The sequence below is a fragment of the Prunus avium genome, chromosome 1 (genome assembly GCF_965620075.1).
Source record: "Prunus avium chromosome 1, drPruAviu1.hap1.1, whole genome shotgun sequence".
Lineage (NCBI taxonomy): Eukaryota > Viridiplantae > Streptophyta > Magnoliopsida > Rosales > Rosaceae > Prunus > Prunus avium.
The window spans coordinates 14195440-14338121 of NC_142284.1; the positions used below are offsets into that span (position 1 = coordinate 14195440).

The following is a 142682-nucleotide window of genomic DNA, read 5'->3' on the forward strand; positions in this document are numbered from 1 at the left end:
TATTTAATGCCTTTGGATTGCTTGTTTTTATGCGGTAGGTATATTATGATGAGTGGGAGAGTGGATAGTATGGATAATTGTTACCTGTGCTTCTGTCGTTAGCTTTTGGAGTATTAAAACACGGGTTTATCTTATTGTCATGCTCACCTTTGTTGTGGACATTGCATAGGATGTTGTCTGCGAAACAAATAAGTTTTATTTTGTTGTATTGCCTTCACCTTGCTGATGATGGCTTTATGATGATCTTCTTATGTTATTGAGTTGTGTTTGAAATGTTCTAATATTCTTTGTTGTTTGTTTTTCCTGATTTGCTTGTCTTGAATCTTTGTTTTGGGTGGATTGCGTTTGTAGTTTTATATCCTATTTCTGCACCTTCTTATACGCGAAATTATATTTTCTTAAATGCACTCTTATTGAAGGTTGGTGGTGTGATCCTAAAGTACTTGCTTTGTACTTCTATACCTGTGAATTAATTCTATTACTTATAAAACAGGGTTGCTTTCTATTTGCCCCTTCCGTTATGTATAAAACAAGGTTTTTCAAATGAATGATGGTTTGATTAGAGATTTCACTTTGGGTGTACAATTCACAGAATGTTGTATTTCTTCAGAGACTATGCATTTGATGGCTTCAAGTGTGCAAAAACTATGTGAAATGTGCAACGTGTTGCTGTATTGTGTCCTTTTCTGGTTTTTGGGAATTTTTTAAAGAGCACTGCACGGATTTTCAAGGGTTTGGGGGTACTTTTGGAACATGGAAAGATTTTTAAATTGAATTCATTGGCCAAATACTTCAGAGACATCACTAGTAGTACAGGGTCTAATGACTGAAGGAATTCACTGAGATTTAGTTATGGTTATTTTTGTTTGCTACGTCTTGCAAGGCAGTTCTTATTGATATTAATCCGTATTGATCCCCTGAAACTTGTTTTTCAGTTTTAGTTCTTGTAAATAAACTTCCAACACAATTCTCCGAGCATATATTTTTTCTGTTTCTTGAGTATTTATGCATATGTTTTATTATTCTATACATTTTCATAAATTACAGGAGAAGCACAGAGAAAAGAGGCATAAAAAGGAAAAAAAGGACAAAGAGAAGAGAGAAAGTAAAGAAAAAAGTGAGAAAGACAGAAGTGATGGAAAGCATCGGGAAAAGAAAGACAAGAAGGAAAAAAACAGAGACAAGAAGGATAAGGAGAAAGACAGGGACCCAGTTAAAGATAAAATTAGTCCTTCTGATGAGAAGAGAAATCCAGGGAAAACTGAGAGTTTTGGTGCAGAGAAATTCATTCCTAAAGAGTACAAAGATAATTGTGTTGACAAGAGATATACTGGGCAAGTTGGAGGTTATCAGGCCGAGAAGCTCAGTCAAAATCGTCATCTGGCTGTGGAGAACCACAATTCTGTATTGTTGGAGTTGGGTAGGAGAACTAAAGATGAGGCCAGAGGAATTGGTAACCATGTGGTTGAGAAGATTACTGAATCAGACCGAAAGAAGGATGAGGGGATGGTCAGATTGGTGGCTAAGGATGCTGACATTTTGGCTGAAGTCAAGGAAAAGAACAAGGACAAGAGAGTTGATGACAGAAAGACGGATGGGCAAGGAGTCAGGGTTGCAGCACAGATTAGTGGGAACACAATGGTTCAGAACCCTGTTGGTATGGTTGAAACTAAAGTTGAAGGACTTTCCAGACCATTGGGGAGCAACGTGGATAGAAAGATTGATGGAAAAGAAAAGACCAAAGAGAAGGAAGGTGATGATAAACGAAGAGAGAAACGCAAGGAGAAAGATAAAGAGAAGAAAAAACAAGGGAAAGACAAGGACAAGGATAAAGAAAAGAAAAAGGAAGCGAAAGCAAAGGAGAAAAATGAATCTAAGAATGCAGAGCCAGGCAAAGAGAAGAAAAAGGAAGAGAAAGCAAAGGAGAAAAATGAATCTAATATTGCAGAGCTGGATAAAGAGAAGAAAAAGGAAGAGAAAGCGAAGGAGAAAAATGAATCTAAGAATGCAGAGCTGGATAAAGAGAAGAAAAAGGAAGAGAAAGCAAAGGAGAAAAATGAATCTAAGAGTGCAGAGCCAGATAAAATAAGAAAGAGCAATAAAGAGGATCATATAGACCCTCATTACGTTATAACCTCCCAACTTCCGAAAGACAGCAACAAAAGTGCTGGTGCTGATGGAAATCTTAAGAAACGAAAGGACTTGCAGACAAATGGAGTTTTGCATGGTGAGTTCTTTTTCATGATGTAAAGTATCATCATTGCAGCCCAATCATGCTTTATAGTTGTCTAACACAAGTTGGCCCTTTTTCCTACAACTGAGGGAGGAGGTTGTAGGTATAGTTTTTGGACCTAATGTCAGATCCTGATCTCCACTGTTTCCTTTTGATTCCAAATAATAATGTTTTTCACTTTGGTATCCGTCAATTGGCAGTGATGTTGAATCAATTTTGCCAAGCAGGTTCAAACTCTGGTCATTTATTCTTAGCTGACTAATGATGCTTCCTTTTCTGATGTTACAGCCAATGACATTAGGCCCAGTAAACTGCCGCGACCCTCTTCTTCCTCACATCCATTAACAATTAATGGAAGAACAGTGGAACCTTGCCAAACTTCCACCCCGTATGTTTCAGATAGGCTGGGATCAGCAAATAATGTTAAGGTGGACAATAAGGACCGCAAGATAAATGGCATCATTGAAGCTCCGTCATTGTCTGTCTCCCCTGCAAAGCTGACTTCTACAGCTGCACAGGCTGTTCCTGTTGCCGAAGCATCTGTGAGACCACCCCATCCAGATTCCAGATATCTAAGCCAGGTTTATTTGGTTCCAAAGGTGGACGAAGTGCCTGATTATGACGATGAAGATTGGTTGTTTGGGTGCAGTGGTAACCAATCAAAGAAGCCCAAGGTGGAATCTTCAGGGGTTGAGGAGACACCTGAGGTATGGTCAGAGGCTCTGCGGATAGAGTCTGCTGATGTTCATGCTCTACCGTATGTCATTCCATATTGATTGACTGAAATGGGCATGCTTCACCTCCTAACTCTGATGCGGGCAACCCTCGATAGGACCACACTAGACCGAAGCTAGAAAGGCATCTGGCCACCTTGGACATATATTCAGAGTTTTCTAGCTGCATTCATCTCTGATTGCACTCTGTTGCAGTGAGTACGACTAATGGTCTGCTTCTCAAAGAGTCTTAAATGCAAAGGTTGCAAAGGTCACTCACACGTTATGGCTTGCTGCAGGACCGGGCGGGCTATTTGGATTCAAGGGCTGGTTTTCCCCAACAGCTAATTCATTCAAAACGGAAATTTTCATAAGTGCGACCAAGTGAAGGGTTGCGTAGAAAGGGAGATAGATATATAAAAGCTTGTGCAATTTTTGTTTTCATTTGCTTAGGAGCTGAGAAGCTCATTCTAATTGAGCATTTAAGAGAAACTAGCCACAATTTTGATTTGTAACATAGAACTCTTATTTACAAGAAATGTAAGATAGAAGGAAAGGGAAAGTAGTTGCATTCGTTGGTTGGCCTCCTTCCATAATTGTTCATCGCACTGTGTTTCCAAAATTGCTGTCCTTTAATTTCCATTTTCCAAATCGGGTCTTGCGCGCTTTGGCTATGATACTCAATTTTTTTTTAAATTTCTTTTTACCCTTGAGACAAGTGCGTATTAGATTTTTTTTTTCTCAAGTTTTTATTTTTGGATTATTAGTAGTTACTGAGTTTTACTTGTAAGTCTCCTCCAAGATACAAGAATTGAAATTGTTTAGATGACGTATTTTGGCCAGGCAAAAATGACTCCCGTTGTGCTTGTGACAGATTTCTAAATCATATTAAAAAGGAACAAAACGTGTTTATTGTTATCTTTTGTAGGGCACTTTTAATAGGAATTTACAGAGAGGCCATTAAAGAGAAAGATGTCCCAGTTGTGAAAGATTACTTCCATTTCAGTTAGAACTTTTAAAAACAACCAACCCCAATTGCTGGTAGTTTTGCAGTGAAGCAAACGTAAGCTTTGCTATACCTTTTTCCTCTCTTACTTACTGCATCGTATATCTTGGTTTTTCCCGATGGGATCAATAATTATTTTGGCATAGTTTGTAGTTTCTCAGTAGGTGAATACAATACTTATATTATAGATTTAGGACAAAGCCCTCCAAGTTCTAAAAGATCAAGTTTCGAAAGGCGGGATAAAGATAATATTTCGGAAGAAGAAGTTGGGGGACTATTACCCCTTGTATGTTCCTAACGTACATCATATCATAAGGGTTGTAAAAGATCTTCGACCATTCCTCTTATTGTAATTTTTTTTTGAGAAAAACGATAATTGTATTAATAAATTAGACACCATGCCTATAAGCCACAAGCGCATATGGATACCACCATATGAAATCGATATGGATTGGATATACCCCCTACATGTCTAAGGGGGTGTATCCAATTCTAACTTTTAAAGACTTTTATAGAGTTAAAAAGTCTGGAGGTATTCAACTGTGACTTTTAAATAGTATTTAAAAGTTTAGGTGTTATTCAATGAGTTTTTATAAAAAATAGCCAAAATTTAACCCCCAAATTCATAAATGTCAGTTTTTAAAAAACTTTCAAATATAGCCAAAAACTTACTTAAATTGACCCAAATGCCCTCTAAATTAAACCCTAACCAAAAAGCATGCTCTTCCAAGCCGTAAGCTACTGAGCACGAGCCTCACTCTCCAGTCTCCACCTAGCCTACCCTTAGACACAAGGATACTACCCTCGCCAATCGCCCTTAATGGAAAGCAAAGTTAATATAGGCAAGTTTGTGTTGTGGGAAGATAGTCTGTGAACAGTGAGGGCCTTGCACATATGATGGTTTACAAGAAAGTTTAACCCTCGATATCATATGCAGACCAGCAGTATTTATGATACGAATTTTGCAAGAAAGTTCAACTTTTTTTTCTCAATTAAAAATTATTATATAAAGAAACTGACTTTAACTTTTTTTATTGTAAAAAACTCTCAAACCCACTGATTCAAGCCATAGCCGTAGAGATGATTTTTATTGCCTGGATTTATGAAAACATCGGCTTTTCCTTTTCTTCTTCTTTTTGATAATTACCTTGTCATTTTTATGATAGGATTCGTAGGCATGATTAAGTTGACCAAGCCAATTTTGTTTTTGTGCTCCTGTGCTATTTTGGGTTTTAGCTTTTAGGTGTAATTGAGTTATAATTTAGAGGGCATTTAGGTCAATTTAAGTGAGTTTTTGGCTATATTTGAAAGTTTTTTTAAAAACTAACATTTATGAATTTGGGGGTTAAATTTTGGCTATTTTTTATAAAAACTCTTATTCAATTATGACTTTTAAAAAGTAGTAAAGTTTGGTGATTTTTAAAAGTTTGATGGTATCCAAAAACTTAATGACTTCAAAAAAAGCTTATTAAATAAATGACTTTTACATACTTTTAAGGCTAATTGTTAATAGCAAAAGTCTTGCGAATTTACTAGTGACTTTATCAATTCTATGAAAGTATTTAAGAATTTGTCAACTCTATGAAATTCACTCACTTAAAAAAAATCTATATAAATATGGATTGGATACATTAAATGGGACATTTGGACAAATTAGGGTGACTTGGCTAAATGAGATTGTGGACACTAAACTTCCAAACTAGCTACAAATGAAATTCAAGAAGATACAAAGACATGTTGTTGTAAAATAAACAAATAATGCATAATATAAAGCTACACATGAAATACATGAGACACAATATTTAACGAGGTTTGGCAAGTTGTGCCTACATTCCCTAAAAGCAACAGCAGTAACCTTTTCCACCAAACTTTTAAATACTTTTAAAAAGTCAGAATTGAATACCACTAAACTTTTATAAACTCGTTAATAATTTTAGGGTTAAATACCTTTTTGGTCATTGAGAAAAAAATTTAGCCAAATTGGTCACTGTGTTTCCAAAAGATTACAATTTATAAACGTTTCGTTATCTTCCGTTAACTTCCATTAAGTGCAGTTTTTATTTTTATATTTTCACGAAACTTCTTCCTCTAACTCAAAGAGTTAGGTTATTGTGGTTTTAAAAATGGGGACAAATCTTGGGTTGAAATCGAAATGATGAGGTATAAGGTCACAAATTGGGTGTTATATTGAAGCCTGAATCGATTGAGTGAGAACCGTATTGTGACTTTGGATGAAAAGGAGACGTAATCAAGGTGATAAAGCACCAAAATATATTGATAAGTTGTTGATTTAATTTTAATTTGGTTTTGCTTTTCTATTTTCCTTATACCTCACAATTTTGAATTCAACCCAAGATTTCCCTCAATTTCCTGAACTCTAATAGCACAATATACCATAACTGGTTGAGTTAGAGGAAGAAGACTGAAGGTGATTCCTAAAAAAAATAAATAATAAAAACATCATTTAACGAAAGATAACAGAATGTCTATAAATTGTAAACTTTGGGAAACACAGTGACCAATTTAGCTAAAAATTTTTCTAAGTGACCAAATTGAATTTTCGTGTAAAACCTAATGACCAAAAAAGTATTTAACCCATAATTTTAAAAAATCACAATTGAATACTACTAAGATTTTATGAAATAGTTAAAAGTTCAAATTGGATACCTCGAAACTTTTAAATTCTAAAAAATCTTTAAAATTTTGAATTGGATACACCTGTGTTTAAACTATCACTAAAGTAGCTCACTATTTTGTCCATATTGAAGAATTTCTTTGGCTCTCTTTCTCTCTCTGGACTGGAAGTGTCGGTGGCTATTACAAGGGGAGGGGAAAGCCTTATTTATAGGATAAGCTTTGGATGCCATCCGTGAAGGACGTGCAATCATTTCTTCCAACATGTTTTGTTAAAATATATATATTAGTCCATTTTTATTTATGTCTCTCGAAATCATGCCAGATATATGCAAATTACACATGTTGTATAATATGTTGGTTTCTCATTCTAAAAAACAAAATTGATTGATGATGTTCAAACTTAGGTTAAAATGGCGAGAGAATGATGGTTAAATTGGGAAAATTAAAATTACGGTGATCAAAATTGTTTTCATGCCTAACTAACTCTAGTAATTAAAAATGCTTTTAACCGTTTTGTTTTCTCATGAACTTAATGTAACATTTGATTGCTTTTTCATGAAATTGTTTGTAGTCTCATTATTCGTTGGTAGTACAGTACCACGGTATAAAGTAGATAGTAGCAGCTGTTCAGGTGTCGGCTCATTATTCGTCCGTACCACCAGCACCGGACAAATGCCATGGTGGTAATGCAGAACCACTTTATAAAGTAGATTGGAGGTATCTCATGATCAGTTGGTGAGAAATGCATGTGTCCACAAATATCAAAATGGTAGAGCCCAGCAAGACTTTTAAGTCTCCTACTGTCCTGAGAGTTAAGGAAGCTATATAGCTCCTCTGTCAGTCTCTGCGTGCTATTGCTGTCTTGTTTTGCAAATCTGCATTCATCATCTCCTTCTCCTTCTACCTACGAGAGAAGCTCTGTGCCTGTGCGTCTTCATCCATCCGTCTTCAGTCTCTTCTTCTCGTTTCTTAATTAATTAACTAATAATAATTAACTAGCATTAATATGATCTGCTGTTTGTCTTGCGCAGGGTTACACAAGGAAACTAAGATGGCAGTAGATTCTGTGCTTACTTTTGCGACCGAGCGAATACTGACGAAGCTGACTGACCTTGCTGCTCAAGAAATCAGTCTTGCCTGGGGATTCAAAGCTGAACTAAACAGGCTTCGCAAAACACTGTCCACCATGGAAGGTTACTTAGCCGACGTTGCCCAGGGACCACAAGGTCGGAGCAAGTCCGTAGAAGATTGGGTGACGAATCTTAAACGCCTAGCTCAAGATGCAGATGATGTCTTGGATGAATTCAACTATGAACTTCTCCGGCGCAAAGTAGAAATCCGAAATCATATGAAGAAAAAGGTACTCAACTTCTTTTCAATCTCCAACCCGGTCGCATTCCGCCTTAAAATTGCACATAAAATTCAGAAGATCAATGCATCCTTGGTGGATCTCAAGAGTGAGGCTCCTGTCATTGGACTAGTTTCCAAGAAAATAGATGCTGCCCCTCAAGGAATTAGAGGACGCATACAAACCGACTCATTTCCTGAAAAAGATGGAATCATCGTTGGCAGGGAGGAGGTTGTCTCAAACATAGTTACAACCTTGACCAACTCCAACATCAATCAAGAAAATCTTGCTGTTATGGTCATTGTGGGAATGGCAGGCCTAGGAAAGACAACTTTGGCCAAGTCTGTATACAATGATAATTCTATAGAAGGGTATTTTGATAAAAAAGTATGGGTGTGCGTATCTGATCCTTTTGACGTCAAAATGATTTTAATTTCCATGTTAGAATCTCTTAGCAGATCAAATGTTCCAAGAGAAAGTCAGGATGCACTGCTTATACGCCTTCAAGAAGAGCTGAAGGGGAAAAAATATTTACTCGTTCTTGATGATGTTTGGGACTCTGAAAAATGGAATGAGTTGATGAATTGTTTGTTAAAGCTTGAATCAGCTCAGGGAAGCACAATTTTTGTCACTACCCGCAGTGCCCAAGTTGCATTAATCACAGAAACACTTCCGCGGCCTGAATTGGAGCGTCTATCAAGAGATGAATGCTGGTCCATATTGAAACATGCAGCTTGCACAAATGGTAGTTCTGATATTCTTCATTTAGAGAGTATTGGACGGGAGATTGCTAAAAAATGTGATGGTCTACCATTGATGGCAAAGGTACACGTACTATATATATATATATATATATATTTTTTTTATACAAGCATTGCTTACATCAGACATTTTTATTTATTTATAATTTTATAGATTATTGGATGATTTCTGCGAATTTAGGGATCATATCATGAATGGGTTATTTTGAATTTGCATTGATGAATTTTTATGTAGAAGGAAATAACAAGGTCTGAAGGAAGAGAAAGAAGATTGTCGATTTCTAAGGGGATTTAAAAGGGAGAATCCATGCGGTGCTAAACATAGGGCGTTATGGCATGGGATTGTTAATAAATCAATATTAATGGATAATTTTGGCGTTAATTCAAAATTTGGGTTTTAGTTAGAAATATGTCGGTTTTTGTCCAGACTATTTTAGTTGCAAGGGGCTATATCTAAATGACTCTTCTTTAAATTGCTAATTATTTTATCCTACTTATTATTTGATAGAAATCCTCTAATCCATTACCAGGTTTTGGGAGGCATTTTGCGCTCTAAAAAGACTACTGCTGAATGGTCTAAAGTCAAAGACAGTAGAATATGGGACTTACCAAAGGGAGAAGATAGAATCATGTCAGTCTTGAAGTTGAGTTTCAGCGATTTGGAATCACTAGAACTGAAGCAATGTTTTGCTTATTGCTCAGTGTTCATGAAAGATGCCATAATGAAAAGAGACGACTTGATTCAACTTTGGATGGCTCAAGGATTTCTCCCAGAAAAAACTAATCTAGAGATGGAGGATATAGGTAATGAATATTTTGATATTCTATTCCAAAGCTCCTTATTTCAAGAGGCTAAAGTGGATGATGATGGCATTGTTATTCAATGCAAGATGCACGATCTCTTGCACGATCTTGCAGAACGCGTATCCGAATCTGGAAGCATGATGCGAGGCTTCCCCAAGATTCAAGATGCTGCAACTCCCAGTATTATAGAAAGAATTTCAGAAGGAAGTAGTGGGAAATTGAGATCACTGTTTTCGAATGCTAGAGCACTACCTCGAAATATGTTGCCATGGTTTAAAGCTTTACGTGTCTTAAAATTATATGCGGCAAATATTGAGGAGCTCCCAAGTTCAATTAGAAAGCTGAAACACTTGAGGTATCTTGACATTTCCCGAACAGGAATCAAAAGTCTCCCAAATTCTATTGGCAAGCTATATAACCTACAGACATTAAGAGCAACATACTGCTTCAACCTTGAAGAATTTCCAAAAGACGTGCAAAACTTGATCAAGTTGAGATATGTTTATTTCGAAGAGGAAACGAAATTTCCAGCTGGGGTATTAGGGAGATTAACTAGCCTCCGAACATTACCTCCCTTTAATGTGGGTAAGGAGATGGGCAGGGAAATTGAAGAGCTGGCTGCCTTGAATCAATTGAAAGGTGATCTAATTATTTATAATTTGGAACAGGTAAGCAATGGAGATGAAGCAAGGAAAGCTAAATTAGAGGAGAAGAAAAATGTACGGCACTTGAAATTTATATGGTCTGCATATATGTCAATAACCAACAATAATAATGAAGATGTACTAGAAGGCCTCCAACCGCATTCTAAGTTGGAAAGGCTAGAGATTCAATATTTCATGGGTTTCAAATTTCCATCATGGTTGATTAAGCTTGACAATTTAAAGCAGATTAAGCTTACGGGGTGCAGAAGATGTGAAAAAGTCCCAACACTCGGCCATCTACCTTGTCTTACAGTTGTTTGGATTGATTCAATGAATAATCTAAAATGTGTTGGAGCAGAGATTTATGGAACCGATCTTGTTTATGACGAGGCAACGGCAGGTATAAGGGAAGTAGTTGTATTTCCAGCACTGGAAGAATTACACATTTGTAATTGCGAGGAGCTAATAGAATGGATGGAAACATCAGAACAAGTCACGGTGTTTCCTTGCCTAGAGGAGCTGGATATTTGGAATTGTCCCAAATTGAGAACGATTCCCAGTCATTTTCCATCTCTGAAGAAGTTGAAGATACAAGGTAATGAGGAGCTTACATGTCTGCCTAAAGGGATGTTGTTAAAGATAGAACGTATGAAGATAGGAGAGTGTAAGAAGTTAACTTGTATTGCCCCTGATGTCTTTGTTTGTTGTGCATCTCTTCGAAAGTTGGCTGTAGATAATTGCCCTAGTTTACAATCTATTCCAGCTTTAAACCTCTTCACATCCCTCCATGAATTGGACATTGAAAATTGTGAGAGATTAGAAAGTTTGGTGAGTAGTGGGCCCGTCTCTGTTGTGGAGTTGCGTATACGGAGTTGTGGTGGTCTACAATCTATTCCAACTTTAAACCTCTTCACATCCCTCCATAAATTGGACATTAACGGATGTGAGAGATTAGAAAGTTTGGTGAGTAGTGGGCTCGTCTCTGTTGTGAACTTTAATATAGATCATTGCAGTGGTCTACAATCTATTCCAGCTTTAAACCTCTTCACATCCCTCCGTGAATTGTACATTAAGAAATGTGGGAGATTAGAAAGTTTGGTGAGTAGTGGGCCTGTCTTTGTTGTGCAGTTTAGAATAACTGAATGTGGGGGTCTACAATCTATTCCAGCTTTAAACCTCTTCACATCCCTCCGTGAATTGTACATTGTCGAATGTGAGAGATTAGAAAGTTTGGTGAGTAGTGGGCCCGTCTCTGTTGTAGAGTTGCTGCGTATAAGAGTTTGTAGTGGTCTACAATCTATTCCAACTTTAAACCTCTTCACATCCCTCCGTGAATTGGACATTAACGGATGTGAGAGATTAGAAAGTTTGGTGAGTAGTGGCCTACAACTGCCCGCCTCTCTTGTGACGTTGGAAATAACAAATGCCCCTAATTTAGAGAGTCTTCCAAGTTTAGACAACCTCACATCTCTCTGTCAGTTGGTGATTTTTAATTGTGAGAATTTAAAATATCTGCCCACAAGGCTACACTGCTGCTCTAGTTTGAAGACATTGGAACTTGGTGGGTTCTGGGAGGAGCTCGATTCCTTCCCTGATTTCCATCTTGGAACTGGTTCATCACAACTTCAAAGCTTAGAGTTGATTGGGTGGCCCAAGCTCAAGTCTCTGCCTCAACAAATTCAACACTTCACTTCTTTAACATCTTTGGAGATACGCAAATTCGATGGAGTGGATGCTCTTGAGGATTGGGTGGGTAACCTTACATCCCTTACGACGCTGTCGATTTACTGGTGCAAGAATCTCATGTATCTACCTAGTGTCACAACTATGCAATGCCTCACCAAATTACAAACCCTAGACATTTGGTTTTGTCCCCTTTTGGAGGAAAGATGCACCAAGGACAGCGGCCCAGAATGGCCCAAGATTTCTCACATTCCAAATATCGAAAGTAATTTCTTCTTTCCTGAAGACAAATTTCCTTTTCATTCTTCACCTTTCGGTTTAACTCAAGTTTATTCATTCTGAATCATTTCTCAAAGGAATAAGACTTGTTTATCCTTCTCCTTTTTCTTGTCTGTTTTGGACTAGACAGCAGACAGATTGACTCCACGCATACAATGAATTCGTAATAGCTTCAACTTTGATAGTGAAGAAATGTAAGGTTTTCAAACTCCCCCTTCCACTTGTGTTGTAATGGGCTTGTCTCTTATTTCCAATATAATTTTCTCTTTTATGGGGAAAGACTTGAAAGGAAGGCTTAAGATGTTTTTTAATTTCTGATTTTATAAAGAATTGCAGAAAGTATCAAGTAAACAAGATTTTAGTAATTTGTCTTAACTGCATCCATACTTATTTTAAACTCATGCTTTCAATCTTAATTATATTAGCATAGTTTATCGCTGCGAGTACCTAGAGAGGTTTTTGGCTACTTAATTTTTGATAATATTGCTATTGTTTGTGAAATATTACCAATGAGTTGATCTTAAGTTGTTTAATTTCTGCTTTGACACAGATGTTGGTCTTCGTCTACAAGTTTGAGTAATTTATGTTGTTTAGGAGTTAATCTGCATTCACTTTTTATTTTTGTTTTAGGTTTTAATCAGTATTGGTTGTCTGCTTGAGTCTAACCACTTGTCACCACTTGTGGATTCTTTATCACCACTTGTTTAGAGGTAATGTGTCTAGTCTTAGTAAATATTCTTGTGCATTGTTAATTTCAGTATTTATGTTATATGAAGTTAATAAGGCTGAGCATTTTCGTTTTTTATTTTCAGGGCCTGAGGGGGTGGGTAGAGAGAGAGAGAGATTGATATATAGAGAGGATTTATTTGCATTGTAACAACTTAATTGAAACAGAACAAAGAAGAAGGAAATGGAGGAATGCTCTCTCTATTGCACCATGTAATTTATGCAAATCTGCAGGACTTTTCACATTTTCTTAGCATATTCATCCTCTCCAAGGACAAAAAATGAAGTGGAGTGGAGTTCGTTGTTTCTTTGAATGCTGTGATAACCATTGACAAATATTTACATCTTAAGCATAAGTTTCAGTACCATACCAATATTGTTCAAACATACTCTGTTCTCTAATGCCGTGATGTGTGTATAACTTTTGTTGGTTGGCATGTCAACCCATTTCTTGTTTGTAATTGATATAAACTTCAAGTAATTTGAAACTTACGGGATTTAATGTGGGATCATGGATATTTTCTTGATTAGTAGTGTGGGATTTAATTTGAATCTTGAAATTAATGTACTGTCCTAGAGTACGTACCAAGTCTTTCTTAATGTACTGTCCACAGGAATCAGGTAAAACAATCTTCTGTTGCAATTTATAGATGATAGTTGCAAGCTTTGTACAATGATTTGTTGAAAGTTGGAATTTATTTTGTATATTTTTTTCCTAAGTTGTTTTGGTGTTATATTTGACCTGTAGGCAGAGTTGGGATTCAGGTAGAAACTCATGCCTGCATTATGCCATACATTGTGTGGCCCCAATCTACTACTGTTCAACTGTTGCGATCTGGAATAAAGTACCTTTGCATGAAGAAAAAAATGTTATGTTCTTTTTTTCTTTTTCTAGAATTGAAAGTGGTATTTTTGCTTTTGCTTCTGTTTTTGCTTTTGGGGTTTTGAGGCAAGCTAATAGAGTGAGAAGGGCATGGATGAGAGAGACGAAGTTTTGATGTGGATTGAATATGCCTAGGTGTAGGGAAATGTGCTAACTTTTTATTTTTGTGGGCAAGGGGAAATGTACTAACTTTCAAAGGCAAATCGGAAAACATTTAACGGGAGGAACCTACCTTTTGTCATGGGCTAGAATCTTGCAACTCTGTTTTGCTGGCTCGAAATATGCTACAAATTGTCATGTTCATCTCTCTATGGATTGGAGGGTTTACCAGAGAAGTTGACGAACCTACCTTTCATGTGTTGAAAAATTGTGTATTTGTATTTGTAGTTATGGGAATCTGTAGTATCTAGCTGCACATTGGAAACTGTAGAACACATCAACAGGGAGAGACGCCCGAGTAGCCCAAGATTTCTCATATTCCAAGGGTCAATTGTAAGCTTCTCTATTGGAAAATCTGTAATTTGTGTTTGCTTTTATTTTAAGGTGCAATTTTCGGTGATAAAAAGGCTCAAGGAGTTTGTTTTTAGGCAAACATTGTCAATTTATCATGCATTGCAATAAAATACTTAACTGATCGGTTTGTTTGGTTTGTAAAAGGCCAAGACTTTCTTGGGGTTTATAGAAAAACAGGGGAGGACAATTCAGCTCTTGCATGATGTTTATACCTGTATGTTTTATTATATATAGTTGCAAAGCAAATATAGGTGTTTATGGTGTCCATAGATCAATGCTTCTAGGTGTCTGTTTGAGGTAATATGCGGTCGATGTGGAAGCAATTCTAATTTTTTCTATCAAATGTAGCGCTTTGAGGTAATAAAGGTGACAATGTGATCCCTAATACTTCATTTTCTTTCTTAACAGTTTCTTCTAATTAAGTTATGAAATTATCGGAAATACATATGAAATAAAGTCTTTCAAGTATGGAATCGGAGAATATTTCACTTTTGATGTACCGATCCACAGAATGTTTAATTTATACACAATCTTTTATGTATGTGACTACTTATGTGATAGTATTTGATAGTTCAAAAGTATGCAGAAACTAAAATGACCATGATGACATTTGCTCATTTGGTCTACACACTTTGTTGTGGAAGGCTATGGATTCAAATATTATGACATTTGCTTATTTGTCCATTCCCTGCATCACCCATTTATTTCTGGCAATTAAACAAATACCCTAGCATATATAAACGCAAACAAAACCAATTCATGTTCAGATAGTGCAGACAGGCATAGCCTAATCCTGAAAAAGTGAGACAAAGAATCAGCAAAAAACACCTTATCCCGTCTAGCAAATGGATTTGGTAACTCTAATTCAAAAATAGGGAACAAAAAGCAAAAATTCAAATAGGTAGGCTTCGTGTTCCAGTTTAATTTTAAATTTCATAAAATAAAGAAAGAAGAACAAACTAATTTATATATATTTTGTCAATTGAATTTATTTTTAACTCAATAGGTTCATACTTGAAATCTTTTCCAACATTGAAAAGAAAATATCACTACACTAATTAATATATCTATTTAATTATCTAAAAATCTGGTTAAAAAAATAGTGCGGTGTGGACTAATTTTGAACATTCGTCCAAGATTGCAATTTGGAACAGACAAGGACCCTATTTTCGATAACAAGTTGGAAGAAGGACTTGATAACGGTGAGAACTTTTTTTTAATAGAAGCGATAGTTTAAACCAGTGTTTTCAAAGGCATGCCTTCGCGCGCGTCGGAGCGAGGCGGCAGCAAATCGCCTCAAGGCGTCGTTTGTTTCGCGACTTGCACGTTTAGCGCGGGGAAGGCGTGAAGAGGCGTTTCAAGGCGCAGCGAGGCGGGGCAAGGCGCAGCAAGGCAAGGCACTCTGAACTGGAATTTTTTTTGCAAGTCTGCAAATTGGCTGCGGCTCTGCGACGAAGACGACTCGCGTGGTTTTTTTTTAGGTTAATTGTAATGAAACGACGTCGTTTCGATTGAAGTGTTTGAAAAAAAACTTAAAGTGAAACGACGTCATTTCACTTGGAGTGTTTTGAGAGAAAACACGCAAGTTTCTGTTTTTTTTTTCCATTCCTTTATTGTAATAAACTAAAAGCAAGAAGAATTAATAGGTTCTTATCTCCAGCCGACTGTAGCTTTTCTACTTACCTTTTTTTTTTTGCTAAATTAATATATTAACACATGGAATTATATATATATATATAAATTCTCTTATGCGGACATCCGGACGTTATTATCGTGCGGACGCCGTGTATTTTGTACTACCTCTCTCTGTTTTCCTGCCTGTTTACAATAGGATCCGCACGATACTAACGTGCGGACATCCGGATAAGAGAATAACTGATATATATATATATATATATATATATATATATATATATATATATATATTACAACCCTAATTTCTATCCTTACGAGATAATCTCCATCAATTTCAAGAATTCTCTTCATCTTTCGATTGCAAGTAAGTCATTTTGTTTTTCTCTTTAATTCTTCGCAACTGTAATTTGAAGTTCCGTTCACTTGGCTAACCATAGTGCGCATAAAAGAAGCTACGTTCACTTGGCTAAATGTACACTACCGGACATGCGGATGGTTTCGGAGATCCGAATCCGGCCGGCCCTATCTCAAGTGTAACGATTGTGGGGTGAGGTTCCTTGAAGCCCAGTGTGACAAGACCATTGAGGAATGGCTAGAGATGGACTTGTCTCACCAGAAGCTGCTTGTTTCAAACCAAGTCATTGGACCTGAACTATTCTTCTCTCCACTTGTTCTCTTCGAGGTAAAGTTTTACATACATAAAAGAACCCTAAAATTAAGCTCATAACCCAAAAAAAGATGCAGCAATCTGTTAGAAGTTGTAAAAAAGTCACTCCCTCTTTTTATATGTTTGTTTTGATTGAAGTACATGAAATGATATGATATAGAATTATTCTTGTTGCTATTTATACCAAGCAGGATATATATGATAATATTTCAAGCAAGGTCTTAAATATCGATATTATCCCCGATATTATCCTGATAATATCTGATTTTTGGGGGGCCGATATTTTAGCAACTAACCATGGTGTTATCGTCATAATATCGATATTATCCAGATATTATCGGGGAGATAACTTCAACATTTTTATGAATGATTTGGGCAATATATCGAGATATTATCGATAATATCCCGATACGAAACCCAAAAAATACATGAAATTTTTTGAAAAGCCTCCCCTGTTGCGCATAGAGGGATTCGAACCCCTCCCATTTTACTCATTCAACACCTTAACCACCATATCACTTACGTTTTTGTGAAGTCAAGAAGATGACTTGTAGAGAAAGAGGCAAGAGGACTTTGTCAAGTCAAGAAAATGACTCGTTATCTATAACTTCGAACTCTGTTGGAGTAGGAAGTAGTAATTATGGTTATACTCATAACCAACCATTTCCCTACCCTTCATATCCCATTCCTGTTGGGATGGAATCAAGCGACTCATAGAAAGAATCCGAGACTCAATCTTCAAATGATTTTGCTTATGGACAACGTCAACCAATCTCGGATCCATATGGGTGGCATGTTAACAATTACATGCAAAACTATTTTGGGGATTTATCATTTGATGACTACTCTTCAAAATATACTTACTCTACACATAGAGATGATGAAGATAGTGAAAATTTTGAACCTCATAGGAACTCTATGTGGTACTAAGTCACTTATGTATCTTACCATGCAATGTATAAAGTGTAAAATATTGTAGTAATTCATTATATATAAATGATTATGGTGTGTTTAATCTTCTTTCATTAATTACTACATATTTTCTACACTTACAGTATTTGTCAGCTCGCTATATAATCAATGGCGGAACCAGGAATTTTTGTAGAGGTGGGCTAATTTTTTTTTTCTTATGGGCTCAATGATATGCTATTACATTAATATTTTAATAATTGTTGTTGTTGCCCTAATTGGATAACCCACCGAACAGTATTGTGGTCCTTATTTTAATGACATGCTATTACATTCCTTTCCCTTTTTTTTTTATTTATATAAAAAAGATCTTGTCGTGTTATGCTAATGGGCTGACATTGAATTGTAATATGTTTATTTATATATTGAGGCTTACACAGAAAACTTTGCCCCAGGCTATAGCCCATGTGAGCCTCTTGCTAGTTCCGTCCTTGTATATAATCAACTTAAATCAGTTAAATCCATCATGCAATGCATTTCCTTCCAATTTTTTGTGATAAACTAATAGATAATTGACTAAATAAACATCCTGCAAAGTTTCAATAAAAATTTTCAAGTTTTTCTTACAATTTCCTTGGTTTTTATTCAATTTTTACCGATACCGATAATATCCCAATATTTCCTTCGATATTTCCGTGTTTTTAGACTTTCGATATTTCCGATACCACCGATATTTCAGACCTTGATTTCAATTACTTTAATATCTTGCTAAATTAGGTTAATAGGATGAGAGGGACCTCAAAAACCTTAGTGGTTTGTATCATTGAGTTGACAACAGAATATTGATGAGGTTAATTCCTTAGACTTTTTTGTTTTGGTGTATTATGCTTTCTCTGCAGGTTACTCATTTCAGATGTGGAGGAATATCATTGGGTCTTAGCTGGGCCCACGTGTTGGGAGATGCCTTTGCAGCTTCCGATTTCATCAACGGCTTAGGGCAAAATATGTCTGCCCTTGAGCCCAATAGGCTACCAAACTATACAACATCAAACACAAAGTTCCAGAAACTTGAAAACGTACCACCCCCACTCCCCATAAAACAGGTGAACCCAGTTGGTGACCACTGGATAACTCCCATTAACTGTAAAATGGAAACACTTTCATTCCCTATCACTGCCACCCAGCTAAACAACTTGCAATTCAAGATATTGGGTCAAAACCAAATTGATCAAATTCCAATTTTTGAACTCATTTCTGCCATAATTTGGCAATGTGCAGCCAAAGTTAGAGAAGGATCAGAGCCAAAATTGGTGACAATTTGCAAAAATGACCCAAAAGAGAGGACAAGAGGCGAATGCAGCAACAGTCAGATTATAAGCACAGTCAAGGCAGATTTCAGCATTACAGATGCGGATCCAAAAAAGTTGGCAACCTTGAGAGTCAAGCAAGCCGGGAACGAAAGATCCCAAATAGAAGAAGCTATGGAGAATGATAATGGAGTGGCTGATTTTGTTGTGTATCAATTTGACGTTTGTGAATTGGGAAGATGCTGATTTCTATGGATTGGAAGTGAAAGGGCATAAGCCGGTTTATGTGCATTATAACATACAAGGTGTTGGAGATGAAGGAGCTGTTTTATTGCTGCCAGGACCTAAAGACTTTGGAGAGGGTAGAGGTGAAGGAAGAGCGGTGAATATTATTTTGCCAGAGAAAGTAGTGTTTGGGCTGAAATCTGAGTTGAGAAAGAATGATCTGTTGCTTGAGAATGAGCTTTGAATGAGTGCATATGCGTGGTAATTAGAATTTGGTGTGTGTTAAATGTGATGTGAGGACAATATTTACAGGTAGCTAGATTTCTATGTAATTGAGAGGTGATCAAAGAGTTGAGAAAATATGTAATTAATTAGAATGGGCATGCTTCACCTCCTAACTTTGATGCAGGCAACCCTCGATAGGACCACACTAATGGTCTGGCCATATTGGACATAAGTATTCAGAGTTTTCAAGCTGCATTCATCTGTGATTGCACTCTGTTGCAGTGAGTACGACTAATGGTCTGCTTCTCAAACAGTCTTAAATGCAAAGGTTGCAAAGGTCACTCACACGTTATGGCTTGCTACAGGATTGTTAAGACCCGATTCGAAAATAAGAAATATTCCCGAATTATGGTGTGAGTCATATCACGGTCATAAGAATAAAATCTTACAACCATGATATGATGAGAAATAGAGCCACTAATAATACAAATTTACCTAACAACACAAAATCAGAGTCACAGTAGCTCGTAGTTAAATACACACTAAGATCTTTAACAAGCGGTTGACTACTTACAAATATTAATTATACAAATCAACAACAAAAGCCTAGTAGCTTGGTTGAAACCCACTTCCTCAAATTTCGTCTAGAATCCTACACAATTTATTAGGGTATGAGCATTCTAATGCTCAGTAGAGTACCATCAAACCCCTTAAGGTCACTATCACAGTTAATCAAAGTGTCATGCATCAAACAACACAAGATACATAAATGATGCAACCATACCAGATAAAAAAATTTGCATATGTGGTGATGCCATGAACTCGCTCCCTTCTAATCCCATTAATTCATACCTTAGGGCAACAAGCCTGGATGTCCCATACCATGAGTTTTACCACTGTGGCTTTGAATACTCTAAAATATGAACTAGTGCCCATCCGTCCCTTAACCCATTTTTCTTTTGTTTACGAATTTCTCAACTCTCACTTTACATTATAGGTCTTCTACCATCACCTTAATATATTCAAGCCCTGCTCCCGTCACTTGAATATATTCCACTTTTTTTTTTTACTTAAATATATCTAAGGTCTTCTCCCACCCCTTAGATATATCTCGAACGACACATACACCCCAAACACCATTGTATTTATGATGCATATGTAATGCAGTGCAAACATCATTTATCTTTGTAGAATAATAATACAAATAATAACAATAATATATCAGGCTTAATCACATGAATAATAATATTCACCCAACATCAAATTGTATCCACGGAGAAAGATCAATAATAATATTTACATAACATCAAGTAATACTCACCGAGCAAAGCAACAATTTTATCGTACTATGTATAAGCACCAAGATTTAAAGTGACATAGCCCAATCATCGGGAAATTAGGAAACCCTACGTCATGTCCAGCTAGCTAAAGCACCAAATTTGCCCTTCAGAAGTTCTTGGAGTTGTCGAATCTACACTTTTGATGCAATTCCTGAACAAATTCAAATTCAAATTATTATTGAGCAGTCTTTACTCTATTTCACCTAAGACCAACCGCATCAAAGATTTTGCATGTAAAAGGACGAAAATGCCCTTAGGATCAACCTTAGGTCCCAAAGTAGGGACGGACCCACAGTGGAGTCAATGGGGTCAAACGACCCTATGGACTCCATGAGAGCAAGGTAGAAGGTCCCCTTTAATGGCCGTGTGACCCATGAATGGCTACAGGAGAAGGTTGCTGGTATGAGGAAGAAGAAGCTGCCCAGCACGCTTCTGTTTTGTTTTGTTTTTTTTTTTAAAAAAAAACCTGCTGGCCAAAACAGCGCCGTTTTGGCCCAGCCAAACGATTTTTTTTATTTAAAAAAAGACCTGGCCAAAACGACGTCGTTTTGGTCTAGGTCTTTGAAAAAAATAAAAATAGAATAGATTTAAAACAACCCTCCCGACTTCAACATCTCCAAAACCCCCATTCCTAAACCCTCAAACCTAAATCCCCAATCTCCACCCCCTAAACCTTTAACCCTCTCCCACACCAAAAAAATTGAACTTTTACCCTATGACCCTACGAGATGAGATTCCTGGGTCCATCCTTGGTCCAAAGTGGCCAAATCTCATCCAAAATAATCTAAAACTTTGTCCTATGCCCTTTCAAAACTGAAACAAGGCCAACGACACCCGTTATCCAAAAGTTACCATTTGGGTCCCGTGGGCCCCACAACAACTCATACTTTGGACCACCTAGGATTGACTCAAAACATATACCATCAGACTCGGATCGAGAAATCAAGTCGAATGAACTAAAAATATGGCGTCGGAGGCTGCTGAAACAACCACCATGCGCCGGAGCCGCGAGTGGGCTTGTTTTCCCGTTACTGTTCATGATCTTCTTAAAAAAATATGCAAATTTCCCTTGTTTTTTCCAGACCAAAACCCAGACTTTGTAAGACGTTTTGACCAACCTAAAGTTAACGAAATTAGGCAAACTTGCAGTGGTTTTAAAGCTTAACACCTCTAGTTTCTAACCCAACAAACCATATTGAAAACGGAGCTAAAACGAAAGAAAAAATCAGCTTCAAAATTGGGCTCGTGGCTGGTTTTTTGTGTGTAGAAAACAGAGTTGTTTTTTTTTCCAAACTTTGCACATGTGTTTGACGTATCAAAACTCAACCAAATTTGACGAACCCAATTTGTTTTTGTTCTTTGCGAAGTCTATTTTAAAACACAACAAATGGATTCCTAAAAAACGTAAAGGATTGGGAGGAAAAGAGAGCGAAACTACAAATTTCCAGAAAATGCAAATTTCCAAATTTGGTTCTAAGTTGTTTTCAACAATTCTATCACCCCCCAGGTTGTTCCTAAGGCTTCTATAACACTTCTAAACTTCATACTATCATTAGAACTCATCAAAAACTCAAAACAGAACTTAAATCATAAACACTCACACTTGAAAAATTGCTCTATACACCCAACCCAAAAATGGAAGTTCAAACTGTTCCAATTCAATTTCCCCATCACTCAAGTGACTCAAAGTACTCTTTATGGGACTAGAATCACACAAACACAAAGTTAAAAATCACAAATTCGAAATTTGACTCACCCTTGGAGATTTCTTCTTTCTTCCTCCTATTCTTCCTTCTCTTCCTCACCCAACTTCCATCTCCTTCATCCTACAATCTTATCTTAGCTTAAGCAATAAATATCTTTACCCTAGACTAGGTGATTCATCTCGAATAGGTGAACAACTTACCCCTAATTGAGATCAAGATTAGATTTTGAATGGAATGTATAAGTAAAGAGGTTATGGGTTTGCCTTGTGGAGTAGTGGTAAGCTGTTGGGCTTTAAGTAAAGAGGTTATGGGTTCGAAACCCCTTTTTAGATTGTTATAAAAATATACAAAATATAGTTTTCCTTTTCCGTAAAGCCAAACACAAAAAATATTATATTATAAATAACATATAAATAAATAGGAAAGCTTTTAAGGTATAATGAAATTGAACAAAATAAAATAATAGGTAAGTAAAAGGAAAATAAATAATAAGTAAGAAGGTGAGTTTGGTACGGTGAAGCACGTCAAAGACGCTGTCCTAAAGCCTTTGTAGCCTCCCTACGTGCAGGTACTGACAGTCTACAAGACTCCAAGATACGACCCCTTGTACACAAACTCAAGATCCGCTATGAGCACGTTCATAGACAGATGTAGGTATCCAAGTCACAGAACCATTGCCAAAATAATGATATAAAGTAGAGAATATATATAAAAGTAGAAAATGAGAGAATTAGTTTGTGGTGGTGATTGTGGTATGTGATATTATGATGGTGTACTGTGTGTATTCCAAATGTGAAGGAGGAGTGGCCTTTTATAGGCATCCAAAAACATGTAACCTTCACCAACCAAAAAATTAAGGCATTCACCAACCAGAAATAAAACCTGAATATTAAATATTTATAACCCCCCACAATAAATAAAATAAAACAGCCAAAATAATTAAATAAATAAAACGGTTAAATTTTTTAAACCTTTTTAAAATTCCAACAATCCCCCACAAGGTTTTCAAAATTTTATCGTTACAAAAAAACAGTGAAAAATATATAATATATATGGCAATATAATTCTATGTAATAGGTGTAGGTGCCTTCCGAGCTTGAACCTTCACTTAGTGATGATAGTCTCCATTTGAGGAACCTGAGTGTACATAGTATTGAACTCGGCTCCTTTGACCAAACTTCAACATATCCCACACATAGTATTAGTTGAGACTTGGATGCGGGGTAGCGCTATTTATGGCCATGCGCTCATCTTGATTCTCATGAGAGTTACTAGAGAACAGCCCAATTCTCATAGTCGCGGCCTCACGACGTCTCTCACTTAGGTGAGTTCTCCAAGAGTACATGTGACCTGCACCCTGCGGGAGTTTGCCCGCCTCGAAACTCATTCAGGGATAAATCCCTTCCTGACGTCACATAAAATAGCACTTTTGCCTTAGGGATGTGCAGAAGAATATCTCAAGGATATCTCCATAGTTTTATGAGTGCTATATGAGTCAGGCAGTATGGATTGTTTCTACCACATTGAACTTCCTTCATGGGATCTCCAATCACAAAAGTTGGGTTACCTCCCTAGGTGATTCCCTTATGGGCTTAAGCACATCCCCCACAACATTTTGCATTAATAGCCTCCTCCACGAGGCATGCATATCAAGACTAGCCTTCACAAGGCATATATAATGTAGGTCATGTCTTTGTTCTCCATTTTAGGGCGCTTTAAACCTGCATGTTATTAAAATATTTCCTACACATTCTTACACACAAATAATTAGTGGATTTCACCTCAATATAATTGGAAATTATATACACATTGATATACATTAAGTATAACGGAAAAATATCATACATTAAATCTTATGATTAAGAGTACCTCTCAAGTCCATGAAACTTTGAGTACACCTGCTACCACTCATGAACGACAATATAAAATTAATAAATTTAACTATAAACACTGAGTATTTCAGGATACTCTTACTCCCTTTTGTGCACTACAAGTGGCTGAAATCATGATCACATCTCTAAGTTGAAATTGTATCTTGTCGATTCTCAATATGAACCTATAAGACAATAAGAAGTCTCTACCAAAATCATCATTAGTTGCACACACTTTCATATCAAAATTGAAGATAAATTAGTATCATAATAAACTTTCATAATGAAAACAAATTTCACATATGGACACAACATGTTTACCAAGGGAATATAAAAATTATTATGTCACTAAATGAATATAATGAATCTTTCCCATAGAGCATAGAGAAATTAAAACACACACAGAATTGCGGGGAAATAGAAGTGAGAAGAAAAGCCTATGATAGTACGAGCATTTCCAGCAACAAACCCTTGCCATGGCAAGGGGGGGGCTAGGGCTGACACTATTCACGTGAATAGTGGCTACCCTTGCCTTTTTTAGTTATGTGTGTTTCCAGCAATCAAACCCTTGCCATGGCAACTACTATTCATTTTTTTGTTTTTTTCACAATTTTTTTTACTTAAACAATTATTTTGGATAATATTTTCGGGTAAGATTTTTGGGTTCCTACGTGTCAATACTATTCATAACAAATAAGATTTTCGGTTTCACATTTCAGATAAATTTCAGATAAATTTGGGTTATTGTGCTTGCATAATCTATAAAAAAAAAATAATGGAAATGCAAGAAACTTTAAAAAATATTGTCAATGCAACATGTATAAAAAAGAAAATAATGGAAATGCAAGAAATTTTAACAAATTATTAGAAATGCAATAAATATTAACAAAATATAAATATTGCAAGAAACATTTAAATAAATATTGGAAATACAAGAAATATCAATAAAATATATAAATTGCAAGAAACATTTAAATAAAAATTAATGACATAGAAATTAATAAAACGAAAATTACAAATAATTTACCTCATTGCTAAGGTTTTCCCTACTTCTATGGTTGTTCATCGCTTTTGCCAAGGCATCTCTCCATTTCGCCAACTCTTTATTAAGAATTTTCCACCTACTAGATAATGCCATTTCCGTACGGGTCGAACCCATTGCCCTTTCACAAAATTCATGATGAATTTTTTTCCACATATGACAGAATTTCATTTCATTACCCGTTACGGGACAATGACTAATTTGGACCCAACACTCACACAACAAAACATCTTCCATCGTGCTCCATGCCCCTCCGATTTCATTAGAAGAACCCATACTATTTCCTAGAGAAAAATACAACTTGAAAGGGAAAAAACTTAATATTGAGTAGAAGGAGAAGAAAATGTATGAGGATTTGGTGTTAAAAGTGAAGAGTATTTGTTGGTATTTATAGAAAATAAATTCAGTATTTTTTTGGAATTTTTTTTAAAAAAATTCAATTTTTGTTTCAATTTTTTATTGCACAAAAAATCGGAGCCGTTGGATTGCTGGAAAAGATCGAATTGGAGAGCCCAGCTTGCGCCACGTGGAAGAGAGCCGTTGGGGGACTGTAGCGGGGCGCGTCAAATTTTTTTTAACGTTGGCACGTGTGCTACATGCGCCAACGTTAAAAAAATTTGAACGCCAGGGCTGACGTTAGCTCAAAACGAGTTTTGGCCCTCGGGCCAGCCCAGTTCGCTGGGTCCCACACCTTGCCCGGGCTGGGTTTTGTTGCTGGAAACGAGTTTTTGGGCTTGCCCCCCCCTAGCCCTCCCCTTGCCCTTGCTGCTGGAGTTGCTCTAAAGCAATGCAATTAGACTACATAAATAGGTCTACGTTTTTCAACATAAAACAAAACTACTCAACATTAGCCACACATAAAATTATAGCATTAAAGTTCCCTTTGAGGAAAAAATCAACTCCCACAAAAAAACTACACGGTTTTAAAATAAATAATTATTATTATTGTCAAAGGCAAATAACGTAAACATTTAAAGGCTAATTAAAACAAAACAAGATAAATCCCAATAAAGGAGATATTAAAACATTTATAATAAATATACAAAATAACTTCAGTTTTAAAGAGGTAATCAAAACTACTCAAAATCTGGAAAATTAAATTCAACATAAAACAAGTATTGAAATTAATTTTGTATTTTGAAATACCCACAAAATTTCAATAGTTACCAACATAGTTAAGGAAAAACTCAACCCCCACAAATGAAGGGAATTCTCAAAATAGGTGAAGACTGTACCAAAATTTTATTTGTTTTAAACTCATAAGATATGCCAATAATACTTTAGAGGATTTACGGGTTGAAAACCTTACACCAAAACTCAAAATTAAATGCCACTTACAATGATATAATTTATTATTTCATTTCAGTTTTCTCAAGAAGGTTTCACAATGTACACTTCTTGGAAATTAACTCAATATGGCAGCTATCAAGACTTCACAATCAGAAAGACATTAGTTCCTCAATATATTTGTATCAAAATTAACTCAAGTAAATAATATGAAGCACCTAAAAGCTCTTAACATGATTTTACATATGTGACATAAAGTAATTGTTAATAAGCTTTAAAATTAGAATAAAAATAACTTCTCCATAACTAAAATGTCCAAGAGATTTAGAAGCCAACATAAAAGAAAGTTTTCATTTTGTTGTTATCTCAAAGGCTCAAAAAACTGATGGCTGTTAGTATAAACCCCAAATTTCAAACGTAACAGATCCTAGCTTAAAATTGCATAATTCAAGGCAAATGAAATAATGCATTATTTAAAATTTAATTGGTCGTTCGAGTGATAATAACATTCTAAAGTGTAACCAGGTAGCAGTTCTTTTTCCTTCAAATCTAAAACATTAAAGCAAATATACCCATGTAAGACTCTTTAGAAAAAAAATCACAACATATATGGTAGTTGTCAATCGGAATAAAGCATTAAACCAAATCAATTAAATGACATAAACATGGTGCAAAAGAACCCAACGTTGAAAGCAATAAAATTCCAACATTAACAACATGATTTAATGGCAAGTATGAATACAATTTGCAGATTAAATCATATCAACGGAATTTAAACTAATATGCAGTTTTTTCCCAAAATTAATAATGCAAAACTGCAGCAAGACTATATAATCAAATCATAAAATTTCTTTTCCCTTTTTTTTCACCCTTTTGCAAGTTCCAAAAGTATTAACACACGAAAAATGTAATTAGATTTCATAAAATTGGTCATGTTAACGGTAATAATCACCCAACATTATTAACAACTTTATTGCCAAAAATAAAAGCTCTAAACGTCATGAAATTGACATTAAAGTTTTGAAACTGAAGCTGCATAAAAAATATATATAAAAAATCTCGTAATTGATTGCAATGCAAAAAGCTTCTAAATAAGTTAGTAGCAATTAACCACTTTTGGAACTAGAAAAACTAACGTCCAAAACCAATTATAGCATATTGGAATACTTTATATCCGGGAAATTAATCTCAACATAAAGTAAGTAATGAAATATATTTTTGTATTTTGAAAGTATACACACATACGCACAAAATAGAATAGTGTCAAATTTAATTTCTCCATAAATGTAAAAGATTTAGTTGTCAATAAATTGAGGTTGGTTCCAAAAACTGATGTATCTATATCGGCCAACTAGATGAGAAATTATAGAATGATACCGTACTACCACGTCAGCTCGTGATACTCCCACTCAAAATTTAACATGTGTACAACTTTTTAAAGAAAAATTTAAAATTTAAACAGCTGGATTTAAAATCCTTTTTTCAATTTAAATTTAATTTAACAAAAATGGAAATATCTAAAATAATAATAAATAAAAAAAATTCCTCAGCAACATCAACCCCTTCTTTCAACTTGCGACAAAGCCCCCACCCCACCCCTTGACCAAAAAAAAAAAAAAATCCCCCACCCCACCCCCACCTTTCTGCCATGGCTGCCGCTGGTCTTTCTTTTTTCATGTCTTTGTGTTTTTCTCTCTCCCCCTCCCTCTTCCTCCCTCCTCTCTATTACGGGTAGGGTTCAAGGAATTTAGATTGAAACTTTCTTGGGGGTGAGTTTATGGTCTTTGAGGAATCCAAGCTTTCAACATATATCAAGAGCAAACTCATTTGCCATGGGCTGTCATCATATTCACAGATAGAGAGACAGATAGTCATGACAGGGGGCTTCGTCGCCGTCGATGAGGCAAATGATTTTTGGGTTTTTATTTTTCTTTCTTTTTATTTGTAAGTGTTTAAAATTCTTTTATTTTTTTTAAAGGGTAAAATGAATACTCTAGTTGTCAAAAAGTTATACACATGTCAAATTTTGAATGGTAGTATCACCAGCTGACGTGGTGGTACGGTACTATTCTATAATTTCTCGTAAGGCTTTTATTATTGTTGGCTGCTTCAAAATTAAATTAAAAACCTTTCTGCCCGTTATCTATAATATTATCAAAATGCTATTAATTGACAAAAAACAATACACCCATTAAAGACAGAATTTGTTAAACCGAAACCAAAACTGAATCCATAGTAAATATTTCAAAATAACCCAATGAGTAGCAATAAACTGTTCCAATGACATTGAAGTAAATTTTGATAGTAATTAAAATATAAATATATTAAAGTTGTAGATATAACATGATGTTGTAAGGCTAACAGCTGAAAGAAATCAAAAGCAAAATAAATCAGTTTTTGATTTCATAACTGATAGGATATTTATACCAGGTAGCAGCAACGTTGAGCTATAATAATAATACCACATAAATTAGTATGTAGGTTTTTTATTTTCAAACACTAGCAGTAATTGCCCAAACGTTAGCAACAAATTATAAAAATATAAATGTACTAACAATATTTAAAGTAATTGAAATTGCATAGACAACATGAAAGCTTTAAACTGCATCTACCCAAAATAAATCGTAATTTTCAATTTGAAAAACCAACACAAATGCAAAAGCTTTAGTCAAAGAGTTAAAAGGTATTAAAGCAATAGCAATACGGGAAGAAAACAACTTTAACATACAAAGGCTTTAGATTGTTGGGTTTTAAGTAAAGAGGGAAGAATGAAGTGAAAGGATGGGTTTGCCTCAACGTTGTAGATGTTTTTTTTTTTTGGGTGTGTGTGCCTACAAGGGTATTTTGGTAATTTTCACACATAAGGGTATTTTAGTCATTTGGCCCAAAATTCAGAAACGATTTCCTACGTGTTCTTTTAGTCGACTAGTATCGTACTACCTTAGAATCATAATGGTCTCACTCAATTTCTTAAATGTCTTTTGAAAAATTCACAAAATGTTACATAAGGGCATTTTTGTCAAACTTGAAATTAAACACACTTGATCCAATAGTCTCAATCCAAAATCACTTGATAAAATACGCATAATAATTATTCACCCTAATATTATTATTATTATTATTTTCCACTAAAATACGAAAGTCTACTTTTAATTTTTTCCAGGGTAACATCGACCGTACGGGCTATTTGGATTCAAGGGCTGGTTTTCCCCAACAACTAATTCATTCAAAACGGAAATTTTCATAAGTGCAACCAAGTGAAGGGTTGCGTAGAAAGGGAGATAGATATATAAAAGCTTGAGCAATTTTTGTTTTCATTTTCTTAGGAGTTGAGAAGCTCATTCTAATTGAGCATTTAAGAGAAACTAGCCACAATTTTGATTTGTAACATAGAACTCTTATTTACAAGAAATGTAAGATAGAAGGAAAGGGAAAGTAGTTGCATTCGTTCGTTGGCCTCCTTCCATAATTGTTCATCGCACTGTGTTTCCAAAATTGCTGTCCTTTAATTTCCATTTTCCAAATCGGGTCTAGCGCACTTTGGCTATGATACTCAATTTTTTTAAAATTTCTTTTTACACTTGAGACAAGTGCGAATTAGATTTCTTTTTTCTTAAGTTTTTATTTTTGGATTATTAGTAGTTACGGAGTTTTACTTGTAAGTCTCCTCCAAGATACAAGAATTGAAATCGTTTAGATGACGTATTTTGGCCAGGCAAAAACGATTCCCGTTGTGCTTGTGACAGCTTTCTGAATCATATTAAAAAGGAACAAAACGTGTTTATTGTTATCTTTTGTGAAGCACTTTTAATAGGAATTTACAGAGAGGCCATTAAAGAGAAAGATGTCCCAGTTGTGAAAGATTACTTCCATTTCAGTTAGAACTTTTAAAAACAACCAATCCCTAATTGCTGGTAGTTTTGCAGTGAAGCAAACGTAAGCTCTGCTATACCTTTTTCCTTTCTTACTTACTCGTATATCTTGGTTTTTCCCAATGGGATCAATAATTATTTTGGCATAGTTTGTAGTTTCTCGGTAGGTGAATACAATACTTATATTATAGATTTAGGACAAAGCCCTCCAAGGTCTAAAAGATCAAGTTTCGGAAGGCGGGATAAAGATAATATTTCGGAAGAAGAAGTTGGGGGACTATTACCCCTTGTATGTTCCTAATGTACATCATATCATAAGGGTTGTAAAAGATCTTCGACCATTATTGTCAATAAATTTTGAGAAAAACGATAATTGTATTCATAAATTAGACACCATGCCTATAAGCCACAAGGGCATATGGATACCACCATATGAAATCGATATGGATTGGATATACCCCCTATGGGTATGTTTGGTACGCTCCACTGGACTGGACTGGACTGGACTGGACTGGACTAGGCTAAATAGCACTCGAAACCCATGTTTGGTAACAGACGGGACTAACTTAAATGAGACTATATAGTCCAATAGTGAAAAAAAGCCCTCACTCTGTCTGCCGCGCAAATCTCACGGCCTGGAGTTCCGGGCCGAGGGGATGTGCGTTAACACAGGGTTTCCTGCTTTTGGGTGCGGTGCGGTTGTGCGCGGGCGTGCCAGCACGGTTTACCGTGCATTGATGTTTTGGTGAGTGTTGGATGGGTGAATGGTGTGCCTATTTGATCTGTCTTCCTGGTCAAACGATTGTAGCCGAGAGAGGAACTGGTCTCGGCTGTTAGGTTCACGGCCTGAACTACAAGGCCGTCGAGTGATGGTGTTAGTGGTGGGTTTTGGGCGGTGCTCCGGCGCGCTGCTCAGGGAGCGACGGTCGTGTGATATATGGGGTGAGTGAACGAACAAACAGAGATGGTGCTCCGGCGCCTTGAAAATCAAGGGTCGTATGATATATTGATGAATGGATTCTGCTTACAACCTAACACTACTCCTAGGAAAGCAAGTAAAGATATTGAAAGTGCAATACAGAAGAAAATAAGTTGCTCCGTGGGAGGCTTGTTTTGGTGTTTGAACCCTTTGAATGTAGCTCGAGCCTTGTATTTATAGGAAGAGTCCCTGGATGAGTAATCGAGGCTGAATTTGCACATAGTGGAGTCTGATTAGCGCAAGTGGGTAGTCCATTCGACATTTGGGATCGTGAAGTATGGTGATGAGACCCCAGAAATCCCGGTGAATCTCGGCCGCCGCTCTTGATCGTGGGTTCTGAACCTCTGGCCGTGGAGACGCATTTATGGCCTGGATAGCTGGTGAACCAACATCTCAAGCTGTCAGAATTCTTGTGAGAATGTCCACGTCTAATCAATCTGATCTTCATCACCAAATCCTGACTTCAGTCACTTCCCACCTTCCCTCATGCATTAAATGCTACTTTGCGGCCAATGAGTTTTGCTGCATTAAACAGGCACTACTTCATTAAATGAAGTCTGGGACCCTGCTGTCACGTGATGATCTGACTTTAATCCCTTTGGCCGTGACCTTGCTCTACCTCGGCCTCGGCCCTCAATCGAGGCCGAGATGATCGTGCCTTAGCAATTTTTCTTGTTTCTCTGGAAGGTCAAAATACTCTGGCAAAATGCTGCGTTTCAGCCTCTGCGAACAAGTGTCAGGGCCGAAAGAAAGGACTCCTTCGGCCAGCTCGTGGCCGTGATTTATCAGGCACAAACACACTCGCCCGTCTAATATAGTGAGCCCGAAAAGTGGTTCACTAAATAGCACGTTCCTAAATAGAACACGCTAGTCCGACTCCTCTCTTTAAAAAATATTAGGATTTTATTTGTTTTCTTTTTATTATTGTTTTAAATTTTTAATTGGGATTTTTAACATTTATTTATTTATTAGGTCAAAATCCGTAATTAAATTTAAATATTACAAGAATTATTTTGATATTGCATTTGACCACATTTGTATTTGGAAAATCAAACTATAATAATTGACAAATGCTTGATATTCTTTTTATATTGAAACAAGTTTAATAATTCATGATGTGCTGGAAAATCAAACTATAATAATTGACAAATGCTTGATATTCTTTTTATATTGAAACAAGTTTAATAATTCATGATGTGCTGCTTTCTTTATCGCAAGCAATTATTACCTTGTTAAATTATATTTTTCAGTTTAAAGTCAAAAGTCAAATATACAAAAATTATACATATATATATATATATATATATATATATATTTTTTAAATTATTTTTTACTTGGTCTTCCATGAAAGACGTAGAATTATATAGAGTGAGTTTAGCTCCTTAGTAATGTTTCAACCAACAAAAAATAGAAGAATTGTAGTAGTCTTGGGGCAAGGCTAAGGAGCAACTAAGATAAATCTTGAGAAGCCAAAAAAAAAATATCAAAATTTTATTCTTCATAAACAATCATAATTTTATTTGTTTTATTGTTTTAAATCTTTGAATTGTGTTTCTTTGTAGCATTTATTTATTTTTAGGTCAAAATTTCAAATTAAATTTAAATATTATAAGAATTATTTTTTAGTCCGACACAGCACCAAACATAGGTCTTCACTATTTTTACAATCCAGCTTCTTAGTCCGACGCAGCACCAAACGTAGGTCAGTACTTAATCCAGCTTAGTCCAATCCGAGCTAATCCAAGACAGTCCCAGGATTTAGTCCAGTCCATGACAGTCCGCCGTACCAAACGACCCCTACAAGTCTAAGGGGGTGTATCCAATTCTAACTTTTAAAGACTTTTATAAAGTTAAAAAGTCTGGAGGTATTCAACTGTGACTTTTAAATAGTATTTAAAAGTTTAGGTGTTATTCAATTATGACTTTTAAAAAGTAGTTAAAAGTATTTAAAAGTATTTAAAAGTTTGATGGTATCCAAAAACTTAATGACTTTAAAAATCTTATTAAATAAATGACTTTTACATACTTTTAAGGCTAATTGTTAATAGTGAAAATACATGTAGGATGACTATATATGCCTAGAGGGGGTTAATAGGCCAATTTAATATTATAATCAAATAAATTAAAATAACTTTGGTAGCAGGATTGATATGCCTTATCAATCCTGAAACATGCTGGGAATAAAATAAAAGAACACAGAGAGAATTATTTTACGTGGTAAAACCCCACCTCTGGGAAAAATCCACGGGACTCCTCAGTCCAACACAAATCCACTATAGAATGATGATTACAAGAAGTACTCACACACTTATCCTAGACACATTCTAGATAATGTTTACCGACTTCTTCGTAACTCAACTTCTGTCACGGGATGATCTTCGACACTCCTTATGTTGAACGCAATACTGGTCACGATTGCTTCAAGCTCGCCGGAGGAAAACCGCCACCACGGTCTTGGTGCCCTCAACCGTATGAGTCATTGATATGCACATCAATGCAATATGAATTATGAAAGTGTTTGATAAATCACCAAGTAATCAAATATATGCACAGCAGCTTTTACTTAAGAATTCTATATGCTCAATACGAATATCAAAAGCCGTATTGCAATACTAAGAAGGTCCCGCAATATTTATGCCCATTATCAAGGGAATTGCTTTTAAGGCCTAAGAGATTAATTATTGCAAATCACCTCATTGATTCTATCAATTCGCCAGCTTTTATGCATGCCTCCAATTACCTTCCAATCCTATCTTTTAATATAAGAAAACCAATTATAGTATGAAGCAAACAATGAATGATAAAGGACGTGCACTCCAAGTTTGAGATAAAAAGGAATATTTTAATTTAAAACAAAATAGAGTTCAACTAGGAAAGTAATCTCAAGAGATAAAATCTAATCCTATTAAAAATAGGATTAACATAAAAATACTTTATTGAAAATAACTCAAACTAGGAATCCTAAAATGAATGCATGATTATGTCATGATTTACCTGAAAACAGTTTCCTCATATTGGTCAAGTCATGCCTCGGAAGTATGGGGTTGAACGAGTTGTGCCAAAATGTCCAGTAACAATTCTTCACACACTAGTTTTCAAACTATGCTAGAGTCTAGGAAATGGCAATACAAATTTCATACTAACAAAAGGAGTGAGAACCGTATTGTGACTTTGGATGAAAAGGAGACGTAATCAAGGTGATAGAGCACCAAAATATATTGGTAAGTTGTTGATTTCATTTTAATTTGGTTTTGCTTTTTTATTTTCCTTATACCTCACAATTTTGATTTCAACCCAAGATTTCCCCCAATTTGCTAAACTCTAATAGCACAATATACCATAAGTGGTTGAGTTAGAGGAAGAAGACTGAAGGCGATTCCTAAATGTTTTGAATAAAAATAGCATTTAACGAAAGATAACAGAATGTCTATAAATTGTGAACTTTGGGAAACACAGTGACTAATTTGGCTAATTTTTTTTCTAAGTGACCAAATTGAATTTTTGTGTAAAACCCAGTGACAAAAAAATTATTTAACCCATAATTTTAAAAAGTCACAATTAAATACTACTAAAATTTTATAAAATTGTTAAAAGTTTAAATTGGATACCTCTATACTTTTAAATTTTAAAAAACCTTTAAAAGTTTGAATTGGATACACCATGTGTTTTAACTATCACTAAAGTAGCTCACTATTTTGTCCATATCGAAGAATTTCTTTGGCTCTCTTTCTTTCTCTCTGGACAGGAAGCGTCGGTGGCTATTGCAAAGGGAGGGGAAAGCCTTATTTATGGGATAAGCTTTGGATGCCATCCGTGAAGGTGCAATCATCTCTTCCAACATGTGGGGGCAAGTGCTCCGTCCACACCACTCATTCACAACACGCTATGTTGCACGGACACTCCAAAATGTTGGAGTGTCGGAGTGTCGGACACGCCGACACGGCTCCGACACGCCCCCGACACGCCTTGGACACGGTCAACGGTTGGGACACGGTCAAGACACGGCTCCGACACGGTCAAGACACGGCAGGGATCAGTTTGAAATTTTGAAAATAAAATATGGGGTCTAAACGTGATTTTTGAAACTTTGGTGGACTAATTTGAAATATTTTTAAAAAGATGAGCTAAAAGTGGAAAAAGACTTTTTTAAACCTAAATCTCACCTTTTCTGCTGCCAAACTTCATTTCCTCCGTCACCGCTCTTCTCCTCCCCTTCTCCTGGTTTTGCACAAGGTAACCGTAAGTCTCTTTGCAATTTTTTTTTCTCTGTTTTCAAATGCATTTATTTATGTTTTCTATTTTCTTTTCTTATCTCCCTCCACAGTAGTAGCAGAGTTGGATTTAGTGGTGAGGTGACAATTGTTTTTTTTTTTTTTTTTAAAAGAGAAACACAACAAATAATAAAAAGAAATCGTGGCCAAACTCAGGTTAGGCTTTACAACTTTTTTATTTTGTTTCTCCATTTTGATGTGTTTTTTGTGTGGGTATCTTTGTATGACTGTATCTGTATTTGTTTTTTTATTTTTAATAAAAGTCTTGTTACTTAGTTGTTGAGTATATTTGAATTTGGTTTATTAATTGGGTATTAGACATAATGAATGTGAACCATGCTGAATTTTTTTTATAGGGAAAGATGAATGTGAATCACTTGATGAACCAGAATTAGAGGATGTGTTGTTTTCTAATAACAACAACAATGAAGATATAGATGCTTGAAGAAGATTGAGAGTTAGATCATTTATGCTTTATTTTTGTGGTGTATTGATTATTATGTATGGATGATGAACATGAGTTATTTGTTTTGTTTTATGGAATTATGTGACATTGAAGTATTGAGAATAAATTATTATTTTAATTGCCGTGTCCTAGCCGTACCCGTGTCCTAATTTTTTGAGATTTTCTGTGTCGCCGTGTCGCGTTTCCGTGTCCCCGTACCCGTGTCCGTGCAACATAGACAACACGTATAAGAGCAAATCTAATCAGAGGATCCAATTTTTCATCAAACTAGTTCGTGTCTGTTGTGTTAAAATATGTATATTAGTCCATTTTTATTTATGCAAATTACACATGTTGCATAAAATGTTGGTTTGCCGTTCTAAAAAACAAAATTGATTGATGATTTCAAACTTAGGTTAAAATGGTGAGTGATAAGAGAGAGTGATGATTAAATTGGAAAAATTAAAATTACGGTGATTAAAATTGTTTTCGTACCTAACTAAGAGCAGTTCCAGCAACAAGGGCTGGGGGGTTTTAGGCCCAAAAACCGTTTCTAGCAGCAAGGGCTGGTCAACGTAGCTGCTGGGGCCCACGAAACCAAGTCAGCCCTCAGGCAAGATGAGCTCGAGTTCAAGCCCAGGTTTGTTGACGTCAGCAACAAAAAAAAATTAAAAAAAATCTACAAAAAATTTCAGATTTTAAAAAAAATAAATACTTAGCCATAGTTTTCACTTCCCACACCAAAACTCTATACAAATTTCTCTCCTCATATCTCATGTGAATAGTTGTTTCCATGGCAATGGGTGGAAACACCACAACCTTTTGCAAGGGCAGCCACTATTCATGTGAATAGTAGCTGCCCTAGCCCCCCCTTGCCATGGCAAAGGGCAAACTGGTGGAAGTGCTCTAACTCTAGTAACTAAAAATGTTTTTTACCCTTTTGTTTTTACACTTTGTTTATTTTTCCTGTTTTGCATTTTTAAAATGGAGTTATTTTCTCATGAACTTAATGTAACATTTGACTGTTTGTTCATGAAATTGTTTGTAGTCTCATTATTCGTTGGTACCACCACCAAACAAATGCCAACAAATGCATTTGGTAATACACTACTGTTCACCCGTTTTGATTTGTCTCCTGTGATGGTAGGGTAAAGTTCCCCATTGTCTTGAAAACCATTGACTGGTCAACAAGTCAACTTTCTTTAGTGTGCGAGCGTGCCACTGCTAGCTATGAAAAATTCTAGCAGACTTCTTTGAAATAGGTAACTTGCGCCCCAAGTTACTAATTTCTGAACAAGCGATTGTGAATTTGGGTGAGGAATATCTCCAAAGTAAGTTCTTTTCTTGCCTCAAACTGGTGAGGACTTCACAATTTTTCACAGTACAAAATTGGTAGTTCTAGCCAGAATAAATGATAAGAGAGTGAACCGTTTTCAGGCAGAACTCCCTTTTACAAAATTTAAAATGGAAAAAGTAACTATAAAAAGACAAAAAGAGGGCTGCGCTTCCATTTCTGTCTGGGTAGATGCTTCTGATCTGGGCTGGATTGGGTATGCCTGTGCTGGACTGGGCTTTCAACAACTTCAACTGCTAAGCTTCAGCTGCAAATTGATAACAAAACTTAGGTTTGGCAGAGCTTTAATCTATTTCAAGCCCTGGAAGGCTTGTGAACGGGCAGAACTGCGACCTCTTTGGTCTGAAAGGGACAGAAGTGGCTGTACTGGAAGATTACTGAACTGGAACCGTACTGTGGCACCTGTTCTGCTTAGTCAGGGCTCTCCATAAATTTGTTGAGGTTTTCATATTTGTGAAAAATCCAAACTCTACTTGCTTTGGCTTAACTGTAACGAGAAAAATCTCGTTTTTGGATGACTTTTTCTAAGTCTAGAAACTGAAAATCTTGACTTGTAGCTGGCTTTTCTTGTGGCTTAACTAGCTTTTGGTTGTTTCAATTTGCTTGAAGGTTCTCTGAGATCAAGTGATCATTTTGAGTGTTTGTCTTTTGACTGATTTTTGGCTGTGTTTGATTGCGTGTGTTGATCTGTTCACCCTTTCTTATATTTATAGAAAAAAAACTTTTTGGGAGTAAAGACTTTAATTTTTAATAATGGGCGGCAAAAATTCCCAAAAAGATCTTCTATTTTAAATGTAAAAGAAAGGGGGTTTTATCACTTCATGGCAGTTAGGCCCTTAATGATCAGTTCCCGAGACAGTCACTTCTGTTTTTTATGGGGAACCTCACCTCCTTTTTTCCAGTCTACCTGCTCTTTCAAATTGTGATGGTAAGTTTGATTTTCCAGTTAAGCAACTCCCTTTTCCCTGTTTCCTGCTTATCTCCTATTTTTAGAAAACACAGTCTGCGTATCACTTGAAAATAGTGTCTGCCGAATTATATATATATAACGGGATTTTGATCTCTCTCTGTCTGTACCAAACTAGAGAAACCTTTCTGCAAGAGTGTATTCATAAATTCCTGTAACTTTTCTTTGTGACTTTAGTTGAAATTTTTGACTTTTCAAAGTTCAGGTAAGTCACGTGAGTCTCTCTCTCTGTTTGGGTTTTATTTTGAACAAGTCAAGCCCAATTTTGGGTTTCTTTGAGGCCCAGGTCATTCATGCGCTTTTAATATTTTCTGGGCTTCCTTCGTTGGGCTCGAATGCACGGTCTTGGCTTGACTTTGTTGGTGTTTGTCAAAAATGATCGTGTGCTTTTGACTTTGGACTGGGCGCACCAAATTTAGGCCCAAACAAGTACCACGGTATAAAGCAGATAGTAGCAGCTGTTCAGGTGTCGTCTCATTATTCGTCCGTCCCACCACCTGACAAATGCCACGGTGGTAATGCAGAACCACTTTATAAAGTAGATTGGAGGTATCTCATGATCAGTTGGTGAGAAATGCATGTGTCCACAAATATCAAAATGGTAGAGCCCAGCAAGACTTTTAAGTGTCCTCCTGAGAGTTAAAGAAGCTCCTCTGCCTGTCTCTGCGTGCTATTGCTGTCTTGTTTTGCAAATCTGCATTCATCATCTCCTTCTCCTTCTACCTACGAGAGAAGCTCTGTGCCTGTGCGTCTTCATCCATCTTCAGTCTCTTCTTCTCGTTTCTTATTTAATTAACTAGCATTAATATGATCTGCTGTTTGTCTTGCGCAGGGTTTAGACAAGGAAACTAAGATGGCAGTAGAACCTGTGCTTACTTTCGCGACCGAGGGAATACTGACGAAGCTGACTTCCCTTGTTTCTCACGAAATCAGTCTTGCCTGGGGATTCAAAGCTGAACTAGGGAAGCTCAATGAATCCTTATCCATCCTTCAAGATTTCTTAGGAGGTGCTGCTGAGAAGGCACAAGATGGTGGCAAGCCAGTGGAAGGCTGGGTGAAGAAACTTAAAGACATAGCTGATGAGGCTGATGATGTCTTGGAAGAAATCAACTATGAATTTCTCCGGAGACGAGTAGAACTGCATAACCATATGGGAAAAAAGGTGCTCAACTTCCTTTCTGCCTCCAATCCCATTTTGTTTCGACAAAAAATGGGACATAGAATTAGAAAAATCAGCGCTTCTCTGGCGGACCTCAAGAGCGAAGCATCTTACATCGGATTAATTGCAAAGAAAAAAGATGCAACCCCTCAAAGAATTAGAGAGGACCGAGAAACCAACGCATTCATTAGTAAAGATGAAATCATCATTGGAAGGAAGGACGTTGTGTCAGACATAGTTACAACATTGACCAACTCCAACATGAATCAAGAAAATCTGTCGGTTATGGCGATTGCGGGAATGCCAGGACTGGGAAAGACAACTTTGGCCAAGTCAGTGTACAATGAGGGTGCTATCGATGTGTATTTCAACAAAAAATTGTGGGTGTGTGTATCAAACACTTTCAACGTCAATTCAATTTTAACTGCGATGTTAGAATTACTCTCAGGAAAGGTAGCGACGACAAGTCAGCAAGCATTGCTTACAAACCTCCGAGAAGAGTTGTCGGGAAAAAGGTATTTTCTTGTACTTGATGATGTTTGGAATGAAGAGTCTGAGAAATGGGAAAGGTTGAAGAGCTGTTTGTCAAAGTTGAATTCTGCTCCAGGAAGCAAAATTATTGTCACTACCCGCAGTGGCATAGTTGCATCACTCACAGAAACACTTCCGCGACCTAAATTGGACCTTCTATCAACAGATGAATGCTGGTCCATATTGAAACATGCAGCTTGCTCAGATGGTAGTTCTGATATAGAGAGAATTGGACGGGAGATTGCTAAAAATTGTGAAGGTCTACCATTGATGGCACAGGTACAAATACTATATATTATACATACATATATATATTTTTTATACAAGCATTGCTTACATCAGGCATTTTTATTTATTTATAATTTAATAGATTATTGGATGATTTCTGGGAACTTAGGGATCATATCATGACTGGGTTATTTTGAATTGCATTGATGAATTTTCATGTAGAAAGAAATAACCGTGGCCCTCCCAGGGATGTCTCCAACCTTTAATTAACCTCAATATTGATATATGTAAATTGCCAAACCTCAAATTCACAAAAATATTGCTTATTAAACTATTAAAAAATCAATTAAACATGATATGTCGGTCGGCTTGTCTCGGGCAACATCTGTCGGTCAACATCAGAAAAACATTCAATCTCGTATCCAGAAGTTTTTTCATTTTTTTTTATGCATAGGCTACCTATATTATACAATAAAATTTTCATATGGGCTTGCGGCCCGGGGACTGTTAATAAAAGGGTTTTAAAAAGGATTTTTTTTTTTTTTGGTCTCAGAAAATAAGGGTCCGTTCGGTATCATTTTCAAGGGCAATTTTCTGTTTTTGTTTTCTGTTTTCACGTGAAAACGTGTTCGGTGGGTTATTTTGAGAAACAAGCCGAAATTGTTTTCTGAGAATGAAAATGAAAGTATGAATAAATGTTGAAAACGCCAGAAAGTCGTTTTCGTTTTCGGCGTTTTTGTTTTCAGTCTCTCCGAATCAAAGCCAACTCTCCTCCGTCACTTGAGCAAACAATCCAAATCAAATTATATGCAAAACAATCAAATCTCCTCATTCCAACCATAATCAGCCCCAAAATTTCAAGGAAAAAAAAACTCATAATCACACAAATCTGCAACTAAGAAAAAAAGACAGAGATGAAGAAGAAAAAAAAAAGACTGAGAGGAAGAAGAGAAAGAATCAGAAAGAGGGAGAAGAAATGAAAGGGAAGAGAGAGAGAGAGAGAGAGAGAGAGAGAGAGAGAGAGAGAGAGAGAGAGAGAGAGAGAGAGAGTTGCAGAGGGAGAGATGAGAAAAACCAGCCACCACATACCCAGCTCAACCACCATCACCACCCAATCTAACCACCACAACCATTAATTAGTGGAACCGGAGAGGTGGGTTGATGGGATTCATGAAGGAAGGAGGAGTTAGAGTGAAAAAGAGGGAAGGAAGAAGAGAAGAGAAAGTAGAGAAGAGGAAGAAGGAAAGAAAAGGGAACGGGTCTGGGAAGGAAAGAAGAAGAAAAGAGGAAGAAAGAAAGAAAAGGAGAAAAAGGAGAAAAGAAAAAAGAAAAGAGATAAAATATAGTTTTATCTTTTAAAAAACAATAGAATTTTTCATTTGTTAAATTATACATTTTTAAAAATATTTTTTCAAAACAGAAATAAGCAAAAATACCCTTGAAAAATAATTCACATAATATTATTCTCAATTTGTACTACCATATATATTTTTATTGTTTATAATAATTTTAGACTCTAAAAATATCAGAATTTTTTAAAAAAAAATAGAACTGAAATTATAAAAAATACACCTGAAAAACAATTGTACTACCAAACACGTTTTCATTGTTTTTGTTTTCTGAAGATGTTTTCTAATTATCTACCAGACGCATTTTCATTTCCTGAAAATGCAAATTTGTTTTCTTGTTTTCATTCTCTGAAAATATTCTCTGAAAACACTCTCTGAAAACGTTACCAGACGGGCCCTAAGGGATTTAAAAGGGAGAATCTGTTCGGTGCTAAACATAGGGGGGTTATGGCATGGGATTGTTAATAAATCATTATTAATTAATGGATAATTTTGCCGTTCAATTCAAATTTTGGGTTTTAGTTAGAAGTATGTGGGTTTTTGTCTAGACTATTTTAGTTGCAAGGGGCTATATCTGAATGACTCTTCTTTAAATAGCTAATTTTTTTTATCTACTAATTATTTGATAGAAATTCTCTAATCAATTACCAGGTTTTGGGAGGCATTTTGCGCTCTAAAAAGACTCCTGCTGAATGGTCTGAAGTCAAAGACAATAGAATATGGGACTTACCAAAGACAGAAGATAGAATCATGTCAGTCTTGAAGTTGAGTTTCGATAATTTGGAATCACCAGCACTGAAGCAATGTTTTTCATATTGCTCAGCGTTCATGAAAGATGATGAGATGGAACGAGATGACTTGATTCAACTTTGGATGGCTGAAGGATTCCTCCGTCCTCCTGAGATGGAGGATATAGGTAATGAATATTTTGATATTCTATTCCAAAGCTCCTTATTTCAGAATGCTACAGTGTATGATAATGTCATTGTTACTGAATGCAAGATGCACGATCTCGTGCACAATCTTGCAGAACGTGTATCCGAATCTGGAAGCATGATGCGAGACTTCCACAAGATTGAAGATGTTGCAACTCCAATTATAGAAAGAATTCCAGAAGGTAGTAGTGGGAAATTGAGAACATTGTTTTCGAATGTTGAAGCACTACCTGGAAACATGTTGCCATGGTTTAAAGCTTTACGTGTCTTAAAATTATATGGGGCACATATTAAGGAGCTTCCAATTTCAATCGGAAAGCTTAAACACTTGAGGTATCTTGACATTTCCCGAACAGGAATCAAGAGACTCCCAAATTCTATTGGCAAACTATACAACCTACAGACATTAAGAGCAGCAAACTCCCACCTTGAAGAATTTCCAAAAGACGTGAAAAACTTGATCAACTTGAGACATGTTTATTGGGATAAGGTTACGAAATTTCCAGTTGGGGTCCTAGGGAAATTGACTACCCTTCAAACATTATCTCCCTTTTATGTGGATAAGGAGATGGGACGCGGAATGGAGGAGCTGGCTGCCTTGAATCAATTGAAAGGTGAACTCAATATTTATAATCTGGAAAAGGTAAGCAATGGAGATGAAGCAAGGAAAGCTAAATTAGAGGAGAAGAAAAATGTACGCTTGTTGGCATTGATATGGTCAGAAGATAGGTCAATAATCAACAATAATAATGATGAGGATGTACTAGAAGGCCTCCAACCACATTTGAAGTTGGAAACACTAGGTATTGGGTTTTTCATGGGTGCTAAATTTCCATCATGGATGATTAAGCTTGACAATTTAAAGAAGATTTTCTTCCGTTGGTGCAAGAAATGTGAAAAATTCCCGACACTCAGCCATCTACCGCATCTTACAATTGTTGGGATTGCTGGAATGCATAATCTAAAACGTATTGGAGAAGAGATTTATGGAAATGACGTATTTCCAGCACTGAAAGAATTACGCATTTGTTATTGCGAGGAGCCAATTGAATGGATGGAAGCACTAGGAAAAGTCATGGTGTTTCCTTGCCTGGAGAAGCTGGAGATCGAGGGTTGTCCCAACCTAAGAAAGGTTCCTAGTCATTTTTCATCTCTGAAGAAGTTGAAGATACAAGATAATGAGGAGCTTACATGTCTGCCTAAAGGGATGTTGTTGAAGATAGAACGTATGAAGATAAGAGATTGTGAGAAGTTAACTTGTATTGCACCCGATGTCTTTGGTTGTTGTGCATCTCTTCAAAAGTTGTCTGTACACGAGTGCCCTAGTCTACAATCTATTCCAGATTTGCATAGCTTCCTATCCCTCCATAAATTGAGAATTCAATATTGTGATAGATTAGAAAGTTTGGTGAGTAGTGGGCTTGTCTCTGTTGTGAAGTTGAGAATAGATCATTGCAATGGTCTACAATCTATTCCAGCTTTAAACCTCTTCACATCCCTCCGTGAATTGAGCATTGAATATTGTGAGAGATTAGAAAGTTTGGTGAGCAGTGGGCCTGTCTATGTTGTGGAGTTGCTGCATATAAGAGATTGTAGTGGTCTACAATTTATTCCAGATTTAAACCTCTTCACATCCCTCCATGAATTGAGTATTGAAAAATGTGAGAGATTAGAAAGTTTGGTGAGTAGTGGCCTACAACTGCCCGCCTCTCTTGTGAAGTTGGAAATAAGAAATGCCTCTAATTTAGAGAGTCTTCCAAGTTTAGACAACCTCACATCTCTCTCTGAGTTGGTGATTGTTAATTGTGGAAAATTAAAATATCTGCCCACAGGGATACACTGCTGCGCTAGTTTGAAGATATTGGAACTTGGTGGGTTCTGGAAGGAGCTCGATTCCTTCCCTGATTTCCATCTTCTTGGAACATCACAACTTCAAAGATTAGTTTTGACCGGGTGGCCCAAGCTCAAGTCTCTGCCTCACCAAATTCAACACTTCACGTCTATAACATATTTGTGGATAGACCGTTTCGATGGAGTGGAGGCTCTTGAGGATTGGTTGGGTAACCTTACATCTCTTATGACGCTAAAGATTCGCTTTTGCAAGAAGCTCATGAATCTACCTAGTGTCACAGCTATGCAACGCCTCACCAAATTACAAACCCTACAAATTCAGGAATGTCCCTTTCTGAAGGAAAGATGCACAAAGGATAGCGGCCCAGAATGGCCCAAGATTTCTCACATTCCACAGCAGTGCCCAGGATTTCTCACACTCCACAGCAGTAATTTCTTCTTTCCTGAAATCAAATTTCCTTTTCAATCTTCACCTTTCGGTTTAACTAGAGTTTATTCATTCTGAATCATTTCTCAAAGGAATAAGACTTGTTTATCCTTCTCCTTTTTCTTGTCAGTTCATGGAAATTTGCTAGAAAAGAGAGATTGACTCTACGCGTACAATGAATTCGTAATGGCTCCAACTTTGACAGTGAAGAAATGTAAGGTTTTCAAACTCCCACTTCCACTTGTCTTCTAATGGGCCCGTCTCTTATTTCGAATATAATCTTCTCTTTTATGGGGAAAGACTTGAAAGGAAGGTGTAAGAAGTTTTTTAATTGCTGATTTTATAAAGAATTGCTGAAAGTATCAAGTAAACAAGATTTTAGCAATGTTTTTCATATTGCCCAGCGTTCATGAAAGATGATGAGATGGAACGAGATGACTTGATTCAACTTTGGATGGCTCAAGGATTCCTCCATCCTTCTTCAGAAACAAGTAATCTAGAGATGGAGGATATAGGTAATGAATATTTTGATATTCTATTCCAAAGCTCCTTATTTCAAGATGCTACAGTGGATGATGATGGCATTGTTACTGAATGCAACGTGCACGATCTTGCAGAAAGTGTATCCGAAATTGGAAGCATGATGCGAGACTTCCACAAGATTGAAGATATTGCAACTCCCATTATAGTTCCAGATGGAAGTAGTGGGAAATTGAGAACACTGTTTTCGAATGTTGAAGCACTACTTGGAAACATGTTGCTATGGTTTAAAGCTTTACGTGTCTTAAAATTATATGGGGCACATATTAAGGAGCTTCCAATTTCAATCGGAAAGCTTAAACACTTGAGGTATCTTGACATTTCCCGAACAGGAATCAAGAGACTCCCAAATTCTATTGGCAAGCTATATAACGTACAAACATTAAGAGCAACAACTGCCATCTTGAAGAATTTCCAAAAGACGTGCAAAACTTGATCAACTTGAGACATGTTTATTGGGATAAGGTTACGAAATTTCCAGTTGGGGTCCTAGGGAAATTGACTACCCTCCAAACATTATCTCCCTTTTATGTGGATAAGGAGATGGGATGCGGAATAGAGGAGCTGGCTGCCTTGAATCAATGGAAAGGTTAACTGAATATTAATAATCTGGAGCAGGTAAGCAATGGAGATTGAAGCAAGGAAAGCTAAATTAGAGGAGAAGAAAAACGTAAGCTTGTTGGCATTTGTATGGTAAAAAGATAGGTATATAATCAACAATAATAATGATGAGGATGTACTAGAAGGCCTCCAACCACATTTGAAGTTGGAAAGACTTGAAAGGAAGGCGTAAGATGTTTTTTAATTGCTGATTTTATAAAGAATTGCGGAAAGTATCAAGTAAACAAGATTTTAGTAATTTCTCATGCTTTCAATCTTAATTGTATTAGCATAGGTTTCAATCTTAATTGTATTAGCATAGGTTTTTGGCTACTTAATTTTTGATAATATTGCTGCTATTGTTTCAGTAATATATGTTGTTCAGGAGTTTATTCAGCATTGGTCGTCTCACCACTGGATTCTATTCCAATTATATTAAGGATATATTAAGGATATATGTTGTTCAGGAGTTTATCTAGCATGATTTCTGTACTTGTATATTTGATTAGAATTACAATTATAGGTATTTATCACTCCATGATTGGTATTTATTTATGCATATAAATATTTTCTTAGGCATGCCATTTGTCATTGAGCAGGTACTCTTTCGTTGCAAGGCAATGCTTCTCGGTATTTGTGGATTCTTTATCACCACTGTGTAGAGGTAATGTGTCTAGTCTGAGTAAATATTCTTGTGCATTGTTAATTTCAGTATTTCTGTTATATGAAGTTGATAAGGCTGAGCATTTTCGTTTTTTCTTTTCAGGGCCTGAGGGGTGGGTAGAGAGGATTTTATTTGCATCGTAACAACTTAATTGAAACAAAACAAAGAATGAAATGAAGGAATACCCTCTCTGTTGTACCATGTAGTTGATGCAAACATGCAGCACTTTTAAGATTTTGAACCTACATTTTTTAGCATATTCATCATCTCCAAGGAAAAAAAATGAAGTGGAGTGGAGTTCATTGTTTCTTTGAATGCTGTGGTAACCGTTGACAAATATTTACGTCTTAAGCATCAGTTTTAGTACCAATATTATTCTGATATACTCTGTTCTCTAATGCCGGAATGTGTGTAAAACTTTTGTTAGTTGGCATGTCAACCCATTTCTTGTCTGTAATTGATATAACCTTCAAGTAATTTGAAACATACTGGATTTTATATGGGATCATGGAGATTTTCTCGATTAGTAGTGTGGGATTTAATGTGAATCTTGAAAGTGTTGAACCGTTGTCATTTTTCTTGCTGGATGAGAGCAGAGAGGCCCCCTCCCCTGTTCCTAGAGTATTTACCAAGTCTTTCTTAATGGATTGTCGAGTACCTGCAGTATCACAGGAATCAGGTAAAACAATCTTCTGTTACAATTTATAGATGGTAGTTGCAAGCTTTGTACTATGATATGTTGAAAGTTGGAATTTATTTTGTATATTTTCTGCTAAGTTGTTTTGTTGTTATATTTGACCTATAGGCAGAGTTGGGATTAAGGTAGAAACTCATGCCTGCATCGTGCCATACACCTTTATGTTTCCGTCTCAACAAATCTTGCTTTGAATCCTGTGTGGCCCGAATCTAGTACTTTTCAACTGTTGCAGTATGGAATCAAGAGCAAATGTTATGTTCTGTTTTTTTCTTTTTCTAGAATTGAAAGTGGTATTTTTGTTCTTGCTTTTAGGCGAGCTGATAGAGTGAGAAGGGCATGGATGAGAGAGGAGAAGTTATGATATGGATTTGGATTGAATATGCCTAGGTGCTGGGGATTAACCAAATACCCCAGCATATATAAACGCAAACAAAACCAATTCGTGTTCAGATAGTGCAGACAGGCATAGCCTAATCCTGAAAAAGTGCGACAAAGAATCAGCAAAAACCACCCTATCCCGTCTAGCAAATGGATTTCGTAACTCTAATTCAAAAATAGGGAACAAAAATCAAAAATTCAAATAGGTAGGCTTCGTGTGCCAGTTTAATTTTAAATTTCATAATATAAAGAAAGAAGAACATACTACTTTTTATTTATTTTGTCAATTGAATTTATTTTTAACTCAATAGATTCATACTTGAAATCTTTTCCAACATTAAAAAGAAAATATCTTTCAGACCAAAAAAAAAAAAAATCACTACACTAATTAATATATATCTATTTAATTATCTAAAAAGCTGGTTAAAAAAACAGTGTGGTGTGGACCAATTTTGAACATTCATCCAAGATTGCAATTTGGAACAAGCAAGGACCCTATTTTCGATAGGGTAATACTAGGCTTACCACATTTTCATATCATATTGTGTACCACCTCTTTAATAGAGGTGGAGCCCACCAATACAATGAGGCCCACCTCTATTAGAGAGGTGGTACACAATATAGTATAAAAATGTGATAAGCCTAACAATTTTCTTTTCAATAACAAGTTGGAAGGACTTATTATAATAGTAAGAAATTTTTTTAATAAAAACGAAAGTCTAAATTACAAGAAAATGGGGATTTTTAACACAAACACTACCAAGGTTAAGTTCCATAGGGTTTGAATATGATACCTGATGAGCACATAAATTATCATGTTTATTACCCTTAATTATATATTTGTTAGTGCATTAATTTATGTTATTTTGAGCTTTTAGGCTAAAGTTTGATTTTTATAAGTTTAGACATTATGCTAATAAAAATATTGGAAATTAAATAACTACTTTCTCTTAGTAGGTTCTTGGTCAGATTGGCAACAAGCAAGAACAAGGAAAGAAGAATGGTGGAGACTAGATGCCGTTGAACATATGGAAGTTGGGATTAAACAAATAAATGAATGAAGAAGTGGTGATGGCATTGATACAAATAAAACAAAAACATGAAGTATGGCCAGCCACTAGCAAGCAATTACAAGCACATGCTCGTTGAAGTGTGGCAGCCAAACTAATAAGGATGAAGATTTGGAGGGTGCTGCCAGCACTAGAGTGAAATAAACAAAAGAAATTGGATGGGCTTGGCGGCAAGGTGGATGAACAAAATAAATGAAGAAATATTTGATTGGCTTTGTGGCAAGGTGGAGGAATTATGAAGTTGGAATTGTCCAGGAGGTGCTGCTCTCATTTTCCTATAAATATAGAAGTCTTCCGCAGTATTCAAATACACCCAAGCTTCACAACTCAAGCTTTCTCTCTTCCCTCCATCTTTCTAAGTTTTAATTTCTGTTTTTAGTTTTATTTTATTATGGGGAACTAACTCCCTAGCTAAGGCTAGGGAGAAAGCTTTTAATATAAGTGTGTAATTTTTATTAGTTTGATCCAAACTTAAGCTTTAATGTGAATTTGTAGTTTTTGTTCAAATGGAATTTGTAGTTTTCTTTTTAATTAATTGATGAATGTTTGATAATCTATTTCATGGGTTCAATCATGTTTTTCTCATTGTGTAGTAAAAACTTTCATGCTTTTAAAAGAGAAGAGAATTACTAAAGATTAATAGAATTTTGATGAAGATTATTTTTTGATAGTTTGTTGCCAATGGTACAAGTTATGCTTAGAATACTTCTAAAGGAAATTAAAAAGGGCTTTAATTATTTTGAACAACTACAAAGGAAAATATTTTGTGGATCAAATTATTAAGAGTTGCATGCTTATGTTAAAAGTGGAAACCCAATGCCTTAGTGTTTTAATCAATTAAATTTTCTCTAAATCAAATCTTGCATAAATCAACCTCTCAATCACACTTGTTCTTTTTCATCTCTGTTATTTTCTTTACACTGCTCTCTGTGGATACGACACTCGGACTTCCGAGCTACACTACTATATGATACCTTCCCTTGGGTTTTGCAAAGTGGTGCGAACAATACCACTCATTTTCAAATAAGTCCATTTAACAATACTAAATGTAGGTTGTTTTCCCAACCTTGGGCAGGTGAAATTTAATGCAAGCTTAGGTGTCAACTGTTCTTCTGAACCAACCAATTGACATTTCGTGAGCAATAAAGATCCATTAACTTTCTCACCTATACTCATAAAAGCCTCACTAGTTAGTCAGTCCTCACCTTCATATATAAACTCCATGCTGTGCCGCTCTTCCTCAAATTGCCACCTACAAACTTTAGGAAACCAACTCAAACTAATAATTTTAAGACACCCACTTCCTCTTTCTCATATCTCAGGCCATGGTATTGGCTAGCCAAGAAAACTTGGTCTATGGCATTAAGCTTTCATCAGTCGGGCCAGGCCGGATTACCGGGTCGGATGTGGTTCATGACCCGAGTGGCATGGACTTGGCTATGAAGCTCCACTACCTTAGAGGAGTGTACTTTTTCAGTAGACAAGCAGCCCAAGGTCTAACCATAGTGCGCATAAAAGAAGCTACGTTCACTTGGCTAAATGTACACTACCGGACATGCGGACGGTTTCGGAGATCCGAATCCGGCCGGCCCTATCTCAAGTGTAACGATTGTGGGGTGAGGTTCCTTGAAGCCCAGTGTGACAAGACCATTGAGGAATGGCTAGAGATGGACTTGTCTCACCAGAAGCTGCTTGCTTCAAACCAAGTCATTGGACCTGAACTATTCTTCTCTCCACTTGTTCTCTTCCAGGTAAAGTTGATAACCCAAAAAAAGAGGCAGCAATTTGTTAGAAGTTGTAAAAAAGTCCCTCTCTCTTTTTATATGCTTGTTTTGATTGAAGTACATGAAATGATATGATATATAGAATTATTCTTGTTGCTATTTATACCAAGCAGGATATATATGATAATTTTTGAAGTATTTTAATATCTTGCTAAATTAGGTTAATAGGATGAGAGGGACCTCACAAACCTTAGTGGCTTGTATCATTGAGTTGACAACAGAATATTGATTTAGGTTAATTCCTTAGACTTTTCTGTTTTGGTGTATTATGCTTTCCCTGCAGGTTACTCATTTCAGATGTGGAGGAATATCATTGGGTCTTAGCTGGGCCCACGTGTTGGGAGATGCCTTTGCAGCTTCCGATTTCATCAACGGCTTGGGGCAAATTATGTCTGCTCTTGAGCCCAATAGGCTACCAAACTATACAACATCAAACACAAAGTTCCAGAAACTTGAAAACCCACCACCCCCACTCTCCATAAAACAGGTGAACCCAGTTGGTGACCATTGGATAACTCCCAATAACTGTAAAATGGAAACACTTTCATTCCCTATCACTGCCACCCAGCTAAACAACTTGCAATTCAAGATATTGGGTCAAAACCAAATTGATCAAATGCCAATTTTTGAACTCATTTCTGCCATAATTTGGCAATGTGTAGCCAAAGTTAGAGAAGGGTCAGAGCCAAAATTGGTGACAATTTGCAAAAATGACCCAAAAGAGAGGACAAGAGGGGAATGCAGCAACAGTCAGATCATAAGCACAGTCAAGGCAGATTTCAGCATTACAGATGCGGATCCAAAAAAGTTGGCAACCTTGCTAGTCAAGCAAGCCGGGAACGAGAGATCCCAAATAGAAGAAGCTATGGAGAATGATAATGGAGTGGCTGATTTTGTTGTGTATGGAGCCAATTTGACGTTTGTGAATTGGGAAGATGCTGATCTCTATGAGTTGGAAGTGAAAGGGCATAAGCCGGTTTGCGTGCATTATAACATACAAGGTGTTGGAGATGAAGGAGCTGTTTTATTGCTGCCAGGGCCTAAAGACTTTGGAGAGGGTAGAGGTGAAGGAAGAGTGGTGAATATTATTTTGCCAGAGAAAGAAGTGTTTGGGCTGAAATCTGAGTTGAGAAAGAATGATCTGTTGCTTGAGAATGAGCTTGAATGAGTGCATATGTGCGGTAATTAGAATTTGGTGTGTGTTAAATGTGATGTATGGACAATATTTATGGGTAGCTAGATTTCTGTGTAATTGAGAGGTGATCAAAGAGTTGAGAAAATATGTATGAAAAATAACTGAGCGTTATGGCTTCTTTGTTTCAATGAATCAACAGAGGATTGTGATCAATTAGAATTTAATGTTGGAAGCAAACATGTTATTTTTAGAATTTAAATTTTAGCATATGTATCGATGACCTAGATACCTGCAGGTTCACTTCAAGACGGCCAACGACTACACGCATAATAAGTACTGATCTTCTTCAGTTCAGAGAACTCAATCATATCGATGACCTAGCTACTTGTTGGGCTAGTTGCATATGTGTGTATCTGCAGATATCTGACTTCAAAACTTTAACATTTTGCCATCTACACAACGTCGCTTATTGTCAAGCTAGATGTAAACTCTGTTGCTATTTACATTCTCAGTTTATCATATTACTATGCTCTAATATTTTGTCATCGCTAAAGGACTCGCGAGAAGTCTGCAAAAGGTGACAAAAGGATGAGGGTACGTAGCATTGCACTTTTATTTTCGTTATACAAGAATTTGAGTGGAAGAGAGCAAATCCTCTTAATTATTTGAGTTACAAGTTTCTTAATAGTATTGCATATTATTATTGATATGATATGCCAAATTTACTTTTTTTTTAAAATTTTTTTGGCTTTTTTACAATAAAATTTTCCTGCAAAATTAAGTGCTATTGGCTGTCATGGTATAAATGAGGAGTCAATTTGCTGGTGAATGTTTTGCACCACCGCGCATGACTTAATTAGGCCCTGCATACGCATGTGACCACCGCGCATGTCTAATTGTGGTCCAAGACAATTGGGACCAGTATGAATATTTTATTCGAGTCATGATTTGGGACAACTCATGATTTAGGCCATTTCCTCTTTTTAATTTTGAAGAGAATAATTGGGTAAGGGTTTTTTTTATTTTTTATATATACAGTTTTTTAAAAAAAAAACATAAATATATGTATATATAGGAGTTTCTTCAAATTGGGGCCCTCTCAATTCGGGATCCTTAGGCGGCCTTCTGACCTGCTTGTATCTAGGACCTCCTCAATGTAACAATCAATAATTCAAGATGATAGATACCTAAATTAGGAACCGTTTGGGACTACTTTTGTAAGAAGCATTTCTCTTCAAGTTGTTTTACTACAATAACGTACAAAAATTTGTTACAATGTTTCCTGTTAAAAGCACCTATGAACAATTTTAAATTATTCTACAAATGCAGTCAAAAACCATTTTTGATTAACTCCGAGCGGGGATTAATCCCACTCCTTGAATGTGGGGACACCTCTTGGTATTTATCCCAAAAAAATAGCATTTTTGATTATATTTTGGAAGCACTTTCGAACAAGCTTTTAATTATTCAATAACGTTGTCAGACTCATCATAAATAAATAAATTAAATTACAATAATCTCCTTTCAAATTCAATCCATTAAACCACTTTCCCAACTTCAAACAGTCAACCAAAAACAAATTAAGAAGTACGTACTGAGAATAATTGACACCTGGGAACAGACTTTAATTTCTCCTATTTTCTGATAGGTGAGAGAGCAACTTGTCGTTGGAACCAAAGCGTCCAGATTAATCAAGGTGATAGGGATCACAATGAAAGCAACGGCTTCCTCAATTATTTACCATTTGTAAATTGTATTTATTAAAATAAAATAAAATAAACACATTAATTAAGCCCTTATGTCATGCACGCAAAGGTCTTTTATGGCCCTGGCCCATGGAATTAACATGTAATTAATGTGAAATTAATGGACTAGCATTATGGTTTTGCAAGGAAGACTCGTGAGGTCCAAATGGAGGAGGCATGCAGCATTAGGTTTTGAGGTTTTCTTTGCATGGGTTGTTTTATGAAACAAATACATGCATTTGCTTCCTAATATACTTCCTGAATACAAGCGAGTTTAAAAGAAAAAGAAATGGAGGAAGAGGAGAGCTTGGAGGAGAGAAAAATGGTGTTTATTGTCGGTGTCTGATCTGATTATACTTACATGCATTAATGTTTAGTTACAAGTAATAGGAATGAGAAGAAAATGGTATAGGATAAACAAGGAATGGTAATCGGATCAACTAGGAGGGGGGTAGTTGATCCGATTCTCATTCTTTTGAGTATTTGAAGAAAAAAAAATTATTTGAGACTCGCTTGTTAAATAATTCCTTACGTGTAAATACGTGCAAGGGAAGTTATTAGGAATGAAAATATCAATCCTTCTTAATTTCCATTACTTAGAAGTAAACATTTTCTTATGAACCTGTTAAACACCTCTGCTTTTTCATATTTATGATATATAGACGGAGTTTCAAGTGATGATAACTTGGTAGATGAATGTGTTATTACATGATTATGAGAGCTTCCAGTACTGAAGTTGAAGTCCCGTGTGGTCATAATTCATTGTGGTTGATCATCATCAAAATTGAAATGTATATCTAGGTGGCATTTGTCTGAAAGAGACTTAAAAACCCCTCTTTCGAATCTATTATGATACGTGAGAGCTCAACTTATGGTTGGATTTATAAACGCCCAAAACCAAGGTGATAGTGATCATGAAAATAACCCTGCTTTATTATTATTATTATTCTTTTAGAGAAATTACATAATACTATAGTAGAATGGTCACGCGGTACATCTTGTATACGTGTTATAATATGGGTGAACGACATGATTTATTTTTCTCTTTATAAGAAATGTCTCACATAACCGTACTACCGTAGTATTCTATAATCTCTTTTTTTTTTTTTTAAGAATGCCAAATAGAAGATTGGAGTTACACATAAAACCCAAAATTTAAAATTAAAAGAAAATATATATTTTTATTATTGATAAGTCAGTGATGAGATGACTAGATAACAATTACAGATAACATGGTTGGAAAATCAACTTGGAAACAAAAGACCATCTCACAATCAATCGGGTTTTGGACATACCCTTTATATAATGAACCTGTCACTCTAGTCCTATCCAGTATCCACTTGTTTTTTTGAGGTGAGATTGAGAAGGCTTTCATTTTCACTTCGTTGATTGGATTTTGGGCTGGCTGTATAAGAATTCATTGCTGATCACAAGCACAGCGTCCAACAATCACATATACACAAACAAACAATGCAAAACCCAAACTTCAGACTTTATATGGCCATGGGACTTAAATTCATGGACTGGCACTATCTTGGCCTTTTTTTCTTTTTTCTTTTTTTTTTGGTCAGAACGATAATGCTACTTCATTCATCATTAATTTTGGTTATTGTGATTTTAGTTTTCTCAATTTCGTCACTGTTTTCTCAAATTTTCTCTAATTGGCTTCAAATCACAACCAAAAATTTGCTTAAACTCATGAATATTACTCAAGGATTGTTCAAAATCATGCATATAGCCTTGAATTTGATTTTCAAACAAGAATAATCTTTGAAACTCAATTTCTCTATCAAATAAACACGAAATTTAAAATTGGAATTAGTTTTAGAAAGCTCATAAGGCGACCTTTTAATCTCCCAACATCATTTCTCTCCAAAACAAATGGATAGTTTTCCCTAAATTGAAACTCTGAATTTTTCTAATTAATTACCACTATGACCAAAATTGCTTTACATAATCAAACACGGTCATCAATTTGAGACTACGAACTAATGTACCAAACCCGCAAAAAGTAGATATACCAGAGTTGTACCCTAAAACCCATGAACTTGTGCCGATTTGCATTTTGGTTCTTTAATTTGAAAAATGATTGTTGTAATCCCTAACTCCACTTTCATTAGAACTGTTGGTTTTGCCTTCATAATACGTTATATTTTCCGTCAAACTATGGGCAAAATAGTCATTTTAGGTAATTTTCACAATTTACATTTTAATCCTCCAACTCGAATATTGGCTCTAGTAGTACATCACTTTCTCTTGTACCATGGGACCAACCACCACTAGCGTAGAACAAAATGATGGTCCAAATCCCTAAAGCCCCAGCCAGCCACTCCCTCCTTCTCCCCTTCTCCCTCGTTCTCAAACTTCACCCACAAATCCCCAATTTCTTCTGGAAAACCGGCTTGGCTTGCTATAAAGAGAAGCGGGTGGCTTAGACCCACCTGAGCTTTAAGTTCACCAATAATGTCACTCGTCTTACTCTCAAGTTGCCAAGTTGAAGGTTATTATAAATAAAGTTACTCAAGTTGGCAAGTTGCCATCTTTGAAGTTAACTACATAAATATCCGGATTTTCCAATGAAAAGTAGTTGCCTACTTTCTCTCTCTACAGGTAGAAACACTTTTCCTCCCAATCAAAATGTGATTTCCTTATTTCAATGAGAAATACTAAATAAACATGAGACGAGAGCAAGTCTATATAGAAACTCTCTTTTGACCCAAAGACCAAAAAATTTAGACCAGCTAATGTAGCAGACAGTCAAATTGTTCATGAGTCAAACAGCCTATAGTTTAATTTTCAACAAAGACATTTTTATAGAAATTTTTTTATAAGTGACAGCAATATCATATCCTATTCAAACTCAAGACCAACATCTGGGACTTTCCTTGCATCAAAACGTTAGAACAAAAACAATCCCCTGCATTTCAGAAGCAATTATTTGACAGATGTTTTATTCTAAGAACAAAAACAAAACTTTATGTACAATATATCTTGCCTATAATTATGTGTTGTCATGGACAGGGATACAACTCTGCAATTTTCTAATTTAACCATCCGTCTGATTAGCATATCGAAATACTTTCCTTGCTTAGCAGGGTACATATGGAAGTAACGAAACGGTAGGCTTCAGTTTCCTCTGTCAATGCCAACCGTGACTAAGAAGGTAGAGAAGATATACTGGTGTATATATACACAAGAACATCAGAGAACCTATTTATTGTTTTTCGGATGATCCTTCTCTTTGCCGGCGCATTCGAGCTCCCCATGACATATGTTCTCTAGCATTCTTGTTCATGCTTCTTCTCTTCAACCCAGATAGCTGACTTTGCCATCGATTCTTCCAGTCGCCTTTCTCCTCCATTCCCTGAAATTGTAAATTCCAAGTTAAAATTTAATGCAAATGTCATAAATTGGAGAGACTATATTAGGAATATCATCCCCCCAGCTGCCTATAAAGGATAAAAACAGAGGAGAAGCTAAAAGAAACTAGTCTTGGCCATTTTATTTTAAGGGTAAAACTATAAAGGTCACAAATACATGCAAAAGTAAATGTGCCCCTAACTCAAAGAAGGATTGACACAACCAAGTACACTAATCCATAAGCTACAAATGAGAAAATCATACTAGCAGAACTCAGAAGTTTCACATATATGGAAGGTTTAGACAATTGAGAATGAAAGATAACTCTAAAAAGAAGTGATTATAAGATACCATGAATGATTAACAAAGTACAATGATGAAGGAAACAAGAGGCTGCTAAAGCACAAGCCGAACGGAAACTAGACACCGGAACTTCAACCCACCGTACCAAAGATTTGACAAAACATCCAGGAAGATACAACTATTTCTTTATTTTAAAAATTTTGAAGCACCTTCCTTCATCATGTATGTCACAAAAGCAAACCAATAATTCAGCAGAGAAAAAGTCGAAAGGAAAAAAAAAAATTACACAATACCAATTTCAATAAGAATAGAATAAGCAAAAAAAGGAGAATGAAAAAGAAATCATCACATACCCAAAACATACCAGTAAACACAAAGACATCACCGAAAGAAAAAGAAGAACAAAAATGAAAATCAACACAGAAAAATAAATAAAATACTGAAATTCCCAATACCAAAACTCAACACCCAGAAAATGAAGCCCATATCGATTCTCTAGAGAAGAGAAGTAACAATTCCAATAACAAAATTGAAATCCCAGAAAAGTCCTCCGAAAATTAACACAAAAGTCATCAGAAAATCTAAATACAACCCAAAATACCTCATCATATTGGCATCTCCTTGCGGAGAAAGCAAGGTGAAGACCTCTGGCCATGTCTCGATCATACATAGCTCTCCTTCTCGAATCAGACAAGGTCTCATAAGCCTCCTGAACCCGAATAAACTTCTCCGTATTCTCCTCGACCCGGTCCGGAGGCGACACGTCGGGGTGGTACTTCCGGGCCAGCAGCTTGTACGCCTGCTTGATTTGGGTCACGGATCCGGATTCGGGTATGCCCAGAAGCTCGTAGAAAGTGAGCTCCTTGTGGTCGGCCACCATGACCCCATCGTTGATTGCGGCCTTGGCGTCGAGTCTGAGCGACCCAAATCCGCTCCGGAACGAAAAATCGGGTTTTGGGAAGAGGAAGTTGGGTTTCGGGTCGGGTATGGGTCCTCTGGTGAAGATGGTTGTGTGGGTTGTGGGGATGTAGAAGCAGGAATCGCTTCCTGAGATTGCTAATCCATAGCTTCGCATCTTTCTCTGATTTCCTCTGTTTCTGCTCTAATGGGTTTGCTTGCTCTTCTGCAAATGCTAGCTTTTTATCTGTCTTTCTATCTGTCTTTGCTCTTCTGCAAATGTTCACAAAAAATAAAAATAATGAAAATGAAAGGGTGAAAGCATGAAGACATTTATATTTGTGGAGCTCATTGTATATTGGGGCTACAGCACAAGTTTTATATATATATATATAGCTGCTGGCTTTTAATCCAATGGGCAGTTTGGTAGTTTTGTTCTTTGATGTGGGACAATTTGGTTTTTTAACCTACCAAAAGAAATAGTAGAGAGATATCAATATTTTTTTACTAAAATAAGGAAGCTTCTACTAACCCTTGAGATTTATAATAGCATTACTTCATTTTTTTACTATGTAAGTAGAAGTTCATACATTCTTGCCAATAACAGTGTGACACGTGTGCATAAACTTTTTTTTTTGTATTTTTGATAAATTATTTGTGTATATGTGTCAAACTGTAATTCGAAAAAAAGAGCAGTATCTCCTTACAGGTAAGGTAAGGAGACAAGTAGTATCTTTACCAAAAATACTCTTGCTCACTGATTTACCACTTTTTAGCAAAAATACTCTTGCACACTGGTTTATCACTTTTTACCAAAAATACTATTGTACACTGATTTATCACTTTTTATCAAAAATACTCTTGCTCACTGGTTTACCACGTTTTACTAAAAATACTCGCTCACTGATTTCCCACTTTTTACCAAAAATACTCATGTTCACTAGATTGAGAAATTATAGAATGATACGGTAATACAACTTCCTACTCAAATACGGCCATGTGTAAATTTTATTAAAATATTAATTATTATTTTACAGCTGGACTTTTTAATTATCAAGACACTACTCCATTCCTTCATCTTCAATACCAGTTTAATCCTCCTCCCTCTAAACCCACTGTCTGCAATTAGTATAAGGGGTGAAGATGGTGGAAGGGAGAGGGGTGGCCATCATAGAAGGTAGTAGGGATTAGGGTTGTTGGGTTGGGAGAGAGGTGATTATTATGAAATTTTACTTTTTATTTTTCTAATTTTATTTCGAAAGTGAAGAATTAAACTAAAAAATCCAGCTCTGAAAAGATAATTAATTTCATTTCTAAAATGGACACATGGTTGTATTTGAACGGGAGTACTATACGCTGACATGGTATTACTGTATTATCCACTTACCAAATAATAATCTTGGTTTATTTTTGCTACAAACCAAAATTTTAGCTACTTCACACACAATAAAATTAAATGAAAAAAATGCATGTTTTTAACATTTTCAAGGTAGGTTTTGTTTTTTTAAAGTAAAATTAAATGTTTGAAGAGCTAAAGTCAATTTGCCAGTCCTGAAGAGAGAGATGAGGTTGCAACTTTGATGACTGAGGTTGAAGAGACTGTTGGAGAGAGTTTTTTTTTTTATGTGGCTCACCTTTTTTTGTTTTTTTATTTATTTCTTTTAGAAAAGGCAATAGTATTTATTGAATACAGAAAGTAACAAGTACAAAAATGTAATACCCCGAAAAATTCAAGGTGGATTTTCATTTTTTAGTGAAAAATAATATAATTGTGGAGAATGATTATGGGTATTTTATCAAAAGATCTTGGATTGAGATTATTAAATTAAGTATGTTTAATTTGAAGTTGGACAAAATGACCAAAAAAAATTACCCCTATGTGTGAAAGATTACCAAAATACCCTTGTAGATAATAACCACCCAAAAAAAAAAAAAAAAAAGCAACGTGGAAGCCAAACATTCATCCTTTCCTTCATTCTTCCCCTATTCCCTCTTTCTTTCTCTTCAAAAATTTGATTTTGGGATGAGTTGTAAACCTATGGTGGATGAGTCACCTAGTCTAAAAATGGTGACTCACCTAGCCTACGAGTCTTTCTTATTCTCTTCCTCCCCATTCATTGTATCAACACTCTCTTCTAACTTGATGACTCACATTATTCCCTTCCTCTTATCTTATCTTTTGGTGGTGTGTGTTGTGATTTCATTGGCCAAAGGGGATGAGTCACATTATTCCCTTAATTTTATATCTTATCTTTTGGTGGTTTAAAATATTGTATATATAAATATTATTTGGGTGCATGCATAGCCTCTCCTATAAATATCATGTTTCCTTACTTGAATCATTCATTCCAATCCTTTATTATAGATTTCTACCATGAAGTAGAGAGAGAGAGAGAGAGAGGGGGGGGGAAGAAAAAGAAACAAGATGAAGAGCATGTGTGTTTGTCTTGCAATATTTCATACTTATCTTGGTGAGTGAGTTATGTAATGTGTTCTAAAAGTTCTTATTTTGTGATAAATCATGGATTTATTCTATTTACAAATCTCTCTCTATTTTCAAGTCAAGCATGTCTAATTTGTGCAATATTATATATTATTTGGAGTTTTTGTGAAGTATGTGTTATTCATGGAACATGAGAACTTCAGTGACAGGATATCCGAAGGATAAATGTGTACCAGACGGGGACATAGGGCAATGAGGCCAATAGGGGTCACATGCTGGGTACAATTTGTGAAGGATAACCAAGATTTGAAGGAATGATGTGATATGATTTGGATTGTGTATATTTATATTATATTTACTAGAGTGTGTAAAATAACATTGCTTGACTGGCATATTACGTAATCTACTCACTGAGCGGTGGTTTGCTCATCTCTCACCTACTTTGTTCATCAGATCAATTAGTGGGTAAGGCAAAGTCGAAACCAGAGAAGTTGGACTAGTTTAGAGTGTTAAACTTTTATTTATATCTTGTAACCTTGTAAGATTATTATAATTTTTTTTTTAATATAATGGTAATGTATTTTAATCAATTTTTCAGTCCTTTTATTTATTCCTTTCAATTCACGCATCCTGATTCGAGAGTATTCTTTATTCTCAAATTGGGTCGTGACAAAAAACCAGGCTATGTCTTCAGGGATTAGACGAGTGTCTGTACATCAATGGGCTCGGATGTCGGGCTAACAAAGTAGTCGTACCCGCTCAACCGCAAGTGGGAGCAGGAGCCTTACCTTTGGTAGAATGCCCCCCATCCCCATCAGATCATGCCCGAAAAAACTCCTAGTTACAATCCTAACAACAAAATCTTGTGGTTCCTTAAACCAAGTGATGACTGTGCCAATATTTTGGCCAAAGCATGCAAACCGATCAGCCACCATGTTTGCAGTACGATAAATATAGGTAAAAACTTCTTCAGTGATATGTGGCAACATAATCTTGGTGTCTTCCACTATAGGATCGATAAAATATTGATCCGTAGTAGTAGTCCTAAAAGCAAAGACGATCCGGAGAGAATCGCTCTAAAAATACAAAATTAGTGAAACCCTTTTCCACCGCTAACACTGCACCATCTCTGGCGGCTATCGCTCAAACTTGTGTTGCGGAATAGATGTTGTTTACATGTAATTCCCTTCCTGTAACAAAGTCACCTTTAGAGTCATATACAACAATGCCCACTCCACCCTTGGTGCTGCCTGCTGCCCAAGAGAAACACTAATCTTTGAACACCCCGGCTTCGGTTTAGTCCACTTTTGGGCCTCCATGAGTGTGCGAGCAGCACCACCCTGTTTGGCGTGGACTCATGCAAAGTCAAACAGTCGAACAACAGCGCCATGGCTAATTTTGTCCGAGGACGAGTTCTTGTTGTTTCATAGTTTGTCATTTCTTACCTCCCGAATTGCCCAACTAGTAGATAGAGTTCGAAGACAACATAAGGAAGATTCTCCGCACATCATAAAACCAATCATGTACTCCCTGATCTCGAGATCACGCTCCAAAACCACCCAAAGAGGAGCTGGTCCAAACACCACGAGCAAAAAGGCATTCCCGCAGAATATGGATAGTAGATTCTATTTCATGTATGCAAAAACAAAAACACAAAAAGAAGCAAGGGGTCTCCAGTGCCACCCCTCGTTTTGAGAGAGCAGCTATTTTAGAATTCCAAAATTATTAAAAAGGCTGTTGGAGATGCTCTAAGAGTTTCCATAATCTTTCTTTTAGTCTTAGTTTCTTAAATTCCAAAAGTGCTCTCATGATTAATCAATTTAGCGTATGTGGCGAAAAGTTGTCTTGAATATGATATTAAGGTCTTGATTTACAGCTCGACTCATACCAAAAACAAAATAAAAAAGCATGAATCATGAATGTCCCTAAAAGATGGAAACAAAATTAAAGTAAATGGCGTAAGCATGAATAAAATAATATATAAGTGAAGTACATTGGTTTGGACATTATATACCAACGGAGCATCTTAATCCAAGGGTGATTTTTTGGTCAAATCTTAATCCAATGGTAATTTGGTGTTTTCATTTTGAGGATTTTGATCAACGGACAATTTGGTACTTTCGTTTCTTGATGTGACTTTTAAAATCTACCAAAATAAGAGAAGAGGGGTTTTACTTAATTCTTTAAGTTCTTACTAAGCTGCTAATATGGTTTAATTCAGTTGAAAAAGGGTCTTCATTTGCAAATCAGTGGTCTGAAGTTCAAATCTATATGGCACCTTGATAGAGAATATGTGTGAGGAAACACCCCCTCCCGGTTATAATTTAGACTATCACTTGTCAAAAAATTCCTACTAAACATAATCGTGCCTGCTTGCTGACTCACTTACCAAAAACTAAGAGAGCTTCTAGTTTCTTACTCACTTACCAAAGAAATAATAATAATAATCGCTTGCTAGCAAGAAGACAAAATCTTTACAACTTCACACACAACAACAAATTTTAAAATCTTATTTTTACTTATAACTCTAAATACCGAAAATATCCTCATGATTATCTAATGCCCAGAGTTGTTCTAGAATATGACACCAAAGGCTTTGATCGGTAGCTTATAAAGCATGTGTGATGTGGAAACTTGCTTTTGAGGATGATCATCATCCAAATGGATGTCGTCATATATTCTCTTTTGTGTCTCGTGCTTACCCATTTTTGGTTTGTTTGCCCCTTTTGCCTCTAGAATGTAATAACTCGTGAATAGTTTGTCAACCAAAATGCATAAAATATCAATTATGGCCCTTTTATGATCAATAATAAAAGCAAAAGTGTCGGCTAATAATAAGAAGAGAGATTAAAATACAGAATTTTAAGTATAGAAGTAACTGTTCTTAACTGCTTGAGAAAATAACTTAATCGTATACATGATATATGTGATGCTTCTAGTATATTTTAAAGCGATAGTGTTGAATCCATCCTTTTTTTGAATTTACAGATCCAAGGCAATATACTAGAGTGAGTCATCAATGTATATGTGTTACTAGGAGTGGGCACGGTCCGGATTGGTTCGGTTTTACTCTCAAACCACAGCTGAACCAATAAGAAAAGAACGGATCGGTTTGGTTCGGATTAGCCTAAAACCATAACGAAAACCAAACCAATCCAAACCACTTATAAACGGTTTGGTTCGGATTGGTTCGGCCGGTTTATGCCCAACACAAAACTATGCATTTTTCACCCCGCTCTTACATTATAATGCTAACACAACAACATTACAAACGACTTGCAAGGCTGCTGTTATAAAAGCATATAACACAAATGCTAACACAATAACATTCCATTCAATCAAAGGTTGCACGATTTCCAGCATGCATCTAAGTTCATAATTTCCATCAAAACAAACATTCTAAAGTGGTATGTCCCCATTCTAAAGGTCCTAATTTCCATCAAAACAAATTAAAAGCAAGAAACATATTAAAACAGATTTTGTGGCACATGACTGAAGTCTTTTTCTGATGTAGTATGCTGGTCTGTCCGATACTGCACATAAAAGCAGTTTCAATCAACACAAATTTTAGGATACAAGATTATCAAAATATGCCAGAATAAGAAAATAACCATAACTGCAAGGTTGTGCATCAATAGAGAATCAATCAGTGAAAATGTGCACAGGTGCAATAGCATTTGATCTCTGCATTTCTATATATAAAAAATGGATAAATTAGAAGAACTGTCTGCATTTGATCTCAAAAATTACAATCACAAAAAATTGGAGAACCAATATGTCATGGATATCTAATAAATCACAGACAAATTGCAGAACCTCATCATGAACATTAAATAAATTAGAAGAACTCACCATCGTTGGCACTGAGTTAGCTTCATCCATAATCACCAACAAATTGCAACCACACCACACTTATATCCAAGTATCATTAATCCAGGCATCTAGAGTTAATTTCATCAATTAGATCATCACAAATTTAATAGTTCAGCAATCAAAATCATAATAATTAAATAATAAAAAAGAAATTAAATAATTCATAATTTCCATCAAAACAAACATTCTAAAGTGGTATGTCCCCATTCTAAAGGTCCTAATTTCCATCAAAACAAATTAAAAGCAAGAAACATATTAAAACAGATTTTGTGGCACATGACTGAAGTCGTTATAGTAAATCTAGAATGTGAAAATACTTAATAAGAATAACAAGACCTATATCATAATAATTAAATAATCAAAAAGAAATTGGAGCAGTGGGTGGGGTTTCAGTTCCAGTATAAGATAATCATAATAATTATGGGATATTCCTAGTTGAGCTTAATTAAATGAAATTGGAGCTATACCTATACGTAAGATTGTAGTTGTTGGATCCAAATGAAATTGGAGCTATAGCCTATACAATTAAAAACAACATACCAGTTTTCTGAGATGTGCGACGCCGACGATGGATGAACATGTTTCTCAGATGTGCAAAATGTGTTTGATTGAAGCAGTGGAGGTTGTAGTTGTTCAAAGGAAAATGAGAGTCTGAGATGTGGGTTGTGTTGTGTGGCTGCGCGTTCAAGGAAAAGGAAGGTCTGTGAGATGTGATGAGTTTGGAGTCCGAAGAGTAGCAAAAATAATTGGTTTGGAGTCCAATTCAGTGTAGCTCAGTGTACATACTACCACTTCTAATTAGCCACTCAACTATTGACACATGTAAATTAATATATATATAATTAATTAATATTTGAACGGTTCGGTTCGGATTAGCACAGTTTTTCAAAGCTTAAAACTGCAGCTGAACCAAACCACTCCGGTTCGGTTCGGATTTTAAAACTGTTGACTTTTTTTTAGTCAAAACCAAACCAAACCGGCAAATACGGATTGGTTCGGCCGGTTTGGCCGGATCGGCCGGATTGATGCCCACCCCTATGTGTTACGGCTCTAGTTCTAAATTGAGAATCTTGTGACATCCAAATGGACGACCACGTGCAGCAACGAAACACATCGACATCAAGGGTCATGACATGAGTGCACGTAAGTGCAAGGCACTTTAAAATAGAGATAATAGAAAAATATAGAAGAAGTTATGATATATTTTGGTTGTGAAAAATATTTATAAAAAAAATGAAGCAAAAGGAAAAGCCAAGTCATCAGCTGACAGGATCAAAACATAAGACACAAACCTTAATTATAGAATGTTTTGGGCCTAATGAATAAAGCTATTACTTATAAGAATAATAGATGAGAATGAAATTTTCCTTTAAAATGTGATATAATTTACCACTACATATTGCAATTTTGACAATTATTGCCCTATATAATATAATAAATTGGATGGAATAACTTGCAAGGCATGGCTTGTGCATTAAACATGTTTTATGCAAGCAATTGTCTAAAAATACTCTGGACTGCACCGGAAAGGGAAATTAATTCATATCGAAGTGGACAGGCACACTGTCTTATCCAATTGGTCGAAAATACTAATGTTTTATAATGTCATTTTGAATTATTTTTAGTTACATCTCCAAATACTAGCTGGATCCTTTGATTTATTCACTGAAAACAAAGATAAGAAGATAAAGCATATAATAAAACCATCAATACTTAATCATTTTATTGATATTTTTTTACTTATAAATCTCAGACAATTTGTCAAAATACTCAATGCGTAGGTACTGCACTAGTTTGAAAATTTGAAGGACGCAAAAATCAGCAGCAGCTTGTAATTTTAAGAACACATGCATTGATCATATACATCAATACCAAGGACTGAAAAATTGATACTGTTACTGCGAGAATTACTTATTCCATATTCTCAAGATCATTTTCTTTTCTTCCTATTTAATCAGTTTTAATGTTATTTATTATTATTCATTATAGTTGATTACATCACTCAATTCTGTAATGTTTATAAATTAGTTATTATTTTATATCGCTGGTTTTTTGGGAATGGTGGGTTTAGGTAGAAAGTGGCGGTAAGAGCGGTGGAGTTGGTAGGAGAGATGATGAGGTGGGACATAAAATGACCATTTTACACCTAAATTTAACAGAAATCGTGACATAGGACCAATGATGCTAACGAAAATGAAGTTGAGGAACTACATCAACTATTTTTCAAATTCAAGGATGAAAATGCGACTCATGTACAAATTTAGGCACTATTACTCCTAAATAACCAAAAAATTATATTGTTAAACCTATCATTAGGAGTGCATCATAGTGTGTGGATCCATCGTCACTAGTTACCTATTCCTTTAAAAAAAAATGTGTACGTTTTTCAATAATTAAAAAATAATAATTAGTTATCCTTAAAAGTCCATTTTATTTGTTATTTATAGCCTTCATTTATTGAAAGTTGAGGCTGAGTGTACGTAGTCATCCTTTCAAGAGGTTAGGCACTCCAAATTTTTTAGAGTAAAAAAAAATATACAAGAAATTGAGAGACTTAGTTGGGGAAAAAATGGAATTTAAATGAAAAATGAGACATAAGAAAGTATTTAAACACGGTTCTAGTTGTATATAATTACGCATTTATCTCTTTTTATTCAATAACTAGCCTCTCCGCACGAACTTCCGCGCCTGCGAGAGACTTTTTTTAAAAAAATTAAAATTTATTTTGGAATTAAAAAAGATAATGGGTAGTTGTGTTCCATAAAAATAGGCCATTATCTTATTTTTCTTTTAATTTTAATTTTTTTAAATATGAAAAAGTGTGAATTTACCATATTATCCTCATTTAATTAATAATTTCAATTCTTAATGTTTGCATTAACCATTTTAGTATTTTGAATGTTTCACCATTCTCTGTCTTTTGCTTTATATATATAGATAAAATATTATTTAACTGAATAGTTTATTATGTCGCGTACATGCTATCAAAATAAGTTTTACATTCTTTAAAAAAAAGTCAATAAAACAGTATAAATTCAATTACAACTGTTTTTGGCTAGATCTTAAGAATTAGTTGAACATATTTGGGAAAAAGAAAATTACGAAGTGCAATTCTTAATCCAACATCTATTTAAAGCTTTGGATTACCTCAAAATTTTGGAGGAAACTATTAACTTGATACAGAAGCAAGACATTTCCTGTCAAAATGTCTATTAAAAAAAGAGTGAGCATGAATATTAAAATAAATATTTTAGAATGTCATACATCACCCACGAGTGTCATGACAGCTGCTTAAATTCATATAAAAAATTCCTAAATAAACTAAAATATCTTGTTTAGCATCCATGTTTATCAGAGCAAATGCTATTGAAAAGGATTGGGTTTTATTTTTCTTTTCCTGAGCTTGAAAATGATGTTCAAAGTGTACCAAGTGAAAGATCACCCTAAATGAAACTTGTTTATGTTAAACAATTCGTGTTAACCCTTAAGTTTGTCAAAGGGCAAGGACCTTATTAGTCTAAGTTTTTCTATTTCCTGTTTATGTTAACCCTAACCTCAAGAAATTTACCAAAAAATAATTTTAAAAAATAGCTCCAAGGAAAGCCGATTCTTCCATGCCTTCTTTTATTTATTTTTATTTTATTTTTGCATACCACAATAATATTCAGAAACTGGACCAAGAAGGCTTTTTGTGTAAGTCGAATTCAGATTCCAATAGATCCAGGAAATGAATTTCAAATTACTCAAAGATTGTGTCATTTACGATGTCTTATAAAATGTTCTCAAGAGTCGAGATTTCTTAGTTTTAAATGTTTTGGGACCTTCGGATCTCCACCAACATCAATATGATATGATTTGTGGGGTAATAATAGTACTTTGATATATCTACATTTCCTTCTCACCCTCTTGGCAACCCTATATTTAATTTGCATCAAAGATCCCAAACAAAGGCAATCAACATCTCAAGTTAGCCGCTATATAACAATGTCATTAGGTTTTCAGCACATGCGTGGACATGTGTAAATAGCTCTTCTACTATCTGATTGTATTTTATTATTATTATTATTATAATTTATACAAGCGAAGCGATATTGGGAAAAGGGGAATCGAACTTTGGATTTTAAGTACAAGGGTAAATGCTCTTAACCGCTTGAGCTACAAGCCCATTATGTATTTTATCTTTCTTAAGCATGAATATCTTGAGAAGAGTCTTTAAAAATACACATGGGTTAAAGAAATTAAAGTTTGGTTAGATTGGAATGAAAGGACTTCAACCATATCCAAGGGCATAATTCAAACCTTCCTCTTCCTCTTGGTTTCTTTTGTACCAAAAATTAAATGTTGGGTTTAAAAAATGATGGGGATGTGAAGCCCAATCTATTGGCTGAAAATTAAAAGCAAAAGACAAGGAACAGATATTTCTTAAAACCATAGTTATTTGCTTAGTTAGTAGATACAAAGTTCCTCAACTTCAAGACAAGGATGCTCTCCTAGGTGAAGAAACCTCAAAACATTATGGAACAAATATTAGCTGTCCTAGGCCATGAGAAACCATATATAGATGGAGACCATTTCAAAATTGACACAGCTGAATAACATATATTTAGGAATTGTAAGCGTAACTTAGTATGTTTCAAACACTGAATTACAGCTGGTAAAATTTATGATTTGTTACAGGCAACCTGCAGTTTGACACGTATATTTTAATTTTTGGAGTGTTTTCACTAAGTGAATTTTGCATATATGTTCGACTGTGATTTGAAGATGAGTAATACTAGTTGCTTATCTTATTTTGGAATGAGCTTTAGCATGTTTCAAACCAACGCCTCATGGGGTCGAGGCTCTGAAACTTACCAACTCTTATTTTACAAAGAATTAACATCTCAAACCATATCCCTATATATTTTCTTTTTATTTGGCGCTAAATTATTATTATTATCTAATAAGATCGGCTAATTTTCAAACAGCTCAACCAAAGGTAATCAATGAGGTTGTGTTCTCAAGCAACCTACGGAAGCTTTTGTCACAAGAACCCCAAAGGAATGAATAGTTCAGACTTCCCTGCTCGCCCTTTGGTTTTTATGTCCACTGATTCGTGATAAACTACAGCCAGAACAGTAAAAGAAACCTCCATAGATGGCAATGGCAACAATGTTTTATAGATAGAGGCCAAACTACTCTCCATTTGTGTTTTGATGCTAAACCCAGCATCAAGTGTGAAATGCAATTCCAGCTCAAGGACAAACACAACAGATCATCCCAGTACCTATTCTCTTCATTACAGCAAGCCCTCTCTTACATCAGGCGAGGGAGGTCTCACTACGAATTTTGTTCTTGTAGAAATCTAGAAAATTAAAAAATTAAAAAGGAAGACAAAGAAAAATTGGGGAAAATATGGGGGGAGAGAGCACAATGAATACAACTCAGTTACTCGTCAAGCATAACTGATTCCAAGTTGAGACCCAAAAGGCAGCAGCGTAACCATCCACAGCTCACCCTAAGGAAAATAAAAGAAATTGGGGGAAAGGGCCAGAGAAAATAAGGGCAACCAACAAAAAAAAAGTGGGGTTCAGACGTTAACAACATTAGGAACCACTTATAGACAACCTATACAGCAATTTAATATGTTTATGTTTTCTTGCTACAGCATATCTTGATTTAGCAATTAAACATGCAAAGAAAAAGGTAGTAGCCAGCCCTCCATTAACCAAGCAACTACCAAAAACAATAAGTGACAGATCAAAGAGAAAACTTCTACTGGTCAACCGAACTATCAAATGGAACAGTGGCAACATTTGCCTAATTATTTCAGTAGGAACAATCCCAATACCAATTATACAACGCTATCTAAACGTACACAACCAGTATCAACAAATGAAACTCAACCAAGAATTGTGCATTACCTGTTCAAAATAAGCATTTTGCAAGTCACCATGAATTAAAGATTGTATAAATCAGCTGGTCTGCTCATACCCAGATATGGTGGAATTTTGATGCAATTCATCCCAGCAACATTTGATTTCACACGACCTTAGAAGTAGCTTTCCCTAACCAAGACAAGTTCTAGGGAGGAGGAAAAAGAGGAAAAGAAAAATAAAGGGGGAAAAAAGAAAGAAAGATGGAGGGGGAGTAAGACACCAATTTATAACATCTGGGTAAGTTACTAGGTTCATAACTCCCAAAACTTTCAAGACTTGGACAGATGCTTAACAGCATAAGCTCTCCATGAAGAACTATCAATATCCATGACTGCATACCTTCATATACATCAGAGAAAATCAACCCTGCCAAACTGAACTTCAGAAAGCTCCAATCAAAATCACCATGAGTAACCTGCATGTGTTTGAGACATAACAGGCCCACCATACCATCAAACATGAATAAAATATGGACCCATGACCAACTAGATCAAAGAAACACCAAGAACAAATACTTCAAATATTTACATAAACAGTGCCAACAGGAAAAAAAATGTTGCCACAAAATCTGTAGACATTAGACACAAGTTGACCCTGAGGAACTGATTTTCTAACAGACCTACAGAAAAGATAAGCTTATTATAAAGACCAAATATTCATATCTTCTTCCCAAAAAAATTGCACCAAATTAACTAAAGCTAAATAGCATGAAAGTAGCAATATTTCTTAAAATAAATAGTTGGAGTAATTCATAATGTAATGTTAGAGGTAATGGTCCAACATACATCAATCAGTAAAAGAAGCTCACTACAAACACTGGATGGTTGAATGCAGATGATATCAGAACACTTCTTGAAATATTTAAACCATATCCAGATCAGCTCAGAGACCCACAAGGACCTGCAAAAAGATAAAAAGAAAAAAGAAAAAAGAAAAAAGAGTATACTTATGAAGTGCCACACAACAAAAGAAACACTAAGCAAATCTTCCAAGAAAAATCGTCCTTCTTATGAGAAGCAGATCATTCCCCAGAATGATCAAGTATCTCAGTTAGTCCCTCAAATTAGACAGTTTTTATCAGTTCAGCCACACTTGTCAGCATCCCCAGCAACATATAATCTTGAACCCTTAAATCAGCGCCAAGGTTTGAATTCATATTTTCACAAGTTCTCTTCTGCACTGGGGTCATCAGAAAACATGTCCGCGTTTGGTGTCAGGGAACTTCTCTTCTGAGCCTTCAGCATGATGTAATCCTTCCCGGAGCCAGTTCTGCTCACATCATCCGCATCAGCTGACTTTTCACGAACATTTTGATTATCCAGTCCTGCAAGCCACACAAATAGATTACTCAGCTAATGCTAGTTATCAAAAGTGAAGAATCAGTATTTATCACCTTGCTAATTACCAGAGGTGCCAAGCTCTAGATTCTGAGTGATAGACACTTCCTGCTTGCTCAATTCCTCTACATTCAATGAGACTCTAGAAGTTCGTGATGCTGGGCCTCCTTCATTGTCTAGATCTTGCACAAAACTATGTTTTTCCATACCTAGACTATCTTCAGTTTCCATATTTCCCATTGATTCCTTTGAGCCAAAGTCCTCTTGCGCTGAAATAACCACTCGACCATCAATTTTCTTCATCGAATCATTCACCACAGAACCGGGTTCCTGATTGCCATCTTCGAGATGCTTTGATTCATTATCACCATTCTCATCCCTTCCACAACTAATTTGATGCTTGCCTTCAGAAGATTCTGACCTAGAGGGCCGCCTTCTGTGTTTTAATTCCTTTTCATCCGAACTTCTCGGGGATAACCTTCTTCCTCTGCGACGCTTAGGTTCTAGTGATGCTGACCTAGACCGTCTTCTCCTATGACTCTTTTCTTTCTCATCTCTACTTTTATATGCTCTATCATTGGAGCGATGCTTCCTCTCAGCAGACTTTGACCTTGACCGCCTTCTGTGTTTCAATTTATTGTCATCCAAGCTTCTTGGGGATGACCCATGTCCTCTGTCATGCTTACCCTCTGGAGAGATTGACCTGGACCGCCTTCTATCACGATGCTTTGATTTTTTATCTCTACCTTCACCCACATCATCCAAGTTTCTTGGGGATGACCCATGTCTTATGTCATGCTTAGCCTCTGGAGAGATTGACCTGGACAGCCTTCTATCACGATGCTTTGATTTTTTATCTCTACCTTCACCCACCTGCTTCAAGTGATGCTTCCCTTCAACAGATTTTGATCTTGAACGTCTTCTATCACGATGTTTTGTTTTTTCATCTCTCATTTCATTAGTTTTGTCATCAGGGTGATGCTTATCTTCCACAGATTTTGACCTAGACCGCCTTCTATGTTTCGTTTTATTTTCATCCAGACTTCTTGGTGATAACCGTCTTCTATGATGCTTACCATCTGTAGATACTGACCTGGATCGCCGTCTTTCTCGGTGCTTTGCTTTTTCATAGTGGGTTGAATGATGATCGTGTGATCTATCTAAATCCCGCCTTCTAGTTCTTTCACCGTCATTCTTAATGTCTCTGAAGGACCTGCGGTCATTATCATAGCTTGAATAATGGCGTGACCTCAATGGGGATCTGGACCTACGATCTCTTGGGTAGCGAGATGGAGGAGAGTAAGAAGGAGATTTCCGCCTTCGGCGATAATTGATAGGTGATCTGGATCTGGATTTTGATTTTGATTTTGCACAATGCGGTGATGGAGACCTGTAAAAGGAGTAATTGATTAGCAAAAGAATACTTTGATTAAAATAAAACATAAACCCTAACACAGGACTGATTATGTTCATAAAGTATTAAGTTTTCAAAGAACTTATGTTCAATAAAACTTATTCAAGCAAACTGGTAATTCGCTAACACTATTTTATGTATAAAATTTGCAACATCAATCTCAAGACTTAGATATCCAAAAGGTAGGATATTTATAAGCTTAAGAATATTTAAGCATCACATGATTCTTCATAATCTAAATACCAAAAGTCTCGGCAATATATAAAATATGCTTTGTTGGCAGTGATAAGATCCTATCAATGCAACATACCTAGATTTCTCTGTTGTTTCCTTTTCTTCAATGTCAACTCCATCAGCTTTTAGTTTCTTACTTATTTCTGCTGCTCTAGCTGCAGCTAACTCTGTTGCTGTCTTCATGGTTGCAGCTCTGTTCGCTGCCTGTTGGGCGGTCATAGTTTGCTGCATAAGCAAAGCTTGTTGGAATTGCATTTGTTGCATGGCAACAGCTTGCTGCATCACCATGGGCAAAGATGAAGAAGCCATAGAGGAATTCATTATAGCTGGTTTCTGAGGGAGTGATTTTGCCATTTCAACATTCAAAGGACGGCCTCCAACATCCATATTATTCAATTGCAAAGCAGCACTTGCTTCCTCAGGTTTGGAGTATTCTATATATGCAAAATGCTTTGAATCAGTGATGGTACATTCAACAACTGTGCCACAAAAGCTAAAAAGTTGTTTCAGCTGTTCCACAGTGAGAAGTGGGCTAAGATTGCTAACTTGAAGAGTTTTCTTCAACACATCAGCCTTCCCAGCTTTGTCAGGTGAACCTAATTAAGAGATGGTAAGACATTATTAATAAACAAATATAAATGCATGCATATATATAGTAACTGTTTTAAACGAAACAAGTTGCAAACAACAGAAAACACATTTTAAATAAGACTACAAGAAAAAACCTAAATAGATTTAAGAAACTAGTAACTTGTGAAACACATTGGATTCACTCCGAGGGCATGGCATGCCTAATTTTTCAGAATATTAGAGAGCTATACCAGAAGAGTCTTTGTTTGACTGGGCATGTGCTTGCACCTGAGCAGCATGAGCTTGAAGAGCTTGGGCAGCAACAATTGCCTGAGCAGCAGCCATTGCAGCTGCAGAAGGTGCCATAGGCACTTGACTAACATTACTCATAGAGGTTGTTGCAGCTAACGCAGTCATTAGCAGATTGTGAGGTGGGTGGTTCAACTTACAATCAGTTTTGGCACACCGACCACTAAGGTATTCTCTACAAACTTCCCCAAGAGATGCTCCAATTCCTGGCAAAATGGCCCCCCCTGAAGCACCAGGAACAATGCCTGGAATCATTCCCAACAACCCAGGGAATGCACCTGAAACAGAAGCTGAATAATTTGGCATGTTGGGCATGGTTTGGTTTACTAGATTAGGAAATGTGGATGCCGGAGCCAATCCCAGCAGTCCACCAGTACTAGTACCTGCACGAGGAAAACAAGTCTTTAAACTATCCGTCATAGAGATAATCAGTAACTTGTTAATAAGATGTACACTGAATAGAGCTCGGAATATCCGGTCAGCAATATTTCTTGATAAGGAGTAAAATCAAGGCACTATGTTCCTTAAAACCCCTATCTCTTTTCAGTCTTTTCTACAAAAGAATCTTTCTGTTTCTTCTTATCTCTTTGTGGTTTCAAGTTTTATTGCCTCAATACTTTAGGTTTTCCCTAGAAAAGTGCACCTTAGGGGCACCTTATGCGCATACGATTTCACATACAGACCACAAACTACATGCAGCATTCTATAACCCATGCATGCTTCACTAAACTTCCAAAAATAAGATTGGCTAGGAACGCCAACTAACTCACAAACTAACAATGAACCTGCAATAGATTTATGTAATGCTGGACTAAATGCATTGACAGCAACATATAAAAGCACATCAATTTTAAGTACCTGTACCAGCACTGAAGAACACTGGGAAAGGGCTACCCATGATGGGTTTCCCATTGCAATCCACATTCACCATATAATTCCCTCGTTTTGGCACCACATACGTAACTGTGTACGTCCCATCGCCCATATCCTTCACCATGCCTTCTTGCTCCGATCCCCCAACTCCTACTCCTGGAATGACCTTCACCTTAATCTGCACACCACCATGTGGAACCTTCCTCCCATCAGAGTCCTTAGTCACTACCATAAAGGAAGACGGCGCACATGCCGTGCCACCTGCAATTCCAGCTCCGGCTGCAGTGCACTTTGCCGGGTCCACTGGCCCAATCGGCTTGTTTGCCAAGTCCTCAGCTTCTTCAGATTCACTATCCGATCCAGCCACCACCTCTTTCTCTCGATTCTTATCCACATCTTTGAATGTGGCCTCAAAAGCAGCTTTTGCCGCAGCAGCTTTCTCAGCCTCACTCTTGACCCTCGCCTCCTCAGCTTGCTTCATCCATATTGGCTTGGCAAGCGCAGTGCTTCGATCAGCCATCAATACCCTACTACCCACCAATTACCAAACCTCACACAAACCCTAAAAGTTTATACCTTCGTTCAATTCGACAGAATTCAAAACCCAAATAAGATCAATCAGCCAAAATCTCCATTCGCACTGTCTTCAAACCCTAAAAATAAACAAAAATACCACGGAAGAAGAGGCAAAACAACGATAATTCACAGCAACTACGGAAAACCTAAGCTAGTAATGTTTTGTTTGATTGCCGAGATAATAAATACTGATAATAAATAAGATAAACAGGTTGATTCTTTTCTCTTGTAAATTTTCTCAGGAACTTCTATATTGGACTTTCTCAGCAACCAAACGTCTAGAATCTCTTCAATGAAATTCAGGATGGGCGTAGAAAGAGGGCGCACCTATTTTCTGTTCCGGACGGCGTAAGATTTGGGTTCGCGATAAGGTGCGATATTTTGAACAGAAGGGGAAACAAAAAGGGCAAAACAGACAGATACGCCCTATGAATTTATTTTTTTTTAATTTTTTTTTTTATTAAATACCTTTTTGGCCACTGTGTTTGTACCAAATTTCAATTTGTTCTTTAAGGAACAAATTTAGCAAAATTGGTCATTGTATTATCAAAAGATTATAATTTATAGACTTGCAGTTAGTTTCGGTTATTGTAGAGTTAAATACCTTTTTTGTCACTGAATTTTACAAGAAATTTCAATTTAATTACTGAAAAATAAATTAGCCAAAAGCCATGCAAATGCAAAACTATATTTTGAACTCTTTTTATTTTATTTTATCAAATCTATATATTGACATAGTTATGTATTTGATTTTTTTTTTTAATGTGGGAGAATGATAATGGTTGGGATTATGATTGGAGTTTTTTGAAAGATCAATTTGCATTTTTGTGAAACCATTATTCACATATGAACATATTTTGTCATGATATGATTCCTTCTTTTAGCCTTAATTGATGCTACACCAACCATAAATTTTAACCTACGAGTAGTGTGTGAGTATAGCATTTGCATGGATTTTGGCTTCAAAAAAATTCTTAGTGTTCAAATTGAAATTTTGTGTAAAATCGAGTGATTAAAAAATATTTAAATAAATAAAACTTAACGGAAGGTCTATAAATTGTAAACTTTGGTTAATACAGTGATCAATTTGTCTACATTTTTTTTCTTAGTGTCCAAATTGAAATTTCATTTAAAACCCAGTGATAAAAAGGTATTTAACCTTTATTTTCTAATATAAAAAATCGTATTTATTAGTTTTGTGTTTTTATGGCAAATGATCCATTAAACGGATCGGTCTAGTCCTCAAACTTTCAATTAAATCAATGTCCTTTTTAGTTTTTATCCATACATCAATTTGGGTCTTGTCATTGTATTTCATCAAAACTTTCATTAAAACTAATAAGTTATTGGTCGCTCGCTCGTTCACATGAGGAGAGTCTTGACGGCTAGGGTTAGGGTTTCTTTAGTTTTCTTTACTCATTCTCTGCGATATCTCTTTTAGTCTTCTTTGATTGTCTCTTTGGGTTCTTCTTGGTGAATTGGGTATGATGTTTTTTTCTTTCTTTTATTATCCATGGGGTGGCTGCGTTGGCTTCCTTTCTAGGTTCCCAAGGAGCCAGTTGCTGGTGAGGGGTCTCCATCTTAACGCTATGGAGATGGCCCCCGCCTCTTCTGCTCAAGGGGATGAGAAGCGTACAAAAACTAGTGTTGGGCATCTGATTGTTAATGGCATGGATTTTTCTGATAAGCATAGTTTTTGTATCAAGTATTTTGTTGACAATGAGGAGGAGACCAACCTCAAGGGGTCTCCAAAATCTCCATAATAATTCTCCTATGGAACGTTTGTGGGCTTGGCAACTGATGAACGTTCCTACTATGAAGATCTTTCTTCGGAATTTTCTTCAGGCTAAGAGGCCAATCTTGGTCTCCCTTGCTTGTTAGCTGGGGTTCTGGATCAAGAAAATTGGAGGTGGCGGTTGGTGTTTAGCTGGATCTGTTATGATGCTCACAATACGTTTTTGACTATGTACGAAGAACTATGTGTAGAATTTTCTACGTCGACGGGCCGAGGGCCCACTCCAACAACACCGATACTGTCCCTACTTAACCACCTGCACAATCCTCAAGTGTGGGGTTTTATCACAAAAGGCCTCTGTGTTAGTTAGAGATGGGTATTTCTATTTAAACTACTTTCTCTTTGGCCCTCTAGCTGATATGGGACAACAATGAGTTCCAACACTCCCCCGCACGTGAGACCCCATTTTGTGGGTCACACGTGGAGATCCACACATCGGCAACCACGTGGAGCCATTGGGGACTCACCCATCGCGCGGGGCTAAACGGGGACCCACCCATCGCGTGGCACCTTTGGGCCTACGTGGAGCCATGTGAGGATTCACCCATCGCACGGGCCAAATAGGGACCCACCCATCGCGTGGCAGTACGGGCCTGCCACCTGGCTCTAATACCATGTAGAATTTTCCAGGTCGACGGACCGAGGGCCCACTCCAACAACACCGATACTGTCCCCTACTTAACCACCTGCACAATCCTCAGGTGTGGGGTTTTATCACAAAAGGCATCGGTGTTAGTTAGAGATGGGTATTTCTATTTAAACTACTTTCTCTTTGGCCCTCTAGTCGATGTGGGACAACAATGAGTTCCAACATTATGATGCTTTCTTTAGATCATAGGAGGCTTTCTTTGACAATATCTGCGTACTGATGGGATGTGTTTCAATGGTTTTGAGGTTGGGTGATTGGTTGGATCTGTTCTGATACCCATAGTAAGTTTTTGACTTTTTTTCTAAGAACTATGATGTTTTTTCTAGATCATAGGAGGACTTCTTTGACATTATCTAAGTAGTGATGTGATGTTGTTTTAAGGGTTTTGTGGTTGGGGTTTAGGTTGGTTTATTTCATATAAGTTATTTGACTCTTCTATTTAGTCAATAGAATGGGTGGTACTCTTTCCTACCCCGGGATTTTGTTTCTTAGGGAAGGTTTTAACGAGGCCGCTGTTAACATACTAGTTCTTATCATGTAATATTCCTTTTTTTTTTTTGGTCTGAACCATGAGGTGGTCCTGGATGGGCCCCAACTATGGGTGACACCTTTAAGCCTTAACCACAACCCAGACTAATCCCCACTCACACTGGGTCGGCCCGTAAGGGGTAAAGTGTTGGCCAAAGTGATGACTTCGTACGAGAGCAAGGATCATGTAATATTCCTTTTGGTTGAATGAAATACCATCTTTTCTATAAAATAAAATAAAAACAATTAAGTTATTATTATTAACATAGAGAAAATAAGAATAAGAAGAAACGAAAGAGTTGAGAAAGAAAGGAGAAAATATTAACTTAAGTGATGTATACCTTTAGTTCAGTGAACCAAAGGTTTGAGAAATTATGAAATAAGGTTTGGACCTACTCTTCTTACGGGGTCTGGACCTAGTCGAAAAGGTCCTTGACTTGCAAACTAGAGATCTCATGTTCGAATTCCCACAACATCATAGTTATGTGTATGTGAGAAATCCCCCTCACTATGTAGTTTAGACTATCACTTGTACTAAAAAAAAAAAAAAAAAACCTAGACCTACTCCAGTCGCAAACCCAGCCACTACAAAATTTATTGTAAAAAATTATATAGAAATGTGTAATAGAAAATAAAGAAATTTCAAAAAGGTATTGCCAATACATTGTACTTGGATTAAGCCTTCCACCAAAAAACATTGTTTTCTTTATCTTCAACTATTTTCTTTATTATCTCTCTCTTTTATTACTTTCATAACAATAACAACATCACAAGACAATGAAATAATAGCATCACAAGAATACAATTAGGGGTGGACATCTCATCTAAAAAAACTGTGTACCGACCGTATCATACCGACGGTTTGATTTACTCAAATTAATTTTTGTAGTTATTAATTTAACTAATCTGATTTGTACCGAAAATATTGGGTAAATGAACGGGTGGGGACATCTCTTACCGGTACCTACCAAACCTATCTTTAATATTAATTTCTTATTTAATTATAAAAATATGTGTCAACATGTTAATGGTTGGATAGAAAGGCATTGTGGCCTGCATAATACTATATCAGCCCACTAACTCTACCTAGCTATCCCATTCTTTAATTACCCATGACTATCCTACCTAGCTAACCAAGCCCATAACTGTCCGCCAATCAAATACCTCCCCATACCAAGCCCAGTAACTTCTTCTTCTTCTTCCTTTATTCTTTTTCTTCTTTCTTTTTCCTTTATTCTTCTTCCTTTATTCTTTCTTTTTCTTCTTTCTTCTTCTCCCTAAACCCGAAAACTTTAATACGGTTAACGGAAAAATCCTCTACTATTTCAAATCTACTCACGCCCAGACCTAAAAACAATAACATCACAAGGCTAAATAATAATCTGACAAGACCAAATATATATAAAGCAAAAGGAAGAGAATGATGAAATACTAATGGGTTCCCATTACAATGATGGTGGATTCCCCCTACCCCAATGGCACCCAAAATCGATACTATTTAATCGGTCCAGTGCGATCCTATTTTAATAAAAAAAATATATAAAATTAACTAATTTAGTTTGAACCAATTCTAATTCGATTTCCGGTTTGATCCTATTTTGGACCGGATTATTATTATTATTATTTATATAAATTCCAACTAAAATTTTATTTTTTGAGCTTGAAAAACAAATAAAAGGCTTGAAGTTGGGTTTGATAACTTGGAAGAGTATTTGGGCTTGAAGAAAGATTAGGTGGAGACAAAATTGGGATTGGGCTAATATTTTATAAATAAATAATATATATTTAAGTCAATCTGGTTCAGCCCGATTTGATTTTTTTACTATAAGAATTGAAACTGAAATTAGACCAAACCAGTTTGGTTTGGTTTTTGGTAAACTCAGTCTTGTTTTTGGTCAACTCGATTTTTTACTGTTTTTTTTGGGCCCAATTCGGCTTGGTTTTTCGGTTTGAGGTTTCTGCAAAACATGGTCTAGTTCATCTACAAAAAGAACTTCTTTCCCAGATCTTGAAGAAAGAAAGTACAAATGTTTGGGATGTTTATAGTGGAACCAGTATGATCAAGAACTATTTATGCAATAAAAAGGTTCTTCTCATTCTTGATGATGTCGACGAATTAAACCAACTGCAAATATTAGTTGGGGAGAAACACTGGTTTGGTTTGGGGAGCAGAATCATCATTACAACTAGAGATCAACATTTGCTGGTCACACATGGTGTAGAAAAATCATATGAGCTTGAGGGATTAAATGAAGTTGAAGCCCTGCAGCTCTTTAGCTGGAACGCCTTTAAAAAAGACCATCCTGAAGAAGATTATTTGGAACTGTCCAAGTGCTTCATGGAATATGCTGGAGGCCTTCCATTAGCTCTTACAACCTTGGGATCCTTTTTGTATAAAAGAAGCCGAGATGCATGGACTAGTGCATTGGATAAACTAAAGAAAGCTCCTAACAGAACAATTTTTGGAACACTCAAAATGAGTTATGATGGACTAGATGAGATAGAGAAAAGAATTTTTCTCGATGTTGCATGTTTCCTTAAGGGATATAACAAAGAGCGAGCAATTGAAGTACTAGATAGTTATGGCTTTTGCCCTCGTATTACAGTAGATGTTCTTGTTGAGAAATCTCTTTTAACTATTTCAGACAACCATGTGTGTATGCATGATTTGATACAGGAAATGGGACGTGAAATTGTTCGAAAAGAGTCTTATGAAGAACCTGGTCGACGTAGTCGATTATGGCATCGTGACGACATCCTAAATGTATTTACGAAAAATAGAGTAAGGATTTATGCAGAAATGCTAGGTTTGGCTAGCACTGCAATTTTTTATTTTATTTGAGATAGTACGATCCTTGATTATGGAATTAGCTTAACCTTTGTTGTAAATTATTAGGGAACAAAGGCAATTGAAGGGATAGTCTTACACTTGCCTGAATTGGAAGAGGCACATTGGAATCCAGAAGCCTTCTCTAAGATGTCTAAGCTAAGGTTGCTTCAAATTCATAATTTGAGCCTTTCTGAAGGACCCAAATATCTTTCTAATGCCATAAAATTTCTTGAGTGGAGTTGGTATCCTTCAAAATTTCTCCCACCAACTTTTCAACCAGATGAAATTTCTGAACTTAGTTTGCGTCATAGCAAAATTAATCATCTTTGGAATGGATCAAAGGTAATGTTCTTGAATATATGCCATTGCACAGTTTTCTTTCTTTTTTGTTTTGCAAAAGAATTGTAACGTTTGAGGAAGCTAACCATTCTATAATTTTATGTTTTGTACAGTACTTGGGAAAGTTGAAATATATCGATCTTAGTTACTCCCAAAGCTTGACCAAGACCCCAGATTTCACAGGTATTCAAAATCTTGAGAGGTTGGTGCTTGAGGGTTGTACAAGTTTAGTTGAGATTCATTCATCCATTTCAGTTCTGAAACGGCTTAAAATTTTGAATTTAAAAAATTGTGAAAGTCTTAAGAGTCTTCCAAGTGAGGTAGAAATGGAATCTCTCGAAGTTTTTATCCTTTCTGGTTGCTCAAAAGTAAAAAGGATTCCAGAATTTGTGGGACAGATGAAAAAATTATCAAAGCTTTCTTTAGATGGGACTAGTATTAAGAAAATACCTTCATCAATTGAACGTCTTATTGGCCTTATTTCACTGGATCTTAGAGATTGTAAAAGTCTCATATGCCTTCCCAGTGTCATCTGTGGTTTGAAGTCTCTTCAAAACCTCAACATGTCTGGATGCTCGTTACTTGGAAACCTACCGGAAAACTTGGGGGAAATTGAGTGTTTGGAGGAACTTGATCTGAGTGGAACTGCTATTGGAGAGCCACCATCCTCCCTTGCTCTGATGAAAAATCTCAAAGTGTTATCCTTTCGTGGATGTAAAGGGCAACTGCCTAAATCATGGCATTCGTTCCTCCCTTTTGAATTTTTTGCAGGAAAGAGTCCTGGTCCTAAGGGTTTGGTGTTGGCTTCTTTAAAAGGTTTCTGCTCTTTGAAGAAATTAGATCTAAGTGACTGCAATCTTTGTGAAGGAGGAATCCCTGATGATATTGAATGTATGTCCTCCTTAGAAGAATTAAGTTTAAGTGGAAACAATTTTGTTAGCTTGCCTGCAAGCCTTAGATGTCTCTCTAAGCTTTGGGAGTTAAACTTGGAGAGCTGCAAAAGTCTTCAGCAGTTGCCAGACCTTCCATCAAATAGGACGTTACATGTAAAAGCAGATGATTGTACTTCATTAAAAATATTGCCAGATCCACCCATGTTGAGCAGGTTATATAAGTACTTTTTCAGAGCTGTCAATGGCTTCAGCTTGGTTGAAAACAATGAAGGCTGCAATAACATAGCATTTTTAATGCTACAGAAATTCCGTCAGGTTCTCTCTCTCTCTCTCTCTCTCTCTCTCTCTCTCTCTTCATCCATTGAATCAATCTAGTTTTTTGAATTGATATAATGGTTTGTGGTACAGGGAGTCCGTCATTCTGTTTGCCAATTCAACATTGTCATTCCTGGAAGTGAAATTCCTGATTGGTTCAGTAATCAAAGTGTGGGAGATTCATTAATGGTGGAGCGGCCTCCGCATTTATGTAATAGCAAGTGGATGGGGTTTGTTTTATGTGCTGTTTTTGGAGCTCAAGAAAATCCAGCTGCCCTTCTTGAATTTGATTATTTTGGACGCCATCCATGTGGAATTTTATGTTATTTGGAAGTAGCTGGATCATATCAATTTTCTTTTCCTATACCTGATGAGGTGCTGTATCATAGTGTTGGCCATGTTGCATCAGATCACCTTTGGTTACTCTATTTTTCTCGTAAGCACCATCGCTGTGAGAACTTTTTGAAGGATAACTGCAGTCAGGTTGAGGTTTTATTCAAACCCTTTTGTAGTGTGCGAAAAAACACGTGCTTGAAGCTGAAGAAGTGTGGTATTCATCTGGTATATGGAGAAGATGTGGAAGAGCTCAACCGAAAAATGAACCAATCTAACAGCAGCATTTCTCTTTACAACGCAATGGATGTCCCCTGTTGTTATTTTGAAAAATCATCAGATGCAGAAGGCGCCATTGTTAAGCGAACACGCGAACATTCTGACGAGGCGGAACCAAGTGCAATTGGTAGCTCTGAGTCTGACAAGGAATCACTCCGCAAAAGATTGAAAGAAGACTAGTTGGTCTTGTGCATCTTCACTAGTCCAGTTCCTCGAAACAGTACTTGAAAGGGTAATAACGATCTTCTCATGATATTAGGTTTCCCCCTTGCCCTCTCCTTTTTCCTTTTAGCTTTACAATCTTTGCTAGCCATACAAAGTACACGATTCACCTGCTTGGCTAGGAAATCTGAATGGGGCACCTTACCTTATAAACTTTAACACTCATTATGATTCATCACAGTACTCCTCCTCCTCCTCTCTCTCTCTCTCTCTCTCTCTCTCTCTCTCTCTCTCTCTCTCTCTCTCAGTAATTAATTAAATGCAGTAGCCGAAGCCTAAATTTTGTACTGTCACTCCTGACTGCAGGTTGCATCAGAGAAGAGTAGATTTTTTAATTTTTTGCCTGCGGTAATCAGCGAATTGGTTTATTTCATCAAAGGAGCTGCAAAGCTGCAATGAATTTATTCAAATGATCGGGAAAGAGAAGCGAAACATTGGTGGTATTATGTGCTATACTCTTGTGTGTTGTAAATCTTGTTCTCCTTCCACCAATCACTTTGGAATGATAACACATTCTGATATTCTTTATGCTCCTTTTAATCAGATCTAAATACAAGGAGGTTGGGGGATTTCCCTCATCTGGACCAATGCTATTCAAGAATAGCAAAAAAATGACAATCAAGCTAGCCAATAAAACTGTAATAAAACTGTATACTCAACTCAATTCGGGAGAGTCTTGGTACAGGATCTATAAATTGGATAGATGACAGCTTTTCCATGGGCATGCTGTGATGTAAATTGGAACTGAATAGTATCTGATGAGGATCTGCAAGCTCATTTTTACCCAGTTTGATTTGGATTTTGAATTCTATTTACCAAATGTAGATTTTGTTTGTTCTAATGACCTGTTCTCATGGATATAGCTCGAGGGAATATTTAACTTTATAATTGAGCTGTTCAATTTTATTTTGGGAACTATTACTAATGTATCAGAGTGTTCAAGGTCAAGCATTTTAACTGATCCTGAATTCTCTCATGGTAAAATGCAAATTGCTGATGACAGTGTCTTCTTCATATCACACTGATGTGGCTGAGCAGCTCCCTGTAAATTGCAGCAGAGGAAAGATTGGCTTATTGGGGCTTCAAGAGCAGTATCTAATGTGCCTTTTCCTATGTCGTTGTTTCTTAATTTTTCCAATCGTTTAATTGAATGCCGAGGTCACATGTTCTGTTTGTGCAGGTAGCCCTGCATGTTAGTTTTGCAGCTACCTGTATGTTGTTTCTTGTTGAATAAGTTAACGCACTGTAAATTTTGTAAAATGGAGGGCAACCATTTTGTCTTATTCTACTACTAAAATATTTGAAACGAAGCTTCAGCTTGCGGAACTTTGTGACTCGGTCGAAAGAAATTTGGTGCGTTCTGATTTGAGGAGTTGTATCATCCAATGCTAATATGTTCTCCCTAGTGTTGGAAGGTGTTTTTATATCATCATGTACCACTAGAGAATCGGATGAACATATGTAAGAAGTTTTTGCAAATTTTTGAAAAGAAAAGAATCAAATTGAAGGAGATTTCTAGGTTGACAAGCGTTCTTCCGGAGCAAATTCATGCTTTTGTTGTTCTTACAGCACCGAGACAATAGGCCAGACATTTGGTGAGGACATTAGTTTTTGCCTGGATATGAAGCTACTACTTCGGAAGCTATCATCCGTCTTCCAGATACTATAAAGTACATCTGCTACCAAGGATATTTTGTAGACTCCCTGAAGTTTGGAGTGACTATTTTCGCAGGCATAGATTTTTACAGTCGATACTGACGCGGCGTTGACAAGGTTGAAGTGGAGCGCTGAAGGGTGCGTAGAACGATCAGGCTCCGTTCCGATCACTGGACATTTAAGGACTATACTATTTCATTAGCTCTCACTTTTTGGATCCATGTAGATGTCTATCGATTGCATACGGCCTATGCAAGTCAATGTTGCTCGACATTTGTTTGCTGTATTCCCACAACATATGAATTCGTCACACTATCAAGATTGAGGCAACAGAATAGCTTGCACATTCAGACTTCGATTCTGACTTTGTAGCGCCAGTGCTGCTGTTGCCTGTGTGTAGGGCCGTCCGTCCCCCACTCCCGTCCCGGGGCGCTGAGGGGCTTTTGTGTGCTGGATGCGAGTGATAGGAGTTCCAAGTTTAAAATGAAAAATGCAACATGAGTTCTTCTTTCTTTCTTTTTATGTTTACAAAGCAACATTGTGGATTTTCTTTCACAGCAGAAAATCAAGTCTTCAAAGTTTGCATTTACAACTAAATCCCAATACAAAATGGTTGTTTAATAAGTCATGTTCTATACACTACCAACGGGGATTGAAGCCCGTTTGACCTGCAAAAATGTGGACAATCCATCCAATATATCACAAGAACCTTCTGTCCACTGATGAGATCCTTCTGTCATCCACTCAGAATAACTGTCTTCCTCACACAAGTCACAAAAGAATATCCAAAACTATGCACTGTTAAGCACCCACCCTAGCTTTTGGCAGAACTCTGTTGCATATTTCCATTTCTCATCTTCTCATATTCCATCAACACAAAGGGGATTTTTCAGAAACCCAACAACTAGTAAACATTTGAACCATTTCTCTAATTAACCTAACCTCTCTTTTTTCCTTTTCTTTTTCAAACAATGAGCAAAATTGCATTAAAAAAAAAATGATTACACGAGTGTCATGAGTGGCCAATCAGGCATAATTCTATCTTACAGACAAGAACAGCTGCCTTTGGAAGCAAAAGAAGCTACCTAGTAGAATTGCATCAAGAATTTTTTTTAATTAAACAAACCCTAAAATCTCCTTCAAAATGGAAACATATAATCATCAAGCAATTGCCCAAAATTTACCAGAAAATAAGAAGGGAAAAATCCCCAGAATTTATGTAATGAGCATCAATTCCAGATTCATATGAAAAGAAACCATAGATCTCTCTAAAATTGAGGCTAGTGATACATTAGTATAGCAATTCAGAACATGGGTCTCAAATATACAGTCATAACCAAAACCCCCCATCAAATACACCATTACAATAAGAAGGAGAAATAGAAAAGAAAATGAAATTGCTGCTTCCATTTCTCCATACTTGGTCCATGTACTGTAATTAAGTTAAGTTTTGATGTCATTACCTCTTGCACATCCTGTAATGACCTCACAGCCTCTATTGTAAGGATTTGCCGCAACAGCATGACAATTGTAATATGAAGCCCCTGGTTTTCCACATGGAACCAAGTCCCTCCTCAGTGTCTCATAGCTTATGTACTTCTTCTGCATTGCTAGAACTCTCCTGCTGGTCTCTGACTCCATTTCTGGCTCTGTCAAGCAGTCCCCAATCTTCTGGTTGCAGGCCCTTCCAGCTCTCACCATACCATCAATTCCACTTCCTTTCAGTGAATTGAGGTCAAAAGCTGAAACCCCATTGCAGATTGAGAAATGGGTATGGATCAAAAGGAGGGATAGGCAGGAGATTAGCATGGGATTGGGTCTCCTGGGTTTGGACATTTTTTTTGCTTTTGTTTTTGTTTTTGTGCCTTCTTGTTTTGTGCGTGGTGTTTTGGACTGTGGAAGAAGTAAGATTCTTAGTGGTTGAGGTTCATAAATGGATGGGCCATGAGACATGATCATGACTTAGCATACAGTTCCAAATGATATATATGTAAATGTAGGTGGCTATGATTATAGACATGTCATGTGCGATGAAGGAATAAATTGGAACCCTCCCGTGAACCCTGTCAATATATTAAAAGAACGTTACTAGGAAAAGAAAGAGAATAAAATTGATCTAGAACAAGTTAATTATTTGTCTTGACCCAAAAAAGAAAAGAATATTGTTTGTTTACCATTGATATTCATATCGAATTTATACGGGGATGACAATTTGTGCTCCTAGGTCATGTTTTTACCGTGTTAATATCAAATGGGTAATGCTAGGAACACCAGATTTGAGTTTCAAATGATGTGGCGCACGCCATATCATCACTTTAACTTAATAAAATTACCAGCATGTATTATTCTAAAAGGAAAACCTTGTAAGTTAATTAAACCAAAGTTCTGGCCTTTTTAGCCCTATCTCAACCCCCCAAAAAAATGTCACAAACCTAATCACCATCATATTCCACCACAACCAGTCTCACGGCCGCTGCACCTTTACCAACAATTCAGCCTACCCCAAGACAACCTTCTTAGATTCATTTAATCAGCAAATGAGTTAAACAAATTTTTTGTCCAGCCATTCGCTTCCCATTTAATTTTGATAAACAATAAATTCTTCTAAATCTTCTCTTTACATAAAAATTTTGATGATGGGATTTCAACCTTTTAGATTGTCTAGGATGATGGGGCGCTGTAGGCAGTGGCTGACCTATTAAGGCGCAAGGAGGTGCATCTGCACATTTTCTCGCTGGAAAAACCATTGTAGGTGCTTCAAATTGCCCCTTTGCTTAACTGGTGTACAGATTACCTTATTTCCATTTACTTAAGTAAATGTCTTTGTCTTTTTACTTTCATTTATTTTTATATTACTTCATTTACTTAAGTTTACAATGTAAATAAGGAAGTACCCCCTATTTGGATTCAAATAAAAATACTAGAAAATCAAATTCCCACCAAATCAAAATATGAAAAATCGGTTTTAGTGCAAAATACGATTTAGGCTAAAAATGATGGCTCATTAAGTCAATATATACTTCATACTAAAATCCCATAAAATCAAGTTTTCTTAGTTGATGTGTAAGGAATAAAAGCCGCCAAAAATTATCTTGAGAAAATGATTATTCCGAAAAACCATTTTTCATACTTAGTCAATATTGCACCTCCATTAAAAAATTTCTAGGTCCGCCAGTGGCTGTAGGTAGTTGGGGTGGGGAGATCTCATGGTTGCGGGGATATGGTGGTGATCAGCTTTGGGATTTTATTCGGTTAATTAAAGTTAACATTTATGCTTTAATTTTTTTAAAAGAAATTAATTGCTGGTAATAATAAATACATATTGGCAATTAATTGATGATGTGTCACTTGCCACATCAGTTGGTGTCCCTAGCAATATGAACATTAGAAATGACTTATGATGTGTCGTAAATCGTTTGACACTTATCGTAGATTATATATATACAATTATTGAGTTAGAATTTTTAAAACTATATTTTTATTTTTATTTTCATGCACTTTTATTTTTTGCATGACCTTAATGCTTTAGTAACACCATAATAGTAGTCCTATAATTCTAGAAATAGTATTAAGAAATAGGAATGATATTTTGTTTAGAAATCATATCAGTTACCTCAATGTATGAAGTTGAGTTTTAGTGGGTATATAGTGTAAAAGAGATGGATAAAGATTTTGATTTTCTGTTATTTCACTTTGTTGTTAATTTTACTGAATTGACAAAATGGTGGCAATCCGATATTTTTCCCAAAGAAACCATTGAATAAATTTTAAATTTTACCCATTCCAATTATTTTGCATACAGAGTCTCATGAAGAAGACAAACATATTTTTGCTTAAAAAGCTACTCAAAGTCTATGGGGGAAAGTGACTACACGACTGCACAGCCAAAATTATGCCCAAATAAAGAACGCAAGGGGTCACAGTCTCACCCACTCTACCGGGCTGGTCTGGTGTTGTCACTGACTCGGTGGGTATCTATGAAAGTTAATGAAGGGGACCTACCATCACCAATTGATTTTATTTTTTCTAAATAAAGAAAAATTTATAATTATTTAGATAGAATTTAAAGTTGGAATTTGTGATTTTTAAATTTTATGCTTGTTTTCACGTGAAGTTTTTAAATTTTTAAGTATTTCTTTTAATTTTTGAATTTTAGAAATGACAACTATTTAGATAGAATTTAAAGTTGGAATTTATGACTTTCAAATTCTATATTTTTTTATCAGTGGAATTTGTAAATTTCTAAGTTTGTTTATCCAAATACGAGAATTGGTGTATGTCAATTTAGAAATTCTGATTTTGTCCAAATCTCAAATTTATTTCTCTCATCCAAAAGCACCAAGAGAGCAAATTCATTTTCGTGGCAAATTAGCTTAACACACGTATGCTACTTTAGGGTACAATTATATTATAACATGAGTTGAATTGATTACTTATACAACATGACAGATGTTTTAATACCACACCATGATAAATTACTTGTCGGCCACAATCCGTAGGCACATCCCAGCCTGCTAAAACAAAATGTTTACTTTCCGTTACTTGTGGGCTGGCAATTTCTTTCTTTTGTGACAAGAATTCACACACACACACTCTCTCTCTCACATAGTTAACTATTTGTTTTTTATTTTATTTAAATAAATAAATAAAAATATATATTTTAGTTTTAAATACCTTAAAAAGATTTAAAAACAAAGAATTAAGTTAACTATGGTTATAACTTATAACTTATAGTTGTGGACATTTAGTTAAAGTGGTGAGGATACACATAGACTTAAAGTGGCCAACACGCTTGTACCCATAAACCGACTTGCTTGTGAAGTTTGATTTGTTATCTATTTTTTTTCCTTTTCTTTTTCGCAAGAAACAAACTGAACCTTTGTGAAATTTATATGTGAACTTAAAACCTGAATATTTATTATGTTTATGTTTATCTTGTTAAGTTGTGGAAGTCCTATTCTTTAGGGACTTGGTTGTTTAGTTGCTAGTTAATAGGAGAGTCAAAGTTGTCATGGTTAGTGGCTGAATGTCATGGTTTAGTCGTGCAGTAGTTGTTCATACTATTTAGCGTAGTTGCTTTGTTAGTTTGCTATTTAAGTTGTATTCAATATTCAAGTTGAATGTGAAGAGAATTTTGAATTCCACAAATCCGTTCTTGGTTCTTCACCTACTTCCTTATTTTCAATATCTGGTATCAGAGCCCCCACTGGGCTTGACATATAAATCTCCAAAGAGTAGCAGCAGCGTTTCTTGCACCATCAAGTGTCAAGGATGTTTGATAGAGCACTTGAGAATTTCGTGCAGCCAACAATCCCTTGTTTCGATGGTTATTACGATCATTGGAGCATGCTTATGAAGAATTTTATAAGATCCAAGGAATATTGGGATCTTGTGGAAACATGCATTGTTGAACTAGAAGGCGAGTTGACACAAGCATAGCAAAAGAAGATAGATGATATGAAGTTAAAGAACCTGAAGGTGAAAAATTACTTGTTTGATCGAGCAATTTTGGAGACCATTCTCCAAAAAGATACTTCAAAGCAAATTTGGGACTCAATGAAGAGAAAGTTCCAAGGCTCAACTAGACTGAAGTGTGCACAACTTCAAGCTTTGAGGAGGGATTTTGAGACCCTTCAAATAAAAAATGGAGAGTTAGTGATAGATTATTTTGCAAGAACCATGGGGATTGCAAATAAGATGCGAATCCATGGTGAAGCGATATAAGATGTAGTCATTGTTGAGAAGATCCTACGTTCTCTAGCACCAAAATTTGATTATATTGTTTGCTCAATCAAACATGACATTGATACTATGTCAATTGATAAGCTGCAGCAACCACATATGTGGTAGTCAGTCATCTTTTTCCCAGGTAAATGAAGTATTTCGTACAACTGTAATTTTTTATGATAATTCCACATTGAATGTCATGGGAAAATGTGATATTCAAATCAGCATTAAGGGTGGTAACATAGAGACTATCTCTAACTTTTTTTTTTATGTTCCTGATTTGAAAACTAATCTGTTGAGTGTTGGGCAATTACAAAAGAAAGGGTATGTGATTACTATCAAGGATGGTGTTTGTCAGATTTATGATCCCGCAAGAGGTGCGATTGCACAAATTGAGATGACAACTAACAGTTTGTTTCCGTTACAAATCAAGAATATCCAAGTTGGTTTGGTGGCCAAGGTGACTGATCTGACATGACTTTGACACTTTCACTATGACAATTTAAATTTCAATGGGCTCAAGACATTTTATCAGAAGTAGTTGGTGACTGGTCTACTTATGGTCACTCCTCCCTCCATAGTATGTGAAGAGTATGTTGTTGGCAAACAACACCATAATCAATTTCACAAAGGCAAGGCATGGAGAGCTCAGAAGCTGCTGAAGCTGATACACTCTTATTTATGTGGTCCCATTAACCTAATATTTAATGGGAAAAATGAAATATTTTATTTCTTTTATTGATGATATTAGTCGAAAAACTTGGGATATTTTTTGTAGGAGAAATATGAGGCTTTTAAAGTATTTTAAAAGTTTGTGTTTTTGTTACTATTCGGTACGGTACGGTGGCATACGGTGTGTAATATATGGTACCGCTCCCGTGTCATAGATGGGTGATACAATACGGTATGAGACCGTATTAAGCCCCGTGGCCAACTGAAACGGTATGAAACGGTACGGTTTGACATGAAATTGGTACGGTTTCGGAATGCCCAGGCCTAGGTGGAAGTGCTCTAAGTTGTATCTTTGTTTTGGCAATGAAATTTCATTCCTTTCGACCCAAAAAAAAAACCCCTCTCAGTTACTAATACTACTCTCTGAGAGAGCACAGCTCGTGAATTGCTTGCTCTGCCTTAGGAGCTGGTCGATGATGATGAAAATTATGGCGAAAAGAGCTCCAGGGCTCACGCTTCTCCAAAAGGGTAATCCTTCTTCTCTCTATTCTCTGTTTGGGCTCGTCTTTTTCAGAAGCCAGTGTTGCTCTTTTGCTGTCAATCGTTGTCATACTGTTAGTGTTAATGAAACCATTGATTTGGAGGATTTGGTAAAAACGCGTTGTAAATCTGGTAATCTTGGGTTAGATGAAGCACTGGGTCACTTCGATTCCGTAATTCAAATGAAACCCATTCCCTCGATTTGGGCTATTAATCATTTGCTTGGGGCAGTATCCAAGATGAATCAGTGTTCCATTGTAGTTTCTATGTATAAACAGATGCTGGCTTGTGTTGGCTTACACCCGGTAGTCAGTGCACTGAATGTTGTTATCAATTGCTTGTGCCGTATGAATCGGGTGGACTTGGGTTTCTCTGTTTTAGCAACTATCCTTAAACATGGTCTTCAGCCCGATGCTTATACTTTGAATGCTTTGCTTCATGGGATTTGCAAGTACAGGTCGCTCTCTGAGGCAATGGAGTTGTTCCAGAAAATAGAAGAGAAAGGATTAGCATGCGATGAAATCACTTACGCTACTATAATTAATGGGTTGTGCAGAGCTGGGAAAACATGTATGGCGCTTGAGATACTCGAGCAAATGTATGAAGATGGAAGGTTTAAGCCTGTCCCTCAATGCTATAATCCAATCATTGGCCGCTTATGCAAAGAAAGAAGAATAGACGAGGCGCTGACCCTATTTCGAGATATGATCAACAAAAGTGTTGCGCCAGATAACTTCAGTTACAGTTCATTAATTTATGGATTATGCAAAGAAAGAAGAATAGATGAGGCGCTGACCCTATTTCGAGATATGATCAACAAAAGTGTTGCGCCAGATAACGTCAGTTACAATTCATTAATTTATGGATTATGCAACATGGGTCTTTGGACACGAGCACTTGCTCTGTTTGAAAAAATGAAAAACAAAGGCATAAGGCCTGATGTTTTCACATTCAATTCCTTAATTTGTGCTGCATGCAAGTCAGGTAAGTGGGAAGAAGCTGTGCTGCTATTTAGAAACATGATTGATTGTGGAGCCTTCCCTGATATTGTTACATTCACTTCTGTGTTGGATGCTTTGTGCAAGGAAGGGAAGACAGCAGAGGCACTTAATCTTATGGAAGAAATGTTCCTTAGAGGTGTAAAGCCTAATGTCGTCACCTACAGCTCCTTAATTAATAGCCTCTGCCATTCCGCGCAATGGAAAGAAGCCACAAGGTTGTTTAATAGAATGTTGGATGAAGGAATTGCACCAGATGTTGTAACCTTTAACACTGTAATACATGCTCTTTGCAAGGAGAGACGGACCAAGGAAGCGCTCTCCGTGTTGGAGCTAATGTCCCAAAGAGGTATGAGGCTTGACATTTTCACTTACAATTCTCTAATTTATGGCATGTGCCGTACAGATCAATGGGCTGAAGCCACAAGGTTGTTTGATGAAATGATAGTTCAGGCAGTCTTACCTGATATCATAACTTTGTTAACACTTTTGGATGCTCTCTTCCAAGGAGGGATGCCAGAAGAGGCTCATAAAGTAGTTGTGGCCAAAGTTAAATATGGTATGGAGCTGAGCAAAATAACTTGCAGTATGCTAATTGATGATTATTGTTTTCGTGGCAAAATGGATAAGGCAAAGAAGGTCATTGATTTAATGGTGATAAAAGATCATGTCCCTGATATTGCTTCTTGCTATAAAGCCTTGGTCAACGGCTATATGCAAGCTAAAAGGATAGGCGAAGCTTGGAGGCTCGTTGAGGAAATGATCAAACAAGGGGTGATGCCTGATTTGGAAACCCTAAAAGCTTTGAGAGGTTTGCGTCCTAAAAGGCATGTTGTATCTGGAGAATAGTTCCCCATGAGACCGCCAGAACTAGTTACAATTCTGTTAAATATTTTAAACTTGTATGACCATGCAATATTAGTGAAATGAAGTGGTTTCAAACAAGTATAGGATCCTTGGTGCTGAAAAATACATTCAATATTCTTAATCCCACCGACGGATCATAAAAAAGAACAGGATCCTTTTCACTGCTCTTAGTTCAAGAGACTGAAGAGATATCAAGAATTTTCAATACCTATATTCAATGAAACATGAACGACGAACCCATAAATAAAAAATCAACTAAATATAAATAATTAAAGAAAAACTTCTATTTTGGGTCTGAAAAAGTAAGAATTTGCATTACATCCTTCTTGTCTGCATATAGACACAGTAAATCAAAAGAAAAATAAAAGAGGTTTAGAGAAGATAAATTATCTAATGACCAAATATTCTCTACATGCTTCTTGTCTGCATATAGGAACTGTATAGATATAAATTATTTGACAACAGTCACATCTTTAAGACCTCCAAAATGCCTATTCATAGAAGAAACATATATTTAACAAAGGAACCATGAACCAAAGGAATATTTTAATTACAATGACAAAACCCTGCTCATACATGAATGTAGTATACTGTAACTTGTTCCATCCCCTTAAACCCAATCCCATGAACCAAAGGAATAGGGTAGAAAACAAGGAAGAGACTACTTCTGCGGCGAGATAGATTCTAAGTAGTTTTCTAGATAATTCACACTAGCTTACCATATTTCTCCACAATAGATAGGAACCTTCGAGTTCCCCCACCGACTCCAAAATAATGCTTCTTGGCAGCCATGAGAAGGAGTTATGCACTGTAAATTAAACATTATCATACCTACAGCAGCTGCAAGTTCACAGTTCTGAATCATAAATAATGACAAACTAAATAAGAAATACCTTCTTTATGAGTTCACAGAGATGTGGGAGAGCAGAGATTGAGTAAACTGTCTCGGCCATTAAAATAATATCATACTGAGCATCTAGACCTTTCCCTGTACTAACATTAAGATCCTTCTCAATGTTTTGTGCATAGGGAAGAAGCTTATGGATTTCACGCCAGTCGCCAGCAAAAAAATGAATTTCCGTCCCCGCATCACACTTTGTAACTTGCAGTGCTGGGCGTTGGAAGCTTGGAACATTTGAATTTACATTAGGTATAGTGAGACACTGCAGGACCTCCGCATTGAAGTCCTGGAAATGAATGGCAGCTGCACCCTGAAGCAACAACGAAGAATCTTAAGAAATCTAATCTATGAAACCAAATGTACGAGCTTAAGAAACAAAAACTCACCTCAAGGCAAGCAAAGATACCAGGAAGTCCATGACCACAACCAAGCTGAAAAATCATGATAGGAAACACAGTACGGCATAGTGAGAAATGGGAGAAGGAGATAAAAGACAGTGGCCTCAATTTCTATGCCAACCAGGAAATCACTCATCAGAGATAATCACTTGTAGTAGTAGTGATATATGAGTCATATACTGATTATTGATCAATGACGATGTAGCTTCATGAATGACTTGCGAAGGTGCACCAAGTAACACCTAATTAAATGATGTGTCTGCAGATGTGAAGAGATATATATTCATTCAAATGAAGGGATGTAACTTCTTCAGAAGTTATATGTTAGAGCCCATAAAAAGAACTCCAACAAACATAACTTCCATCTAATCCAACAGAACATAGTGTTATCTCTAACAAAGGTTAAACTATTCAGGCTATTTGTCATTAAACCATTTGTTAATGTATCACGAAGGGATTGCAGTTCATTCAAGTTGACCTAGCCATCTGTTAGTAGCAATTAAAAGGCACCTAGAGATTTCAAGAGTTCCCCTCTACGATGTGTGAAAATGAAATTAATGGAGTAATACTTAGTGAGGAAACCCTACAATCTGAATGAAGTAAGGACTTCGAGGTAAAGAAGCGTATGTCTCATTTCACCTACGAATAAAAGTCAACTTATTTACACTTGAACATTAGACTACCACGCAAAGTAACATGAAGAATGTTAACATGTGTATGCATTATGGGGCAACATTAAAAAAAAGGAGTGACCTTGAGCAAAGTAAGTCCCACCCAACTCCACTGGCTCCACAGTGTACTTCACAGAGGGAAAAATCTATTCCACATTAAATCAATCAATTGTTCAGTATCATATCTCGAAACTTACGTTGACTGTTTTGATGAATTTTAATAATAAAATGGATAATTAATTGCAGACAAAATTTTTAGAGGGAATCACCACAATAAATTGGGGAACCAAAAATTAAAACACCACCCCATTACACATTGAAATATAAATAGGGGTCTTTTGGCAATCAAAAAATTATAATAAATCAGAAATTGAGCTTAATAAGGTAACTTGATGAGTTGGATCCTAGTCATGAGTTTTTACTTATAAAAGTTGGGTATTATTTATAGGAACAAAAAGTGAAGGGTTGCAGTTAAGGTAAGTTGAATTTGAAGGGTGTAAGCCAAATTTACTAAAAAAAATTATAAAACCTCACTTTAAAATAATAATAATAATAATAATAATAGGGGTGTTTTTGAATTTTTTTTTAGGTTTGGGTTTTTAAAAATGGGCCTATCAAACATCTTTTTAGGGCAAATTTGTTTTTGAGTTTATAAAATTGAATCCAAGTAGGATACCAAACAGGCCCTAAATTTCGAATTCGCTACAATTCACTTACCACATAACTGGCTGATGATTCTTTGCAAGATAAGAAGTCAATTTGAGAGAAGTTCAAAAATGCAGATGTCAGGACCGCTAATTTTGGATAAACCGCTGATGATTCTTTGTTATCACATTGAACACTCGATTAGGGAGGACGAAGGAAGGAATGTGCGACTAGAAAGGGTTTTGATATCAGAGGCAACACTCAATCATGGAGAAGTTGAGAAATGGAGTTATGAGATTTTGGGTTGTAATATTTTGGGAGATTCACTATTATACCCAATATAGGAGCTCAAATTATAGAAAAAGCTGATATCAAATGGACTTTAGAAACACACCCAAAACTCATTTGCAACATAACAAAAATGCTTTTAATTTCTTTTTAAATTACAAAACTGTCATGGATTTCTTAAAACAAACCCAACCTCAAAACCTCATAAAAAAACCCAAAACACTCAATAGGGGATCAAAGTAATTTAATAATCAAAATTAAATCAATAGGGCCAGTTGTCATTTTTTGGGTTTTTTTTTATAGAAATTAAATGATGTAGGGTTTATGTATATTATTAGTGCTAAGAATGGGTATATGACTAAATATCTTTTTTTTTTCCTCTCTCTCTCTCTCTCTCTCATCGCGGTTTCTCTCTTGCGCACCACCAAAATTGATTGGGTTTATGCCTCACATCTTTTTCCTTTTCTATTGTTAATTTCAATTTGGGGATTAGGGTTTATGATTTTCTGATTTTAATTTCAATTTTTTTAAGATCTTAAAAATAATTTGGAGTTCAATTCCAAACAAGTTTTTAGATCTTAACATCACTATTTGAAAACTCATGTTTTTAAAAAGAATTATAGTTTTTCAGTTTACTTTTTTGAGTAGGATACCAAATTGGGCCTGTAGCGACCTTTGGCTGCTTTGAGACAATGTCATCAGTAGCCGATGCTGATTGTTCGGAGCCTTGGGCACTTGGGGAGTTTAAGTGATCCACGTGTCAATGGATGAGTGAAGGATCAGATATGGTACAAACATAAAGAAACACACACATTCTCTCTCTTGGCCTATCTATCTCTCTCTTTCTATGGGTTTTTCTTTTTCTCTTTTTTAATTTAACAAAAAACAGAAATTCAATCTCTCTAGAGGAAAATCCTCGAGATTGGAGCCCAAACCACAAAACAAGGACACCTCTTAAACACTATTGAGCTAGCAGGGACTTTTTCCAACTTGGGTTATTGAGTTTTTGAGTTTTTGAGAGGAAGCGAAACAGAGTCAGAGAGAGGGAGGGAGAGAGAGAACAGATACAGCCATCTGATGAAGGAGAGAGGAGGCTCTCTTGGTGGAGAGAGCCTGCCCTGCACTGAGAACAACAACAACAACTACTACAACACCACCCAAGAAGAAGAAGACGAAGAACAGCTAGACCAACATAACCAAAACAGCCAAAGCAACCATCTTTCTGAACTTATATTCCCCCCCTTTTTTTTTTGTTGCTCTGCTAAAACACTACCTGGGTCGTCTTTGTTGTGACTTGTTTCTTGTCTCTTTGGAGATTTTTCATTGGGGGGTTTTCTCTTCTTTTCTTTTTACCCTTTAGCTTTCGTGTGAGGTGGTTCTGTGTTTGTGCGCATATGGCACGAGCGGAGCAAGGCGCAGTTCGCCATGCCTAGCAAGTCTCCGATCGAATTGCTCGCCGCGAGATCTTGATATTATCGATAATTTCGATAATATCGAGATATTATCACCGTTTGTGTGTTGACGTTGCTCGATAATATCTGGAGCGATATGTTAGCGATATTTTCGGCGACAATTTCGATATTTGGACGAAATATACTTGGGTTGTTCCCAGAATATTGGCTTGAAAAAAAAAATGATATTTTCGCCGATATTTCTGCGGTAATATCGATTTTTTAGACACTGGTTGGGAATGCTTTAGAAATCATGTGACTTTGACTTGGGCTGAACCTATAAAGAACTCAAAAAACCAATTGGGCTGAAGTGGAAGTTGTGGAAGTTGTGTAAGTTTCTAGTCTCAACTTTGTAGCCATGGTTATGATTTAGATAAGGAAGATGGTCATTTTTTTTTATTGATTGGAACATGAACCAATTATATTACGAAGATATGAACCAAAAAACAGAGAAGGATCATAAGAGAAATTTTTGTTGGAAGATGCTCTGAGTCATCTTTTGTTATAAGACATTTGTTTAAAGTTATTTTTAGAATAAGCACGAATACATGTACCCTCCGTTTGGATGAGGGAAAATAACTCGGAATTTAGCTAAAAGTCGGGAATTTAAGATGAGAAATTGACAATTCCCTTGTTTGGCAATTTAAGCGCTGAATTTATTAAATGACGCGCGGAAAAAATCATGGAAATTGAGACATCAAATTCCCGAGTTTAATTTCCTCCAAAATAGGTGTCATTTCACAATTTCCACAGTGCGGGAATTTATATTTTCCGTTGTGCCAAAATTTAAATAAATAATAAACACCAAAATATTCATGAAAAAAAAAAGCGCCAAGTTTGGAGCTGCCTTGTCGCTTTATAAAAAAGCTGTGAGCCAGAGAAGTAAGAAGCATCATAAAAAAGCTGTGAGCCAGAGAAGTAAGGAGAAGGAGTTCTTCTTGGGTTACACGTCTCTCTAGATCAAGTTTGAAGGTTAGTCTTCAAGCCTTTCTCTCCTTCAATTTATATTTTTCTATTTTAGGGTTACCATGGTTTCTGAATGGCTATCAAAATTTGGTGTTTCTGACTAAATTTATGAATGTGTTGAATGAGTTTTGTGATCTTTGCGTTTACTGATGCCTAAAGTCACTTTTGTCATAGTGATATCTTAATTCTTATCTACGTTTTAATTCAACTGCTGTAATAATCCTTCTGTGGTAAAAGCATTCTTAAGTGAGCAGCAAAGCAAAGCATGTAATAAGTACTAATGATGTTTCTTTAAGCTTGAACCATGAGTATGCTTTCAGGAGATACTTTAGTACCATAGTTAAGTTTCAAACTCGTCAATTTGAGGATGTGGGATTTAACCAGACTATTCCCCTTTTAATGGTATCCATTTAAACCAGCAAAGGAAGTCGTGATTTACTCTGTAGTTGTTTTGTGTTTTTGTGTTTTTTGTCTTCTCTGCTTTCTATATCGTTTCCTGCTCTGTAGTTGTTTAATTCACACATATAAACAGGTATGGCTACTGTTAATATTGATAACATGTTAATGAGAAGAAATGGTCAAAATTCCTGCTCTGCTTTCTATATCGTTTCATGCTCTTTAGTACCATAATATTGATGATATTTCACCAACCTCAACAAATGGTCAAAAGAGAAGAAATCGTGCATAAAATTCTTTTGATATTCTTCCTACAAAGAAAAGAGGTGCTGTCAAAGATGTTATTGCTGATTCGATTGCTAGAATGTCTTTATCATTTGAAGAGTTTATCCGTGTTGATACTAAGAACCTTGATCCAGCAAATGTATATGATGAAGTACAAGCAATACTAGGTCTTAGTGAAAATGAACAACTCAAAGCATGTGCTTGGCTGATAGAAAATGACAAACAATTTCAGATGCTGAAGGCACTCCCAATTGAGAAAAAAGAGAGTATGTTGCTGATGTTTATTGCACGTAGGGAGTGATTTGGTTTGCTAATAGGCTCTGTTTGTTTAAGTTGAGTTATTTAGTTCATCAAACGATATGTTATTTTATACTTCAAAGAATACTTTCTATGTCGGTTATCAGTTTTTATGTTCTTTCGAAATATTTAATTTTTGTCATTTGTAATTTACATGAGCTATCCAAACATTGAATTTTCAATTTCTGTCATTTACAAAATTCGGCATACATAAATCCAAACACTGAAATCTTCAATTGCCAGAAATTGAAATGACGGAAATCTAAATTCCGTCATTTTAGAATTCTATGTAATTGGCAATTCCTTCATCCAAATGGAGCAGTATATTTTTATATAATAATATGTCATCTTGAGAAGTAATTATAGTGTGGCTTCAGAGTATGGTCATATAATATTTATTATAATATAAGTGGATATTTATTGATATTATGTTTTAAAAGTTGAATATCTTATCATTGATTGATATTAAACACGTAAACGAGTTATACTATGTAGTCGTATTTTAGTTCCTTATAATAATTTATTCACATTTAAGAAATAACAAAACAAAAAGAATAGTTTAGATGTTCAAAAATTGTTTTTGGTTACAAGTAAAAAAAACAATTTCAGTTTGGCTAATTGGATTTATATAAAGTTACCCAAGTTTTATTGTTTTTGGTTACAAGTTATATAAAGCAACCCATAACTCATGAATCATGAAAAAATCTGCAAGTGTTGTGAAATAATTGAAATAATTGTAACAACATTATGGTCCACCCTAATCCATAACACTGTAATACCCTAATTTAGAAAGAAAATGACACGTAGTACCAAGGTAAGAACGGACTTTGGAGGAGTACAATTATGTCATTATCCTTGTAAACACAACTGAAAATCTTGTAATCTACAAGAAAACTTGTAAACTTTCTACTTTTATACTTGTTTTTCTTGACTTTTAATCCTAACAATGTACTATAAAATCCATGGCCATGTTAGGAAAAGAATATAAATTTATAATATTTCGTGGATGTCTACAAAAGTACAATCATATAACATAGAGTTTAACAAGTAATATAGTTCTTATTTTAGAAATTGATTTCAACCAATTACATAGACAAAACTCGAGGTGAAAAAATTTGATGGATAAAGAATTTCAAGATCTCAAATAAATGTTGATGCGCATTCACCAATTCTATAAAACAAAAGAAACAAAAAAATTAAAACTATCAACCTCAATTGATTTTTTAGAACTAGGCATAAAATACGGAGGAATTAACCACAACTAGCCATCATAATTCATATAAATAAAACCAGCAACTCATAATGAACTTGAGTAAAGCTACAATGAGGTAACATATCGAAATCAGAAGAAAAAAAAAAGTCAAACAATTCTCATAAAAAAAAAAAGAGAGTCTAAAACGGTAACTTTAGATTTATAAAAGTAAACAAATGCCATTGCAAAATTCATAAGCATGTCATCGTGAGTCAAAAAGAATAAACTCAATTAAAAAATAACATGTCAAATCATATACCAACTGCCAAACAGGAAGGACATAATTGCATGACCCTTACGCAATATTAACAAAAAGTGGAAACTTGACAACTTGTATAACCGGTAAATTTTAAGTGGAAGAAGATTTTATACAAGAGATATTCGGAGATGACAGATTTGAATACTGTACCTCGGGTTATTCTCTTAACCAACTCAACTCTAAGCGTGGACGAAGATTTGAGGAATTGTTAAGAGGCTGCAAAATCTAGATAAACCATAATATCCAGAATCGAAATTTAGACGACGAAAATTGAAACTAATCAATACAAGCGGGGCATTTTATTTTATTTTTAATCTTTAAAAAAAAAAAAATTTGTTTCATGCAATCTAGGTTTAAGTGGGGAAATTTTTTCTTGCCAATCTAATTTATCTTGTTACTCACCCGGTGGGACTACTATAACTGAGTAATAAACTTTTTCATAAAACTAAACGCATGTGATCATTTTTTATTGCCCTAGTATGAAGTAGGTTATGTAGAAAGACTAGTTTCACCAGCTGTTAAAAATGGAGCTCGAATATAAAACACAATGCCTGCCTGCATGACGGTGGACGAAAAGAAAATTATGGAAATGGGGGCATTTTAATCAGTCATTCATCCATTAAACCTCACGCAGTATTTGCATCTATAGTAATACAATGTCATGAAAGAAGTGAAAGGCTAACGAAGGAAAGTAGAGCAGAGACGACAATAAAAATAAAAGTAAAACTGAAAACAAAGATATAATTGATAGATCATTAAAACTTCAAATTTTAGCATATCCTCAACAGTGTTTCGATAGAAGCCTAAACCAAAAAATGGATTCAGTATGAATTAACAGATCATCTCAGATCACCAAATTTCAGATATACTTTGTTTTTCTACGATGCCACTCAATGTAAGCAAAACTTTAGCACCCGAAACAGATACATCTAGCATAGAATAACAGGTTAGTCCGCTTCTTTCCAACAAGTGCAGCAGTTAAATATACAATCTTATGTCAGATTAATTGTAAATTGCCTAACTAGTTACAAGTTAGAAATCTATAACCATGGAAGAAATGTGTGTTGTTGCAAGTTACAACATACGCATTAATATCACACTGCTAACGCGGCCAGTGATGACTAAGAACTAATTGCATTTTGGCATGAACTTATTCAAACCAGTAACAGGCAAGGTTATTTCAAGTTTCAGATCTTCTGAAATCTGAATCATACAAAGCATGGGAAGCAAGGAGGGAGCTTTTTTGAACCTGGTTCAGGGCTTCACCATAACTGCGGTACTCAAAGAGTGAGTGTTTCAGCATCCTTGGCACTTCTGGACATTCCGTGGCCTAGCCTTCCATCATCCTGCTCATCATATGGATTTCCCCTATAATTAGAACTTGCTTCTTCATTTTCTGAACAGCCAGGTCTTTCAGTTAGGAACTGTTCCCAGAAAACATCATTTACTGGAGCAGGTGGAGGCCCTTGATTGTTATTTGTGGCTTCTTGAGAGCAAGTAATAGGCATGTCTTCATCAGCTGGATTTTTGTTTGTAAAGGCTCTTATATCTGATTCCTTGCCATTGGCATTTAATCCTGATGCTAGGGATTTGCTGATATCCTGACCTACTAGGGGTATTGTAGCAGAATGAGGACTACTATTGACTTGCAACGGGGAAGATGCTAGAGTGAGCTTTAATTGGCAGGATATATGGCCATCACCCTCTTCGTTAGAAGACAAACCTGGCTGCAATGAATGAAGTCTCGGGTTTCCAACAGTTGGTGCTTTTCGTGTTAACAACGAATCCATTTTGAATGCAAAAGATGTTCCAGTATCTGAAAGTTCTAAGGTTTCAGGTGCAAATAAAAGGCCTTCTGTTCTTTTCTGCACACCCTTAAGTTCTTCAGATATTTTCCTAGTAGGACTATACCCATCTTCATTGGAACTCTGTGTGCTGCGTGAAACCAGGTTAATGTCTGAAACAGCTGGTGATAATTCTAGTCTCAGTTTACTTGAAAAGTCTTGGTGGAAAATATTCCCAAACTCAGATCTGGAACTACTTTGGTTATCCACAAAACTATTCTCCACAACTGGCTGTAGGTGATCAACATCAGGCAATCGCCTTTTCTTATTACATGCTGCAAAATCCATAGCTTCGATTTTTCTAGTGAGATGTTCAACAAAAGTAGGGTTCTGAACATTCTTATCTAAGAATTTCAGCAAATCCTTCTGTCGTTGTTCCATGGAATTCACCCGCTGTGTTAGGTCTTCCAACTGCAGCTTTGCATCAGACCGCTGCTGCTTGAACCTTGAAATATTTGCCTCTAGTGTGGCTTTATCATGTGAAAGCTTCTCTATTTCGTCATCAAGAGCCGCTCTCTCCGGATCTACCATAGAACCTTGAGGATTACTGTGGCTGTGAATGGGTTTTCTGCGGTGGATATTCTTAAGAAGATGCTTTTGATCTTGTATGAAGTCTTCATTAGCAAATTCCCATTTCTCTGGATCAATCTTTCGAAATCCCTGTGACAAATTTATGTCCCAACGTATTTAGTTACATTATATCGAGACTCAGTTCCGCCATGTAAAAACAGCGATTAATTAGAGATGATACAAAATTATGTACAATGTATTTGAAAGTAGGTGAGCAGGGGGAATATTGAAAGTATGATTCATGAGAGAGATAAAACTAAATGAACAAGAAATGAATTCCTCAATTATGAGTTGCTCACCATAAGCCATGGAACATATCAAGCAAATTCATGCATTGGAAAACACAACCGAGGAAGGCCCTATACTTAAATTAAATATATTACCCCAATGAAAAATACATCTATTTCGTTAATCCATGCAAATCCGCATTATAAAAACAAAGAAATCAGAGAACTTCAACAAATATAATGCAATGTAGCCACTGCACGGAAAATTAAAAAAAGAAAAAGAAATATACTTTATTTGAGAAATTGTAAAAGGGTGCCATTTGGCATCACGTTGGAGCACATTTTTTTTGCTGTTTGATGTTAAATATGACATTAACATGGAATTATAGAAAAGCACTGGATATGCTCTAAGCAAGAAAGTTGTGAAACTTTAGATCTGTCCCTGCGCATAAAATCTTATAACACACACAAGACTCAATTCTAAAAACTGTTTTGACTCACTCCCAGGGAAATAACCATCAAAACCATAACACTCGTCATCCATTGTCGCATTCCAGGCCTAAACATTAAAAATCCTAAAATTGCAAAATTTAATAATTTGAAAGAAAAATATCAACGTTCTGCCTTCAACTTGGTGCATAACCCAAAAGCAACTATGGATGGCCCTAAGAAGGTAAAGAAACTTAAAACAAAATCATCAAAGTAACTATTTGGCAACAGTTATATCAATTAGATAGTACTTGCTTTTAAGTTCTCAAACGATGATTTCTGCTCAAATCAGAACCATTATTCCACTTTCAGTAATTTGGTATTAATTAATGCTGACTATGAAGAGACTATAATATGTTCCTAAATGTCCAAAGTACCATGGAGTTGATGGTATATAGGATTGACAAACAAATTAAAGGTAATGCTAGTAGTGGATAAAACAGGAGGATCTTATTATTTTCAAGTTTCATAGTCAAATAATTCTTAATGGTTAAGTGGACACATTGGAAGCAATTGAAACTTCAAAAAATTGTTCAAGCTCATTGGTTAGGTATTCAACTGTAAGAAACCTGGTCAACTAACTATATACAAATTGAGCATCAGTAATCTTACATGTAGGAAAATACCATTCATTTTATTTTATAAATAAATAAATAAATAAATAATATATATAAATATACACATATGTATTGAAACTTTTGCCACAATGTAGCAATCAACCTAAAGCAAGGTGGTTCATATGTTTTATATGGAAACACTTGGATATGAAAAAACGGTGCACTGCATTTTGTTTTCAGACCAAAGATGGCCTGGCACATTTCACAAGCAATGCATGTCTAAAAAATAATTAGAAAGCTTCATAACACAAATGTTTGATGAGCAAGACTTTCTATACATATCGAAACAAACACGAATTAATCACTAAAAACAGTGAATCCTTTTGTGAGGATGCTAATTTTTGTATTTACTTTAATTGACTCTTACTTAAATTAGGGCATTTTTCAAGGCATCAAGGCACTCATCTTTCAAAATTCCTTGCCTTAATCAAGGTCAGTTAAGTCAAAATTGCCTCTTATTCCAGTTAAAGTACTTCCCTAGCAGCAAAAAACAATTGCTTCAAAAAATTTCAGCTCCCATCCTTGTGTCATGGCCCATATAATTTTCCCTTGCAATACCAGCATTTTAGAAGATACATTACCTGAAATCTTGTTTCATCTTTCGATGTTGGATATCTAGGATATGAAACAACAGAGTGCCCCAAGCCCGTCTGCACATTTTGTTGACACATTCCTGATAGTTCCACAGTAGCCCTTTCCTCCAGTATCCAATGGCTTACCATCATGACCATGCATAATGATGCATCATAATCTAGCCTACAGGTCGACCCTTTCCTGGACTCTAACCTAGTTGCATGGTGAAAGTGCTCTGATACCAAATATCATGCCCTAAAACCTACAAAATCAAACTGCAAGGGAGGGCCGCCCAAGAGCTCATATGTGGTCCCAAAATGTTCCACTTTTCAATGTGGCACATTTGTAGCCACGGCATGGCCTTCGCATAAGCTCTTCTTGCTTGAAAACCTCAACAGGCAGCCAAAACCCCTTCAATAATCCAAATTTCATATGTATCGCTAAAGATTTGGTAAAGGTTTTATGGTTGAAAGAAATATCTTTTCTCTCAAACTGGAAAAGGAAAAAGAAAACCAAGAACTTTCTGTACAGTTTGGTTGAGCCAGACTAAGAAATTCATTGAACACTTTGAATGAGCCCCACCTAAAAGGTCCCTCTTTTTTCTTCCATTTTAATGAAAAACAAATTTTATTGGAACCAATAAGAAAATACAAATTACATTCAAAATTGGCAACATATTCACTACAAAAAAATTCAGCTCAAAACCATAAACACCATACAGGAAAGGTTAAAATAACAATTAAATACAAGCCAAAAAAACAACAGCTTGACAATCTGCAAAAACAGGGAAAAAACATGATCTCCCTAAACTCAGAACTACCGAGGCCCTGCAATTTCTTAAAAATGCTAGTACTTTGAAACCAAAAAAAAAAGAAAGAAACCAAACAATGATTCAGCAAACTACGGAGTCTTCTAAGTTGATATTCAATATCAATACTCAACTAATATTAAAAATTATTAATTTTTTCGGTGAACAACTAAAGTTCAAAATTTGCGATTGCTATAAGTCATCTGTATGGATTTTGTTAAATACTATACTATATACCAATTTTTGAACCGGTAATTTACAATCAACCAAACACAAAATTAGTAAAACACGAAAAATTTTCAGGCTACATCTAAACAAAGGAAATTGGGAGGAAAATGCTCGATGCTTTCAATTTTTCAAGAATTTAACAATTCACCTAAATCAAATCTTAAAAGGGAAGAAACTTACGTATGTATTGAGCTGACGAATGAAGCTAGAGAAGTTGTTGTGCTTGAAATAGGTGGGGAGCAGAAGCCGAGCGAACTCCGGCGGGTTCCAAACGACGAAACTTTTCTTGTTCGAGCTCCACGACACGATCTCGTCTGTCGCTGAATCATCCACCATGTCGTACGTCTTCAGCAAAAACGGCGCCGGACCGCCTCCTCCGCCTGCAGTCGAAGCTCCTTCCATTATGGGCGCTCGGGTCAGGGTTTGGGCGGTCCCGTATCCGATTGGAACGTTCGAGAGAAATAGGAAAAAAATTGACGACAGGTGGATGAAGCGAGAGTCGACGCTGGAGAAAGAGAGAGAAAGAGGAGAGAATTTAGAACGCTCGGGTCGAGACGCGCCGGTTGCCAGAGTTGACTTGTAAAACTACGGCCTTAAAATGTTCGTTTTCGGTAGGTCACGCCACGTCAGCATTCAAAATACAAATACTGTTATACTGACATACCCTTGGGCCGTGTTTGGTGGACCGAACTTGCATACCACCAGACTTGTATTGATGATTTTAAAATCCTAATTGAATACCATCATATTTTTATTGATTACTTAAAAATCATAATTGAATACCACTTGACTTTTAAGCTTCAAAAAAATCAATTAAAATTCTAATTGAATACACCCCCCAATTAAAATGGATATGAGTCCAGTCTGTTGTTTGGTAGGCTTAAATGGATCACGAACTCGTTATGACAAAAAAAAAATTCTGAATTTGAAAACCCACACTAAGACATTGGTTTCAAAGACTAACGCGGAAATGAGCTTTCGGGGGGAGTATTAAATTGGGATTTTAAAAGATTATTTTGAGATGAATAAGTCATGTGGTATTCAATTAAGACTTTTAAATAATCTAAACAAGTCTTGTGGTATTCAATTAAGATTATTAGGATTTTTAAATGAGGGTGTCGAAATCTGGCGGTATTCAATCAAGACTTTAAATAAGTAACAAAAAGTCTTATGGTATTCAAAACCGTGCTAATTTCAAAGGATTTTTTAAAATGTGAGATTGTGTGAGATTTTTAAGTAGGAGGTATAAATACCAAGCCCTATCTCAAATCCCATCCTAATCCATCAGACTTTTCAAGTGAGATTTTTTTAAAAAAAGAATTATTTCCTCACCGGTTGGGCACTGCATATAAACCATGGCAACCAAACCACCATTAACGACCCCTAGGTATAAGAAATGTTCTTTCCTCACCTTTCCTCACATGAAGACCAAACCACCTTCAAAACAAAGAGCTACTAGCTGTTGGGGTAAGCTTCTAACATGTGGGCCTTCACGCATCTATATGACAAAGCTGGATGGCTGGGCAAAAATTGCCCACCATCTGTTCGACACAAACCCCCAAAGGGTATAGCTTCTGTTTAGATTAATTACTAGAAAGTCGTTAATAGAATTCTTGTTGTGGAAGAGGTTGGCATTCAAATGCAACTCGTGTATTTGGGATGGTGGTGGTGTGGACCCAAATGTGATGGTGATGCAAGCAAAGGCTTGGTTGGCTGAATATCAGCAAATGAGGGATGACTGTTAATTTTGGTTGGCTGAATTCATCAAATGTAAACTTCAGCTCATAAATTCTGTTTATGAGGAGATCACTAATGAAGAAAAGAAAGAAACTGGTTTGGAATAAATCCCAAAAGGTATTTCATTATGGTTTACAATTACACAGCATTTCTGGTTCCACAAGAAATGGAACCTGCACCATGATTTGACACACTCTTTTGACCCAAAACCAACTAAATCTCAAACAATACGACTACCTAAATTACAAAGATTAACAACCAGAATCGAAATGCTCCACTAACAGTAAAACATCAAATATCTTGTCATGACAAAGAAACATTGCCAAGACTTCAAAAATTCTCAAGGGAGGTAGGTGTCTTGATCCCCATCACCATGTTAACAGTCATCCCTCATTTCCCGTCAATACACAAATGAGAGTGTGTGTGGTGGCTGTAGGAGGGTATGCTGCCGAGAGTGAAGGTTAGCATCTCATTTTCAAGGGTCTATTTTTTCTTAAAAAATATTATGTCGATCTCAGAAAGAAATTTATGTGGTCCTTTCAAATCTTATAAATCTTGTAATAGAAATCTTTAAAATCATAAGTAAAAAATCTTGATTGTATAAATCCATTAAAAAAATCCTATAAGTAATTATATTCTGTTTAAATCCGCAAGACTTTTTTATCCCTAAATAGTCTTTTAAAACTCAATTGAATACACCCCCTTTCGTCTTCTCTTCTCTCGCGTCGTCTCCCTCAATGTGCTTCGCGTCGCTCCCTCAGCCTGCTCTACGTGGTCTCCTCTCTCCTCTCTCGTCTCTCATCTCCCTTCTTCTCTCATCTCTTCTCTCTTTTGGTTTTTTTTATAACTGATTTCTCTATTCTGGATTACTTGGCTCTCTTTCAATTTATTTTTCAATTTTATTGCTAAATACTGAGATTATGACGATTCTTAGCCTATTTTTATGGGTTAGATGTTTAGTGTGGTTTTGTGGGTTTGATTTCTTTTGATATCTTTTAAAAAAAATTCATTCATCTTTATGTTTCCCTTCTAGAATTGAAGATCTGGAAGATTTGGGTTAGATGTTGAGTACGTTTTCTTTTTTTTTCTTTTTCACTTTGCATTGAAGATCTTTCAAATTTGGTTTCCCTTCCAGAATTTGCATCATTCTTTTTTCTTTTTAAAAAAAAATATTGTATAATAACACAGACAGATTTTATTTTGATAGAAAAAGAATGACCCTTTTTCTTTTTCTGGTAAAAAATATGAATTTTATTTGATAAAGAAAGATACTGAAATTTCGAGTAGAAAAAAAAAACTAAAAAGAGAGGAAGAAAGATAGTGAAGGAAAAAAACAAGACACATAGGCAAAAAGTTAGAATTTTTCATTTGATTATTGTTAATAAAATAAAATTTGGATTTATTAAAAAAAAGTTAATTCCAGTATGTTGTTTGATGCAAAAATGAATAGTATTGGACTCAAAGCCTAGCTAGTCCAATCCAATGCTTCAAAGCCTATCCTAACCAGTCTAAGCCAGCCCTCCAAACGGAGTCTTGAAATATTAGATGTTTCATCATCTAACGGTTATAAATGCATTGGGTTATTAGGAGCAATAGTCCTTGAATAATAGTCCGATTTGTATTTTGACCCTTTAATTTTTAAAATAGTTATTGTGGTCCTCCAACTTTGCTTTTGTTAACAATAGACGTCATGTCGTCAATTTTGTTAGGTTTTTTGCTAAATTTCTTAGTAAAAAATGAAAATTGCTTGGTTTTTAATTTAGCTTGATTTTTATCTCTTTTCACAACCATACCACCCAACAACCCACGGCTAGACCGCCAACCATAACCTATACACCTAAATCCACCACCCACACTAGCCACTATCTTCCCCGACCCAACACAACACACACCAGCTCCTACAATTTGATGTAGAACACATGGCTGAGTTGATTCAGGCTTAGTTGGACAAGATGCACGTCATCATGGCAGTAAAGTCCAATCTGTGCAAGTATGGGCCATAAGCTCAGAATTGGACCCATGACCTATCGTTTTGAAGAGAACAATGTGACAAGTGCAACTCACTCAATTTCAGCATTTAGCATATTTTAGGAAACTTTTGCTATTCAAGCCAAATTCTATCGTTTACTTTGACTTTTCAGCATTTAAAGTTTTTAGAATATTTTGGGAAACTTTTGTTATTTTCCTTTTGTTTTCTAATTAGTTTTCCTAGCAAATTTAGGGGTTTCTCATTAGCTTTCCAAGCAAGTCTAGGGTTTCTCTGGCAGATTCATGTTTGCTAGTGGATTCTGACGTGTTACTTGTAAGGTTATCATTCGATCTCCTTATTCCCTTATATCTCGTTGCTTCAGTTGGTATTAGAGTAGGCCTTGCCTCACTCAAAGTGCCTCCAATGGTGCGTCTAGACGGAGAAGATAGGACCCGTGGAGATGAGGAACCAATCACTCTTGATGAATTCAATACAGCCATAGAGGGTCTACATCAAATGATCCTGAACTTGGGAAACCAAGCACGACCAGACGAAGATAGAGGAGAAGACAGGAGTAACGAATGGTGGCCCCTATGGCTCCCTCATTGGGAAGATAGTGACACAGAGTTGGAGAAGAAATTCATAACGATCACGCACAACCCAATAACCAAACGCCAAGAAGACTATCGCATAAGGACTAAAATTGCATATTTCAATGGGCACCTACAAGTTGAAGATTTCTTGGATTGGCTTATTGAAGTGGAGAAGTTCTATAAACTTATGGAAGCCCCCGAGGCAAAGATGATGAAGCTAACAGCTTTTCGTCTCAAAGGAAGTGTTGCAGTGTGTGTTAGATGTATGCCCTGAAAGCCAATCATTAGATGAAATCTTTCATGGAAACTTCGTTTAAACCAATCATTTAGGTTAACACAAAATGGCAAATAAGTCAACATAGGTAACGGTCCATGCTTGACCATTGACTTATTTGACAAGTCCATGGATTTATGAGATAAGGAAAGTGATCTAAAGAAGTTAGATGCAAATGGACCTTTCCCTATAACTCAAACAAAAATTGTTCCCGGTCATAGGATCGTTCAATTGGGCATTAACAAACCGCAAAGATCAATACACATTCTATCTGCTCAACCAGAAGAATGACTAGTCTCGAGTTATTCGTGTGTAGACACTGAGGTAAGTTCGTAGGTGCTTACTAGGGAGTGAGTTCACTGAACGCGATCAAACTAAGGAATCTTGTATGGAAGTTCTACTTGCATGTCAAACAAGATTTCTTCAGTTGCAATAACGCAAGGTTAATCCTTAGATCTGAGGCACCATGGTTGCCTTATGGATGAATAGTCGGTCTTTGATTGTATCATAAGATTGAGCTCATCCTTGGGCTCGATTTAAGGTAACGTCGGGATCTTCGACAAGTCCATAGAGGCAAGTGAGAGTACGATAAAAGATCTCAACTTTCAGTAAGAGGAAGAGAATGTTCTAATATATAATTCAGGAATCTTCGGCCAGAGTTGGAGCGGAATTGAAAAAGAATCTTCCAATTGTGCTCATATTGAATCATATAGCCAATAGAGATCACATTAGGGATTTGACAGGAATTCTGTATCCTATTAACGAGATCAAGAACATTGTGAAAAAGAGAAGGATCGAATTGCATTGTAATTCCAACTAAATGAGTTCTCCTAATATATTCTATATTAGCTTGGGTAACTGTGATATGTTGCTAGACGTCACTCACAGTTTGTGGAAGCCTTGAGGACATTCCGTAATTGGGTCCTCACAAAGGTAGAATTAGAAATGGGAGTTTTTAATTTACAATCGATAAAAGAAAGAGTTCATGATCGCCCACGGCCCCACTGATTAGAAGCCAATGGATCGAACACCCATAAGCTTACATTTTGGATAATAATAGAAGATGACAAGATCAATGGTTAAGTCAATTAATTAATTTAATTGATTGATTAAGAGAAAGTTAATTAAAGATTTAATTACGTTGAAATAGAATGGGCCTAAGAATAGTTTAAGAAACAAAAGGCCCATGGGTTAGCAAAGAGGTATTGAGAAGAGTCAAGTGGGACAAGTTGGACCAAGAGGCCCAAGAGAAAACCCACCCCCCCTTATGCTGTCCAAATAGAGAGAGAGAAGGCGAACCTTAGGGTTCTCCCATGTGTTCTATATATTCACCACTTAGCTCATCTTCCTACTTAAGGTTTTAAGTCTTGCAAAGGTAAGGAGGAAGTAAGAGAAAACATCAAATCTCTCTTCCTAAGACAAGCTAAATTCGGTCCCAAGAGAATTGCAAGCACAACATACTTCTCTTGTGTATCATCTTCATTCCAAAGAGAAGGCTTGGTGTGGAGACTTTGGAGGCCACTACTTTGTGGCTTGGAGGAAAAGCAGAAAGTGGATCCTACCACCATCACCTGGTGGAATACTTGGGTTGCACTCCAAGGGTTAATTTCTAGTTATCTTCCACTCTTTAATTTCAAGTATGGTAGTTTGAATGCACATCAAGCCTTTGAACCTTAAGATCCTTTGAAAGGTTTTGGTTTTAGGCTCTAGGATTTTGTTTAAAGTATACCATTACCTATCAAATGAATTCTGATAATCCAAATATCTAAATAAATGTCGTTTTTTAGAAAAAAAAAAAAAAACATAATATATCCTTATGTGTGGTGGGATCAATTACAGAAAACGGGCCAAAGGCAAGGCAAAGCTCCTGTATGGACTTGGTGACGAATTAAACAATTAATGATGGACAGATGCCTCATGGCTAGGGGTGGGCATAAAAACTGATGAACCGAACGAACCAAACTAAACCAAATCAAACTGAAAAATGAGGTTTTTTTTTACCAAACCAAAAAAGTCAACGCTAAACCTGACCCGAACTGAAGTCAACAGTTCGGTCTTCATGTCAAACAAATTTAGAACCGGTGGACTTGACCCGAACCGAGTATTAATTAATAATATATATAGTTTCCATATGGCCTCTGTTTATTGGGTAAAAGAAGAGTTTGCCCTGGGCATGCTTGCACTAGATTACAACCAAAACTAAACCTAGTCCTCACCCTCATCCTCTCTGTCTCTCAGATCAGTAGTTGAATTTCTCTCTCTCTAGACCTCACCTCACCCTCACCCTCTACCTACCTCCATTGTCTCTCTCCCGGCCTCACCTTCACCTTCACCTTCACCCTCACCACCGGCGTCATCGATCTCTCTCTCTCTCTCTCGTCTCGCCTCATCTCTCTCCATCTGATGACTCTGTCAAGCTCATCCTCTCTCTCTCAACCTAACCCACATCACCTCTGACCTCACCCTCTCTGTTTCAGCGCATCTCTCTTTCGACCTCACCCTCTCAATTTCAATCTCGACTCGCGACTCGCGACTCGCCTCTCTCTCTCTCTCTCTTTCTCTCTCTCTCTCTCTCTCTCTCTCTCTCTCTCTCTCTCTCTCTCTCTCTCTCTCTCTCTCATCACCCTATAACTAACAATGAAACCCTAACCTAAACCCATTGAATTTCATCCAAAATTTCTTTGAATTTTTAGGGTTTTTTTTTATATGTTCATATCTTTTGCTGTGGGTATTTCAATATTGAAGCTTGTTTGTAACATAACCATATTTTCTGTTTTGATTTGTAGCATCTTTGCTGTTGAGCTTTGAAGGTTTCGAAAATTTGGCTTCAATGGAGGTAACTATTTGCTGCTAACCCTATTTTGTTTTGTTTTGAGTGTGTGAAATATGTTTGTAATATGTATTATGTTTTATTGATATAAGATATGTGTGTTTGAATTTGTTTTGTTGATAGGATAGATGTTTTTAATCTGTTTTTTGGACGTTTTTCTTGTTTATGATGGTTGTTTGTCTGAGATCTAGGGTTACGATTTGTTTGTTCTTTTATTTGGGTGCTTATTGATGTATGTTTTGTGGTTGGGTCTAACTTGATTTAAGCTTAGCTGTATATAGTTGGTTTGACACAGGATTGATAAGATTTTCAAGTTATGATTTGTTTAGTTGCTGGGAAGTGTTCTTCTGTCTTCAATATTAATAGAATTAGAGTTACTGATCTTTTTGCATTAAATATGTATCAGTGGTTGCATTTTTACCATTTTTGCTTTTATTTTGTTCAGAAATTCTAGTTCATCTGTTTCTTTGTACCTTTTAGCGCTTTGTTATTAAGTCGCAGGGCCTGGAATTGTTATTGCTATCACGTGAATGGACAGAAAATGTTTAGTCTGTGATTCATTTTATCTCGTAATAAAGCTTGTCTTTCAATCAGTGCTTTGACTTTTCTAATCACTAAATGTTTAGTCTGTGATTAGGGTACAGTAAGTAACAAAGTAAACTCTATGCTTATTTGTTGTTATGTCCTGCCAGTCATAAGAAGTTTGAATGATAACTGATTTGTGCTATAACGTGTTTTGATCTGTTTAAATAAACACTTTCTTTTTTTGTGAAATTAACTATCGAGTTGGAGTATGATTTGGTAAGTGATTTTTAACTGATACAAGTGTATTTTTTTTGTAGCTCCCTTATACAAGTGAATCTGTTTGGTAAGTGATAATATGCCATTAGTATCATTTGTTCAAACCTGCAGCTCCTTTATTTGTATTTTTTGTCATGGGATGTAAAATATAATTTGGTGCTTTACTTGTATTTTTTGTCATGGGATGTAAGAAACAACTAATTTGATAGTTGGATGATGCTTGTGATTGTGATTCAGTTTAGAAACTTTAAAAAAACAGGTTATATATGGGTTGAATTTACATGATTTAGGTTCGGAAAAACGAAATGGGTTTTAATGGATGGCCTGTTTGAAAAATTGGCATTGTGAAAAAAATAAACAAAATTGGGCTTTTGAATAAATAAACTGATTTTGGGCTTCTGAAAAAAAATCTAAAATATTGAGCTTTTGAAAAAAAAAATACTCGATTTGGGCTTTAAAAAAATAATATTGGGCCTAAGCCATAACCGACAAAAAACCAGAACCGAATCATATATGTGCGGGTCTGCTCAACTTCGGGTTTCATCTTTGACCCGACCTGATCCGAGAACCTTTGACTTGGTCGGTTTGGCTCGCAGGTCATTCAAAATTAGACCCGACCCAAACCGTGCCCAGGCCTACTCATGGGAGACTTTAAGTAATATTTGTACCCTTTTTACCACAATTGCATCCAAAGCCATAGGACAGTGGCAGAGTATACATATGAATTCATGCGCCTCGTAGAATGTTACCTGGATGAAACCAATTGTCAACAAATGGCAAGGTACATGAATGGGCTTAGAACTTCCATTCAAGATCAAATTGGGTTGCAGACTTTCTAGATCGTGCAAGAGGCTAATAACATAGCTCTCAAGGCAAAGCTTCTGGAGAACGAGAGATGATCAAGTTCTGAAAATTTTCAAAAGAAATCTACCAATTCTCATGTCCCTGCAAAAGACAAAGGTAAAGAAGTTGAACAGGTTCTTGGGAATAATAATACTAACAAATGACATGGCACAAAGGGAGCAACAAAAAGCAATAGCAACATTAGGGATATTCGTTTCCAGAGACAAAATCCTTATGCAAAACTTTATGGAGATCACTGTTATCGTAGCGGCAAACTGGGCCATAAATCCAACGATTGTCCAAATCATCGACAAGTTAACTTGGCTGAAGTAGATGAGGATAACAATGAGGATTATGGTGCCAATGAAGAGTATGATGGAGCTAATTTCGCCTATAAGGAAGGTGACGAAGTAATTAACCTAGTCTTGCAACGGGTGTTACTCGCACCAAGACAAGAAGAAAGGCAGTGGCATAAGATCTTTCAATGTCTTTGTAACGTCAACAACAAGGTGTGCAATTTAATTATCGATGGTGGCAGCTGCGAGAATCTCATATCCAAGAAAGTTGTGGATTATTTAAAGTTGCCAATAGAGAAGCATGTATCACTTTATTCCTTGAGATAGGTGAAGAGAGCTCCTTCAGTTCATATGATAGAAGTTTGCAAGGTATCGCTGTCTATTGGTAAGCATTAAAAGTTCAAGGTTCTTTGTGATATTATTGATATGAATGCTATGCACATTTTTTGGGAAGACCCTTGTTGTTTGATATAGATGCTACTCATAAGGGACGTGATAACGTGTATGTTTTCAATTCGGGCTCTCACAAAACTGTCATGGCTCATGTGAATGACTCTAGCAAGCCTGAGAAACTAGGCACAAATTCCAGTTTCCTCACCATAGCTAGCAATGAACGTGATTTTTTAGAAAACATTAAAGATCGATGCAGAAACAATTTATCCCGTGGTGATGAAAGGGTTGTTAGCTATCGTACTTGAGAAAGTTAAAATCCCAAATGAAGTGCGGAAAATCTTACATGGGTTGAAGGAGTTGATTGACGACGATCTACCCAACCAGCTACCTCCCATTTGGGATATCCAACATCATATTGATTGGGTGCCTGTAGCAAATCTCACTAATCTGCCCCATTACCGAATGAGTCCCAAGGGGAATGACATTCTATGGGAGAAGATAGAAGAGTTGCTGCAAAAAAGGGTTTATCCGTGAGAGCATGACATGAGTCCTTGTGCAATTCCAGTATTTTTGGTGCTCAACAAAGAAAAAACAAGGCGTATGTGTGTTGATAGTTGGGCGATCAACAAAATTACTATCAAATTTAGATTTCCAATACCACAGTTATAAGACATGTTGGATGTGTTAGAGGGTTTTAAGATGTTTTTGAAGATAGACCTTCGGAGTGGCTAGCATCATATTTGCACCAAGCCAAGTGATGAGTGGAAAACTGCGTTAAAAAACAAAGATGACTTGTACAAGTGGCTGGTGATGCCTTTTGGCTTATCAAATGCGCTAAGCAATTTTATGCGCATTTAGCACTAGGTTCTTCATCCTTTTATTGGTTCTTTCGTTGTGGTGTATTTTGATGATATTTTGATTTACAGTCGAACCAAGGAAGAACATTTGGCTTTGTTCTTTCGTTGTGCTGCATGAAGCCGATGAAGACTATAAGGAGATTTGGTCCAACTATGTTCACAACCAACTTGTTACAGAGTTTCACCTCACTGATGGTTATTTGATTAAGGGCAGCAGACATATTCCTGAGACATCCTTGAGGGAGAAGTTATTCAAGATTTATATGGAGGCTGCCTCAGTGGACACTTGGGAAGAGACAAAACGACTGTTGGCATGAAGGAACGATATTATTGGCCACAATTGAAAAAGGACGTGGGAAAGATAGTGTAAAAGTGTTACACTTGTTAAAGGTCTAAGGGTTAGTCTCAAAACACTGGTCTTTATATGCCTTTGCATATACCTAATGATATTTGGTAGGACCTTTCCATGAACTTTGTGTTGGGAGTCCCCCCGTAAGCAAATGGGAGTAGATTTTGTTTTTTTGGACACGTTCTCTAAGATGGCTCAGTTCATCGTGTGCAAGAAGATGAATGATGTTGCAAGCATAGCCAAACTGTTTTTCTGGGAGATTGTTCGTTTGCATGGCGTGCCCAAATCCATCACCTCTGATCGTGACACCAAGTTCCTCAGTCACTTATGGGTTACTTTGCGGAATATGTTTGGAAAACCGCCCTTAATCGCAATAGTATTGCACATCCCCAAACTGATGGCAAGACAGAAGTTACCAACAAAACTTTGGGTAACATGATCCGTAGCATCTGTGGAGACAAATCCAAACAGTGGGATAACAAACTGTCTCAAGTGGAGTTTGCTTCAAACATCACATCATTGTTCACAGTGCCACAAGAAAATCACTTTCGCTTTGGTTTACATTTTAGTTCCTAACCATGTGATTGTTTTAGTGAAGTTGCCCAAGGCCCATGGTGTAAGTACCGCAGCTGAGCATATAGTAGAAAATGTCCATGCCATGAAGAATAAGGTTAAAGAGAGGTTGGAGAAACCCAATGCTAAATACAAAGTCATCGCTGACAAACATAGGCGAGTCAAGGTGTTTAATGAAGGCAACTATGTCATTGTCTATCTAAATAAGGAGAGGTTTCTAGCGGGTACTTATCGCAAGTTTCAGCCCTGCAAATATGGTCCCTACAAGATTATAAAGAAGATCAACGGCAATGCTTATGTTGTGGACTTGCCCTCTTCCATGGAGATTTCAAGCATTTCAATGCTGCTGACCTGTATGCATTCCATGAAGATGATCTACTCTATCCTGAAGATAACTCAGGTCGAGTTCTTCCAAAGTGGAAGGGACTGATGTAGAATACATGGCCGAGTTGATCTAGGAATAGCTGGACATGTGTGCACGTCGTCGCGACACCAAAGCCCAATCTGTGCAAGTATGGGCCCCGAGCTCAAAATCGGGCCCATGATCTATCGTTTCAAAGAGAACTGCGTGACAAGTGCAACTCACTGAGTTTCAGCAGTTAGCATATTTTGGGAAACTTTTGCTATTTTAGCCAAATTCTATCGTTTACTTTGACTTTTCAACATTTAAAGTATTAAAAATATTTTGGGAAACTTTTGTTATTTCCCTTTTTGTTTTCTAATTTGCTTTCTTAGCAAGTCTAAGGTTTCTCATTAGCTTTCCAAGCAAGTCTAGGGTTTCTCTTGTATAAAAGGAATGCGTTAGAGCATCCTGAATCATTCATCTTATTTTCAATCAATATATTTGAGATGTACTCAATTTCTCTAGTGGATTATAGTTTGCTGGTGGATTTTGGCGTGTTACTTGTAAGGTTATCGTTCGATCTCCCTATTCCCTTGTATCTCGTTGCGTCACAATTACTCAACAAACCCAACACGCCAACCCTTATTTCTCTCTCTCCTTTTCCCGACCCACCACAACCCACCCTCCCTGGCTCACCCAAACCCCACTACCACCCTCCATCGTGCAACCACACCCACCCCCTCTCCCTCTATATGATTCCTAGATCTTGTTGCTAAAAGGGTGGGATGTGCTAAAAAGATGTTGGAATTGAGGTGGAGGTGAGGTCCATGGAGAAAGGGTGAGAAGAATCGGTTGGGATTAAGGTGGTAAAGGTGAGGATGAGAGGTTAGGATAGGGATGGTAAGGGTGAAGAGGGGTTGGTGGTTGTGAAACATGTGGTTTAATTTCGGTTCGGTTGTGGTTGTGGCGAGGAAGATGAGAAGAATGCTTTTGTTTCTTTTTGGTGAAAAGAAAGATGGGTTTCAAAATGATGGGAATCGAAAATAACATAAAGAGACTATTTAACCATGCCTTTAATGGAAAAGAAAACAGAATTGATGCCAAGACCTCTATTGCTAACGAAAGTGAAGTTGAAGGACTACATCGGTCATTTTAGAAATTGAAGGACCAAAATGCAAATTGGGAAATAATTCAAGGACTATTACTCATAATATTTTTGATTATTTTATTCACAGCATTAGATACATTTTAAGGTTTTTTTTTTTTTAAAAAAAAGTAAATGTAGTTTCCTTAAACTTTTATTTGTAGGCTACTAGATGATTTTATTTTAGGCTAAATTATTGAAATGCCCCCTATAACTCAATTTCAGTCTCAGTTTCCCCATGAAACTCTAAGTGTCTCACTTTCCCTCCTGAAACTCCACATATTGTCTCACTTTGCCTATATTCCATCCAGCCCTAACAGAAGTCGAAAATTGGGGAAACAGTGATGAGGACGTTGTTAAGTGAGACTCTGGGGTCGTAGGCCAAAGTGGTGACAGAGAGAGAGCGATCAAAGAGTAAAGTTGAGCTCTTGGCCCCGAAAGGCAGGGACTTGAGGGATCGGAGAGAGAAATAAAGGGGGATGATGTGGAATTGCAGGAGGTTCAGCAGTGGCTGACCGGAGTGAGAGAAGGCAGCGTTTGTGGGGGCGAAGATGGTGAGAGAATGAGACTGGGAGAGGAGAAGGGTTTGAGAGGCGAGATCGAGGGTCATAGCCATAGAGGTGTAGCCTAAATCTGAGAGGATTTCGGCGGCGTTGATGAGGGTTTGGGTGGGGAGGGCAGAGGAGAGAGAGAGAGAGAGAGAGAATTGAGAGGACGATGAGAGAGAGAAGGAGTTGGGTTGCCGCCATTGTTGGAGGTTGTTCTTCGTTTCTTGGAGTTTGGAGAGGGGTTTGGTTTTGCAAATGAGTCCGGGTGTAGTTGAAGATTCAGAGAGTATCTGAATTTGTAAGGGAAGGTTGTTTTTGGCAGGTTAAGATTTGACGACTTCTGTTAGGGCTAGATGGAATATAGGCAAAGTGAGACAATATATGGAGTTTCAGGGGGGAAAGTGAGACACTTAGAGTTTCAGGGGGAAACCGAGACTGAAATTGAGTTACAGGGGCATTTCAATAATTTAGCCTTTATTTTATTTTTTTTGTTGAGAAATTCTGAGATTGCATTCATAATTCAACCAAAAAGCCATTAGCCACAAAGGACCAATATAAACTAGTCACAAAAGGTCATTATAATAGCGAAGCGATCTAACATCAAAATTAAGACAATCTATTGTGCCTCCAGTAACGATTGCGTAGGATCAAAGAAACTTTGGCATATGCATCCCAATTAAGATTGCAACCTCAGAATAATCAAAAAGAGATAAAGCTTGAAAAAATCAAGCCATAACAATACAAATAAAACTCTCACAAAGGAGAGATAAAAAGCTCTTACAAAAGAGAGGTGAAGAACTCTTACAAAGGACAAGTGAAACTATAGAGAACCCAAAGAGTCTCAGCAACTTATTCCAAACATAAAGAAATCGCAAAAAGGATGGTGGTGGAGATCCAACGTCTAAACGCATGCGGAGATCCAATGCCGAGAAGTAGCCGCTTGTGATGGTTGGAGGAAAATCATAACAAAACGAAACCAAATAGGGGAAACCTTATTTCTTTGAAAATGAGGGAAGATTAGAAGGGAGGAAAAGAAGAGAGGATAGGAGAGGAAGAACAGTGGATTCCTCCCCCCTCAAAGTGAAAATGGCTCTAAGAGTATTTTTTGAGAGAGCGGGGACTAGGGTTTCTCTGGAAGTTAGACGAATAACCAAACCTGCCTTCTAAATTGCAAAACATTAAACCTACAGATGATTCGAGATAGTGTTCCTTTTTGGTACATTAAATATAACTTTAAAGGATATTAGTGAAGATGATTTTGTCTTAGAAAAATGATTGATAATACATGATAAAATTAAATGTAATTACAAAAGCACAATACTCCTCACTAGATGTTCATGCATCAATGATAAGTTATCTCATTAAAACATTTGTTAGGAAGACAAGTGGAAAAAAGTCTCAATGTACTTAATGATGCCTCATTAAAACCTTAGCAAGAAAAGCCAAATGAAGTAAAAACATGATCGAAGGAAAAATAGTACATATGTCTGATATACCATACTTTTAGATGTTACGCTGATCACAATAAGTTTCAAGTTGACTTGCTTGTAAAATCATCCCATCTCAATATCATATAGCAACTTTTGGAATATAGACTTCAATAGAGTTTTGGTAAAGAGATTTGCCATAGACTTTGATGCCTTGGGAATAAATTTATTTTTATTTTTATTTTTTTGGTCAATTTGGTGATATATGTTTGGTTTTATCGACATTAAAGAACCCTTCTTTACTATGAATTATACAATTAACAATGTCTTCATATATGATCGTTTGAGTATTTTTTGTGAAGAAAGATCATGTGTGTTCTACATATGACGGACTAGATATATTAATCAAACACATTCCCCACTTGCTTCACTGAGGTCATCAAGAAGCTCATAATGATTAGAGGATGTAGCAACCAAAGTTTATTTGGTAGATCATGAAATTGTTGTATTCCCTCAAGTAAATACATACCCAAGATATGTTGAATTTTCGTACAGGGTGGGAAACGGTTCGGTTCTATCCGCTTCACCGACAAAACCTAAACGAATAAATTAACTGGTTTAGTTCGGTTTCAGTTTGCTCCAATCAGTTCTATTTGATTTGGGCCTCAACCAATTTGATTTTTCTTTGTTGGGTTTGTCCCATCATCACTTGAACCCAAGCCTAAAATCCAACTCCCCTACACGAATCTATCAAAGAGATGAAAGAAAAACAACAAAAAGACAGTGGATGACCTGCTAACAACAACGAGCTGTTGTGTACGAATCGAGTGTTATAGAGTAAGAAACATGCTAACAACTTCATATTTAAAACATTAATTAATTTTGAGTTAGAACTTCATACCATATCCAAAACTTATGCTTGTTGACTTAGCACAGTCAAGAAGAGTACAACTATACGTAACGGCAAGTGTATATTCCAAGCAGCCTGATATACCCCTATGGACACAAAGTGAGAACTTTGGACGATTTGTTATGCATCGAACGCAGCGTGACCACTTCTTTGCAACACATGTGCTGAGCATGAAGTTTTTTTGGAATTTCAGAAACTAAGTCTATCAGTTGAAGGCTGAGATTGAAGGTATGATGACAATGGGGGCGAGATAGAAGGATAGGTAGAATGATCTCCTTGTGCTATAATCGGGATCATGAGCATTAAGAGTCGTATCATCATCATCATCATAAATATTTTGACACTAATTTTAACCATAATCGGGATCTGAGATGTTTGATTTTCCATATATATATATATATATATATATACAGCTGGTAATGTACCGTGAGATGTTTGATGAGTGGCCTGAATTTTATTTTATTTAAGATTCTGATTCGGCGATAAAATGGAGTGCTTATAAGCAGAACACAAGTAGCAATACAAAGACAAATCATATTATCTATTACTGAATGTAGAACATGTCCGCTACAGCATGCTTTATGAGTATATGCAGATTGCGGAAATACATAGCCACAAGAAGTACTCGGATTCTATCGGTTAAATTTCCGACTGTTTGGCATTCAAACTAGGCTAAGGTGATCATACATGTCGAACTGTTTTCTGGGTTCAAAAAAATCATGTAGATTTCTAGTTTCGAACCCATACAACGTGATCATGTAGATTATATTGTTGGTACTTGCTTGAATTAATAATTAAATGGTATTTTAGGAATAATGGTGAGTGGAAAGATATGATTATGTTTATTCAAATTTACATGATGAGTGAGGAAATAGGACAGGAGGGTGGAAATAGAAACACTATATCTAAAATATGGGGTCTACCAATGAAAAGTTAGTTGGATTGGTTCATGTTTTTGGTGTGCTCCCAAGTAGTCTTCGTTAGCCCCCATAGTATTGTACCTGTGTGTATGAGTTTTCCTAAACCTTAAGTTGGAAGCAATTTTGCAAAACTTGATCGATCATATAATTGTGTTGATTGATTGAAAAGGGGAGTGTTTCCATTTCGATATTGGAAAATGCCAACAAAAAATTATTACATTTTGTTTTCTTACATTTACTAACACATGAGTATTAAAATTATTCCAAACCTGAGCATTGATTATGAGGTGTCTAATAATGAATTTGTTTGGTGGGCTGGACTGAATTGATTAAGATTGGACTTGTAATATTGGATTGAGCTAGCTTGGATTGGGCTGGACTTGTAATATTGGTTTGGGCTAGTTTCCTACTTTTCATTGTTATGTATAATGTATAGGAGAAAACAGTAATTGGTGTTTTTGGTTTTCATATATTAAGATATTTGTTGAAAAACTTGAGCAGGATGAAGGGCAAGAAAGCCAAGGAGCACAGGGAGGCAGCAAAAGAGTTGGAATAGAGCATCCGCTTGGACAAAAGGCTTGCGATGATGGAGGAGTAATTTTATCGTTGGATGTTTCATTATTTGGTGGGCTTTTCAGATTGTTGTACTTGAGCCTTTTTTTGTGTCCAAAAAGTTGTATTAACAGTAATTTTGACTCATATTGGAGACATAATTGGTTTTATAATTATTTTTGTAGATTTATGTTTAACAAAGAAATTTTGGAAAAAAGTGATTGCGACAGGCATCCTTTGGGAATATTAAATATATCATGGCAAACCTACTTGCATTATTAATAAGTACATAATTTCATATGCACAAGTATGATTCACATGCATCTCTTAATCATAATGTAATATTTTTTTTTAAATAAAAGGACGACAATTAACGAAAACGATAACGAGTAAATAAGGAAAAATCTTGAGCATAAGCATTGACAACACATGATGGAATATGTGACCACCAATAATAAACATCATGAGTCATATCAAAATTAGCCAAGGCATCAGCCGCGCAATTACCCTCGCGAAAATTATGGGAGACAAAAATATTCATTTGAGGAAGTTTCCATAAACAATTATTTCAAGCAACCCGCAAATACAAAGGAACATCCGAAGGAGATGAAAGATAATGAAGCACCAAAGTGGAGTCAGTCTCCAACCAAATGTGATGCCACTCATGAACAATGGCAGAACCAGGAATTTTTCTAGAGGTGTGCTAAAATTTTAATTTTAATTGTTTGTATAGGAGATCTATATAAACAATGAGAACCTTTTTTTTTTTTTTTTTTTTGGGTATGCTAATTGATACAATAAGAACCAAGTGGGAATCAGAAACTGAAACTGTGGGAAGCGGAAACACGAACAAAAGTACAATTCATAGCAGTAGAATATCCAAAACATGTACACAGAGGCATAAACACAAAAGCTTTGTTGCACTTGTAGATCTAAATGCTAACCTGTAAATCGGAAGAAGAAGAAAAGAGAAGAAACAATGGTTCCCACTCACGTGGCCTCCAAACCACAAATATATTGCAAGTATGTGACTTTGTGGGCCAACTAGCTTAACAAATGGTGGACTAATATTCGTGGGGAGTAGGAAATATCTTATAAAATTTGCACCAAATTAGTATTTTATTAAATCTTGCACCAGGCTGAAGCTCACTCTAGTCTACGGGCCAGTTTGGCATTGCTGTGCTGTGAAAATAATCGCTGTCAAATTTGCTGTGAGAGAAATCAGCTGTGAGAGAACACAGTTTGGCGTTTGGTAAACTTTTTGTTAGAAGTGTTGTTGGAATGGATTCCCGTATAATCAAAAAATAATTGCTGCATAATCATTAAATCTAACGCCTCTTTAAAACTGATTCTTGTATAATCAGAAAATGAAAGCACATTATTAACTGCTTTCCCAAATAGCTTTCTCTCACAGCAATTTTTAACAATAAGTGATTTTCTCATAGTTTACCAAACGGGTTGGGCTTCCCAAAATTTTTTAAAAATTACTTATCACCCCAAATAAGCAAATACCAAACGGGCACTACATGTAGTTCCGCCCTTGCTCATGAACCCAAGCAACACGAATAGCCTCAATTACTACCAGAACCTCTGCCGCAATTGAACTAGGAAACTCAACCCACGAAGCAAAAGCTCCCAAAACCTTTCCATGACAATCTCGAAAAATGCCACCAAAACTCGCCCGTCTAAAAGAATTGAACAAACCACCCGTATCTACCTTAATCCACCCTGCATGAGGAAAACGCCAAACAACAGGAATAAAACAGAGAGCAGAAGCCAATAAAAGAGAAGCTCCTAAAACCACAATGGCAAAGAAGAAGCATAACCCAAAACATTTCCATGACAATCTTTTAATCAGAATGTATGTTAATACTTTATCGAAAAGTATTTTGTGTATTGGATAAGTGGGAATTGCGTGCATGATACAAATATTTTCTTGACCATAGTAATTTGATGATGTGCATTGGAAGGAAATCATTGACCAACGGAATTGATGGGTTTGGCCATCATCCGCAAAACCCGCATAATATTAATGTTCATGTAAACAAAGAAAATGCTTTAGAATTCAACAAAGACAAAAAAATTGTTAGGTTTTTTTTTTTTATAACATTTCCCCATCATTATACAGTTATCCATGACCCTTCAAATCCATTTAGGGCCAGAGTTTGAATAATTGCATAATTCCGATTAGGTGTGATGTGGACATTGGAGTCATTCCTATCTTCCAATGAGTTAGGTAAGTAGGGATGTTGTAGGCTAGGTTAGTTGGTATAAATAAATTAATTTAAAATAATTTATACTCTCACTTGATGAATTTTAAATTAAAAAATTGAAAATTTTCGCAGAGACCATTTGTAATAGGTGCGTGAAGCTCAGTGATGTTTTGACGGAACCTAACGACAATGACCATTTGTGAGCACACATACTAACATTGAGAACCACGAATGACACAAAAAAACATTAAGGATGCAATCTGATAGTTTCATAAACCTTAGGGACGTTTTGTGACAATAAGCCTTTAAAAAATAAATTAGATAAACATAAAGGCCAACACATATATGTTATGAATGTAATGAGTGCTTGTTTTACTGTTTTTCTTTTCCTTCCTATGATCAGATGAATTAATTTGTTAAAAAATGTTTTAGGGTAAAGTGGAGGGCAAAAGCCCAGCAAAAACACCAAGGAACAATTAGTCTGGATAAAGAAACCATACACAAATCATTAAAAATCAACTGGTTCACAGCAACAGGAGCAACATTTCAAATATGAAGACCCAAAGGTTTGGCGACTCCAATAATAACAAGCATATCAACAACATAATTACTTTCTCTAAAAACATGTTGAATGTGGCACACACCACCAATCATTATAGCTTTGTAGCTATAAATAAGGCTGAATAAAGGGTGAAGAGGGTCACAACAAACTGCAGTCACAAGCACCACAATCAACGGAAAGCAGTTAAGATGGTTAGCAAGACGCAGCGTCAAATTTTCGCACTCAATATTAATAACATAGAATTATACGCACACATCCCTAAAAATATAATTATAAAATTATATTATGCCTGTATTGGTTTATCATAATAATTAGAAAATTACAATTTGTAGTTAAGGAGGATAGGTAAGGAGGAAAGCATTAGGGCCGTTTGGTAACGTTTTCGGAGAGTGTTTTCTGAGAATATTTTCAGAGAATAAAAACAAAAAAACAAATTTGCATTTTCAGAAAATGAAAATGCGTCTGATAGATTAATTAGAAAACATCTTCAGAAAACAAAAACAATGAAAACGTGTCTGATAGTACAATTTAAAATAATAATATGTGAGTTATTTTTATGAAAACGTTTTCCACGAGAATGAAAACAACTTTTTTCTGTTTTCTACAAGTACACATGAACTTGTTTTCATTTTATGAAAACATTCTCAGTATTTTCTGTTTTTGAGCGACCGAACGTGTGAAATGATTTTGAAGAACCATATCACGTGAGGAATCTTTAATTTGAAGATCCCGAGCCCACACAGTACGAAATCTTCTGTTGCCTAAATTTAGTGGGCCAAACTTCTTTCTTTTTCTCATACACGTGGCACATGCATGGGTTGACCCAATGAAACGCCACCGACAACTTCCCTTCATCTCTCGCTCAAAACCCTTCTCTGTCGCATAGCTTGACTGTTTCTGAGATGGCAGAAGGGCCATCAAATGTATTATTTAATTAAAAAGAAGCATTTCACGCCTAAACAAAAAGATGAAAATTTTGACTTTTGTTGACGTTCAAAATTGGACATAACTTAGGATATTTACTATAAGGTCAAATTAATTTTGAGTTTTATTAAAATAGAAATTGTGTTTTTCAAATTGGCTATTGCAGATATTATTGATGTGTCGTGTTGATCTATATGTACCGCAGAAGTCAATTTAATGGTAGCATTATACCAAATTTTTTGGGCTCTAGTCTTATCTTGTTAAGCAGATTATTGGTGCTCTGATGCTTGCTTGAGTTGGAGCTGAAGCATCCATATTTGTCCTTTAATCACAACTACTTGGCTTTACAAATTGGAAAGATAACAAAGTAAACCAAAATTAATTAGAGATATTTAGTTATATATCCAATCTTAGCATAAAAAAATATAAATAAACCTTACACCATTTAATTTCTATAAACAAACCCAAAAAAAATCCAAAAAATAAAAGCTAGCTCTATTTAATTTAATTTTGATTATTAAATTATTTTGATGCCCTATTGAGTGTTTTGAGTTTGTTTATGAGGTTTTGGGGTTGGGCTTGTTTTAAGAAATCGATGGCAATTTTGTAAGAAGTTAAAAGCTTTTTTGTTATGTTGTAAATGAGTTTTTGGTGTGTTTCTAAAGTCCATTTCATATATGGTATTTTTATAATTTGGGCTCCTATATTGGGTATAATAGTGAATCTCTCAAATAATTAAGCATTGGTTTTGCAGATGAGGATCATGGTAAGTTCAAATTTCCTGAGACAATAGACTCATAGACTTGGTTGAGTGCAATGGATAGTTTATATGTATTATGATTCTTGACAATACAAGGAAATTTTATTCAATTAAAAACTAAAGTTATATAGGGGCCAAACCGAAACCGAATCCTCACATAAATATGCTTCCTAATTGGTATTTTGGCATACCCTAAACAACGTTACAAAAAGTTAGAAAAGATGTGAGGGGTAAAGTCCCACCAAGTAATATAATAGACAATGGCTTATTTGTTGGTCTGCTCCTACGTTTTGCCTCAAATCTCATTTCTTCCCCTAGACTTTGTACACATGTGCTTTCGTTATGTGTCTCACATTCTCTATTCACTCAGTTTGGTGTAAAAAAAAATAAAAATTATTAAGCATTTGAGGTGGCATGGGCATTTTAGGAACTTTAACCATGAAAACTAGAAAAAAAAAAAAAAGAAAAAAAAAAAGTACTGATTTTCCCACTCCCTTTTTATCCACTTACACTCCATTTTTATAAATAAAAAGGAGTGTAGGTGGATAAAGGGGGAGTGGGAAAATCATTTACCAAAAAAGCTTTTATTTAAACCATTACTCTTTTTTTTTTGGATAATGCTAGGCTTACCACATTTTTCATACCACATTCTCTAATAGAAGTGGAGCCCACCAATACAATGGGGCCCACCTCTATTAGAGAGGTGGTACACAATGTGGTATTAAAAATGTAGTAAGCCTAGCATTTTCCTTTTTTTTTTTTTTTACCTTGATTTAAACCAATAATTCATATCAGCAATTGAAAGCAAGTGAGATTCAATCTCATTAAGAGTTGGAACAAAGCATCTGCCTGGACAAAAGGCTTGCAATTAGGGGTGGCAATTTCCTATACGACCCGTTACACGACTAGAAATCCGTACGGAAAAAACACGACCCAAACCCGCACGATTAATAATTGGGTAATTTTCTAGTCAATCCGCTGCTGACTCGTTTATAAACGGGTGGGTTTGGGGCAACGCACCAACCCGTTAAAATACCTGTGAAAAAATGAAGAAAAATATAGACTTCAGCACACACACAAGGGGTTTTGAACCCCTACCACCTTCATTTCTCTCCAACATTTTATCCACCATGCTACAGACAACTTTGTGATTATATGCTATGCCTTTTGATATTTATAATGTTTTTTTTTCTATCTCTTTTATTTTTCTTTCTTTTCCTTCTCTCTTCTCTATAGTATAATCATAAAAAATCGCCTCAATTCATTTTTAAAAAACACAATAAACAACAAATAATATAATAATAAAAATAGATATTTATAAAAATACCCAATTCTAGACATGTATTTATAAAAATACCCAAGCACTATTTAAACATAGAAACATACCCAAAATGGGTTTTGGGTATGTGTGTAATGATGGGTTTTGGGTATGTTTATAAATAGGTTTTGAGTGTGTGTAATGATAAGTTTTGGGTATGTTTATAAAGTGTTTTGGGTGTTGGGTATTTTTATCATTTCAGCCCCCATTTTGGGTATTTTAGTGAAACTCCCTAATAAAAAAGTTTAAATTGAAAGATTCATCATCTTACAAAGTTTATGTTCATATCAATCTCACAAAAACAAATAAATACACAGCTTAATCAAAATAAGTACAAATAAGCTTCAAACCAAAATCGATTGAATACTCAGAATCTTGGCTTCAATGCTTTTTTCATTTCATAACATGTGATTACATACATAAGCTTGCTAATGCATACATCGATTTATGGATCACATATTTCTTTTTCACATTTTGAGACACCTGAGGCATCATGCAAGTCTGCCACTTGAGCTTTCAAGGAAGCCACCTCTTTTGCAAACTTTTTATTTCTTTTTTATCTTTTCCTTCTCTCTTCTCTCTCGCTTTTTTTCTTTCCTTTCCTTATATTTTCTCTCCTCTCTCTATTTTTTTTTCTTTAAATTTTTTCAGTTGTGAGTTTTGTAACATGCATGTTATTATTTATGAAATTTAATCACGGGTAGTCAAAGTTTATAGTTCTTTGTACATAGCGATGTTGCTTTATTAGTTGCTACCACTTTTATTAAACAGGTATTAATCAAGTAACCTGTTTAATAACATGTTTAAGGCGACTTGAACCCGACATGACATGATTATTAAATGGGTTGGGTTTGGGTTGAGCATTCTTGACACATTTATTATCTCGATACGACACAAACCCTACATGACACGACCCATTGCCAGCCCTACTTGCGATGATGGAGGAGTAAGTTTATCGTTGGATGTCTCATTATTTGGTGGGCTTTTCAGATTGTTGTACTTGAGCCTTCTTCTGTGCCCAAAAAGTTGCATTAACAGTAATTTTGACTCATGTTGGAGACATAATTGGTTTTGTAATTATTTTTGTAGATTTATTTTTAACAAGGAAATTTTGGAAAAAAGAGATTGCGATAGGCATCCTTTGGGAACATTAAATATATCATGGTAAACCTACTCTTGCATTATTAATAAGTACCAAATTTTATATGCTCAAGTACGATTCACTAGCACCCTAAACCCTCTCTATCTTATGGTGCTTATTTGCTCAATATGCCCCTCTATGTTTTGTCTCTGTCTACTTGACGGTGGCTTTGGCTGTTTTGGTTTTATGTTTGTAATTTTACTTCTAATCGGCATGCTTTTTCTCCACCGATCTTATGCAGCCTCGTCTCGGCGTCTGGTCTTCACCACCATGTCATGCTCCTCGATTATTCTAGTGTCTCTCATCGGTGATACTAATGTAGTTGAGGATGCGTTTAAAGTGCATATGGCACTTATTTATAGGATTATGGTAGCGCTCTTTGTAGCTGTGGTGGCGTATCCATCACCATTTTCCTTTGGTACCTTTGGTTACGGATTCTTCTACGGTGGGTTTGGTCTTGCGCTTGGGACAATGCGGATTTGTAATGGGTGGTGCGGCATTTCTGAATTCCTTGTTTTATGTTATCTTATGTATTTTATTTTTGTTTAGTTTTGAACTGGTCTGGGTGAGAAGCTTGGTTCTAGCCTTGTCTTGAGATCTAGTTGCTTCTACCCGGCTTTTGTGACTTACTTTGTAATCTATCCTTTCTGGGTTTCTTTAATGAGATCAGATTTCGATCAAAAAAAAAAACAAAGCATTTCTTAATCATAATGAAATTTAATTTTTTTGTTGAAATAAAAGGACGACAATTAACGAAAATGATAATGAGTAAATGAAGAAAGATCCTGAGCATAAGCATTGGTAGCAGCACATGAAGAAACTTGTGACCACTAATATTAAGCATCATGAGTGGCACCAAAATTAGCCAAGGCATTAGGAGCGCAATTACCATCACAAAAATTATGAAAGACAAAAAAATTCATCCGAGGAAGTTTCCATAAACAATTATTCCAACCAGATGCCACTCACGAACTCAAGCAACACGAATAGCCTCAATTACTGCCAGAACCTTTGCGCAATTGAACTAGGAAACTCAGCCCACGAAGCAAAAGCTCCCAAAACCTTTCCATGACCAAAGGCGGATTTATGCCTAGGCTGGAGTCCAGCCTAGGGGAAATCATTGACCAACGGAATTGATGTGTTTGAGTATCATCCGCATAACCAGAATATTATTAATGTTCATGGCAACAAACAAAATGCTTTAGAATTCAACAAAGACAAAATAAAAATGTTAGGTTTTTTGTAAACATTTCCCCATAATTATACAGTTATCCATGCCCTTTCAAATCCATCTAGGGTCAGAGTTTGAATAATTGCATAATTATGATTACGCATTGGAGTCATTCCTACCTTTCATGAATTAGATAAGCAGGAATGTTGTCGGTTAGGTTAGTTGAACAGGAAGTGAGAGTGAGTCTACCTAACCCTACTCAGCTAGAATCTCCATTCCCAAAGGCTTGGCGACTCCGATAATAGCAAGCATATATCAACAACAAAATTATTTTCTCCAAAAACATGTTGAATGCGACACACACCACCAATTATTATAGCTTTGCAGTTAGAGATAAGATTGAATAAAGAGTGAAGAGGGTCACAACAAACTGGGAGTCGAACTATAAAAATGCAATGTCAAATTTTCACTCTCAATATACATAACATAGAAATGCAGCTATATATGAAATTATATTCTGCTTGTATCGGGTTTATCATAATAAATTACAAAATTACGAACATGGTAAAATTGTTGCGAATAAAAACAATTGTATTTTTTTGAAGAGTAGCATTATTCAGTGTGAAATGATGTAGAAGAACCATATCACGTGAGGAATCTTTAATTTGAAGATCCCGAGCCCACACAGTACGAAATCTTCTGTTGCCTAAATTTAATGGGCCAAACCTCTCTTTTTCTCGTACACGTGGCACATGCATGGGTTGATTTCGTCGTCAGCCAATGAAACGCCACCGACAACTTCCCTTCATCTCTCGCCCGCGCAAAATCCGTCCCTGTCATAAAGATTGACAATCAAATGTATTATTTAACTAAAAAAAGAAGCATTTCACGCCTAAACAAAAGGATGAAAATTTTGACTTTGTTGACTTTCAAAATTGGATATAACTTAGGATGTGAGACGTGTGTTCGACATTTGAGGTAGCAGTTCTCGTTAAATTGACATATCGGTTGAAAATGCTCTAAAAGAAAATTATCTTTACTTATGGTCAAATTAATTTTGAGTTTTATTTTATTAAAATATAAATTGTGTTTTTTTTTTTTCAAATTCGCTATTGCAGATATTGATGTGTTGTGTTGATCTATATGTACCGCAGAAGTCAATTTAATGGTAGCATTATACCAAATTTTTTGGGCTCTAGTCTTATCTTGTTAAGAAGATCATTGGTGCTCTGATGCTCGCTTGAGTTGGAGCTGAAGCATCTATATTTCTTTGTCCTTTAATCACAACTACTTGGCTTTACAAATTGGAAGAGATAACAAAGGAAACCAAAAATAGTTAAGTGATACATAAGTTAATGAAAGCGACTCCTGTAAAAAAGAAAGCCGTGTGGTGCATAAATTACGTGACGAGGCTTTTGCTTTAACCTTTTCTTTGTTATGTTCTTTCTTTGGCTAAAGACAAGGCTTTTAAAGAGGTCTTGGTATGCCTCGTCTTGAAATGAGAGAATTATCCAAATAAATGTTGTTTTTAACTTGACTAGACCTTTCACGTTAGAGCATCCGCAATGATGCTCTCTATTTCTTAACTAAAATTTAGCTAAAAATATAAGAAAGTTATTTTAGGAGCTCTCTAAAAAATTTCAACTCCAACCATACTCCATAATTTGGAGAGTCATAAATGCTATAACTCTTTTTTAATTGGTCAATCTCTATTAAAAAAAAAAAAATAGTTAGCATTAAATAAAGGTTTGAAATACTCATTAAATAAAGAAGCATTAAATTATAGTGAGCCACTAGGAGTCCTTTCTCTCTCCTCAGATTTAGGAGCTCCTAGATGACTCCCTATTTTAGGTGGTGGATAGGGAGCATGGTTGGAGTTGCATTTTTACAATTCCTCCCTAAAATTTGTCTAAGAATGTTGTTTAGGGAGCCCATTGCGGATGCTCTTAGGAAATATTTTTGCTCACCACTTTAATTCAAGGTGTATGCTCATCACTCTTTTTAATATTTGACACGTGTCTACAGGTATAATCATAGTTAATTTTTTACATTTATTTATGTATCCACAATTATCTTTATAGACACATATCAAATATTAAAAATGATAATAAACATATACTTGAATTAAAGTGGTGAGTAAAAATGCTACCATTCGCGTTATATCTCATTTTGTAAAATGACTTCAATGATTTTTAACCGCATTAGGAAATAATTCCTCAATCTCATCCGCTTTTGTAGGGTACAAGATCTCCTCATGGATGACATGTGTAACATGAGTGCTTCAATCACCCGACAACGTAACGGACGTTCCTCGCTCACTACAACCTTTTTTTTACACAAATCCAAAAGCAACCCTCATTTCATCCGTCATCGTCCAACCAACTACCCTTGGATGCATGCATTGTACATCAAACTCTCTCTCTCTCCCTCTCTCTCTCCAAGTCTATGATTTTTTCTATAGTAAATTCTGTACTAACTTATATTTGCCACATTGGGCCTAACAGTACGCATTCCTATTATTAATGCCACACATGGGTTTCTTTGTTTTCTCTTTTCCTTTTCCCCAAACAAACTATTTTTCTATATTTTCTCTTCTCTCTCACAGTCACACCCACTCTCCCAGGTGTCTTTCTTCTGCTATGAGACTTTGAGCTACTGCAGATTTCGGTTTGCTCAGCACAGCAAGCAAGACCAAAAATGGAGAAACTTCTCGCAGGAAAGTGCTCTCAAGAACTCTGGTTTGGTATACTCATCTCCTTTGCTATGTGCTTTGTTTTTCTCTGCTTTGATTATTCAACTTTCTGGGCCGTCAACAATGAGGCCAATCTTTTGGTCACCAAAAAAGTTGATCCAATTGGCATTTTGAATTTTAACCAAACCAGAGACTCATGCTCTGATCGTTACATTTACATCCATGAGGGTCTTCCTAGCAGATTCAACTATGATTTCCTCGACAACTGTGAGTCTCTGAGTGCAGGAACCAGTATCAGCAACATCCCAAGTATGTGTCCTCACCTTGTGAATTTAGGTCTTGGCCCTGAAATTAACAGCTCTGAAGGGGTTTTGTCAAACAAGAGCTGGTTCAAAACAAATCCCTACTTGTTAGAAGTCATATTCCACAACAGGATGAAGAACTATGAGTGTTTGACAAAAAATTTCACTCTGGCTTCAGCCATTTATGTGCCATTTTATCCCAGCATGGATGTTGGTGTCCATCTGTGGGATTCGAACCTCACTATCAGAGACTCTTCGGCGAAACATTTCGCGAAGTGGCTTTCGGGGCAACCCGAATGGTCGAAAATGTGGGGGAGAGACCATTTCTTTGCTTCTGGGAGGATTGCTTGGGATTTCAGGAGGGAAAGAGACAATAGCTCTGCTTGGGGTAGTAAACTCAGGTTCTTGCCTGAGTCCAAGAACATGACTATGTTGACATTGGAAGGAAGCAGGTGGAAAAACGACATTGCAATTCCATACCCCACAAACTTTCATCCGGCAAAGGACAGTGAGGTTGTTCAATGGCAGAACAGAGTTATAGAGCAAGAAAGGCCTTATTTGTTCACTTTTGCTGGAGCACCAAGGCCTAACCAGAACGGTTCTATCCGGGGCAAACTTATTGATCATTGCCAAGCTTCAACTAAGTGCAAGTTTCTACATTGCACTGAAAAAAAATGTGGCAATCCCGTTACTGTTATGAGGGTGTTTCAGAGCTCAGTTTATTGCTTGCAGCCTGAAGGGGATTCATACACTCGGAGGTCAGCTTTCGACGCTTTTCTGGCTGGTTGTATTCCAGTTTTCTTTCATCCAGCTACTGCCTATACTCAATATTTATGGTATTTACCAAAAGATCATACCAAGTATTCGGTGTTTATTCCGGTGAGGGATGTAAAAGATTTGAAAGAAGGCCAAATTGAGAATGTGTTGCTTGGAATTTCAAAGGATCAAGAGGTGGCTATGAGAGAGGAGGTTATAAGGTTAATACCAAAGCTGGTATATGCAGATCCTAGGTCAAGATTAGAGACTCAAGATGCATTTGATATAGCTGTGCAAGGAATTCTTGAGAGAATAGAGAATGTGAGAAAGGTGATTAGAGAGGGGAGAGATCCTAGCATTGGTTTTGCAGATGAGGATAATGGTAAGTTCAAATTTCCTGTGACAATAGACTCATAGACTTGGTTGAGTGCAATGGATAGTTTATATACACAGAGCAAGTATAGATGGAAGAAGAAGAGGAGAGATATAGAACTCAAACCAAAAATTTGCAGTTTGGTTTAGAAGCTATGCAACACAATGGAAGTTCCAACGGATCGCAAAATTGTTGCTCTCCCTCGCTTGCTTGTACTGTGATCAATATAGTCGTAGTGTTTGGATGGAGGAAGCTCTTCCTTGGCCTGAGCCTTGTAGAAAATATATATATTTCAAATTCTCTTGCTTAAGCCTCGTGTTCATATGTATTTGAGTTGCACCTCTGCTTGAAATTTCTGGTGATTGCAGAGAGAGTAGAATTCTATGTTAAATTAATCTATAAAGAATAAATGCTTCTATGTAAAGACAGAGTAGAATTTTTTGTGTGTGTTCTTTCCTTGTTCCGGGCATTTTAGAAAATCAACAACAGAGCTTGGAATTTTCATCACTGCAACAAATTAAATGGAAAAAGATCCTGTAATCCTTTACCAAAAATCTCAAAGAACATTTAAAGCAACATTTTTTTTCCCTGTAAGTGGCCACAAGCACATTATAAGGAACAAATCAGTAAGGCTAAGAGCAGAAGCTTAGGGCCTGTTTGATAACCATTTCAATTTTACTTTTTACTTTTTTATTTTTATTTTTTGTGCTAGAGTATAGAGGAAAATATGAGAGTGTGAATGAGAATGAGGATGAGATTGAGAGAGAGGATGAGAGGGAGGAGTAGCAAAAGTGAAAACAAAAACTTGAAAGTGAAAACAATTTAAAATAGATTTCAGTTTTTGGTTTTTGTTTTCATTTTTGTTACTTCTTCCTCCCATCCTCCACTCTCATCTTCTCTCTCAATCCTATCTTCAATCTCATTCTCACTTCCATCCTCCCTCTTTTTCCTCTATATTCTAGCACAAAAAATTAAAACAAAAAATTAAAATTGAAACGGTTAGCTCAACAAATTCTCAATTCTCACCATCATCATTAGTAATGGCACCTATCAAGTTAACTTTGGGATTTCATCTATGAAATTAGAATTTATGTTTTTAAAATGTAATATGGTAATCTTAAATATGGTAGGTTATGTTTAAATATGTCATATATATACCCACACAGAGGTTATTTAAGGGACTCTTGTAAGGTTCACTTTGCATTGTATTTTAATGATCCGAATTGTCTAATTTTTAGTTATACTCTCAAACATCATTCTAAAATCCACTAGAAAATAGAGATTTGTCTCAATAATGTGTGGTCCTCTCACACTTCCAATCAATTAGTGTGCTCCTTAATCTTTTGTTTGCGCATCAATTTGGCCCCTCTCAATACATTCCATCAGCAAGATCAATAATAATTTTTTAATTTTTTAATTAAATTACAAATACAACTATATGTTGACTTAAAATAGAAAATAGAAAAGGGAGCTTCACTAATATACCCAAAATGGGGGATGAATTTATCAAAAAACCCCACATAGAATGCACTTTAGAAACACACCCAAAATACATTTATTATATAACAAATTGGTATTGAAGTTCCTATATATTACAGGGCTGCCACTAATAAGCCCAACAGAAAAAAACTCAAAAAAAACCCAAAACCAACCCAACCCAAATTTATAAACAAGCCCAAACATTTTAACCATCTAGAAAACTGTAACTTTTGTCCAAAAAAAAAAAAACAATAACTCAACTTCCAACACGCGCTTTTATTAACTTCTCTGCAAAACGTCTCTTCGTTCACCTTCATCAAAGCGTCCTCATCTTCAATCAGACAGAAACTCCATAACCACCACCAAGCACCAAGAACAAATACGACACAGTGACCTCCGCCTACAAAACCAAGAGAAAAGTTCAGAGAACGATTTCAACACTAAAACACTTCAAAGGTAAGACATTTACAACACCGAACTTACTGTAATGTTGATAAATTGATATAAAGTTCCATTCTAGGGTAATAACAGTCTCTGCAAAACGTAACTACAAGCATGCATCTTCATTAAATGATCTCTGCAAAACGTCTGATTATTTCATCGTCTTCATCATTTATGCAAACCGAAACTCCATAACCACCATGAAGCTTGATCTACTTTCAAAAACCAACACCACACACTAACCTCCACCTACAAAACAAAGACAAAATTTCATAGAACAATTTCAACAAGAAAAGGCTTCAAAAGTAAGACATTTAAAAGCCAAACCTTTACTGTAATGTTGATTAATTGCTGTAAAGTTCCAGTGTAGGGTAATAATAGTATTTTAGATTCGACTCCAAGATAAAATCTTGAAACTATATTAGATTTTCACTATTGGATTGACTGCATAGGACTATAAAATAGTCGGTTTTCAGCAACTCGAAACAGAAAGAGATATTTAGTCATACAGATTCTTAACACTACTAGTTTACTGTCATGTTGATTAATGGTTGTAAAGTTCCAGTATAGAGTAATAACACTGTTTGTTTCCTATGGAATCCTATTTCTAATGCATGTCGACTACTATAAAGTTTCAGTCTATGGTAATAACACTCCTAGTTTCCTATGAAATCCTATTTCTAATGCATATCTACCACTGTAAAGTTTCAGTATAGGGTAATAATAGTATTTTGATTCGAATCTAGGACAAAATCTTGAAACTATATTGGATTTTCATTACTGAACTGATTGCATAGGACTATAAAATAGTCGATTTTCAGCAACTCAAAAAAGAAAGAGATATTTAGTCATATACCAATTCTTAACACTGCTAGTTTACTGTTATATTGATTAATGATTGTAAAGTTCCAATATAGGGTAATAACACTGCTTGTTTCCTATGAAATCCTATTTCTAATGCATGTCTACCATTGTAAAGTTCTAGTATAGGGTAATAACACTGCTAGATTCCTCTACTTGTTTCCTATGAAATCCTATTTCTAATGCATGTTTACCATTGTAAAGTTCTAGTATAGGGTAATAACACTGCTAGATTCCTCTGAAATCCTATTTCTAATAAATGTCTACTCCCTGTGAAGTTCCAGTATAGGGTAATAACACTGCTAGTTTCCTATAAAATCTGGTTTCTAATGCATGTCTACCACTGTAAAGTTCCAGTATAAGGTAATAACACTGCTTATTTCCTATGAAATCCTATTTCTAATTCATGTCTGTAAAGTTCCAATATAAGGTAATAACACTGCTACCTAACAGCAAATTATAGTCAACTCAAAAACCAGTAGTGCATAAACAGAAAAAACACAAATATAGTCAAATTCAATTGAAAAAACATACCTCCATTAATATGATAACCGAATCAAATATCACAAATTTGTAACCACAGCTCAAACCAAAACACAAGAGCAAATCCACAACCAAACCGAATATGAAATCAATCCAAATTATAAACAAAAAGTAACTAAAATCACAATTTAAAACTCAAACGAATATCTAAATACAAATTAGAACGAAATCAGAAAATCCAACAGCTTACCTCCAAATTGGCAATAACAAAAATAAACATATAAAATCAAGAAGAATTGGATCTACAATTGCACATACATAAACACCAAAATCTAGGGTGTATTGATTAATTTTCAAAACTCCAAAATCTATCCTAACCACATACATAAACACCTAGAGCACGAAAAGTAAATGAAGTTTCATACCTTGATCAACGGAAACAATCGCTTGAGTCGCCGGAAACGACGTTGGAAAACTTAAAATCCACAGACCTTTCCGAGCTCGTAATGGAGTCGTGAGTGGCTGATGTGGCTGGGCTTTAGCCCAGACTTGATCGTCGGCCCTGGCAGGTCCTTTTCTGACCGGTCTCACGGCTGGCTGTGGCCGGAGCACCAAGATCGCTAGAGAGAGACGAGAGAGAGCGTGCCCAAAATTTTTCAAAAAAACTAATTTAATACTAAATGGGTAATAAAGGTATTTTATTTATCTAATTAAACTAAAAAAGGTAACAGCTGTCAGTTTTGGGTTTTTTTTGGGTGTGTTTATATATATTGAATGGTATAGGGTATATTTATAGTTTTATGTCTAGGAATGGGTATTTCACTAATTTTCTAAATAGAAAATCTCTAAATTAGTAAGAAATCCTAGATTTCAAAATATTTCTAAAACTTAACTAATAAGAAATATAGTAAAAATCTAAACTAAATAATGTTAAGAAAATAATCTCCTAATAGACAACTTATTGGAATTAAAAATATGCAAGAAATTAAATATAAATCTTGCCAAAAGGAACCTTTTCTTGAAATTTACTCAAGCAATCCGAAAATGCCAAAAATAGCTTCATCTTCCTTTCCTAGCGTTATGCTTGATTCTCAAGGGCGACTTTCCATCTTTGGGCTCTACTTGCCTTATTTTACACTGTTTCTTTTTGTACATTTTCTCCGCGGGTATAAACCCCATGTTTTCCTACAGCACTATCACTCTGAGGTTTTCTCCTCACACACACTCAATGCCTTCGTCTTCCTTCCACTTTGAGACTTGAGTGAATCAGTAACTGGAGATATTCTACTGTAGAGACTGCTCAGAATTAAAGACCAAATGGGAAAACCACTTGCCAGAAAGTCCTCTCAAGAAGTCTGGTTTGGCATACTAGCACCCTTTTTTATTTTGTGCCTTGTATTGCTTTGCTTGAGTTATTCAACTCTATTGGGTGTCACCAATGGGGTCAATCTTTTGGTGATTAAACAATTTCACACAATTAACATTTGGAAGATCAACCACACCGAAGACTCGTGCGCCAATCGTTACATTTACATCCATGAGGGTCTTCCTGCCAGATTCAACTATGACTTCCTCAACAACTGTGAGTCTCTAAGTGCAGGGACTTGTAATTGTAACACACCAAATATGTGTCCTCACCTTATGAATTTGGGGCTTGGTCCTCAAGTTAACGACTCCGAAGGTGTTTTAGCCAACAAGAGTTGGTTTAAAACAAATCCCTACTTGTTAGAAGTCATATTCCACAACAAGATGAAGCAGTATGAGTGTTTGACAAAAAACTCCTCCCTGGCTTCAGCCATTTATGTGCCATTCTATCCCAGCATGGATGTTGGTGTCCATCTGTGGGATTTTAACCTCACTATCAGAGACTCTTCAGCTAGAGATTTTGTAAAGTGGCTTTCGGGACAACCCGAATGGATGAAAATGTGGGGGAGAGACCATTTCTTTGCTTCCGGGAGGATTGCTTGGGATTTCAGGAGGGAAAGAGACAATAGTTCTGATTGGGGTAGTAAACTCAGGTTCTTGGCTGAGTCCATGAACATGACCATGTTGTCAATTGAAGGAGGGAGATGGAAAAACGACATTGCAATTCCATACCCCACGAACTTTCATCCTGCAAAGGACAGTGAGGTTGTTCAATGGCAGAACAGAGTTAGGGAACAAGAAAGGCGTTATTTGTTCTCTTTTGTTGGCGCACCAAGGCCTCACCAGCAGACTTCAATCCGGGGAAAACTTATTGATCATTGCCAAGCTTCAACTAATTGCAAGTTTCTACATTGCGATGAAAAGCAATGTGGCAACCCTGTTACTGTTATGAGGGTGTTTAAGAGCTCTGTTTATTGCTTGCAGCCTGGAGGGGATTCATACACTAGGAGGTCAGCTTTCGACGCATTTCTGGCTGGTTGCATTCCAGTTTTCTTTCATCCGGCTACGGCTTATACTCAATATTTATGGCATTTGCCAAAGAATCATACCAAGTATTCCGTGTTTATTCCGGTAAGGGATGT

General features: G+C 36.1%; 11 protein-coding genes, 3 long non-coding RNA genes and 3 pseudogenes across 33 annotated transcripts in view; 10 read left to right on the plus strand and 7 right to left on the minus strand.

Moving 5' to 3' along the window:
- LOC110774628 (uncharacterized) overlaps positions 1–3520 on the plus strand; it is a 9027-nt gene extending 5507 nt beyond the window's left edge. For all 3 annotated transcript variants that reach the window (XM_088255941.1, XM_021979200.2, XM_021979205.2), the window contains 2 exons: positions 1048–2227; positions 2522–3520. In XM_088255941.1, the coding sequence (XP_088112067.1) occupies positions 1048–2227; positions 2522–3009 (1668 nt within the window). In that variant the 3' untranslated portion in view covers positions 3010–3520. The remainder of the gene's footprint in view (positions 1–1047; positions 2228–2521) is intronic.
- A 3808-nt stretch (positions 3521–7328) lies between these two features.
- On the plus strand, positions 7329–13364 carry LOC110774525 (putative disease resistance protein RGA3). 8 transcript variants are annotated; one of them, XR_002529529.2, is made up of 6 exons: positions 7329–7515; positions 7621–8762; positions 9229–12094; positions 12235–12307; positions 12739–12818; positions 12921–13364. XR_002529529.2 is itself a non-coding variant. In XM_021979098.2 (5 exons), the coding sequence occupies exons 2-4, from the start codon at positions 7641–7643 to the stop codon at positions 12273–12275; spliced, it is 4029 nt and encodes a 1342-aa protein (XP_021834790.1). In that variant the 5' UTR covers positions 7329–7515; positions 7621–7640; the 3' UTR covers positions 12276–12302; positions 12921–13364. The 8 variants fall into 8 exon arrangements, 2 of the variants coding, with proteins under 2 accessions (XP_021834790.1, XP_021834805.1); XR_002529531.2 differs by having other exon boundaries at positions 12239–12307; XR_002529530.2 differs by having other exon boundaries at positions 12239–12302.
- A 69-nt stretch (positions 13365–13433) lies between these two features.
- On the plus strand, positions 13434–19260 carry LOC110774603 (protein ECERIFERUM 26-like pseudogene; annotated as a pseudogene).
- A 1159-nt stretch (positions 19261–20419) lies between these two features.
- LOC148297387 (uncharacterized) lies at positions 20420–22478 on the minus strand. Its single transcript, XR_015836459.1, has 2 exons — positions 22295–22478; positions 20420–20689 (listed from the first exon to the last, which is right to left on the minus strand). It is a non-coding gene; the product is annotated as an uncharacterized LOC148297387 (long non-coding RNA).
- A 16411-nt stretch (positions 22479–38889) lies between these two features.
- Positions 38890–47142, plus strand: LOC110744238 (putative disease resistance protein RGA3). Of its 7 annotated transcripts, none has more exons than XM_088246698.1 (8): positions 38890–39077; positions 39165–40301; positions 42251–44813; positions 44943–45026; positions 45195–45327; positions 45430–46022; positions 46552–46616; positions 46719–47142. In XM_088246698.1, the coding sequence occupies exons 2-4, from the start codon at positions 39186–39188 to the stop codon at positions 44972–44974; spliced, it is 3711 nt and encodes a 1236-aa protein (XP_088102824.1). In that variant the 5' UTR covers positions 38890–39077; positions 39165–39185; the 3' UTR covers positions 44975–45026; positions 45195–45327; positions 45430–46022; positions 46552–46616; positions 46719–47142. The 7 variants fall into 7 exon arrangements, with proteins under 7 accessions (XP_088102824.1, XP_088102823.1, XP_088102826.1 ...); XM_088246697.1 differs by having other exon boundaries at positions 45217–45327; XM_088246700.1 differs by having other exon boundaries at positions 42251–42515; positions 42630–44813; positions 44943–45327.
- A 2326-nt stretch (positions 47143–49468) lies between these two features.
- LOC110774327 (protein ECERIFERUM 26-like) lies at positions 49469–51893 on the plus strand. The gene is made up of 2 exons (XM_021978863.2): positions 49469–50512; positions 50829–51893. The coding sequence occupies exons 1-2, from the start codon at positions 50087–50089 to the stop codon at positions 51711–51713; spliced, it is 1311 nt and encodes a 436-aa protein (XP_021834555.1). The 5' UTR covers positions 49469–50086; the 3' UTR covers positions 51714–51893.
- A 4430-nt stretch (positions 51894–56323) lies between these two features.
- On the minus strand, positions 56324–58348 carry J20 (DNAJ-like 20). The gene is made up of 2 exons (XM_021944364.2): positions 57690–58348; positions 56324–56789 (listed from the first exon to the last, which is right to left on the minus strand). The coding sequence occupies exons 1-2, from the start codon at positions 58161–58163 to the stop codon at positions 56640–56642; spliced, it is 624 nt and encodes a 207-aa protein (XP_021800056.1). The 5' UTR covers positions 58164–58348; the 3' UTR covers positions 56324–56639.
- Positions 58349–60327: 1979 nt separating this feature from the next.
- LOC110744387 (uncharacterized) lies at positions 60328–61014 on the plus strand. Its single transcript, XR_002524630.2, has 2 exons — positions 60328–60456; positions 60632–61014. It is a non-coding gene; the product is annotated as an uncharacterized LOC110744387 (long non-coding RNA).
- A 2729-nt stretch (positions 61015–63743) lies between these two features.
- Positions 63744–65018, minus strand: LOC110767839 (uncharacterized). The gene is made up of 3 exons (XR_002528367.2): positions 64842–65018; positions 64281–64369; positions 63744–63961 (listed from the first exon to the last, which is right to left on the minus strand). It is a non-coding gene; the product is annotated as an uncharacterized LOC110767839 (long non-coding RNA).
- A 5202-nt stretch (positions 65019–70220) lies between these two features.
- LOC110774452 (RNA recognition motif (RRM)-containing protein) lies at positions 70221–75940 on the minus strand. 3 transcript variants are annotated; one of them, XM_021979000.2, is made up of 6 exons: positions 75860–75940; positions 74942–75609; positions 74026–74466; positions 73281–73800; positions 71625–72946; positions 71044–71543 (listed from the first exon to the last, which is right to left on the minus strand). In XM_021979000.2, exons 2-6 carry the CDS (start codon positions 75474–75476, stop codon positions 71380–71382), a joined length of 2982 nt encoding a protein of 993 aa, XP_021834692.1. In that variant the 5' UTR covers positions 75477–75609; positions 75860–75940; the 3' UTR covers positions 71044–71379. The 3 variants fall into 3 exon arrangements, with proteins under 3 accessions (XP_088102273.1, XP_021834692.1, XP_021834721.1); XM_088246147.1 differs by having other exon boundaries at positions 70221–71543; positions 74942–75929; XM_021979029.2 differs by having other exon boundaries at positions 71406–71543; positions 71613–72946; positions 74942–75930.
- Positions 75941–80461: 4521 nt separating this feature from the next.
- On the plus strand, positions 80462–85509 carry LOC110774588 (disease resistance-like protein DSC1). Of its 3 annotated transcripts, none has more exons than XM_088247045.1 (6): positions 80462–81286; positions 81401–81676; positions 81787–82881; positions 82975–83725; positions 84022–84155; positions 84719–85509. In XM_088247045.1, the coding sequence occupies exons 1-4, from the start codon at positions 80561–80563 to the stop codon at positions 83671–83673; spliced, it is 2796 nt and encodes a 931-aa protein (XP_088103171.1). In that variant the 5' UTR covers positions 80462–80560; the 3' UTR covers positions 83674–83725; positions 84022–84155; positions 84719–85509. The 3 variants fall into 3 exon arrangements, with proteins under 3 accessions (XP_088103171.1, XP_088103173.1, XP_088103170.1); XM_088247047.1 differs by lacking the exon at positions 84719–85509 and adding an exon at positions 84260–84674 and having other exon boundaries at positions 82975–83752; XM_088247044.1 differs by lacking the exon at positions 84719–85509 and adding an exon at positions 84260–84674.
- Positions 85510–86617: 1108 nt separating this feature from the next.
- LOC110774359 (protein RALF-like 24) lies at positions 86618–87325 on the minus strand. The gene has a single exon (XM_021978896.2). It carries the CDS (start codon positions 87322–87324, stop codon positions 86815–86817), a length of 510 nt encoding a protein of 169 aa, XP_021834588.2. The 5' UTR covers position 87325; the 3' UTR covers positions 86618–86814.
- Positions 87326–92031: 4706 nt separating this feature from the next.
- On the plus strand, positions 92032–94295 carry LOC110774392 (uncharacterized). The gene has a single exon (XM_021978926.2). It carries the CDS (start codon positions 92085–92087, stop codon positions 94155–94157), a length of 2073 nt encoding a protein of 690 aa, XP_021834618.2. The 5' UTR covers positions 92032–92084; the 3' UTR covers positions 94158–94295.
- Positions 94296–94753: 458 nt separating this feature from the next.
- On the minus strand, positions 94754–95810 carry LOC110774578 (uncharacterized). The gene is made up of 3 exons (XM_021979138.2): positions 95463–95810; positions 95069–95386; positions 94754–94983 (listed from the first exon to the last, which is right to left on the minus strand). The coding sequence occupies exons 1-3, from the start codon at positions 95517–95519 to the stop codon at positions 94891–94893; spliced, it is 468 nt and encodes a 155-aa protein (XP_021834830.2). The 5' UTR covers positions 95520–95810; the 3' UTR covers positions 94754–94890.
- A 7080-nt stretch (positions 95811–102890) lies between these two features.
- Positions 102891–107919, minus strand: AT-HSFA5 (winged-helix DNA-binding transcription factor family protein). The gene is made up of 2 exons (XM_021944226.2): positions 107521–107919; positions 102891–104488 (listed from the first exon to the last, which is right to left on the minus strand). The coding sequence occupies exons 1-2, from the start codon at positions 107740–107742 to the stop codon at positions 103265–103267; spliced, it is 1446 nt and encodes a 481-aa protein (XP_021799918.2). The 5' UTR covers positions 107743–107919; the 3' UTR covers positions 102891–103264.
- Positions 107920–135217: 27298 nt separating this feature from the next.
- On the plus strand, positions 135218–137335 carry LOC110774611 (putative xyloglucan galactosyltransferase GT14 pseudogene; annotated as a pseudogene).
- A 4157-nt stretch (positions 137336–141492) lies between these two features.
- Positions 141493–142682, plus strand: part of LOC110774338 (putative xyloglucan galactosyltransferase GT14 pseudogene) — a 1473-nt pseudogene continuing 283 nt past the window's right edge.

Coding starts and splice junctions, on each gene's coding strand:
- LOC110774392 (XM_021978926.2), top strand. CDS start 92,085: ATGCCCAGGCCTAGGTGGAAGTGCTCTAAGTTGTATCTTTGTTTTGGC.
- J20 (XM_021944364.2), bottom strand. CDS start 58,163: ATGCGAAGCTATGGATTAGCAATCTCAGGAAGCGATTCCTGCTTCTAC. Junction 56,790..57,689: donor GGAGATGCCAATATGATGAG/GTATTTTGGGTT, acceptor TTACAATTTCAG/GGAATGGAGGAGAAAGGCGA.
- LOC110774588 (XM_088247045.1), top strand. CDS start 80,561: ATGATCAAGAACTATTTATGCAATAAAAAGGTTCTTCTCATTCTTGAT. Junction 81,287..81,400: donor ATGTATTTACGAAAAATAGA/GTAAGGATTTAT, acceptor GTAAATTATTAG/GGAACAAAGGCAATTGAAGG. Junction 82,882..82,974: donor TGCTACAGAAATTCCGTCAG/GTTCTCTCTCTC, acceptor TTTGTGGTACAG/GGAGTCCGTCATTCTGTTTG.
- LOC110744238 (XM_088246696.1), top strand. CDS start 39,186: ATGGCAGTAGAACCTGTGCTTACTTTCGCGACCGAGGGAATACTGACG. Junction 40,302..42,250: donor GTCTACCATTGATGGCACAG/GTACAAATACTA, acceptor ATCAATTACCAG/GTTTTGGGAGGCATTTTGCG. Junction 44,814..44,942: donor ATTTCTCACACTCCACAGCA/GTAATTTCTTCT, acceptor TTTTCTTGTCAG/TTCATGGAAATTTGCTAGAA.
- LOC110774327 (XM_021978863.2), top strand. CDS start 50,087: ATGGTATTGGCTAGCCAAGAAAACTTGGTCTATGGCATTAAGCTTTCA. Junction 50,513..50,828: donor CTCCACTTGTTCTCTTCCAG/GTAAAGTTGATA, acceptor CTTTCCCTGCAG/GTTACTCATTTCAGATGTGG.
- LOC110774452 (XM_088246147.1), bottom strand. CDS start 75,476: ATGGCTGATCGAAGCACTGCGCTTGCCAAGCCAATATGGATGAAGCAA. Junction 73,801..74,025: donor GTCAAACAAAGACTCTTCTG/GTATAGCTCTCT, acceptor TCTCTTAATTAG/GTTCACCTGACAAAGCTGGG. Junction 72,947..73,280: donor GAAACAACAGAGAAATCTAG/GTATGTTGCATT, acceptor CTCCTTTTACAG/GTCTCCATCACCGCATTGTG.
- LOC110774578 (XM_021979138.2), bottom strand. CDS start 95,519: ATGATTTTTCAGCTTGGTTGTGGTCATGGACTTCCTGGTATCTTTGCT. Junction 95,387..95,462: donor GTATCTTTGCTTGCCTTGAG/GTGAGTTTTTGT, acceptor TTGTTGCTTCAG/GGTGCAGCTGCCATTCATTT. Junction 94,984..95,068: donor TCTGTGAACTCATAAAGAAG/GTATTTCTTATT, acceptor TTTAATTTACAG/TGCATAACTCCTTCTCATGG.
- AT-HSFA5 (XM_021944226.2), bottom strand. CDS start 107,742: ATGGAAGGAGCTTCGACTGCAGGCGGAGGAGGCGGTCCGGCGCCGTTT. Junction 104,489..107,520: donor TTCGTCAGCTCAATACATAC/GTAAGTTTCTTC, acceptor AATTTGTCACAG/GGATTTCGAAAGATTGATCC.
- LOC110774359 (XM_021978896.2), bottom strand. CDS start 87,324: ATGTCTCATGGCCCATCCATTTATGAACCTCAACCACTAAGAATCTTA.
- LOC110774525 (XM_021979098.2), top strand. CDS start 7,641: ATGGCAGTAGATTCTGTGCTTACTTTTGCGACCGAGCGAATACTGACG. Junction 8,763..9,228: donor GTCTACCATTGATGGCAAAG/GTACACGTACTA, acceptor ATCCATTACCAG/GTTTTGGGAGGCATTTTGCG. Junction 12,095..12,234: donor TCACATTCCAAATATCGAAA/GTAATTTCTTCT, acceptor GTTTTGGACTAG/ACAGCAGACAGATTGACTCC.